At 42.4% G+C, this 134,913-nt stretch overlaps 14 protein-coding genes and 1 pseudogene across 18 annotated transcripts; 7 read left to right on the forward strand and 8 right to left on the reverse strand.

Annotated features, from left to right (window-relative positions):
- Window positions 1-308: 308 nt before the first annotated feature.
- LOC127754622 (5'-3' exoribonuclease 4-like) lies at window positions 309-12,442 on the reverse strand (annotated as a pseudogene).
- Window positions 12,443-18,280: 5,838 nt separating this feature from the next.
- Window positions 18,281-24,748, forward strand: LOC127754241 (cyclin-T1-3). Its single transcript, XM_052279730.1, has 7 exons — window positions 18,281-18,508; window positions 20,623-20,884; window positions 21,577-21,658; window positions 22,494-22,628; window positions 22,863-23,038; window positions 23,120-23,271; window positions 23,772-24,748. Exons 2-7 carry the CDS (start codon window positions 20,646-20,648, stop codon window positions 24,458-24,460), a joined length of 1,473 nt encoding a protein of 490 aa, XP_052135690.1. The 5' UTR covers window positions 18,281-18,508; window positions 20,623-20,645; the 3' UTR covers window positions 24,461-24,748.
- Window positions 24,749-26,628: 1,880 nt separating this feature from the next.
- Window positions 26,629-27,657, reverse strand: LOC127754242 (NDR1/HIN1-like protein 1). The gene has a single exon (XM_052279731.1). It carries the CDS (start codon window positions 27,475-27,477, stop codon window positions 26,845-26,847), a length of 633 nt encoding a protein of 210 aa, XP_052135691.1. The 5' UTR covers window positions 27,478-27,657; the 3' UTR covers window positions 26,629-26,844.
- A 6,990-nt stretch (window positions 27,658-34,647) lies between these two features.
- LOC127755562 (actin-binding protein wsp1-like) lies at window positions 34,648-38,070 on the reverse strand. Its single transcript, XM_052281238.1, has 2 exons — window positions 36,980-38,070; window positions 34,648-35,003 (listed from the first exon to the last, which is right to left on the reverse strand). Exon 1 carries the CDS (start codon window positions 37,879-37,881, stop codon window positions 36,982-36,984), a length of 900 nt encoding a protein of 299 aa, XP_052137198.1. The 5' UTR covers window positions 37,882-38,070; the 3' UTR covers window positions 34,648-35,003; window positions 36,980-36,981.
- A 7,613-nt stretch (window positions 38,071-45,683) lies between these two features.
- On the reverse strand, window positions 45,684-50,885 carry LOC127755900 (exocyst complex component EXO70A1-like). Its single transcript, XM_052281510.1, has 12 exons — window positions 50,460-50,885; window positions 50,189-50,284; window positions 49,622-49,827; window positions 49,280-49,519; window positions 49,015-49,153; window positions 48,727-48,939; window positions 48,362-48,567; window positions 47,702-47,902; window positions 47,520-47,619; window positions 46,793-46,884; window positions 46,562-46,708; window positions 45,684-46,183 (listed from the first exon to the last, which is right to left on the reverse strand). The coding sequence occupies exons 1-12, from the start codon at window positions 50,631-50,633 to the stop codon at window positions 46,066-46,068; spliced, it is 1,932 nt and encodes a 643-aa protein (XP_052137470.1). The 5' UTR covers window positions 50,634-50,885; the 3' UTR covers window positions 45,684-46,065.
- A 6,582-nt stretch (window positions 50,886-57,467) lies between these two features.
- LOC127754623 (uncharacterized) lies at window positions 57,468-60,209 on the reverse strand. Its single transcript, XM_052280197.1, has 2 exons — window positions 59,147-60,209; window positions 57,468-59,035 (listed from the first exon to the last, which is right to left on the reverse strand). The coding sequence occupies exons 1-2, from the start codon at window positions 60,207-60,209 to the stop codon at window positions 57,468-57,470; spliced, it is 2,631 nt and encodes an 876-aa protein (XP_052136157.1).
- A 4,047-nt stretch (window positions 60,210-64,256) lies between these two features.
- LOC127754839 (two-component response regulator-like APRR3) lies at window positions 64,257-68,980 on the forward strand. Its single transcript, XM_052280435.1, has 8 exons — window positions 64,257-64,482; window positions 64,631-64,792; window positions 65,915-66,045; window positions 66,330-66,443; window positions 66,763-66,919; window positions 67,037-67,460; window positions 67,697-68,489; window positions 68,641-68,980. The coding sequence occupies exons 1-8, from the start codon at window positions 64,272-64,274 to the stop codon at window positions 68,749-68,751; spliced, it is 2,103 nt and encodes a 700-aa protein (XP_052136395.1). The 5' UTR covers window positions 64,257-64,271; the 3' UTR covers window positions 68,752-68,980.
- Window positions 68,981-69,042: 62 nt separating this feature from the next.
- On the forward strand, window positions 69,043-70,353 carry LOC127754841 (leucine-rich repeat extensin-like protein 3). The gene has a single exon (XM_052280436.1). The coding sequence runs from the start codon at window positions 69,427-69,429 to the stop codon at window positions 70,009-70,011; it is 585 nt and encodes a 194-aa protein (XP_052136396.1). The 5' UTR covers window positions 69,043-69,426; the 3' UTR covers window positions 70,012-70,353.
- A 3,749-nt stretch (window positions 70,354-74,102) lies between these two features.
- Window positions 74,103-77,482, reverse strand: LOC127753846 (uncharacterized). Its single transcript, XM_052279293.1, has 4 exons — window positions 77,399-77,482; window positions 77,191-77,319; window positions 75,474-75,630; window positions 74,103-74,516 (listed from the first exon to the last, which is right to left on the reverse strand). Exons 1-4 carry the CDS (start codon window positions 77,480-77,482, stop codon window positions 74,239-74,241), a joined length of 648 nt encoding a protein of 215 aa, XP_052135253.1. The 3' UTR covers window positions 74,103-74,238.
- A 5,511-nt stretch (window positions 77,483-82,993) lies between these two features.
- Window positions 82,994-83,880, reverse strand: LOC127753692 (uncharacterized). The gene has a single exon (XM_052279103.1). It carries the CDS (start codon window positions 83,852-83,854, stop codon window positions 83,315-83,317), a length of 540 nt encoding a protein of 179 aa, XP_052135063.1. The 5' UTR covers window positions 83,855-83,880; the 3' UTR covers window positions 82,994-83,314.
- Window positions 83,881-86,301: 2,421 nt separating this feature from the next.
- Window positions 86,302-87,820, forward strand: LOC127755372 (uncharacterized). Its single transcript, XM_052281028.1, has 2 exons — window positions 86,302-86,575; window positions 86,681-87,820. Exons 1-2 carry the CDS (start codon window positions 86,469-86,471, stop codon window positions 87,714-87,716), a joined length of 1,143 nt encoding a protein of 380 aa, XP_052136988.1. The 5' UTR covers window positions 86,302-86,468; the 3' UTR covers window positions 87,717-87,820.
- A 2,752-nt stretch (window positions 87,821-90,572) lies between these two features.
- On the forward strand, window positions 90,573-93,696 carry LOC127754534 (pentatricopeptide repeat-containing protein At5g15340, mitochondrial-like). Its single transcript, XM_052280096.1, has one exon. The coding sequence runs from the start codon at window positions 90,789-90,791 to the stop codon at window positions 91,374-91,376; it is 588 nt and encodes a 195-aa protein (XP_052136056.1). The 5' UTR covers window positions 90,573-90,788; the 3' UTR covers window positions 91,377-93,696.
- A 48-nt stretch (window positions 93,697-93,744) lies between these two features.
- LOC127754533 (digalactosyldiacylglycerol synthase 1, chloroplastic-like) lies at window positions 93,745-98,446 on the forward strand. The gene is made up of 7 exons (XM_052280095.1): window positions 93,745-94,304; window positions 95,547-95,579; window positions 96,054-96,141; window positions 96,250-96,731; window positions 96,818-97,084; window positions 97,221-97,570; window positions 97,662-98,446. The coding sequence occupies exons 1-7, from the start codon at window positions 93,864-93,866 to the stop codon at window positions 98,209-98,211; spliced, it is 2,211 nt and encodes a 736-aa protein (XP_052136055.1). The 5' UTR covers window positions 93,745-93,863; the 3' UTR covers window positions 98,212-98,446.
- Window positions 98,447-107,645: 9,199 nt separating this feature from the next.
- LOC127755122 (transcription factor LHW-like) lies at window positions 107,646-113,766 on the forward strand. Of its 2 annotated transcripts, XM_052280759.1 has the most exons (10): window positions 107,649-108,269; window positions 108,739-108,909; window positions 109,052-109,133; window positions 109,582-109,623; window positions 109,704-109,763; window positions 110,602-112,332; window positions 112,463-112,564; window positions 112,677-112,817; window positions 112,933-113,058; window positions 113,243-113,766. In XM_052280759.1, the coding sequence occupies exons 1-10, from the start codon at window positions 108,178-108,180 to the stop codon at window positions 113,402-113,404; spliced, it is 2,709 nt and encodes a 902-aa protein (XP_052136719.1). In that variant the 5' UTR covers window positions 107,649-108,177; the 3' UTR covers window positions 113,405-113,766. The 2 variants fall into 2 exon arrangements, 1 of the variants encoding a protein (XP_052136719.1); XR_008012961.1 differs by lacking the exons at window positions 112,933-113,058; window positions 113,243-113,766 and having other exon boundaries at window positions 107,646-108,269; window positions 112,468-112,564.
- A 231-nt stretch (window positions 113,767-113,997) lies between these two features.
- Window positions 113,998-121,212, reverse strand: LOC127755123 (BEL1-like homeodomain protein 1). Of its 4 annotated transcripts, none has more exons than XM_052280763.1 (6): window positions 120,891-121,212; window positions 120,564-120,708; window positions 118,939-119,803; window positions 117,060-117,442; window positions 115,473-115,533; window positions 113,998-115,347 (listed from the first exon to the last, which is right to left on the reverse strand). In XM_052280763.1, the coding sequence occupies exons 3-6, from the start codon at window positions 119,707-119,709 to the stop codon at window positions 114,532-114,534; spliced, it is 2,031 nt and encodes a 676-aa protein (XP_052136723.1). In that variant the 5' UTR covers window positions 119,710-119,803; window positions 120,564-120,708; window positions 120,891-121,212; the 3' UTR covers window positions 113,998-114,531. The 4 variants fall into 4 exon arrangements, with proteins under 4 accessions (XP_052136723.1, XP_052136722.1, XP_052136720.1 ...); XM_052280762.1 differs by having other exon boundaries at window positions 120,622-120,708; window positions 120,891-121,211; XM_052280760.1 differs by having other exon boundaries at window positions 120,622-121,211.
- Between the last annotated feature and the right edge of the window lie 13,701 nt (window positions 121,213-134,913).

The following is a 134,913-nucleotide window of genomic DNA, read 5'->3' on the forward strand; positions in this document are numbered from 1 at the left end:
CCAAAAATATCATTCTTTTTTTAATCGATCATAACAATATATAATGGAGGGAGTAAACAGGTTTATTCATCCTTGTGGTATCCCCCCACCCACCCCCCTCCCCCTCCTTTTTCTCTTCGCATAATGCACTAAGCCTGAGTTGGGCACTTTAGTCGGTGCGCTTTATATATATATATATATATATATATATATATATATATATATATGAAAGTTGTTTTGAAAAAGTCATATTAATTTATTTTTTAAAAAAATAATACTTAATTAATCACGCGCTAATGGATCTCCGTTTTACGTGCAGGAGAGATTCATTACCAACCATAGCTGTCGAACACAGAATAATGGTACTTGACAAAGATTACCAGGGAATTTATGCAAAAGTAACCGGAAAAAGTCACCATTTCTGAATTCTGATGTAAACCGTAAAGTCTATTGTTCCAAAAGCATACGCAGTTATATCTAGCTAGAGCAATCCAATTTTTCCCAAACCCCTCTGGTATATGATCTCGTAGCTACTTCCATATCTGATCAGACCTTTACAACCTAATTAGTGAGATATATATAATAGCTTGCAATATCCATGCAAAATGCAAATGGAGCAGAAGATCTGTATATATAGCCAATTAGTAGCATGCAGACAAGGTTTGCACACAGTGCCAGGCTTTGAGGAAAAGGTCCTGCAATCTGCATGCATGCTGACACTTTTGCTTTCATTCTCTCAATTCATTCTTTCTTCTTTCACCAAAGTGATCGAGCAATCGGATGGGATTAGCTATATCTACTTAATTTAGCTGCTACTTCTTGGATCTCGTTCATGCATGCAAATTTCTTGTCATCACAGTTCAAGTTGATCAATCAATGAGGGACAGCATGAAAGAGGTTTTTGAGGGATCCAAGAAATCACCTTAGTGCGTTAACTAGCTATGTAGGCCCAGTTCTCATCTTAGTTCTTTGTCGTGCTATTTGTAGATTTTTTCTGAATGATTAGAGCTACTAACCATATGCTTTAAACAAAATACTTCAGAGAACAAAGAACTGGAGTATATATAGCTCTAACTTTTCTTAATTGGCTCTCTCTCTAACTCCTGAAAACTTAGATAGAGCGGGACTTTGTGTTGATTGTAAGGGTTGGATTTTGAGCGATATCGGCCGTGTTTCTTTCTTGGCCAAGCGGCAGTCGGTCACGCTTAGCGGCGGCCGTTCCGGTGCTAGCCTTCTCCGGGTTTTGTGTGTTGGCGTTGTCGATGTGTGGGTGGTGGTATACTTTTTTCTTTTTTCTGGTTACAACCTTATAGGATTGTAATCTTATAATTTTTTTCCTGCTCCATCAAGTTCAAAAAAAAAACTTTTCTTAATTGTCACAACTCACAACAAAATGAACTTCAGAGTTGTTTAGTTCAACATCAGGGTGGTTTAGAGAGGCTTACTAATTAGGCCCAGCCAGCCATGTGAAGAAGCAAGCCTGAGCTCTACTGGACTCATGAGCCATGGGCCTATTAGTTCACTTCGAAAGGCCCATCAATTCAAAAAATACGGCCCAATTGAGTTCGTTCCTACCGACCACGGGGCTGGCCGTTCCCGCCATCTCCGCCGCCGCCGCCTCTGCCCCACGGCGACCCGACCGGCCGCCACGCCGTCTGCTGCTGCTGCTGCCACTGGTACCCCCCACCGCAGCCGCCGCCGCCTCCAGGCCGGAGGTTGTAGGAGCCACGGCCACCGCCATTGTCCACCCCTGATGATCTCCCGTAGCCGCCGCCGCCGCTCCACTGGTGCCGCGTCGTCGTCATCTGGCCGTGGCCGACGGCGGTGGCGCCGCTCCCTCGCCCGCGCCCGTACCTGCTGCTGCTCCACGACTGCCGCGTCTCTCCGGCGACGGCGGTTGAGGCGGCGACGGCGACGGGGATATTTCCACCTCTCCCTCGGCCCAGCCACCCCGTGCCGGCGCTCCTGATCTCCTCGCGCCGCGGCGGCGGCGGCGTGCTCGGCTTCCAGCAGGGCGTCTCCGGCCTGCTGCTCTGCAGCCTCTGCTGCTGCACGCTGCAAGAACGAATCAGGATTATACGGTAAAATGCACAGCCATGAATCAAGGCAACAACAACATATACATCTGGATGAGATGATCGAGCTCGATGAGGTGTCAGAGATGTGAGTTTTTACTTGTGCATGGAAAGGGCAGGATGTTTCGGGTACGGGTGCGTGTGCCAGAGCGGCCTTGCACAAATGTCAGCTTCAGTTACAGTCTGCAAAACACACCAGTTAATTACATAGACGATGATGATGACGATTGGCTAATGTGCAGTGAAATTAATAGCAGGAAATGCTTGAATTGTGCAGTATAAAATTGATTACAAACCTTGTAAGGCACTGTGACATTCTGAAGTAACCTTGTGGCTGGCTTCACTGCCTCAGGGTTGAAGAACTTTGCTGATCTGAAACATACAAAAAAGATTCATGATAATTTAAAACGGCAAAGATCAACATTAATGACCAAATATGAATGATACGATTCAAGGGAATACTCACATTGACAGATCATTTTCTATGGGAGAGCCACAGAAACCATTGCTGAAATCATCATCGTCAGGCGATAGCCATCCTCCAATTTCACTATGGACAAAAAAAATCAGCATGAGTTAAAGATATTTACTTCAGATTGCAGCGGTTCTAAATAAGGTCAGTTGGGCCTTAATTTGTATGTACCTTGTAGCAGGATCAATTGGAAGCTTTTGCAGCGAACAATCTGATGTTTGCGCAAATGCTTCATTTTTCGCAAGGGCATTTGAGTTCCTCAGAAAGATCTCTTGCCGAACAGTATTGCGCCTTAACTCATGCACCTAATTTGTAGAAACCAAAGGGGGCGATTACCCGTTGATATCGGTTAAGCAAAACTTTGTGCAATAGTTAGCATAGATGGCAACAAATTATTTTACCGCAAGGTCTTTCTCTGCTGTTTTGGTGACTGAAAGGAGCAGCTTGTCCTCTATGAACGGCAATTTTGCAATGCCCTGAAAGCAATTGTTATACTGAAAATTAGCATCTTACTCCTTTTCTGCTTGATCAGACTAATTTGGAAATATCAGGTAATTCAGTGCAAATAGCTAGTGCACTTACTTGCCACAAGTAACGTTTCCCATCAGTGTCAATATCCAGCTCTGTTGACAAAAAGCGAAAAGAATTACATTTACTAAAGCAGAACAACATCATTATTATTATTCTCTGACAGGACAGCATATCTTTTTGGAATAACAAATAATCCTGATAGATTTACATATATATACACATATATTTACATATACCAGATGGATAAAATGCTTGTATCGCGGACTCATCACAGTCCATCAGCTTGCTGTAACATCCTGGTAGCGCAAATGAGCTGCAAAAAAGGGAAAATGGTCTATCTTAGAAAATTGAAATAAACAATTGCATGGGAGAATAAGATGCATGCTAGATTATCAAATGTGCCTTTCTGGTGGCAGAACCGCCATGAGCTGATCAAATGGCTTCAACGGTTTGTCTAAGGAGAAGGATATCTTGAACCGGGAAAGACCTCTGACATCAGATGCAAAAGGGGCATAATAAAATGGATAGTACCTGAAAGAGAAAAAGGGAAAAAAATGAAACTTTAAACTTCAGCTTGTACATACATCAGGACTAGTAAATAGTACTCCCTCTGTCTCAAATTATAAGGCCTATATTTTTTTACAGTCTTCAATAACATATTTTGAATATTAAATTATTTCATGTTATGATACCAAATGGAAGTACTTTAAAATAAGAATCTAGTGATATAACATGCATTTAGGATAAATATTAGTCAAAATTTACCATGTTTGATTTTCTTAAAAATAAAGGCACCCTCTAATTTGGAACGGAGAGAGTAATTATCAGTGGCACCACAACATTTATTGAATTTATTTGTAAGTCCGATCATTCTCGTCATTCAGACACATGAGCAAATAAATATTCATTCTGGAGATATCATCTTACCAACTCCATGATGGTACATCAGCAAAGTAGTAGCATAGTACCCAACAAAGTCCTTCCAAATACTTTTGGACCTAGCTCAGCAAAGGAAAAGGGAGAAATTATGGCAAACAAAATACCGTCAAGTACAGTATTCCATTTGCATAATTAAGGAAGCAGGAAATTGTAACCATTTCATTCTGCAGCTTTGCAATTTCATCTTTGGTCTCAGCATCAAACTTTTCCTTGAAGAACCGAGATTTCCATCCAGGTGATCCTAGTTTTATCTGCAATAGGTATGTGAAAATTTGTGCAAAGAAGAACCAATTGCCACAACAGACATAACTAACCTTGTCATGTTTACAAGCTCCGGTTTTTATAAGGTCTTGCTTATTATGTATATCCTTCAAATTCTTCCTCAGCTCCAAGGTACTCACTGTAATCTGAAAAATAAGGATGCAGTCATATACTCGTATTCTATGTCAATACTGCTAAATATTTAGCATAAGTAGAAACGAAATTCTAATACATCTTGTTCGTCAGAAACTTGGCCATCTGTCTGAGAAGACTTGACCATGATGCATTGGTCATCAAGGTTTTCTTCCTGAGTACATGAAAGAACCAATAAAATCAGTATATTTCATCTTATAAGTATCAGTGCACAATCCTATAAGTACAAAAAGAATCCTTACCACATTTTCGGTGTTCCTTTCATTCCACGTATTTTCTGCGGCTTGACGCTCTATTTTGCGCTGGAAATTCTACATGCATGTTACCCAAGGAATGCATTAGCAAATTCCAATTCGCAACTGTGAAAATTAAATATTGAGCAGAGATGAGGATTCATGCACCTCTCTCAGCTGGCATCTTTTAATGTCACGACTACTACGTCTACTGCTCACAATCCGACACTCACCAACCCGGTCCGGCACAGCCCACGTGTTGCACGCAACCGGCGCGCCAATGTCCGGCTCGCTGGGCCCGAATGGGTGGGCAACCCAGCTGTAACCAGTGCGAATATATAAGCACTCGTGAGAGAGGAGAGAGGCATGAAATCTGTAAAGACCAAAGTACTCCCTGAAATCTAAATCTCTCCTCCTCCTCCCAAAACCTCCCCTGTTCTTGCTGTTCTTCTGCTTCTTCCCCAACTTTTCTTCCAAAATCCTCAAACCCCCTTGCTAGATCGTAACATTTAAGAAATATTTTCTCTTCATATAAAGACAGTTCATGGAAAAACTTTTCCAACCTTGAAACTTTCAGATATGCAGCATGCTTATCTTTAACCTGTTTTCAGTATCAACAAAGTTAATGAAAGTAGCCAATGATTCATAAAAAAAGAGGAAGATTTAATTTCTCAGTTACTTTGTCTGTGTCGACAATATAACCCCCCATTTTGTTGAAAGACGTTTTGTACACTTCAATAAGTAGGTCAATGGCGCCCTGTCAAAATAGAACACAATCAGAGAAAGAACATATTTTTGCAACAGCATCAAACAAGTGAAACAAGTAACAGTTATGAGTTTGTAAACCTCATGAATTTCAAGCGAAGGAATGTGCGGAATGAAATCATTCCCGGTCAGGAAACAAATGAACACAAAGTCATCTATCATCCTCTCAACATCAAGAGTCTGGATCGGGTTCGGTATCTTCATATCAAGCTCCAAATACTCTCTAAGTACCCATATATTCAGAAACTGCAAGAAGAGCAATGAATTATTTTACCGTCCAAATGAGAAATGTATATCTAGAATTATCTACCAGGGAACAAACCTGATATGGTTTCTTGGTTAACTTGCCCTCAGGTCTTGCTTCTGTTATCCGAGGGAACCATGCTCTACACTTGAACTTTTCTGCCTCTTGGGATGTGAAGGTTTTTGGGGTTATAGGAATGGTGTTTTCTTGGTTGTTTTGATGTAGCACTTCCTGATCCCGTTTACAAAAACACCCACATTAGTTAATAAACATAGCATGCTATGTACTAAATCTAATTACAAAATCAAGCTTTAACAAACCTCACGCAAAATTGAGAAGTGGACTTCATGTGATGCCAAAGCAAGCATGATCAAATCAGCATCCTGCAACAGTTTTTCATCAGTTAACTCCATTGTAAGTAGCCGAGACAGAAGCGAGTTTTTCCCAAAGTGTCTGCTAGCTAGTTCGATTGTTCAGAACAAAAGAGACCGAGATATTTTCGTACCAATCCATAGAGGCAGTGGCGAGTATGGGGTCATAGCCTTCCCTGCCGCGTTGCGCACGGATGAAAGACATGATCTTGTGCTCCCCTTCTCCAAGAACATTTGCGTTAGATAGTATCACCTGAGAACAGAAAACCAGAGATGAACTTGTTATAAAAATAGATGCACAACGGAGACACGAATTTTTACATGGAAAACCCTTGCAGGAAAAAAACCACGGGTGCCAACCGGCAATGATCACTATAGAGGAGATGATTACAAACGTAGGGGAATCACAATGGGAACGTCACCCCTTCCCGTACGGCTTACAAGAGTATATATAGGGGATAATAGAAAGACACCTAATAGGACTCATACTAGGAAACTAATCCGAATATATTGTGGGCCCAAAATTCGGATCACATATTTAACAATCTCCACCTTGAGACGAATTTCCTCTTGTAGCATAAAAACACCCATCACCAAAAAAAATACCTCATGTAGGTAAAATCACCGCGCGCCAAATAGTCTCTAGGACTATACTGTAACACCCACCAAGCTTGAGCAAAGCTCAAACTTAGTAGCAGGAATTGGCTTTGTCATCATATCAGCTGGGTTGTCATGAATACTTATCTTGCATACCTTGACATCACCTTCAGCAATCAGACCTCGAATAAAGTGATATCTCACATCAATGTGCTTTGTTCTCTCATGGAACATTTGATCCTTTGTAAGACATATTGCACTTTGACTATCACAAAATATATTAATGCAAGACGTAACTCCACAAAGCTCAGTGTACAAACCTCTAAGCCAAATAGCTTCTTTACAAGCTTCAGAAATAGCCATATACTCTGCTTCAGTAGTAGATAAGGCAACAGTTGCTTGCAAACTTGCCTTCCAACTAACAGCACATCCTCCAATAGTGAAAACATAACCTGTGAGCGATCTCCCCCTATCCAAATCTCCAGCAAAATCTGAATCCACATAACCAACAAGTCCATCTCTAGATCTCCCAAACTGCAAACAAGCACTAGATGTACCACGTAGGTATCTGAAAATTCATTGAACAGCTTTCCAATGCTCTTTGCCAGGATTAGCCATGTATCTACTAACAACACTCAATGCATGTGATAAGTCAGGACGAGAACATACCATGGCATACATAAGTGAACCAACTGCACTTGAATATGGAACTCTAGACATGTACTCAATATCATAATCTGACTGTGGACATAAATCTGAAGATAATCTAAAATGTGCAGCTAAAGGAGTACTCACTGGTTTTGCATCATGCATATTGAAACGACGAAGAACTTTTTCAATATAACCTTTCTGACTAAAATATAACTTGCCAGAATGTCTTTCTCTAGTAATTTCCATACCAAGAATTTTCTTCGCTGCACCCAAATCCTTCATCTCAAATTCACTACTCAATTGTGCCTTCAACTTTGCTATCTCTGATTTGTCTTTTGCAGCAATCAACATATCATCAACATAAAGAAGCAAATATATAGCTGAACCATCAACAACTTTGAGATAAACACAGCATGAAAGAGTCAAATCTCTTATACCACTGTCTAGGTGACTGCTTCAACCCATAAAGAGATTTCTTCAACCTACAGACTAGGTTCTCTTTTCCAGGAACAACAAAACCTTTAGGTTGCTCCATATAAATGTCTTCTTCTAACTCCCCATGTAAAAATGCAGTCTTAACATCCATTTGCTCTAGTTCATAATCATGCATTGCAACAATACTGAGTAAAGTGCGAATTGAACTATGCTTCACAACAGGGGAAAAGACATCATTGAAATCAATACCTGGAATCTGGCTATAACCTTTAGCAACTAACCTTGCTTTGTACCTTGCCTCATCACTTGAAGATATACCTTCCTTTCTTTTGAAGATCCACTTGCAACGGATAGGTTTCTTCTCCTTTGGCAACTTCACCAATTCCCAAGTATGATTCTTTTCAAGTGACTCCATCTCATCATGCATAGCAGTTATCCATCTATTGCAATCAGAATATGTAGAAGGTTCGGCATTACCTTCAATTTCTTCTGCTACACTCAAAGCATAAGCAACTATGTTCGCTTCTTCAATATATCTTTGAGGAGGTTTAATATTTCTTTTGGGCCTATCTTTTGCAATAGAACGTTTTGGAGACTGCTGAACAATAGAAGAATTTGAATCTTCAATAACAGGTTCATCTTGGTTAATAGCAACATCTTCTTTTTCTGGTGCATGCCCTGAACTGATCAAGTGCTTCACCTGCACACTTGCTTTCTCCTGACAATCAACAGGAACATTAGTAGAAGGTTTGTCATGTAACATAACTGATTCATGGAAGACAACGTTTCTACTAATCACAACCTTTTTAGTTTCAGGACACCATAACTTATAGCCTTTTACACCAGACGGATAACCAAGAAAAATGCACTTAATAGCTCTAGGCTCCAATTTACCATTATCAACATGGGCATAAGCAGTACAAACAAATACTCTTAAGTCTGAATAATTTGCTGGGGAACCAGACCATACCTCAATTGGAGTCTTCTTATCAATGGCATAGCTAGGTGATCGATTTATAAGATAACAAGCAGTGGAAACGGCTTCCGCCCAAAACTGTTTAGGCAAACCTGCATTAGACAACATACAACGGGCCTTTGATATAATTGTTCTGTTCATACGCTCAGCTACGCCGTTTTGTTGAGGTGTGTGAGGAACGGTGTAGTGACGCACAATGCCTTCAGACTTGCAATATGATTTAAATATCTTAGAACAGAACTCCATCCCATTGTCAGTACGAAGGATTTTCACCTTCCTTTCAGTTTGTCTTTCAACCATAGTTTTCCACTCTTTAAACACATCAAAAGCTTGATATTTGTGCTTCAAGAAATAAGGCCAAACTTTTCGCGAATAATCATCAACGATAGTCATCATGTAACGAGTACCTCCAAAAGATGTCTTACGAGCAGGCCCCCATAAATCAGAATGCACATAATCAAGAATACCTTCAGTAGAATGTGTAGATGTGTTGAACTTCACCCTCTTATGCTTGCCAAAGATGCAATGCTCACAAAATTTGAACTTCCCAAGGCTTTGTCCATCTAGCAATCCTCGCTTACTCAATTCTGCCAAACCAATTTCACTCATATGCCCAAGACGCATATGCCAAAGATTAGTAGCATCGGAATTAGATAATGAATCAGAAACTGCTGCAACATTACCTAATATAGTTGTACCTCACAGATGGTATAGGTTGGCAGATTTAATATCAGCTTTCATCACAACAAGAGAGCCTTTAGTTACCTTCAAAATTCCGTCTCCACCGGAATATTTGTACCCTTTGCAATCAAGAGTACATAAAGAGATGAGACTTCTCTTCAAATTTGGAATATGCCGCACATCTGACAATGTTCTGATACAGCCATCAAACATCTTGATCTGAACTGTTCCAATACCTGCAACCTCGCATGGTGTATCATCACCCATCAAAACAGTACCAACTTGCACAGCTTCATAGGTGGCAAATCAATCCCTATTCGGGCACATGTGATAGATGCATGCAGTATTAAGAATCCATTGGTCACTAGTTTGTGCACAACCAGCATAAGCAACAAGCAATTCTGCATCAGACTTCTCATCAATAACAACTGCGGCTTTACCTTCCTCTTCTTTCTTACCTTTTGGTACATATTTTCCCGTTCTCTTGTCTTTATCATGTAGCTTCCAACACTCAGAGATATCATGTCCATCTCTCTTGTAGTATTTGCATGACTTATACCTGCCTCTGGACTTTGATCTCCCACGGTAGCTACTTGAGCTTTTATCTCTTGATTGGTTCTTTGTGTTCTTCTCCTGTTGCCTACCACAAACAATCAAACCTTCTGCTTGTGAATTTGAACCTTCAGAGGGTACCATCTTCTTCATCTTTTCTTTGGCATGCAAAGCATCATAAACTTCTTTCAAAGTTAGAGTATCACGACTATAAAGAATAGTATCCCTGAAGTTTGCATATGAGCTAGGCAATGAACACAATAGAATAAGGCCTAAATCCTCTTCATCATACTTTACCTCCATAGACTCAAGGTCAGCAACAATTTCCTTGAAAGCGGAGAGATGGTCCATTACAGACCCATCATCTTGCAACTTGTGCAAAAATAACGTTTGCTTCAGGTGCATCTTACTGGTCAGATCCTTAGTCATGCATATCTGTTCCAGCTTCAACCACAGCCCAGCGGCTATCTCCTCCTTAAGCACCTCCTGCAAAATATTATTAGATAGATGAAGATGAATATATGACATAGCCTTACGATCCCTTTTCTTCTCATCGTTGGACCAATCCTGTGTCCTCTTGTCAAATCCAGAAAGCGCATCATCGAGGTCTTGCTGTGCAAGAACGGCTCGCATCTTCACCTGCCAAAGTGAGAATCTTGTGTCTCGGTACAAGAGCGGTAGATCATACTTCAAACTCGCCATGGGAATTAATCCTGAATTTGCTAGAAAGAAATTAGGGTAAACCTAGCAAAAACGCGAAACCCGGTACACTTCTCGTGTGACATAGCGAAGTATGTAGATCTCCTGGGTACACAAACTTGGTGCGTATAGCAAATTCGCCTCTGGGAAAAATCAGCCTGTACTGGACAGACCTCTCGGCTGATACTCCTATACTTTTCCTCGGTGTGCGTGCGCTACAGTAGTACTCCTCTGCTTCCGCTTTTCTCCTGCTTCGCTGGCCGGCTGCTGCTGCTTCGATTGCTTGCGCGGCTTTTCTCCTCTGCGCGAGGACAGGAAACACTGAGTCGGACTGGGAATCGACGAGACGACGGGAGCCGCCGCCGCCGCCGATAAGATCGATTTCTTTGATCGGGAAACAATCGCCGGTGGCCGGGAATAGTAGATCAATCTCCAATGCTCTAATACCACTTGTTATAAAAATAGATGCACAACGGAGACAAGAATTTTTACGTGGAAAACCCTTGCGGGAAAAAAATCACGGGCGCCGACCGGCAATGATCACTATAGAGGAGATGATTACAAACGTAGGGGAATCACAATGGGAACGTCACCCCTTCCCGTAAGGCTTACAAGAGTATATATAGGGGATAATAGAAAGACACCTAATAGGACTCCTACTAGGAAACTAATCCGAATATATTGTGGGCCCAAAATTTGGATCATATATTTAACAGAACTTAACTGAGCAAATTTGTTGCTGTCAAACTAATTAAATACACCTTCATTTTTATCTTGGTAACAATGGAAGTGAACAAACATGGAACTAGAAATGGAAGACATGAACTACATTTAACTGGTGCAAGGTGCATCATGAGACATGAGGAACAAGAGAATGAAATTGATAGTGCGATACTGTGATATCGATGGAGACCGACATACGTTGATGTCCTTCCAGAGGGGATCGCTGTTCAAGCGAGCACGGATGTAGTACTTGAGCGCATCCGACAGTTTGTCCATGAACTCCGTCCCCGGTGTGATGACGTTGGGATCAGAAACCTCAGACGAGGAGGAGGTCTCTCGGGGCAACACCTTCTTCCCCTCTGCTCTGAACCTGTCCCTCAGGATGTTCTCCTCCACCTCCTGTCAAAACCGAATGAAAAAGGAGGGTAAAGATCATATAAATCTGTCAGTAAACTCATCGAAATGTCGATGCAGCTAGCTGCCTGCAGAGATGGATAGACAGATAGAATCAAGAGGAAGAGGTTCACTGACGGCTTGTTTGGCGGCCATGGCGGATTTGAAGCGCCTGGCTCGCTGCTGGTTCATCTTGGCGCGAGGGGCGACGCCATCTGCATTGGATATATTGGTACAAATGAACAAGATACGATAAATATACTCCTGCAATTAATATACTAGCAATGGATATGGAGGTAGGAATGAAGGATGAACCTACCTACGGCCAAGTAGAGGAGGCTGGTGGGTCTGACGATACGGATGAGGCGGTCCATGTAGTCGAACATGGAGTGGAACACCTCCTCTAGCGTCGTCGGAACCGGACTCGGAGGGCACACCTGCGTGCATTCGCAGCAGGTCGAGGTCGGCATCATCAAGCTAAGAACAAGACTTGATATCAATCGATCAATTGTTGGAGATCAGTACGTACCTGGTCTTGAGGGTGGAAGCAAGGGTGGATGATGCCGTTCATGTCGAGGTAGAGGTTGTGGTAGACAGGTGGTGCGGCGGCGCCATTACTGCTGCTGCCGACATCGTCGTCGTCGTCGTTGGCGGGGGAGACGATGGCCGGGTACTTGCCGACGAGCCACCGGTAGAAAGACGGCACACCCATGACGCAGCGAGTGTGCAGTTGCAGAGCCCGAGACGACTAGCGGAGATGGAGAACCAACTGCTGCTCCTGCTACTAGTGCCAGTGGCGGTACAAATACTAGTAGAATACGGAGGGGCGCGCTACCGCTGCAGATGGGGGGGAGATGGAACGGCAAATCAGGCCACGTGTGCACTGCACTGCACGGGCAACGAGCAGCCAGGCTCCTCGGGCGTCGGGGATGATGGTGCCTTCAGATTTTCTCCAGATTAGCAAGTTTAATAGGATATCTGGCTCTAAATCATGTATAGTCAATATAATAACTAATTTATACAATAATTATTTACTCTACTTTAATACCTAGTCCCATCTGTCATACACACATTACGTCCTGGAGTCCGTGTTGTAGCTAGCTACAGATATGTAGCCCGCTACTCTTCTCTCTCTTCTTTTATCTCTTAAAAATATCTTTATAGCTGGCTTATAACCTGCTATTGTACCTGCTATTACAGATGAGGCAATTGTAACCCTTAATCTTACGGATTTACTATAAAACTTTCACAAGTTTTTCTTTCCCCAAAAACTGATTTGCGACCATCGGATCACCTCGAGATTTGTACATGAAGATAAAAAAATTGCTAGAAAATTTTTTTCACACATGTCACGCATAAGATCTCAGTGCTAGTTAACCAAACCATAACTCGATGCAAGTTTTACATAAAATAAAATACATGGCCAGTTCTTAAACTTGAGCGGAGGTATCACATAGATCCGTAAACTTGAGAATTACACCTCTATTGCTACAGTAGTCATTGAAATCCCCCAAAATATTCCAAATCCCTTCGTCCCTTTGCATCACCCCTCCCCCGACGCTTCCGAGGGAGATGCCTGAGTAGAGCGAAGACAACGTCAGCAATCATCAGTGGTGCGAAGTGATTGAGGTGTCAATTTGGGATGTGCGACTAACAGCACTCGATGGGTGACACATGGCGTGCCTTCCTTATCAACATGGCGGTTGCAATGGACCTCAACTTCAGGGCAAAAGATGAATCGGCGCCCCTACCATCGTAACATCACCATCTCCTGCCGCCTCCGGACGTTGTCCTCCTCATCGCAACCCTAGCCGTCAGGGGGGAATGCAAAGGGACGAAGGATTTGGGGGGATTTTGGTGACTACTATAGCAACAGGGGGTAAGTACAAAATTACCGACATGTCGAGATGCAGAGGGGCCTAGATGCAAAATGTTGCCTACGTCTACGTTGAGCGCCACTTAGGTGGTCAACTCTGATTAAACGTGTTTTGGACTAGCTATGGTTCATTAAAATAAGATCATGGACCTCAATGTGCAATTTTTAAGTTTACAGACCTAACTGACACCTTCGCTCAACTTTAAGGACCGACCATGTAGTTTACTCTTTTATATAAGTTACTTACTCTGTCCTAAGATATAAGTGTCGACGTTTGATGTCGCGACTATGGTATTTGAACAGTATGGGGATCGTTGGTGCTAGGGTATACGCGAGACTGAGGTAAAAGAGATGGAGACGAGGATTTTTATACAGGTTCGGGCCCCTGAGTTGTCAGGTAATAGCCCTACATCCTGTTGGCCGAAGCCGATGTTGCTTTTTATTCACCATAATCACACCAGTACAATATGTGGGGTAGCCTATCTAACTGTTGTCGACATGGCGGTCTGAAGGTCTGACTCGTAGTCGACAACAGGGTAGCCTTCCTCCTCGAGCTCGCGCCCGACGGAATCAGAGACAGTGCTAGATCCCTACGGCCGGCCTCTGAAGGTACCGGATAGGATCGATCCAGGCGTATCTCTGATGTCGATATCCGGCGGCTTGTCTTGGCGTATGTAGGCTTCTATGTTGATTGTGTTGGGAGTTGATTGTCTCGTGGTGGGTGTTGATCGTGTTGATCGTCTCATCATGGTTAGTGTGTGTCCCCCTGTCCTCCTAGGGGGGTTTGTATTTATACCCATAGGTGTCCCCTTGTCCAAGTAGAACTAGGGAAACCAAGATGGATACAATCCGAGTAGTCCTTGTCGTTTCCATGTAGAATTCTGGTTGTCTTTCCTTATCCGGAACTCCTCCTATATCCGTAGGTTGTTTCCGTATAGGACATGGTATGTGGTGGGTCCTGCCGAGATTTAGTCAACTACTATTAGGTATGTGGTATCCATAACCATGACAATAAGAACCTAGGACTAAATAAGCCATTTCTTGCAGGCATGCCTTTCTTGTACTAGGAAACGTCTCATCTAGTTCTAGGTTTGTTTTTGGGATGGAGTATATCATAATTACAATGTGCAACTACAGTGTAGTTACACTATAGTTACATTTTAGATATTCCCTAATTTTATCCATATAATCTAAGAGGTAGTGTGTATAATATATCACCTCTACACTAACTCTACCACATTATTCTCAATATTTTTATTTTATTTGTCTATCCAATCCAATTTTTCTTTTGTCTTCCTATTCATGGAGTTTGTGTAGAAATTACCCCTTTTATGAGGGGTGACTCCTATCTCTCTTTTCTTTCTTCTCTCCCCCACCTCACCATATTAGCTTAGAGCATCTCCAATAGTATGGTCAAATCTCACTCTCCAAACATCCATTTAGCTAGCTTTCCAAAAAGTTAGAGAATCAAATTTGTCTTTCACTCCAACAGCTTCTCTATTATCTTCTCCAATCTAACCATGGGTTCCTCATGTCAATCTCTAACCTTCTTCTTCCTCTCTCTCCCTCCATATCTTTCCCCTTCGACAATCCCCACCCACGCAGCGGCCCTCCCCCCCACTCGGCGGATGAGGAGGAGGCGGTGGCTCGAGGTGAGGGGTGCATGAACTAGGAGCCGGCGGCAGTGCCATCACTGTATTACGTGATGAAACCATGACGGCGGTGGTTCGGTTCCGATGATAGGAGACAAAATCCAAGACGACGGTGGCCGGTGCCAAACGACGGCGACGATAGCTACAGCAGACGACAGGACAGGATGACGATGACCTCATTGTCGTCGCTGTTGTGCCCTTCAATTCGCCAACTCTGCCGCCATCACCCTAGAATCCACGCCACGCTGCTCGAATACAGCGGGGGCGGAGGAGGCGGCGGTGGCAGCTGCATGGATGGATGACGGCCGTGACGAGGGACCGAGACAGACGACGATGGCGGCGGTCGCAGCGGATCCACCACCGGCCTGACCACGTCGTCGACGCTGCTCGAGGTCTTGCGGATGGGGACGCTCGGAGCGAGTGGTTGCGGCGACTAAAGTGGGTGGCGGCGGTTGGAGCGGATGATGGCGGCGACTAAAGTGGGTGGCGGTGGTGGCCGAAGCGAGTCGCCATGGCGGCACACCATATGGCAACGGTGGCGCCCGGAGTCGATGACGGTTATGCCTGAGCGGATGGCGCGGATGAGGAGAGTGCCGTGAGGATGGAGATGGAGGAGGGAGATAAGCATCTCGTGTGGGGCCCACGGTTTGGCCATCCAGTTTTGATTGGCCAAATTTGGCCATCGAGGGAGCTAGTTTGGCCAGTCGAATGGCCAAGGCCATTCGTTTGGCAAGGCCATTGGAGCTTGTTTTTGTCTATAGTTGCCAAATTTTGGCTTGAATAGTGGGATAGCTATTCTGTTGGAGATGCTCTAAATGGCATCTTGGGGCAAGTGCTTAGTAGCTTACAATACTTGCTCTAACGGCTCTAATGGCTCATCTAGGGGGTGTTTGGGAGTTTAGCCCCTCTCTCCCAAACACCCCTCTAGTCGTTTCTGACTTTTGGTTAGCGATGTGTGCCAGTTGTTACATATGTCATTTATTTGTAATGGGTCTAGATGACATTGCTGTTAATGTTTAAATTTAGTACTACTCCATCCGTTTTATATTATAAGTAGTTTGATGTTTTTCCTAGTCAAACTTTATTAAGTATAGTCAAATTTATGAAAAAAAATTTAACAATATCTAAAATATAAAATTAATTTCATTAAATCTAACATAGAATATAGTTTGATAATATGTTTGCTTTGTGTTGAAAATACTAAAATATTTTTTTATAGATTTGATCAAACTTAAATAAAAGTTTGATCGAAAAAAAAGTTAAACTACTTATAGTATTATGAAATGGAGGGAGTAGTTTTTATATTAGAACTAAAATTTGTTCTCAAGAACTTTTGTAACGTTACCACTAGTAACCTTATTGCGTTAGCAATGGAAACAGCTCACACCTTATCCAATCTCCTATTTCCCTTGTTGAAAGCTCTCAAAACAAATTTTAAAACTTTAAGTCATTAATTAAAAACTTTTCAACTCAGAGATGAAAACTTTTAAATCAAACTTTGAAAACTTTTAACTAAGATTCGGAAACTTTCAAATTGAGATTTAAAAGCTTTCAACTCAGATTTGAAAGTATTAAAAATTAAGTTCAAAATTTCAATTGAATTTTTTCAATAGAACGTTGAAATTCAGGATGAAAGATTCAAATTCTAAAATACATTTAAAAAAATCCGCGAAAAAAAGGAATAAGTTCACCGGAGGTCTCTCAACTTAATAGTGAGATTTTTTGAGGTCCCTTAACCACAAAACCATAAATCTAAACTTGCATAAACCGTGCACACAAGGTCCTATGGTAATATATATGGGTGGTTTCGCTGACGTGGCATCCTAGTTAGAAAAAAATAAAAAGTACATGGGGCCCACATGTCAGCTGCACATCTTCGGGCCCACATGCCTTCTCTTCTCTTTTCTCTCTTCTCTCTTCCCATCTTCGGGCCAGTGCCGGGCGGAATCGGTGACCACGGCGGTGGGCCAGCACGGCAGCAGAGCGGCGGCGGGCTGCGGGTAGAGCGGACAGCGGGCGAGCGCGGCGGCGGTGCGTAGGCAGCGGAGCAGCGGTAGGCCGCGGGTAGAGCGAGTGACGGAGTGGAGGCAGCGGAGCGGCGACGGGTTGCGGGCGGAGCGGGCGGCGGGCGGCGGTGGGCTACGAGCGGAGCAGGTGCGACGCGATGCGACGCCATGGCCGAGGCCTCGCCGGCGGCGTCAGCTCATTGGAATTGCCGCATGCTTGCTGTTGGTTGGGTATGGTGCATAGGCGCCCCAAGAGCACGTGCGTAAGGCTTCCTCGCCGCGGGTGGTGCCTTGTTCCTCGACAGATTCCATGAGTGCACTAATCCCAGTGCTCTGCTGCCGCGCTCCGTCGCCGCGCTCGCCCGTCTTTCGCTCTGCCCGCAGCCCGCCGCCGCTCCGCTGCCTCTGCTCCGCCGCCATGCTCGCCCACTGTCTGCTCCGCCGCCACGCTCGCCCGCTGTTTGCTCCGCCCGCAGCCCGCCACCGTGACGCTCACCCGCTGCCCGCATCCATGCTCGCTGATTCCGCCCGCCGCCGGCCCGAAGAAGGGAAGAGAGAAGAGAGAAAAGAGAAGAGGAGGAGAAGAAAAGAGAAGAAAAAAAAATATGTGCAGCTGACATGTGGGCCCCACGTATTTTTTTAATTTTTTTGCTGACTAGGATGCAACGTCAGCGAAACCACCCATATATACTGCCATAGGACCTTGTATGCACGGTTTGTGTAAGTTTAGGGGTATACATTTCTGGTTTTGTGGTTAAGGGACTTAAAAATATCTCACTCTTAAGTTGAGGGACCTCCGGTGAACTTATTCTAAAAAGGAAAATCAGCACGCGTGTGCAGCGTAGAGCCGTAGACGCTCGCGGGCGCGCGTGCCATCAATTAATGGGCCGGGACTAGGATGGGCCTGAAACGGGCCGCCTCTGAGTCCCAAAGCATAGCACTCCAACTCCAAAGCCACGACCCAGTCCGAGACTCCGAGTCCACCTCTGCCACTGCCACGACGCACGCGAGATGAACCGACTACCCACACCAACCAAACCGACCCGAACCAACCTAGGGTTCGCGTCGCGACCCACCTCCACCTCCCCCGCAGCTTCCCCCACCTCGACGCCGCCGCCTCCCCGCGCCGCGCCTCTCCGGCGAAAGCGCTGCGCGTGCCTGCCTCCCGTCTCGCTCGCGGTCACGGATCGAGGAGGCCTCGGCTTCGGCTTCCGCGTGTGGATAGGGTTTCGACCCCCCCTCAGGTACCCATCCGATCCCATCTCTGATTCGCTTTTTCTTTCGTTGCTTGAATCGCGTCCAGGCTGTCGCCTCGTCTGCTCGGGACCTGCCGATTGCGAGATCGGGTGCTTCGTAGCACGATTCGTGGACCGTACCTACGCGTCGTCGCCCGGCAGCGGTAACCCTAGTTTTCCGGGGATTCCCTAGCGATTGCAGCTTAATTTGATGCTATTGGAATTGGATATGCTTAGATTTCGCCTCAGTCGCGCCAGGTTTTCGAGTAATTTGTCATCTGTTTGGTGGGGGTGGGGTAGAGCTGGGGAGGGTTTCAATGTAGCGAATTTCATCGGGGGATTTGTGATGACCGATTGTCAATCAAGTATTTGTGCTCAGTGCTTATAGAAATTATGCGTTTTACTCGTGGACTGACTTAACAACGGTGTATTTTGGTAGGTCAGACCGGTTTATGATTATTTGTCTATGCACCTCCGCTGACTGGTCTGTACTACGTAGTTTTTAAGTGGGATTCATAAATTCAGCGACATGAAAAGATATGTTACACCCTGTGGTTTAGCCAGAAAGCGACCTTTAAAATTTTCTCAATCTGTAACCTGAACTCGTCCACATGAATTGCAATGGTGGCAAAACCACATCCAAAACTGTCACTGGGGTTTATTTGACCCGATTTAGATTACTCATGGTTGTTAAATACGCTGCTTCCGTTATTGGAGGGTAAAGTAATTGAACCTCCATACTTTCAGGGTGTTAAGTAAGCCTTTTCATTTATTTTATAATCATTATCATCCACTTTTTACAAGTTTGTTGAAGCATTTAACATCCATGAGTAGACTATCTAAAATTTAATCTCTTGTGAAGATGGTCTTGATGGTTGGAAATCTGCACATATGGTTCGTTAATATTTTGTGGACTTAATTTTTCGTCAACTGGCTATATCAGTTGGAAATCTGAACATCTAATATTCTTTTGTGGAATTTGTGGTTCTTGCATATTATTCTTGATCTTCAAGAAATTTTAATGAAACGTCTTTAAACCTTGCAATTTAGTGATGGGTACCCTGGTACGCATATAATATGAATCACTGAACAAAATTGTGGATAACAAGATTTTTTATGTGACCCAAAGAAAGGTTTTTGTTCTGTTAGGCTCTAAAATCTGTTTAAAAAAATCTAGTTTGGTAAAACCAGAGATTCAAACTACCACTTTGGTTGAATTTTGGTTCAGCATTTGCTCTTTGCTGAACAAAGGGAATTTGTCATAAATATGTAATTAAGATTTAAGAACACTCTTTTGTTTGTTATTATTGGCTCCATAAAAAATCTGGGATAAAATCCTGTATTTTAGTTAGGTCCCCTCATTCCCTTAAAAAGCAACTCAAAAGACAGTATGTACACTCGAGGAAACCCTCTACCTAAGGACTTGATTGATTTCTTTGAAAAACTTTTTATTACCGTATGGGAAAGTCACCCAACACTCTCTCTGTAAGGATAGAGAAAAGAACAACAGACAACAAGACCAAATCCAACTGTTCTTCCTCTTCTTCTTTTTTTCGTCTATGTATAAGCTTCTTTTGAAGCGGAGTGTATTATGCTAATGTGCACCACGGCATGGAGTTTAGATGAAATCCCGGTGGACCTTTGGGCTGCTTTATCTCATCCCACTGCAGAATTATTGCTTTATCTCATTCCACTACAGAATTGTTATATTATATAGCACCCATGTGCTTGAAATTTTCTGAAGTCATCAGGATTAGTTTACAGGCAATTCATAGGAGTTGCATGATTATGCAACCATTTTCTTGTCATGCTCCAGCAATATTTTATGACACCCTGTATGTCAAATTGTTCATTGTCTTTCATGGAAGGGTAAAAAAAAAATCTTCTTTTAGATTTCATTTAACTCATCCTTTGGTCCATTTTTTTTTCCTTTTGAGCTATTCAATAATCCTTCTGTGCTAAATTTTAACAATAGGACATGTGTTTATGCATGTTCCCAGTAGCATACACCACACACCCACTTACACAATCATACACAGTTCATGCTCATCCACCTATCTATTTTTTAACCCTTTTGATGTTAAATTTGAAAGTTAACATTTTTTTACTTTTCACTTCATCAGGTAATTCACGAGGGATATCCTACATGGATGGCATACAGACAAGTGACTCTTCACATCATGGAATTGTAGAAAACAGCCCATATAGAACTCCCTATGATAGATATGCAGAAGGTGGTCAACTTGGTGCTTCCTGGTATTTTAGTAGAAAGGAAATAGAGGAAAATTCCTTATCAAGAAGAGATGGCATTGATTTGAAAAAAGAGTCTTATCTTCGCAAATCATATTGCACTTTCTTGCAGGATTTAGGGATGAGGCTTAAAGTGTAAGAATACATTACCTTATGAATATTTTATCATTAATACTTGTTTTCCATGTTAATAGAACTGTTGTGTTTGACATCGTGATATCTCTTGCCAGTTCTTTAAATGTTCATTTAGAAAACATTCTGTCTTTTAGCTCAATTTATTTGCAAGTGCCTTTTCTTTCCCTCATTACTGATGACTGATGTTACCATGTTAATAACATTCGATGCCTTATGAATTGAGCCATGTTACTAAGCACTTAATTGACATGCCTTAGTACAATAAGATATTTAAATGCCTGCTTATTGATTTGTCAAGCTTTTAAATCAATAAAATGTTAATGTTATGATTTTAAATCGTAAGTGTTGCTAGTTTTTATATTTCTTCATGCTAATCTTGTATATGTTTCTGTTTCAAATGGAATTGATTCCCTATAAATACAATGCAGTGTTAGGAACAACTTATTGGCACTCTATGCAGTATCAATTGACACACAGCAAATTTGTTGCCTCAATGAGTATAGTACAACACCAATTCTTTTCTGGGAACAGAAAATGTACAACATCGTTTACTATGTAGTTTCCTGGATGGCCTAATAGCAGTTTCATTGTAAATGTTTGTGTACCACTAAGTGTTCATGTACTGCATGTTTTATGTCCTGTTGACACTTTTTTGTGACCCTTGGTCCTAATGATGAATGGCTATAATTCAGGCCTCAAGTGACAATTGCTACAGCCATCGTGTTTTGTCATCGTTTTTTCCTTCGTCAATCTCATGCAAAAAATGATAGACGGGTAAGCATTATTGAAATTTTCCTATGGCACGATTATAAAGAAATAATACTCATGTGAGACAGTATTTTCAATTTTACCGGCAATTTTGTGGAAATAGTGGTCAGTGTTATATATAAATAATTAAATAGTGATCAATTTAAAGTACTTCCTGTTTTGGTTGTCACTCATTTGTGGAAGAAGCTAAAATGGTTTGTTAAGAACATCTGTTTTTATGTTATGATATGGTTGATTACCTGATGTTGCTTGGTCCTTTGAAAACAGTTATGCAGATCTGTATTACCTTAAAACCGGAGTCGTCCTCCTTCCCTTCCCACCCCATCCCCACATGTGAAAATATCATGAGAAAAACCGTTCCTAGAAACCGAGAGAAAAATCGCTGCAAGAAAACTGGAGTCCAAACAAACCAAGAGAAAAACCGTTAAAAAAATGGGTTTTTATCCTGGTTTTTTTGGAGCATGAGGTTATCTCTCAGTTTTTCCGTGTCCAAAATAAAAGGACAAAAATTGTTCTTGAAAACCGAGAGATAACCTCATGCTCCAAGAAAACCAGGATAAAAAATTGAGAGAGAATGTTTCAAAAAAACAAGAGAAAAATATGGGATAAGAGAAATTTTGACCATGTTCACCAGAAAAATCAAGTGAAAATACGGGATATGAGTGAATTGAATAGGTTCATCAGATCCCATTCCGTTGCAACGCATGACATGTTACTAGCTAAAGTTAATTCAGATGGCAGTACATTCTTTTTCTGTGTTGCACGCCATACATGATACACAATTGCTGCTTGTCAGGGTAATTCTTTTCTATCAATTATTTATGTTCATTATAACTTGCAGACAATCGCCACAGTTTGCATGTTCTTGGCGGGAAAAGTTGAAGAAACACCCAGACCCCTGAAAGATGTCATACTCATTTCCTATGAAATCATCCACAAAAAGGATGCTGCTGCTGTTCAGCGAATTAAGCAGAAGGTAAAATAATTGGCTGAGAAATCTTTTGTTGGTTTCCTTACCTAGTTACCCTTATTTTTTCAGTTGTCAGTCCAACTGTTAAGCAGTGCTTTCTTTCTTTTTTCTTTTCTTTGTGAAGAGGGGTGCAAGTTTTAAAAATTATTGGTTTCCTTTTATATTTCTTTCTTTAAATTCAGTCTCTTGATTACTTTGGTGTGGAATGGCAGGTTTGACTAATTTTGCTGTATTCTGCAGGAAGTATATGAACAGCAGAAGGAGCTTATTTTACTTGGGGAGCGTGTTGTGCTTGTAACACTTGGTTTTGATCTGAACGTGCACCATCCGTACAAGCCCTTGGTTGAAGCAATAAAGAAATTCAAGGTTGCTCAAAATGCACTTGCTCAAGTTGCCTGGAATTTTGTCAACGATGGGTATGCTAAAATTACTCTTCTCCTTACATAATAGTAATCCCCTATTATGCCTATTTACTACGCCTTAAAAGGGGTGTACAGGCTACGCACTTCACTTTGCCTTCAATTTAAGCCCCACCATATTGCGGCCGGCGCAATCTTCCTGGCTGCAAAGTTTCTCAAAGTCAAGCTTCCATCAGATGGCGAGAAGGTCTGGTGGCAAGAGTTTGATGTAACCCCACGGCAGTTGGAAGGTTCGTCTCTAGATACAAAGGCAGTAGTGCATTTTTGCACTATCACCTATTGGGCTATTCAATTTTCTTAAGGATTCAATTTTTGCATCCCCCACAAGTAGCTGCAGTTGTTGCCTTAGATTAGCTATCTAGGAATCCCATGAGAATTGGCAGCCAAATTTCATCTTCTCAAAAATGATAGATTATAGTGGAACTAGGTTGGGTCAATGGCATGCAGAGTATTGGGGGAGAAATTTTTAGGATACGCAGGGGAATGCCATGTACAGGAACATACTGGGATGAACTTGTACTGGATTGCCTCTAATATGGAAATGGATTTTCTCTTTTTGTTAGTGTCACCTTTGAGTGCAACTGCTTTGGTAGGCATCATCTGTTTTGACTTATGTTAAATCTGTTCGCCAGTCCTATCTTAGCTAGTGTTACTCTTAATGGTCTTTTATTTCAAAGAGAGCTGACAAGCATACATGCTTACATTGTGCATTTATTCTTATTCCCTTCAGAGGTTAGCAACCAAATGTTGGAGCTCTATGAACAAAACCGTGTGGCACCACCACCATCACAAGGGAATGACACTGAAGGTAGCTCTGCGAGTGTGGTCAATCAACGTGCTTCTGGGAAAGCTCCGGGATCTTCTGAAGAGCCTCCCACCCATGAAAATCACCTAGCGCCCAGACAGTCGAGCACGCCAGGCCACCAGGGCTATGACCACCCTCATCCTGAGAAGCAGAACTCAAGCCAGAGGGTACCTCAGAATGATGCAAGGGATGGTACTGCCAATAGCAACGAAGGCCCCAATATGTCATCAACGATGGATGCGATGAAAAAGATAGACAAGGATAAGGTGAAAGCTGCCCTGGAGAAACGGAGGAAATCGAAAGGCGATGTTGCTAAAAAGGTTGATATCATGGATGATGATGACCTAATCGAGAGGGAACTGGAACATGGTGTGGAATTGGCTGCCGAGGACGAGAAGATCAAGCACGAGAGGAGGCAGAGTTGGCCCCATTCTGCACATCGGGAGGATCACCAAGGCGTCGCTCGCCTGACTGAAAACACTGAGGAAGGTGAGTTGTCCATAGACAGCCAAGAGTACCGTTCTCCGGAGCTTGACAACCGAAAGAGAAAGGATATGCATGAGCACAGGAATTACGATCGCGGTGAAAGGGACCTTAAAAGGTTAAGGTCTTGAGAGTGTAAGTGTTAATGTTCGGCACATCACATTGAGGAGCGCGATTCGCATAGCATCGCATGTGACTTGGGCTATCAGATTTGTAGAACCTATTTGTTGTCACTAGAGCTTATGCTTATATGTATGTGGGAGATTGAACTGTACTATATAGTTTAAAGGATGGTTTCCCCAGAGAGCGTGTACATGTTTTAGAGATGTTTAACTGTTCCTGAGTCCCGATAGTGTTATGAACATTCAGAAGCAGCTTTAAGCTGTGAACGATACGAATGAGATCATCGCAAGACTTATATGTATGGCCCAACGAGAAATTGTTGTAATTCGGATTGCTGACTCGAGGTAATATGGAAGAACAATGATTGTTTTCCTACATATAATAGCCATCGTTTGCTCCTATCACAAACAGAAGTTTTTCATGTGATGTTCTGGTGGTCTTGTGTTTCATTAATGAGAGGTGATTAATGTCTGAAATACGCATCGACGTAAATGAGGTTCATGATTTTGTTAGTTTGCATAACTCATCATGCTCAGAGACAAGGCTAAGAAAACGGCGTGCTCTCATTCTCATGTGGCAACTAGGACAACCATTATAACTCTTCATCTAACATCATAACAAGATAATACTACAGTGTTCACTCAAATCCTGGAAGCCAGCTTTTTCTCTATAATGATAGCACTAGTACCATGATATATCATTCAATCAGATCATCCAAACTCTGATCACAAGATGTCCAAAAGTGCCAGGCAGTCCACATCACATAAAACAAGAGCCGAAGAACACAATCGATATGGTTGGTCACTCCGGTAGTTGCATCTGCCACCTTTTCTCAACATGAACAGCACAGGCTCTCTTCTCTTCTGTTGCATTGCAATTTGCAAAGACAAAAAAATCATCACAAAATGATCCATCAGAATTCAGAGGCAGCCAGATTGCCAGCTTTCCGGTGCCAGAAATGAGACATGGCGAGGCAAGTGCAACAGTGTCTTGGACATGGAGCAGACACAAGCAAAAGGGAGGAAAGCGACCCACATGGAAATGGATGGATTGGATGCAAATGCAATCAAGAATCAACAATTGCCAATGCTTAGCCCCTAATCTTCTCATCACTTTTAAAGCTTGGGCAACTTCTCAAGCAATGCTGCTAGGAGTTAGTTAAGCAGTAAACATCTTTTGATCTTTTCACAGAGTAAATTGCACATGCAAATGCAGTTTCTGAAATGTTCAGTCACATAAATGAAAATCAGTGGACCAGCCTACTTCTGCCTGCCTGCATCAAAGTACCTTTCTTCCTCATCCTTTTTTGTATGAAAGAAAGGAGAGAAGATACAAGAGATGAAATCCTTATCATTTTGGAGGAAATCTTGGCCACATGGTACTCCTCCAATAATGCAAGCATCACCATGACCCCTAGAATCTTATTGCATCAATCACTAAAGCCTGAGTTGTAAATAAAAAAAAAACTCACTGAACACCAGTGTCAAAGTCTTCTCTACCACAGTAAGCATCACACTGTCACTGTTCTATAACAACCGTTTACCTAAAAGGAGAACTGTTGTAGCAACTGAAACTGCAGAACTGATCAAAAGGCTATCTCATCACTTACTACTACTGCAACTACTACTACTGCAACTACTACTACAAGTTTGGCAGGTTCAGAAGGAGAAGAAATCACCTAGAAACTCCCCAAAAGAAATCTTTCTTGAAAAAAAAATCATTTTATCTCTTTGTAGATGCTTGAACACATGGAGAGATGCCAGTACAATGAAGAAAAATACTCTACATTCTTGGATAGATAGAGCACTCTCCATAGTCTCTGCTAATAAATTTGTTGGAGAAGTTTCTTGGGATCTCCAAGTTCAGTTAAGAGAGAGACTAATCACCAACTGCTTAGTAGTCCACAACATCTGGGATCTCCAGGTCCAATCTAAAACGTACTTAACTTCACCAAATCCTATACTTTGATGTGTGTTCTGGTTGTTGCCACCGAACTTGCAATCCAACAAAATTCCAAAAAATCAGTTGATCCCCTGAACTCGTATTCTTCAAAATCGACTTGCAACCTACCAAAAAGTCCTCGAATTCCCCCCAAAAAATCCGGACTTGGATAGAACTCACTCAATCCACAAAACAACACGGATTGGATTGAAGCTCAGTGACAAACACAGAGATCTCCAAAAAAGAAGAGTTCCTTTTTTTTTAACCATAGTTATAATATCCTTTTATTAACAATTAAACGTGGAACTGAAAGCTTAACAACGCTTAAACACAAAATATACTTTGATTAACCCACGCTAAATTTACCTCTATACCCCCCACCTCAACGCTACAGTAATTACCGACATTTATGCACACCTCGCCGTCGCCGGAGCCGGAGAAGACGAGACAGCTAGACCTCGACGCGGCAGTAGGTGGCGGTCTGGAACTTGAGGCCATTGGCGCCGGGGTAGCCGTTGCCGCCGGAGGCGATGAAGAAGGCCGGGCAGGTGACGAAGAGGTGGTAGTGGCCGGAGATCCAGCTGCCGACCTTCCACCGGACGCGGCCGTCGATCTTGACCTGGAGGATGAGGTACTCCGCCGCGACGTCCTTGGCGAGGGCGTCGCCGAGGTAGGGCGCGAAGGGGACGTCCGGGCCGGAGAGCACCGGCGACCAGACGTCGACGTCGCCGTGGCCCTGGTACACCGGCGGGAGCGAGGCGGCGAGCGTGATCTGCTGGTACTTGTAGGAGGCGTAGACGTCGAGGCGGTCGTAGTAGACGCCGACGCGGTCATTGGGGTTGCGGGAGGCGACGGTGACCTGGAGGGCGGTGGAGAGGACGCCGGAGGTGGAGGAATTGGAGAGGTCGAGCTGGCGGAGCGTGGCGTCCTGGAGGAAGAAGCGAGGGTGGGTGGGGCGGAGCACGAGGTAGACGATGAGCGCGATGATGGCCACGATCAGGGCGAGGCCGAAGAGGATCGTCAGCAGCCGCCGGCACGCCTGCCGGATGTCGTCGTCGCCGTGGTTGCCGCAGTCCTTGCCCATCGCCGCCGGCGAGCTAGCTCCCTTGCTATGGATGGATGGATTTCTTGGCTTTCTTGGCTTTGTGTGAGAACAGGAGAGGAGAAGAAAGGAGGAAATTGAGTTGGAATGGAAATGTGAAGAGAGAGATAGAGAGAGGGAGAGTGAGGTGGCCGTTTGGGAATGTGAATGTGAATGAATGAATTTTGGGGAGATGGATTCTTAATAAATGGGTCACCCTCTCTCCCTTTTTCTTTTCTTTTTTGGGTTTGTTTATTTGATTATTTTATACAGAGAGACAATGGATGAATGGGTTTGGGTGAGGTGTGTTGTTATATTATGGGATCATGTTGAAATCATGGGGTTGCTATATACTCGTTCCCTCTAAAAAATCTAACATAGTATTACATAGGATATTTCTTAATATAATGAATCTGAATAGAAGTTTATCCAAAATCGTTATACTAGAAAATATCATATATTATACTAGTTGATTTTTTTGTCGAAGAGAGTATGTGAGGGTTTTCTTATGCTTTTGTTGAAATGTAGTATGGTTTATGTGAAATACTTTGGTTTTCAATGCATGCGCCGGTGATTTTTAGATATACGCTGACTATTTATTTTATTTGAAATAATAAAGTAATTATCATTGTTTTCGTTGTAATTTGTTTTATCATTAGAGGTACGTCAAATATGGTTTATATTTTCGGGATTGCTATATGTCATTCGAATGAAATTTGGGGAAGAAATCTTACAGATTTTGGACCATTGGATCCATGCCAAAATTCGTGCATCGGCTTCTCTCCTCCAACTCCGGCGGTCTCCCATTCTTCTCCGGCGCCGGCGACACCCCAACTCCGCCAGGAAGCATACGGGTTAGGGTTTGGGGTTGGGGTTAGAGTAGGAGGGGGTTGGGGGAGGGGGAAGAGGGGGTTTCCTTGGAGCTTAGAGGAATGGCCGTGGGCGGTGGACTTCGGCTGGTGGTGAGGCGGCGGCGGCGCTGCCGAAGCCACGGGGATGGAGGATGGTGATGGGCCGGCGTCGGCGGCGAGGGCAAAGCAAGCGTGTGGTTAGGAGGCAGCGAGCGGTGGTTGCGGATCCGGCGGCGGGGAACCGCCGGAGACAAGGACGGCGGGGCGGGGGCACCTCGTCGTCACTGCCTCGAGGACAAAGAGAGGGGGGAGGGGGAGGGGGAGGGGGGGCTCGCCGACGCCGTTGACCCCTTCCGGCCAGTCGGCAAGGCAGGCGGCGGCGCGGTGGGGTAAACACCCAAAATTTTAGCCAAAAACTTAAAATACGATATTTTAGAATTTGTATCCAAATTTTCAAAGTTTTTGTTCTAGGGGTATTTTGGTCATTTCGACAAATTTGTATAGTACTAATGGAGACTAACCAGACGCCGATGGTAAATCGTAGAAGTTAAGCAAAAGTCGATGGCATATTGTATAACGTAATAAAGTCAGTGGCAAATCGTAAACGTGTAACAAAGTGAGTGGCATACAATGGATTTTCTCTTTGCTTTATGTGAAATTCTCTGATTTTCGATGCATGCGCCGGTGATTTTTAGATGTACGTTGAATATTTATTTTATTTGAAATAATAAAGTAATGATCATTTATTTTATTGTAATTTATTTTATCGTTAGAGGTACTTTAAATATGACTTATATTTTTGCCAGAAGTAATTATATCATACATTGAAACTAGACAGTGTGTATATTATTGCGTATATTTGTTTGGGATACATCAAATTACTGGAAACAATTTGTTTAAACTCAAAGAGGAGTTAAAATTATTCCAATTGATCCAATGCATCGGTGGATGAACTTTGTTTTTAATCTTGGAGTAAAACGGGCGATAATTGTAGAGGAGGGCTTAATTGAAAAGGGATTTCTCACTTTTTTTTTTGGGAAAAAAAGAATTTGCTGATAAATAGCTATAGAAGTTTGGTGTTATACAAAATAGGCTTTAGTAAAAGAATAAAGCTAAGTGCACAACAAAACCTCTTCTTTTCTCAGAAAGAAATGAAAAGGATGGAAAAGACAAAGGTCTTCTTTCATGAATCACCAAACTATGTTTTGTATCCATCACCTTTATGAACCCACAAATATTACAGTTACAGGTCTGTTCAAGTGTTGCAATTAATTAAAAATATCAAATAGAAATTCAATATTCAGGGGACAGTTACATGTAAATTTATTGTAGTAGCTAGGAAGATCTCATTAGAAGAGTATATCAGCTCCATGTCACTGATTAAAGGGAACTTAACAGAAATCTCAGCAACAGCTTATCTTTACAAGCTATAGATATCTCAGAACAGAAGTCAATGTGAGATTGCAACAACGACAAGAACCTCCTACCTGATGATTCTACTGAAAATGCTCAATGCATATTGTTATGTGTCAACCGACCATAGATATAATAAAGTCGTCGTTCAACCAAACATTAACTTTAAACAAGTAGTTGCAAAAGAAAAGGTCAAAGTTGATCATGATCTAAGGCATCTAATCAAGATTAGTATTTATCTATGTTTCTAAAAAGAATTAATATTCCTCTCAAAGAGGGAAATATGTTTATTTTTATTTTTTTAAAAAGAAGGATACAATGGTCCATGGCCGTTAGTTGATTAGATTTCTTATAGTGAAACTTTTTTGTGCTCGTATTTGTAACTAATTATATTTTTAAGTAGGAAGCGATATATCTGTCGCCAACGGTGAGATGTTTGTGGTGATTCTTGCAATGTTAAGATATGCCTAAACAATCTTTCGAAGGTGCTCGTATAAGTAAAAGGTATTCCCTCAATCGCAAAAATCTTAACCTTGGAGGGTATGTGACCCTGCTAGTAGAACGAATTTAGACAAATGGTTGACTAGATTTATTGGGCTAGGTGACCCCTCCTAGGTTTAGGTTGAGGTTTTCTTAACTGAGTATGTGTTTACTTATAGGGATGAGTGAGCGTGTGCGCGTATATTAGTATATGTGTTTGTAATTTTTTAAATAAAAGAAAAAGAACAACAGTAAACCACACTGTGCTCTTAACTTATTACTATTCATGCTTGATTGACATCATCTGAATTCTGCACTGTACAGAATTGAACCAAATTTTTAATAAAGAAAATAGGAGTAATAAATTGACTGTGACGAAACGTGCATCCGCTCATCTGGCAATAGTACGCAAACCGAAGAGGGAGGGACCCAGCAGAAGCAGAAGAGGAAAAGCAGGGGCTAGAAATGACGTGGTTTTGATGGCTTTGTGCCCGTTGGAGTCTGCAGGGCCCACCAGGCAGGCAGATATTGTCATCACTAAAAAGAAAACGTTGGCTCTCCCCCTGCTGCTTCCATGCTTTTGAGCAGGGGACGTCGCTGTAATTAATTTTAGCTTACGAGCCATCTGCTAACGACCTGTCAACGAACCAATCGAGAAGACTTTTGTTAGTACAGAACTGAGATCAATCAATCCGTTAATTCTATGGGCATTATCATTCAATTACTTTACTCTTAATCCGTTAATATGATCAAAGAACCAGATAGAGCAACTGTAGCTTAATTACTTTACTCTTACCAGAGACACTATCACTCACACTTGTAGGACTATGATGGCTTGTTAATTATAATCAATCATGTATATGTAAGATAAGTAAAGTGAGGACGCGTTGATTCTGGAAGGCCATGTGGCACATGTTACACGCGTACGTACGAACCGTAGCCTTGCACACGCCGCTCCATTAAAATTTTGGTTTCTTCTTCTCCTTCAATTCAACAAGAGAAACATCCAACAGTTGGAGGCACTTGCAAGCAAGCTGCTGCTAGCAAGGTGTGTCCTACGCGGCAACGAAAGGACAATCCCAATTCTCCAGCCGGCGACACATGAGACGCGTACGCACATGCCGCTCTGTTCAGCACTCCCTCCATTCCCAACTTCTTCTCCTCTCATTTTTCACATGAAAGTTTCACAAAATACTACTACTCTATTCCATAAAAAAAATAAACTTTAGCTACGAATCTCTACACGCATGTATGGTTCGTAGTTAGGATTGAATCTGTTTTGAGACGGAGGGGGTAAATTGTAGTCTCTCCGTTCATTAAAAAAACTAACTTAATACCAAATATGGCATATCTTATTTTAGTATTACGATTCTAGATTGGTTTTTTATGAGACGGAAGGAGTATATGCTCTTAAGTAAATTGTATATAGAAAAATTACTTTAAAAATTATATTAATTTATTTCTTTTTTAAATTATTAGAGTTGTTCCGTTTTACGGGTTTTGTGAAAGATAAACACGGAAGGATGGAACTGTGCTAATTTAGCCTACCCTACACATGGGTTGTTGACATGATGATGGTGATTATGATGAAGGAGGCAGGCATCGAAGCTTCGTCGGGTTGGCACGGTCGGACCAAAAGCGGCTTTTTAGTGCCCAATCCACCCAACTCTCAACCTTGATCGTCTCTTTGCTTTTTAACTTGGCCCCAGAATCCGATTCTCCTAAAGCCTAAAATTTTCCTCCCTTTCAACTGCACACGTACTACCTGCTACTGCTGGTCCTTCCCCCTCTCTCTCTCTTTCTCCCTATCTAGGTAGAGTTTCTAGAGCATCAAATTCTATCACTAGATTCATTTGTTATTTATTTCACGTAAATGTAAATCCTGTCACTTTTAGATGGTAGTGTTAAGAAGAGAAGAGAGTGGTCTGCTGCAGAACCAAATTTTACCAATGTATAAATATCAGATCAGTGAATGAGAATTCGACACACAGAAAACACTGCTAAATAAAGAGGACAAAGTAGACGGGGAGAGGGGAGTGTGACCGGGATCAGAATGGGACCTCACCTCCTCCCCTAATCGCAATTTCCGATTTCGAGTGCATTGTGCAGTCTCACGTATGCATCAAGTCGTTTTGGTGCACGACGGTGGTGAAGACGAAAGGAAGACGGACAGCGACCTATCTCTGCTCCTCCATGGCCGTCGCTCTCCCTCCCTCCCTCACATCACAGACCAAGACGACGACCCACATATAGGAGTAATTTACTTCTACTCCCTTCTTTTTCCAGTTCTCACTCGCCGTCCGTACGCCTGTGACTTCCAATTGACTGCATCTATTTGACTGACGCTTACTACACAACGCAACCATCATGGCTTTCAAATCCATGGGAATAATACTACATACTCCTACATGACAGGGCAAGGGTAATTAAGAGATAATCATATTGGTTTTGACTGGTTTTGACCCATCAGGGGCAGCATAAATCCCTTTCCTAGATATTATTAGGCCATAACATACCAAGTCTACTAATATAAATCCCTTTCATAGATTAGGCCATAACATACCAAGTCTACTAATATAAATCCCTTTCAGAAATTAGGCCAAAACATAACAAGTCGGCTAATGTAGACAACCCTTCCCTTGTAGCCCATCCAGGAGATAAGATCATCTCATCTTCGTAGGACAACTCCAGGCCATTCCTCACCAACCCCCTCCAATCCTACCTCCATTCATCGTCTCCTTCCTACTGTGCCCATTTCAACGCCCAAAACCGATCATTCCATCACACATACAAAAAATATAAGGGCATAACAATCCAACATGCCCAAATCTTCACAGAAGAGGAGGCTAGAAAATATATAGGGGTAGGCAGATTCTAACAGGATTTTTCCTCCATCAAGGCCACTCTCACACATATCATCTTCAGTCTTCTTCCACAATAGACCTCCTACCTACCATCAAAGATTGAGTGCTGCCTGCTGCAAACAACTACAACTACAACTACAACTACAACTTATCTGTGGTTATCCAATTGGTGTTTGGTTAACTCACCTCTGGCCGTATTTGCCATATCCTTTGCACTTGCAGCCATGGCCATCCACACCAATGGTCAGGTCACTAGCAAAGCAGTTGCCTCAATGTCTGCAGCTGCAATGATGAACCTGAATCCAACCAGCACCATTAGCTCAAGAACACACATAAAATTAATCAAAGCGCAACCTGCAATCCTGCAAGGAAATGCAGACAAAGGGGTATACAAGGTGTGGCCCTGCTATGCAGGATTTAGGTTGTAACAGCGCTGAGCTTTTAGGTCACATGGAGTAAAATAACAACAGGCAGGCCCAGTACTATCTGAATTCTGAACATGACTGGTAGGCCAAACAACCCTACTTGAAAGTTAATGAATCATACCAGGTTGTATAGTTTTGTAATGCTGGGTTGCTCCCCAACAATTATTGAAGGCTCCTAAATAATGCCAACAAAATACTTGGGACATGGAATTTCTAACAAGCATGCAACAACAAACAGAAAAGCACAAGTATGCTTGTTAAAAACAAAATCGGTACTGGGCTTATTAATGGCTAAATAATGAAACAACCATATACTTGCACAGAGGAAAAAATAATGTACGAATGATACAGTAAGCATGGTAATATCAATGGACGTGCACATGATATAACATTCAAAAAAAAAAAAAAAAAACCTTCAGTGATTCAAGAGAAGCTAAACAGCAATAGTATTCCTATGTCAGTTACAGTATAAATCTCTAAAAAGAGTAGCTCTGCACAAGACACCAGCAACTGCATTCAACTGAAAGTGTTCTACTCAGGAACAACCCAGTTTTCCTTTTCAAAGGTTGTTACCAAATACCAAACTTCCAGGTAAAAGCTGGATGGTGATGGGTGGATTATGTTATGTGTGGTGCAAGAAAGGCATTGTGAATCAATCAAATGTTACAAGGGAAGTCAGCAAGCATTACTGCCCCACAAACATAAAACTGAGTACAAGTAAAAAAAACAATAAGAAAAGGTCAAAAATTCATAAACCTGTACTCCAAAATCACTGAAACTCAAGAAACACTCCTGAGCTGGGCTGGGCTGGGCTGGGCTGCATCATCAGCCTAACAATGGGGAAGCTAAATACAGGACTAAGCAGCATATTTGATATAAAAGCAACACTGAACATAGATTGGATCAGATGGATTGAAATGGCTACATTACTAATCTACAGCCATCCGATCCTGTAGTGGAAGCTTATTAGACCATATTGCGATGCGCTTGATCAAACAATAGATGTACTTGCAGCCAACTAATGAACTAAAGCTGCAACGTCCTCCTCAAGCAATTAAATCAGTAGTACCAAAAAAAAATAACCAGACAAATAAATGAACAACATGAGTTACAATGTAGATTTCAAATCAGGCACACATATAGAACTAGAGAACATATCTTGCTTTCAAGCAATAGTAGCTTAAAGTATGAATGTTCCCTGTGGTTCCATACATGTTTAAATTCCTCTCAGTGTGCAAAACAACCACCAGGGTATAATCACTCTAGCCAATTATCTCCAACATAAGTCATATACCCACCCATTAAGGATAAATCAATCCAGACTTTTCCATGTTAAGGATTCTATGGTGGCCGGGTAAACTATAGTAACCCAGCAGCTATCACTCATCAATCAGCGGCAGATCAACTTCTTATAGCGCCAGTCAACTTCCCGTACCTTCGGAAGATGCTCCCATAGATCAGCATCTGAGGTAGTCAACGACCACAATGCAGTGATCCTGATAAGAGCAGACAGTTAGCTACGTCCAGAATTCCAGAAATTCTAGTATACATCGTGTATAAGTACTAAATAAAACTGAATCACATGTCAAGGTAACAATACTTTTTTGTAAGCCAGAGTATCCAATCTACAATAATGTTGCATTAAAATAACACTAGGATTTGATTTGTTATGCAAGTAGTTGATTCCATAGGTTATGGTGATGATAAATTCCAATTGTAATAGAAGTGAAATACAATAGAATGCAGTAGCAAAAACAAAAAACAAGAAACAAAGCACTAGTTGCATAAGGCATCCAGGGTTGCAGCATAGCAACTAGCGAATATGACTCCCTAACTCCCTAACTCCCTAACAGCAGCAAACATACTTAGGCCCCCTTTGATTCAAAGGAAATTCATAGGAATTTTAAAGGATTTCATTCCTATAGGAATTTTTCCTATATAGCGCTTTGAATCAAAAGGAATGAATCATATGTAATCCCATGAAATTCCTATGGAATGCCTCTTCCCATGCAAGTTTTGGAGGAAATTTAGCATGAGGTTCTACCTCATGTTAAGAATCTTTTGAGTCTTTATCTCTCCTCAAATTCCTGTGTTTTTCCTGCGGCTCAATCAAACAGTCATTCCTATATTTTTCCTGTGTTTTGCAATCCTCTGTTTTACACTTGTATTCTTATCAGAATCCTATATTTTTCCTATTTCTCCGTTTTTTCATTCCTGTGATTCAAAGGGGCCCTTAACAAGAAACATAGTCCGCACATAGGCATAGCATCAGCTGTTCAAGTTTCCGAGAAGATGCAAAAAAAAACATATATTTGAATTCATTTTCTAGATTTGCAGGACTCTTAATCTCAACAAACAGCTAAATTTTCATATCATGCAGCAGGTGTCCATGTGGACAACCACCATGGCCTTTGCAAGCCCATTAGGGTGTAACGATCAATGCCTTGGGAAATTTTGAAAATTCTAACATGTGAGCTTTAGAATCTAAACTGAAAAGGTGTGCCCAAAATGTGTAGAAGGAATTACATTATCCTAATGTGCTCTCCATAACTCAATAACAGAAACAGGCAATACCATAATAGAGATGAACTTGGTAACTCAACTCATGTATATTAACTCTCATTTCTGAGTTCCAGTAAAATCCAGGGCAACTGTGATGTAAGTTTCTTTTGTTTTCGATGCTTTTCAAGGAGGTTGACCATGTTAATACAAGACCCCAATGGAACAAGTATCCCTCGAATATATTGTTTCATTCATTCCAGCTTAGTTTGTCACCGCGAGTCAAGCATACATAAGTGAAAATACATGCCAATCTGACAGGTATACCATGCACATCGCAAGAAATGGTGTTCTCTATTCACATAGCTGTGCACAGACAAGTTTCATTCCTTTGAAATTGTTGCTGACCAACATATATAAAAATAGAGAAGGGATGATTCCATACTATCATACATCTGCCAGGTTTTTTCTGTTTACTTAGGATAATCACCCTACATATGTTGGGCCCTGTACTATATACATTTTTTTTTAAAAAAAAAGATACTATCAGAGGTGTTATACTCATAACCCAGATGGCATGTAACCTGAACATGGCCCCTAGACTTGACCACACAGGTATTCCTTCATATTGACCTGCAGTCATCTCTCTGTTCAACTTCAATGACCAAACATAGAGCACTTGACTTGTGAATTAAAAGACCCAGCGCAAATAAGGACAAGCGAAACGAAACCTAAGTCAAGGTCATCATATCCAGACCAAGGTTGCAACGGACAAATTTTGAGATTTCGCATCAACTTTAAATCCCCTCAATAGAATTACATACATATCCCTGCCACGGTTTTTGATACTCCTATAATTCAATCCATACACAAACAACTTCACAACCATGGAAGTAATAAGCTTAATAAAATGCACAAAAATGAGAAGATGATGATCAAAGCCTAAACGGGAAGTGATCACTATAGAACTAACCTTCACAACACTACATCGCACCGGCGAGCGGGACCAGTGAACGCCGCCTCCGTCCCGTTCTTCCCGCGGAAGGCGACGGGCACGCCGTCGCACATGACCCTCATGACCCTCCGGCGCGTGCGCCAGCCACCGCGATCGAAGACGGCGACGGCGGCGAGCCTGACCTGGACCTCCATGGTACCAACGCCCCCGCCCTTGAGCGGCGCGGCGTCGTCGGGACCCACGTATGCGCCATCCACCTCGAGGCGGAAGGCGAGCGTGGTGGTGTTCCGCGGCGGCTGCGCGAAGGGCGGGAGCGTGGCGACGGCGATGGGGGAGGACGGGGCGAGGGAGACGGAGGCGAGCGGGGAGAAGTAGGTGACGGTGAGCTTGGAGTTTGGGTTGTCGGCGAGGAGGGAGGCGTCGAAGGAGGCGGAGAGGGAGGAGTTGGCGGCGGAGTAGGCGACGCGGGAGAGGGTGAGGGAGGCGAGGGAGAAGGCCGGGACGCGGGGGCGGAGGAGGAGCCAGACGATGAAGGTGGCGGCGCCGAGGAGGAGGAAGGCGGCGACGACGAGGCCGAGGAGGCGGCGGAGGCAGGTGGGCGGAGGCGGGTGAGGCGGGTAGGGGTGGTGGTGAGGAGGAGGAGGTGGTGGGTAGTGGTGGTGGTGGTAGGCGTGCGGAGGAGGAGGGGGCGGGTGGGAGTGGGAGTGGGGCGGCGGCGCAGGGTAAGGGTAGGCGACGGCGAAGGCGGCGGTGCCGTTGGTGGCGGCGGGGGGTGGGGCGGCGGAGGCGAAGTAGGCGGCGTTGGAGGAGGGGGGTGGGGGTGGGTGGTTGGCTGGGTAGCCCATGGCGGGCGCGGGTGGTGGCGGGGACTTGGGGTTGGGGTGATCGGGCGGGTGGGAGGAGGAGGAGGAGGGGTGCATGGCGGCGGCGGAGTCGCCGGAGTGGTGGTAGTGAGGTAGTAGTACTAGTGATTTGGGATCTGAGGGGGAGGGGGGGAGCAAATCGATTTTGGTGAGGAGGGTGAAACGCAAACTGCAACGGCGGTGGATGGATGGATCGTCGGTTGCAACTGCGCGTCTGCGCGTGGGGGCGTCGCACTTGTTTGTTCCTATTTGGTGTTTTTCGGTTTGGTTTTGATTTTCTATATATACAAATGGTGGTGAAACGGGAATTGGTTTTATCTTCGGTTTTTGTTTCTTTTTCTTGTGGCTGTTGACCTAAGATTTGACTAAAAAAAAATATACAGCACGATTACTCTATGGAATGGCGGTTTGGCAAATGCTCTAACTTCTAAATCTAACTGCTATGAGTTGCGTCTGATGTGAAGTTATGGAGCAGTTTAAACTCAGCCCTAACTCTACATCTCTAAACTTATTTTGTGGTAGTACTTAAAACCGCTCCACTCTATTTTGGGATAGTGCTGAAACTGTTTCTTTTAGACTCTAGCGCTAAAACAAGTGTAGTTGAAACCGAAGCTCAGCCAAATATGCCTCATGTATACACTTCTCTTTTAGATTACATTCATTTCTCTGGTTCGAGGGAGTAACTCCCTTAGTTTCGCCAGCTGCTAGACCATATAAAATTGTTTTATATAGAAGTTGCATTTAAAAAAAATCCATTATGCAAGTTTATAATAATTAATACTTAATTAATTTTACGTGGATGGTTTCTCTTGTTTTACGTGCCACAAGAAAAGTTTCAATCAAAACGATCTCCAGAATACAGCTTTGGCAAGTTTTGACAGCAATCAAGATTCTTTTAGTACGATAAATTTGGAATTCAAACCAAAACAATCGTATATTTAAAGGCTAGAAAGTAATCACAAAGTAACATTGTCATGCAAAAGGAGAGCATGTGACTTAAAAAATAATTAGCAAAAAATGCATGTTAACAAGAATTATGTGGAACTTAAACTCGGGTGAACAGGTTTCATCGAAAAAACCCTAAATGCATATAAGCTTGAATTCGAATGAAGAGGTTCCACCGCAAAAGAAACTAACTAGCTAAACATAAATTAACCATAAATGAATGTAAGTGTAGGACTTAGGGGGCTGTTTGGTTGCTATCTTCAATTTACCATATCTAGCTATACCACAACTTCTCAGTCAATCGTTTAGATCATTGCCACAATTGTGGCTTATCACATTTTTCAGCCATATATATAGTCCCACGTGACATTGATCTAATTTTTTTTTTAACTAAGTTTGTCTAAGGATTTATGAGCCACAACTTTTATGGCAAGCCACAACTTGCCTAAATTTTGGTTTGGCAAAGTTAGGCACTAACCAAAAACAACCCCTTAAATACAGATAGATAGGTTACACAGCAAGAAACTAACATTTTCATTGAAATATTATAGTATTTAAAATCTCTTAATTATAGCCTTTATTCCGAGCAATAACGACGAAAACGTGAGTGTGAACATATATATAAGTGGAACAGACACGGTTTCCCCGCAGAATTAAGACGATGCTGGACGATGATCTAAGCTGAATGTTTAGTGCTGACGTTACGAGTTGCAACAACTCTGCAAACGATGCTTTCTTTTCTTAATTAATTGGTTCTCTTCAAACTTAAACTGGTGGCCAGAATTAAGCTTCAGAATAGAACCTCTAGAAAGGCAGGCACCGAGTGAATCGATTCGTGCTCTGCTCTGCATTTATCCTCCTTCCTTTTCATACCGTCCTACACGTCTCACGCTTGACGTTGCAGACTTGTTATCTGGTAAAACTCACCAATCGATCGTCTAATCGATGGAGAAAGTGAAAACAGTGATGAAAATAAGGAATACTAATTAATAGAGATAAAAGTATGGCCGTAGCTTCTTTGAGACCTTGAGACTGAACCTTCCTCATCCTCCTAATGAGAAAGAAACTTAGCATCGTCTGCTTTATTGTGCCTTTCGGTTCCAATAGTACAGTCTCACCGCAATAAGCATTATTTCTACAGCACAAAACAGTATTGGCGGATGCCTAAAATACTCTCACCGCCCCATAATATAACAGATTTTAGAAGGATGTAGCACTTCGTAGTACTACGAATCTGGACAGGTACATCCCTCCAAAATCTCTTATATTTTAGGACGGAAGGAGTATATCAGTAGGACATCCTAAACACCAGAGCTGAAATATTTGGCTGTAAACTCGAGGGACGGTATCACTTAGGTCTGTAAAATTAAAAATTACATGTTTCGATTCACCATCTTGATTTAATGTACCACACCATGGCCCTATTCTTTTCTCCAACAAAAGTTGGATAAACTTTTGCATACTCATGGCACGCTTTTCAAACTACTAAACAGTGTGTTTCGTGCAAAAACTTTTTATATGAAAGTTGTTCTAAAATATCAGATTAATCCATTTTTCAAGTATGAAATAATTAAAACTTAGTTACACGTTATTATCATCTCGTTTTGCATGAAACACTTAATCGATTTCTTTATCTTTATCTTCAGAGATTCAAACACCCCCCATGCCCTATCCCCGCTTGAACCAAGCTGACCGCCAACGTGGACAAAACACTTGCATCCTGCTTCCTCCGCGTGACAGCACGTCGCAAAATTTGCATTTAGCCCCGATCTGAGTTTCCAGCGCTTCTGCTCTCCCTATTGCTGTCCTCATTGGCAGAACACTCCCCAAACAGCTGCTCCACCATATCTGGGCTGTACTTCACATATTTTGTGCGGGTTCTTACCATTCTCAACAAGGTTACTACAACATCAAATGTATGTATATAGTATACTGTCATTATCTTAGAACAGAAGGGAGAGAAAAAAGATAGAATGTTGCAGAAATAGCCACTGTTATATGCTCACGCCACCATCCCATCGTGCGTGCACTATGCAGTTCAGTTGCCTTGCTTTTTGACAACTAGATGCACACTACAATCTTAATTGGAGACTTGGATGCGAAGAGATAGGAAAAGGTGATAAGAGCTAATAGTAATGGTTTCTTTGTTTGACATATGAGAGGTTTTCTTGTAGGAGGGGTTGGCATATAGAATTGCAATTTAGGATGCTAGATCGAATAGAATTTCAGATGCAGCCAAATAAAATCAATTGCATGGAGGACACTGGGTGGAGTTTAAGCATCTTTTTCAAAATCACCAAAGGTTTCTTGAGCAGTCTGAGCCAAGCGCTTAGCCAAAGCATCTCATCTCAGGGCATGATTTTCCTTCAAAAATTACCTCAATCTGGTAACAGGTTCAAACTATTAAGTTGACAGATTTTTCTTTCGCCTGTTAGTAGTATTAGTTTGGCCTATATATGTGGCAAGCAAAACATTGATGCTTGAGTCTTAGGTCTGAACATACACAAAGCAATATGGACCGCAATTCGGATAAAGTGAATCCAGTTTGTAATTTTAGGCCCGGTGTTTGTAATTTTAGGCCCGGTTTAGTTCCCTAAAATTTTTTTCCAAAAACATCACATCAAATCTTAGGAAATTTTATTTTCCACATTAGCTTCACTCGCAAATTAATTAAAATTCAATATAAATTCTAGAAACAAGTTATTAATCCCGAAACGAAAATCAGAGTGTAACAGTTGTGCTGTTGGGAGTGTTCACATCGGCCTACTAAAATTTGAGAATTTTGTTACTAACAAAATGTCTGAATTTCTCCTCCTTTGGAATGCAATAGCTTATTCAAGGAAATCAACAACTAAAATTTTGAGGGGAGGGAATGACTAGCAAACGATGATTGGGCCACATGGCACCTTTCATATTGCAAATAAATCTTGGAATTATATGAAAAAAATAAGCGCAAAAACGTGGTAACGGTGCTGAAGTGCTGAACCATCTCCAGAGTCCTACATGGCTCGACAGAAAAAGGAAATAAACATCCATGGGCAAAAAGAGAATCAAACAGGACTAAGAAAAAAAATTGACCTAGATGCTATAGCTTACACATAGAGAGAAGAGAAAATGCAAAGGAGAAGTGGGAAAGAATCTAGAAGGATTGATGGGGCTTAAAAGATTTTTACTAGGCAGCAAAATATCAGGTATAGACAGTGGAGCCCGGTTACACTGTAATTTTTATCAACAAGTATATTTTTTTCCAACATAGATACTTATATTAAATCCTTTAGCTCATAAAAAATTCTGTAAACTTAACCAACATATGCACAACTGACAAGTTCTTTTCGTGACCATGTTCTCAAATTATGGTGAAGGTGTCTGAAGTAACCTTAACCTGGTCGGGCTCTGTTGAACTTTTTGGTCGATGTCGAGAAACATTGCCGGCTGTAGTTTTTTGGAGGTAGTTAACTGGTGCGATTCACTTTCTTCATTTTTCCAAAACAGGGGATGGGATCGTATTCCTGCTGTATACAACAGAATGGATTTTACTGTTAAGGAACTATGTGCGTTAGGTGATAATTATGAAGATGTTAACGGTGAAATTTGGTAAGCCCCTAAGAGAATTATCACGTCGTCAATAGTCGGATTCCTGCTATATTCGGTATAGGAAATTAATCTGTTAAATAAAGCTTATCTATAAGTGACCGAGTTCAAGGAGTATGCGGCATGGCAGTTTATCTATTAATTAGGCAGTATTTGTTAGTTTCCTTTTATCTTTAGGAAAGTGTGTTTAGTGTCCAATAAGGACTTTATATTTTCCTTTTAGCTTTAAGAAAGTTTCTTTCTTATCCTTACAAGGACTAGTATCTACACATGACTATAAATATATACACCCTGGGTCGTTGTAATTTATCTCTAGATCAATACTACTCTCGGCGCATCGCCACCCTCTTTTATGAAGTTTTTACTTATTCAACCGGTGGAATTTGGCACCTGACGCGGGGCTGCATCAGTTCAGTTCGATCTCCGGCGAAGGGGTAAATCCTAGGTTCCCCGGCCCAGGCAATTGTATTGTCTACGTTGGCGTCGTTCAAGGCTGCATCAGTACATTCGATCTCTTGGATTGCTCTGGTTTGGATGATATATTTGTCTGTCTATTTATCATATGTTTTAGTTAATCTAGTCTTAGTATCTCAATTTAGCTTTATCGATTGCCTCTCGCTTTAAGGTTGCTGCCGGTATCGGCTAAATTGTTTTACTAGATTAGATTAGCTAAAGCATCTACCACCCTGAAAATCAGTCAAGAGCTTGATTGTCTAGATATTATGTTTCTTTTCATACTTAGTGCTACATCAGTTAAGTTTGATCTACTAAGTCGTGCTTAGAACCATAATCTCTAGTCTGCTTGTTGACTGCCAATAAGGGCTTCATCAGGGTTTCAGCCGATAAGTTATCTGGAGGTTGCATCGGTTTATAAGGATTGCATATATAAGTTGGACTTAGCCGATGACAACAGAGGTTTCATTGTTTAATCTAGTCTTGTGGATTTTATAGCATCGGACCTCTAGCCGATGTATTCTTTAACCTTCGGATCAATGCTTATTCTATCACGTCATTGTTAGCCAATTGGTTTCTATTGGATTATATTATTGTTATATCTTATTATCACCAGCCGATTGTCTTTATATCATTATCTACATTGGACATATAGCCGATTGCTCAAAACCCTATCGACATCGGCTGGAATTGGCATCGGCTGGAATTACTCCATCGGCTTATCAGCCGATCAGCTCATTGATATACTGTTTACATATCTTGTCAGTTGCAAGATCAAACTGACTGGCACGCCCGTATCTCATCAAGATTTGGACCTGCACTGGAGCTAAGCAGATCTCCCAGGCCAGTGTGTGTTTTTCGCGTCAACAATTTGATCGCCTTAATTTAGGCAAGTGTGGCAATATTTGTTGGCCCAATTTAAGCAAGTGCGACGGAGCTCCTTCGGACGGCAGTGGGGGCCGCGGAGGACGGCGGTGGCCTGAGCGTCGACGGCCACTCTACGGCAGGAAGAAGTTGGTTCTGGCAGTGACCCCATAGGCGGTGGTGGCGGCGGCCCTAGGGGTGCAACCCAGGATGGCGGCGACGAGGAGCAGGCGGGGGTCGACACCGGTGGCGGCAACGAGGGCAGCAGTCCTAGGGGCAACGGTGGCCCGGAACGGCGACAACCTAAGCACTGGTGCAAGACCCTCGGCAAGGAACAGGTGGAGGTTGACCCCATCGGCAGCACTAGGTATGGCAGTGGGCTGAGTTCGGAAGGCAGAAGAACATCTCCGGTGACAACGGCAACGTACTATGGGCGTGGAGGCCTAGGATCCGGCAAAGTGGAGGTCGATCCCATCGGCTCGTGTCCGGTGAACTAGTTCTGACTAAACGACGAGCGACGATGGATGAAAGTAGGCTAATTGGCGGCGCGTGGCATCAGCTCACCTGAAACGAATGAAGATGGCATCAACGGCGACTAGATGAATTCCACTCGTCGAATCTGGCCATTTCATGAGAGTATGTCGAGAAGCAGAGAAGTAGGGGTGTGCTTTTGTTTTTCTTTCTTTTTTTGCTGTGTTCTCCTTCTTATTGAGGTGTGAGTCTAAGTGCTCTTGTATCTTTTTGGTTGTGTATATCCTTTGTGGATATAGAGACCGATTTATTAAAAATCCATTATCTAAAAAAAGAGTGTAGGATAGAGTTTGACTTTATTTTATTCCTAACAATGTATAAAACTTTTATATTTATATTCTTAACAATTTAAAAGTCAAATGCTGAAAAAAATACATCGAAAATATCTTGAAATCAGCTTCAAAATTAAGTTTTAAAATTTAAAATTTGGTTTTTTGCTTTTGTTTTTTAAGGCAACCAATGAGGCTGCATATTTATCGGACTATATTTGAGGATTCTAATTAACTTGTGCTCGGGAAATAAAATGTACTTCCTCCGTTTCATAATGTAAGTCATTCTAGCATTCTCCACATTCATAGTGATCCACATTCATAGTGATGTTAATGAATCTAGACATATATATATACATATATATATATATATATATATATATATATATATATATATTCATACTCATTCAAATTGGATATATACTCAATTTGAATCTTGGAGCCCATACTCCATGTAGCACCAGTTAATTTACCGATATATATATATATATATATATATATATATATATATATATATATATATATATATATATATATATATATATATATCGGTAAATTAACTGGTGCTACATGGAGTATGGGCTCCAAGATTCAAATTGAGTATATATCCAATTTGAATGAGTATGAATTTTTTTAAAACGTTTAGATATGAACATTAACTTCTTTACTAAACAAGTTCTTGTTTGAACTAAGTTTGAACTTTTTTTTTTTTGTTAGATTTTGGTTCTAGGTATATAACATCCAAACATATAATTCGTTAGGTATGTAATAATGAATTGTGAACTAAAGTTGAGTTTGAGTTGTTTTGTTGTTAGGTATTTGTATGAATCAAATTCATATAACTAGATATCTACTTACAATTTGTAAATTTTTAAAAATTTGAGAGAATTTATGTGTTTTATACCTTGGAGCCCGGGCACCATGGAGTCCCATATGGGTATATATGCGCGCGCGCGCATCTAGATTCATTAACATTAATATGAATGTGGGAAATGCTAGAATGACTTACATTGTGAAACGGAGTATTTCTTGCTGGCTTCACGAAGATCTCTTTAGGCCAAATCTCTCTCAACATACTAAGAGGAACAGATCGACACGGTTTCCCCGGAAAATCAAGACGACGATGCATGATCTAAGCTGAATGTTTAGTGCTGACATTAGTACCAGGCATAAAGCCTGAGCCTTCTTTATCCTCCTCGTGAGAAAGAAACATAACATTGTCTTGTCCCCTTTATTATGCCTTTCGATCCCAATAGTACAGTCTCACTGCAATAAGCAATATTTTCTACAGAAGAGTACAACTCTGTGATCGGGAAAAAAACAAAACAATAATAACATCGGTGTGTTGTGAGAACAGAGAGAGATACACGCCTCTTCACCTGTTGCCGTGTTTGGCACTCAGCACTGAGGCAAACTGAAGTTACTATTATATATATATACATCGGTAGCGCATCGGTATGACAATACGTTATAACGCAAAGAATCGTTAGTTGCTTGTCCGGGAAAGAAATCTTTGCAAGTCGTGCTGATGTACAACTTCAACTTACTGGTAGAGCTCGTGCTGTCGCTCATGGACAGTGTTCACTGCTCAGCGCTTCTGCTCCCCCCATTGCTGTCCTTCGAAGAATTCCCCCAACAGCTGCTCCACCATCTCTGGGCTGTACCTCACGTATTTGTGCGGGTTCTTGCCATTCTCAACAAGGTTACTGCAACGTCAAATGTGTATATGGTACTGTCATTATCTTGGAACAGAAGGGAGGAAACATAAAACGTTGCAGAAGTAGCCACTGTCATGCTCACGCCACTATTCCATCGTGCGTGCACTATGCAGTTACCTTTGTGGTTTGACAAGGGACCGAATTGACAGTGAATCATTTAACAGTATAGACAAATGAGAGATTTTCTTGTAGGGGGATTGACAAATAGGATTACAGTTTAGGATACTACATCGAACTCTCAAAAAAACTTCAGACGAAGCCAAATAAATCGATTGCATGGATGACACTGGGCAGAGTTTAAGTTTAGCGCAGATGTCAAAAAAGTTATGGTTGTAAGGAGAAGATGAAAAGTGACTGTTAACGCACCTGAAACGTTTGACAAACGACCGATAGGCTGGTAACAGAACCTCAGCTACCGCAAGCCTCAAGGATTCACGCAATTCCTGATCAGGTACAATCCACTGAGATTGCTTTGCATGGAGCTCTTCGAATTGCATGTTGAAAGATTTAAACCTGCCAAGGCAAAATCATAGTGTTTTGTGACTCCAGTTATTATTTATATCCGAGCAGTGTAAAACAAGCGGCCAAGGTACCAACCGTTCTTTGATCATAGCTCTTGAAACCCCACTGCTGCTAAGATCTGATGAACCAGTGCTGCCCGCACCTTGTATGGAAAGAGTCTGGAGAATCTGAAATAACAGAAGCATCAAGCATGGCAGCTATAGTTTATAACCAACTGTTATTCAATATGCAGAATCATGTAACAAGCACGTTAACTACCAAATCCACAAGGCTTGATTTCATAAAAAGAAAGCCTTTGTAGGAAATAAAGCTACCACAGTAAAATTATTATCTCTGCGATTCAGCGTTGCCACATACATTAGTTTACAAAATTGCATTGAGTTAACATGGCATCTGTATACGTTAGTTCTGTAAAACTACATGTACACAAGGAATTTGCAGGTGCTTTAATTTTTAATCTGATTGTAACACCATAATAACTAAAGTTGCCACTTTTGAAGCTCAGCTTTGTAAAAAGATTCGTATTGGGGCATAACCAACTCAAATTTGAACCGGCTGGCACAGAAATGGAGGAATGTGGACAAAAGTCTTACAAGTGCTTTGGATTGTCACACAAACTAGCATGCTGTTTTCTAAAATAAAATTAACAAAGAGGTCCACATAGGTAAACACCATGCAGCCAAACAAAAAAGGAAACTGGTGTGCACTTTTTTTTTTTGGTGAACGCGCAAAAGCCTTGCGCATCAATATGTCAGCAGGAAACTGGTGTGCAGAACACTAAATAATTTGTCGATCCACTTACCTTTGCCCAAGCAACACGTTTATACTGATTGGCATTTTGCTGCACAATTCTACGGTGCCTCTGAATCCAGTCATCACCAAGTATATCCTTTGCTTCTGATCTGAGGAAACACAGAACAACATTAAATGAGCATATTGCCAGTATTTATAGGATGCAGATTCAAAGAGAGGAGGCAAACATACCTTCGAACAGATCTGACCATATAATGAATGTTATTCATCAGAAATAAGTAGGTCAATGCAGGATCCCTGTACTGTTTAGATTTTCCATCCAAGTTATTTTGTAGGGCTTGCATTATCCTCATGGTAACAACAGCAAGTTGAGATTCTGTCTCACTACCAGTTTCAAATTCCTGAAATAGTAGCTTCAGTGTCGATTGGTAACTGTTCAAGGAAATGTTGTTAGGTTTGTGATAAGAATACAGGAAAACTATAAACAAATTAGACCATTCTTGATGAACAATAGTAATGTAATAGAGAATATGTATGTATGGAATAGTAGATCAGAAGTTTGCTTTGAACCGTTAGGAATTAGTTCAGAACAGAAACAAAATAGGGGGGAAAATAAAAGTTTCTGTCCACCTAAATTTATGTATAACTATTAGTAAATTTTTCACTGCAGTAATTTTGGTGATTGAAGTTCTTTCTATTTCCTCCCTAATTGTTATCTGCACTCTCCTCAGTAGATGTGAAGCTCAGAGTAATTCTTGACGGATAGAACTATGAACATATAGACACATAGATACTCATCGCGATCATTGTACCATACCTCACTCAAATTGTAGTGATTTACGAATCTACATGTCCATGAATTTGAATACTAAGTTAAAAGTGAGTACTTACTCAAATAAGAATTTAACATAATTAATCACATAGCTAGTCAAAGGATGCACAGTTCCATCATTAACAATAGTCTTCGAAGCATCCTTTTCAACAGCCTCCTCAAAATCAGCAAAGGTTTCTTGAGCAGTCTGAGCCAAGCGCTTAGCCAAGCCCAATGAAGCCTCCCGCATCTCAGAGCATGATTTTCCTTCGAAAATCACCTCAATCTGGTAACAAGTTCAAACAAGCATAGGGTTGAAATTTTGTAGTCTTCATAGTGAAGAGAAAACCATAATGACATGAAAAGTCTCACAAGCTAATTGTGGAAGTGAAAGAATGAGTAAATCATGCAGGAGTCAGGTCTCAACAAATAACTTCCAGAATACCTCGGGTTGAAGTTCATGCATTACTTCGTACATGTCTAGCAATACAAACAACTTTTCAGGAGACCTTTTGCTTTTAGCAACGGCATCTCCAAAGCTTAGAAGAGTCACGACACTATTTGCTGTCAGTTCAGCAAAACATTGATCCTTGTTAAAGTTGACACCATCAAAAATCTGGTCACAGATTTTTCTTTCACCTGCTAGTAGTAGTTTGACCTGTGTCGTAAGCAAAATATGAGTCTTAAGGTCTGAATATACACAATATGGACCTATTCTCAGAAGAATCCCCACCGCAATTCGCATAAAATGGATCCAGTTTCCAATTTTAGCCTCCAAAGCTTCCCACTGCATCTTCTGTACATCCTCTTTACTAAGCTTCTCTACTCCCAATTTCCGAAGGCTCGATTCTAGTGCAGATCCACGGGTATCTCTGAAAAAAGATGAACAAACTAGCTTGATGTTTGCACAACTGTAGTGTTAAAAGAACTCAGGATAGTTGTGGAGTGAAACTAAGAGGAACACAGACTAGATGTAAAAAATCATAATCCAAACCCACCTGTAAATTTTATAGCATGACTGCTGATTTCCAGCCTGAATGAGCTGCTGAGCGATGTCATTCATGAGAGGCAGGATTCTTGGAGGAATTAGTGTTGGTGTCCGGTATACTGCAGTCTCCAAGCTTTTGGATGGATGCTCAGAGTGGCCAGCATTCCCTGGTTCAGCGTCAGGATCATCTTTTGTTGGCCGCAGAGACTTGGGAAGACAATCAAAGAGACGATCAGGCTCAATAGGTTTGCTGCAAGTAGAGAACAACATAAAATTAACTATTCTTTCGCTGGCATACTAGCAATAGCTCAGGAGTCGATCATGGATGTGGAATGATAATAGAGACTCTTACCTGTACGTAGTCATCAGCTGCCTAAATTCCTCTTCAATTTTCAGAGCAGACTTAGCCAACAGGTTGTTGACATGATTCAGAACTCCTTCACTGCTCTTGAAGTTCTTGTTTGTGGAAAAGAAGCGAACGATGCCTTTGAGCAGATCCACTGCCTCCAGGTAGCTCTCTAAATCCTCATGAGGACCCTTCAATACCGCTGCCTCAGCCTGAAGCTCGAAAGCAAACATTTGCACAAAGTCACAAATCCAATGCAGAGTCTGGACTTGAAGTATTACAACCTCAAAGCCAATTTTCAGGTACCTACGAAACTACTATCTTGTAAAGGAATTTCAATTAGCTACCAGTTTAGATCTTTTAAGATCATCTAATAGTAATTTATTCAGAAATGTTCAGAACTTCTGAACATGGTGAAAATGGAATGCAACAGTTGTGCCATTTTCCCACCATACTTAATCCCTCCAGATCTATACAATGTCATGATCCACAACCTCATCCAATCCCAAACATATAAAATTGACTGTCAAATTCATCAAAAAATGTAGGAAAATTTCAGTGTGGAAGAAGTACCCGGCGCGCAAGGTCGAACTGGGAGAGGATGCCGTCGGCGGCCTTGATCGTCTTGTCGATGTTCTCGTGCGCCATCCGGATCGCGTGCGTCCTCACCTGCAAACCCCCCACCAAAACATGACCCCACACACACACACACACACACACACACACACGAGTTCAGTTCATACGAATTCCGTGCCGGCGCTGCTACAAATTTCGCCGAATGAAACAACGGAAATGGTTCAAATGTGGAGGAGAGGGGCGGGGTTGGGGTGCGGATGCTACCTACCTGGGTGGGGCGCATGGCGGCCTCGAGCGCGGAGAGGCGGTGGTCGAAGGATCCGAGGATGGTGACCATCCCGTCCGTGTTCCCCTGGCTCCTCTGCAGCGAGTCCCGCAGCATGCTCGCCCGCTTCGACAGCGCCTCCGCCGTCTGCGGCCTCGCCGCCGCCGCCACCACCATATCCCCCGATTTCACACTACCCTCCTCCTCCTCCTGACAGATCAAGCGACGACGCCGCCTCCCTCTCCGCGCGATCTCGAGGAGGCGAGGAGAGGGGATACTGGATTGTTCTGGAAGGTTCTAGAGGGGTAGAAGCGTGAGGCGGTGGCAATGGAGTGGGGAGATGCGTGATTTGGTGGGTGGTGGTGGTCGTCGGCGACGTGGTTGAGGAAGGAGGGAGAGGGGGAAGAGGAAGAAGAGAATCGTTCGAACGAACACGCGCGCTGTAAGATCCGTGCGGCGGGGTTGACTGTTGACTTTACGAGCGGCTCAGATTGTGTGCGGCGTGGGGTTGTGCCTCGAGATTCGTGTGGTGTGTGGCCGACTGGCCGGTGGCGGTGGAGCTCTCACGTAGGAGATGGACGGCTGGGATGGGGTTTGGTGCATGGACTTGGTGTAGGGAGAGGAGTTAAGTGGTGTAATGGTGGATTGGTGGTCGTTCGGGCGGGTGGATGGATATGGATGAGAGGTGGGGGGATCGTGCGGGGCGGTGTGGACCGGGTTTACGCCGTGTTTAATATCCGGTGGAAGGACTAATGGATCTCTAGGCAGGTCCAGTCCAGGAAGGTGTAGCCTGCTGGTGCTGGACCATAATACTCGTTTTATGTAGGTAAAATTTGGACATGTAAAATTTTTATAATTTGTTACTAGTAGATATCATTAAAACTTTTCACGATTGAAAACACCCTAAAAACTAATAATTTGTTGAAGAACACTTTCAGCTTAATTGGAAAGAGAGAAATTCTTCAAAAATGACGAGAACGCTCTTAGTGTCAAAAGTTTTTGAGCTGAGACTGAAGTGAAGATGAAATATTATTTTATGCTCTTAGTGTCAAAAGTTTTTAAGCTGAGACCGAAGTGGAGATGAAATATTATTTTTTCAAATGATATGCTTGGGGTGATGATAAATTTAGAGTTACATAATTTTAAAATTTGTACTCTAGCACTATGTTTGAAGCATGTGGTTCTAGAGATATTCTCGTCTTTCTTAAGAATCTATCTCTCCAGTTTAACCGAAAGTATTGTTTAGCAAATTACCAGTTTTGTATGATACTTTTTAGCTGTGATACTTTTTCAATGTCTATCAACCAATTCCATAAATTTTTAGATGTCTTGTATTAAAATTTGCCTTTTATGTAACCATATCAAAGCCGGTAAAAAGTACTACTTACATATGCACAGAAGAATTTCAAAACAAATTACAAATGTAGATGCTCGTACACATGTACGAATATGAGCACCTTAAAAAATTTGGCCATCATATCTTATAAATTGATGAAGTCGTCATACATATCTTGTTGTCGACAAATATCTCGTTTAGCAGTAAAAAATAATTAATCAGAAATTCAAGACACTTACCAAGTCTATAGCTGGACCTTCTAGTTGAGCTACGCTCACGGCTCGTCTTTCCTACCTACAAAATTTTCTTAGAAATCATTTTACACATCATTTACTACCATTGTCACTAGCTTCCAACTTTTAATAAAGAGTAAATTATATTTTGGACCATATATATAAATATTCTTATTAAAATTTCACTCTGTACTACCATTACAGTGATATTCCCACTTTGAACTGGGTATTGTTGCCAGGTAGTGTAATTTGGAACAGGTAACCCACATGTAAGTAACACACGGCAATCAAGATGATTAGTCTCATTGACATTTGGGCCATCCGGTCCAAAGCGCGACACTTGGCAGCAATATCTAGTCTAAAGTGAAAAAATCACTTTAAGGATACCAAATTAAGTGAAACCTTGGTAAGAATATGTGGTACAAAGTGCAATTTACTATAAATTAAATAGTTAAAAACTTTGTAAGAATGGCGCTCCTTAGCAATGCAATGGTTTTAATTTTGTACTACGTTAATGTAATTCTCGTGAAAGTTCTTCAAGAAAAAAAAACATCCATTCCAAAAGAGGCACTAAATTCATGTCACACACAAACATCTTCAACAAAAAAGGACCAACAGATGTGCAAATTCAAGGAAAACCACCATGTTCCTTGGACATCTGGACTCGTTAGTTCTAACTAGGCTAGGCGATGTTGTTTTAACGGGCTCTATAGGCCCTTTAGGCTTGGTGGCCTCGTCATGCTTGCCAGGCCTGGCATGGTCATCGAGGGATCGGACTTTTCATACTTTCGTGTTGTACAGTACCACAAGCCCACAAGCGAATGACCTAACCCACCAGGAACCAAATACTCACTCCGATTTTAAGAGATTTTGACCATTATACTTTTTTAGGGTGTGTTCTTTTCTTTATTTTCTCAACTTTTCTCTCTCATTTCTCATGCGTACGCTTCTTAAACTACTAAACGATATATTTTTTATAAATATATTTATGTTGTTTTAAAAATCATATTAATCTATTTTTCAAGTTTTTTAAAACCAATACTACCAGATGTTTATTTGTCATTTATATTTTTTTCCCGGGTTAATATGATTTTACTCCAAAGATATAAATATTGCAGATGTTACTATCGTTCATACTCCAAAGTAATGCGGCCATGTATATCTGCAAGCCAGCTTGCGACGACAGCGATCGATATCCATCCAATGGCAATTGGCAGCTCGCGCCCAGTAATCGTAACAGCTTCACGTACGCTGTCACGCGCGGATCAAGGGGGTTTAGAGATTAGAACTCCGACCCCGACCTAGATCTCAATTTAGCCATGAAATTAATTTAAACCATATGCAGTTCGGAACCTGAACATGTTGCCTCTCGTTGTCCGATCAAGCCATAGAACACATGGATCGATCAATCCAAGCATAATGCGCCTCCCGATCAAACCGCAAAACCAATACTATTACTAGCTACTACTAATAAATTAAAGGTGATGGATCGGAGATCGTCTTAACTTGAAAAGGGCCACGCTATGATTGTGATGGCGATGACCTGACCGTTAATCCATCACACAGATTTAGTACTAGATATCTATAATCTCGATCGATCTCGAGCTCGATAAAGTACTGTTCCAGAAGCAATTAGGAGTACTCCCAAATTAATTACGGATCGAGTAGTGCCTGGTCCTTTTGTGTTTTGCGTGGTGGCAAGCGATGGAGCTCCCAAGTGTGTGTGATAGAACGTTTTTTGCTTTCTACCAGCAGCGTGTTCAGTAATTGAGATCTCGTACAGTAGCGCTCACTGACACGTGGGTCCGAGGGACTATAAAGTCACGGTACTATAGATGACCTGCATCCTAGCGTGAGTGTCCAAATTTTTTAGCTATAGTTCCTTGACCAAGATGGCAGCTGAGATCGATCAGCTTGGCGCGTGAAAGCGTGCCAACGAGGACGTTACAATATCGGTTGGAAAGATCTTTGCAGTGAAAGTGAGCGAAAAGAAAAGAAAACCCATCCATATCTGTTTGGAGAGCTTTGTGTAATAAAGTCTGTGTTCTTTTCAGCTTACATATACTCATCGAATTATTAAAATAGATTCACTACTACAGAAAACGTTTTTCATACGGGCGGAATCGATCTTCACATGCGGTTGGCCGGCCCGCATGCACAAAATGGTCTGCAAAGATCACCATTTGCGCATGCGGCCGTCGCAGCCGCATGCGAAGATTGATCTTCGCATGCGGTCACTTAAGACGGCCGCATGCGAAAATAGATCTTCGCATGCGGTCCATCTAAGAAGCTGCATGTGAAGATATATTTTCCCATGCGGTCGACCTAACAAGACCGCATGCGAAGATCTATTTTCGCATGCGGGCGTCTTAAGTAGACCGCATGCGAAATTCAATTTCCGAATAGCTAAAATAATATTTATTCTAGCCTTTTGGTGAGATGTGTCTCGTAATTAATATTAAATTATTGATGGATTTATTATCGTATTTCGGAATAGTAAGCATATAAGATAAGACAAGTGCCGCAGTAACAAACATGTAATACATAACCATTAATTCAATCGTAATTTACATACGAAATATATAATACAAGTGGCACAGTTTTTTCATCATATGTATAAGTAGTGTACATGTTATTGCATATGTTCTTTCTCCCACTCTCTGAGAGGTTTAAATTTGTCGTCCATTGCGAGTTCACTCTGGTTGTCGTAGAAGAGACCTCTTGCGTTGCAGACATCGTGACGGATGAATCGGCAGAGGTCAGCGGCCACGTTCAAGATAGTAGTGTCGTTGAATCGTTGTGCAATATATTGGATTTCAGGGATCTGTGCACTAAAAGGAAAATAAAATGGTACTCAGTAAGAAGTATGTGCGAGATGGGTTCTTTGTAGAGAAGAGTTCGATGACTTACTCGGTTACTGGTTGTTTTGTACCTCCCATTTACTCTAAGCATCTCGCACACATAATAACCGCACAAGTTGGTTCCTGGTGGTTGTTTGTAGCACTGTGATATAATTATGGGGACCGATCTCAGTAGATATATTTAGTATATAAGTACTGTTCGATAATTAGTTGTATTGGTATAAATTTGATAGTACCGGCCAACCAGTCCTGACGGATAACTTCTTCTGGGATGGAATATATACTAGTCCACCTCTTTTGCGGTAGTACTTGTGTGCTCTGTTTGAAGGAAACATTTATTTTATTAGTAGTTAGAAGACTGGTGATCGAATCCTAAATTCATCGCGAGGGGCGACTTGTGTTATTTCCATTGGAAACGGGTCACTTGGTGTGCGCCACGTTTCTTCACTAGAAGCGTCTGGCTGCTTATTGCTACCGGATTTTTGAGGAGCGTTACCTTCTTGAGGCGCTATTGGTGCGTTCGATGGAACCTTTTTGTTCGACATCTTCCAACTTGACGTACAAAAATTTGACATAAGTCCCAATTTTACGTAAGTCCCAATTTAACGCAATTTCACATAAGTCTCAATTTGACATAAGTCCCAATTATACATAATTCCCAATTATACATAAATCTCAATTTAATATAAGTCCCAATTATACATAAATCTCAATTTAACATAGGTCACAATTTAACTTAATTTCACATAAGTCCCAATTTAACATAATTCTCAATTTAACATAAGTCCCAATTTAAACATAAGTCACAATTTAATATAGGTCCCAATTTAACATCAGTCACAATTAAACATAAATCTCCATTTGACATAGGTGCCAATTTAACAAAAGTCCCAATTATACATAAATCCCAATTTAACATAAGTCTCAATTTAAACATAAGTCACAATTTAACATAGGTGCCAATTTAACAAAAGTCCCAATTATACATAAATCCCAATTTCAACATAAGTCTCAATTTAAACATAAATCTCCATTTAACAATCCACAATTAAACCTTCTCAAAATTAAACAATCCACAATTGCACATATCACAATCCACGATGCACAAGTAAACAATCCACAATCCACAATTGCACATTTCACATTTCTTTTTTTAAAAGTAAATGTTACCGGGCGACGGCGATGGCGACGGCGAGGGGGTAGAGGTCCTGGCGGCGGCGGCGGCGACGGCGAGGGGCGGGGCGACTTCGGGGAGGAGCCGGCAGTGGCGGGGACGACTTGGCGGCGGGGACGACCTGGCGGCGGCGACGGCGACGGCGAGGGGGGAGAGGTCCGTGCGGCGGCAACGGCGACGGCGAGGGGGTAGAGGTCCTGGCGGCGGCGTTGGTGACGGCGAGGGGCGAGGCGACTTCGGGGAGGAGCCGGCGGTGGCGGGGACGACTTGGCGGCGGTGATGACGGTGACGACGACTTAGAAAATTTTGGCAGCCTGGCGGCTAGGGTTTCGCGGGCGCCGGGACTTAGAAAATTTTGGCTCCCCGCGCTCCCTATATATAGGCGCAGATCATCGCATGCGGGCGGCTTAAGGGACCGCATGGAGTGATCTTTCCATGCGGGCGACATAAGCCGGCCACATGCGAAAATTATCTTTCCATGCGGGCCGTTAAGCCAGCCGCATGCGAAAAAGATATTTCCGTGCGGGCCGTAAAGCCGGCCGCATGCGAAAAAGATCTTTCCATCCGGCTGGCTTAAGTCGCCCGCATGGAAAGATCTTTTTACCAAAAAAACTCATATTTTTTATTTCCTCTAAATAAACTATACATATATATTTTTTCCCAATATTTCGCCACAATTAAACATTCCAAATGTTTTTGGCACTAAGAAAACTCATGAAAATTGCTCAAAACTCGTAACCAAATGTTACATGCTAATGATTACAACATAAGGGAGACCTAAATTCATGCACGTACATTTGGAACACAATGAGAACTAAAGGTTACAAATAACTATGACTTAATAACCTTGGCAACACCATCTGCTCGAACGTACGACATATTCGCTTCATCGATTGTTCTCTCAACCTTCTTAATTCGCATAGGAAGATCAGTAAACAATGGTACATCGTCGAACTGGTTGTAATCATTGGGGTCTTCGATGTTGTCGATTAAGACGATCTGTCGCTTTCCGGATATGACAATAGTTTTTCTTTCATCTGAAGGGTCCTTCACATAAAACACTTGAGTCACACGCTCTGCTAAAACCCATGGATCATCCTTGTGGCCTGTTTTATTGTGATCGACTATCGTTAGCCCGTAGTCATCAACGGAAACCCCTGTTGTGTCTTTAACCCATTCACAACGGAGCACAGGGATCTGGATGTTTAGGCTATAGTCCAGTTCCCATATTTCTTGAATGGTCCCATAATACGACCTCTTTTCTCCACTCGTGTCAATCGCTTCGACACGGATCCCACTGTTTTGTGCGGTGCTTTTCATGTCCATCGTAGTCGTACTCAAGGTAAATCCATTGATGTCGTAACCTTGCCATGAATTGACAATACTTGAAGGCCCACATGCCAGTCTTTATAAAGTAAGTTCCTCCACAGAATCACCAACTGGCAGGTTTAGATCTTTGAACCACTGAGGAAAGCGACGCTTGTGCTCTCTTGATACCCAATCATTGGACCGCCCTGGGAAGCAGGCTTTGATTTCTTCTAGGTGTCGCTCAATGAATGGCTCAACGATAGCGAGCTGTTGAAGAACGCTGTTGTGTGCCGCGGACACCTTTTTGTAATCATTATCGAAGAACTGCTTCCTACCAACAGTACCCCTTCCAGACAATCTACCATCATGTCGATGAACAGGAATGCCAATGGCATTAGCATCCTTTATGTAGTCCATACAACACTCGACTGCCTCTTCAGTTGTGTATCCCTCTATCATTGATCCTTCTGGGTGAGCGCGATTGCGTACATAGCCTTTGAGGATCGACATGTAACACTCATAGGCCCACATCTGATGTAAGTATAATGGACCAAATTCAATAATCTGAGGGATGATGTGAACGATCAAATGCTCCATCATATCTAAAAATGATGGTGGGAAATACATCTCAAGCTGGCATACAGTCTCGACGGCAAATGTCTGAAGCGGACCTAATTCCAGAGGATCAAATACCTTCTGCGAAATTCGATTGAAAAAGTAGCACAACTTTGTTATAACCACCTTTGTATGGACTGGTTTGACTGCCCTTATAGCAATTGGTAGGAATACCGTTAGCAACATATGACAGTCATGCGCATTGTATCCCGAAATGGTCAAATCCTTCATTGATACTAGCTTCCTGATGTTCGATGCGAAACCAATAGGCACTCTAACCCCTTGTAAACATTTACAGAAGGCTTTTTTCTCTTCAAGTGTCAACGAGTAACAAGCAGGAGGAATCTCGGTCTTCCCATTTGGCAGCACTACTGGGTGAAGGTCATGCCGTATGGACAAATCTACAAGGTCGTTACGTGACTTCAATCCATCCTTCGTTTTACTCGGGATGTCCAGAAATGTGCCAATGGTGCTATCAAACACGTTCTTCTCGAGGTGCATAACATTAATTGCATGTCGAATCTCTAGGTCCTTCCAGTAATCTAAGTATTTGAAGAAAATTGAGTGCTTCTTGAAAGGCGACGCAGTACTGTTGTCACCATCAGCTTTCTTCCTTTTTACTGTCTTCTTCTTTCCCTTTTCATATACAACCTTAATCTTCTTTGTTATCTCATACACGTATGTACCACCTCTTGCTACTGGGGCAGTGTCATTCTCCACTGTATTATCGAACAATCTAGCCATCTTACGGTACCTATGTCTTTGTGGTAGGAACCGTCGATGTCGCATGTACACTGTCTTCAAAGACGACGTCAGGTATTTGTACGAAGTTTTCTCCAGACATATCAGACATCCAGTCTTCCCTTTAATCTGCCCAGATAATGAAAAGTTTGCAGGTAGGTCATTGATGGTAACGAATATGATCGCACGTAGATTGAAGTGCTCCTGCTTAAACTCATCCCATAGTCGTAACCCCTCTTTCCAAAGCTCCTCCATGTCCTCCATCAAAGGCTCAAGGAAAACATCTATGTCGATTCCAGGTTGGTTTGGACCTTGTATGAGGATAGTGAGAAGAATGTACTTTCATTTCTGACATATCCATGTTGGAAGATTATACATTGTGAGAAGGACTGGCCATGTGCTGTGCGAGCTGCTCAAGTCACCAAACGGGTTCATTCCATCAGTGCTCAACGCAAACCTTACATTCCTAGGATCCTTAGCAAATTCTGGGTGTTTTGCATCAAATGTCTTCCATTGGCGAGCGTCGGCGGGATGTCGAATCATACCATCTATTTTCCGGCTCTCTTGATGCCATCTCATCAACTCAGCATCAGTCGGGTTTGAGTACAGACGCTTCAGGCAGTCCTTAATTGGTAGGTACCACATCACCATTGAAGGAATCTTTCCGTGCTTACCTTTATCGGAATCTGGATCGGTACACTCTGAATCTACGGGCCCATTCCCCGTTTTATACCGACTTGTGCCACACGTTGGGCAACATTCCAAGTCCGCATATTCTTTACGGTATAATATGCAGTGATTCTTACAAGCATGAATCTTTTCTACACCAAGAGATAAAGGACATATGAGTTTCTTCGCTTGATACGTGTTTGATGGTACAAAGTAAGGCTTAGGAAGCAACATACGCAACAAACTCATCAGATCATTAAACCTTGTGTCCGACCATCCATGTTTAGCCTTCAATCTCAGAAGTTCAAGCACTGAACGCAAGACTGTGAAATCCTTATCACATCCCTTCGTTTCATCGTAAAGAAGATCCTTCGATGCCTTCTCTAATGCCTGCCAATTCTCCAATCCTCGTGACCTGCCTGCTAGCACCTCTGGTTCAACATGGCGTAGCATATCCTCTAAATCAAAACCACCATCAAAATCATCACTATCGGTGGAAACATCGACATCCATTCTTTCACGCGACATGTCTTCAATTATAAAATTCTCTGCCTCATTCATCTCGAAACTTAACTCTTCATCGTCATCTTCCGGATTGGCGAATTCCCCGTGATAGGTCCAAACCTTGTAGTTGGCGGTGAATCCGTACTCCATTATGTGACCCAATATTTCACCAGGATCTACCAACAATTTCTGATTCTTGCAATGACGGCACAGACAAAAGATCTTTGTCATATTCTCCCTCAAAGCATGCGCCTTAGCCTGATCAATAAATTTAGATGCTTCCTTAATAAATATCGGCTGCGTTCTCCGCATCTCATACATCCATGACGACTGATCCATCTAATTATATAAAGGCAAAAAAGTTATAGATAAAAAAAATAGACAGCAGGTATTTCATACAAAAGTTTAAATGCATTTGTCTCCCAAAAAAAATTACAACAATACATGTAACTAGTATGTACAAGTGATTACATGCAAAATTTGCCCATCAAAATATATATTTTGAAGCTAGATTTTGCAAAAACTAGTTAGAACAAACCTTGTCAAAATATTAAAAAAACTCCACTTTCCACCAACGAAATATAACAAAAATGGAGCCAAATAAAGGAGGATAGAGAGTTCTTCACCTTTCGTGTAGAGTTCAAGCAAAAATTTCGAGTTGAAAACCTCCCCCCCTAATTGGTGCTTGCTTTAGGAGAGAGAAAGCTTCGTTTTCAAATGGTCAAGCTCGGGCCTGGAGGAGCATATATGGCCGATCATCGCATGCGGTCCCTTAAGCCAGCCGCATGCGAAGATCCATTATCGCATGCGGCTGCTTAGGACAGCCGCATGCGATAATGGGCCTATTTTCGCATGCGGCCGTCTTAAGGAGCCGCATGCCCTAATACATGCGGCCCCTTAAGACGGCCGCATGCGAAAATAGACCTATTATCGCATGCGGTTAAGCAGCCGCATGCGATAATGGATCTTCGCATGCGGCTAATCGACCCGCCCCCGGGGGGGGGGCGGTTTTTGCAGGCACCGCCACAAGCGGCCCGCATAGAACCTACCGACCCCCTCGTACAGAAAAACAATTTTTGTAGTAGTGATTGTTTGCTTTGCACTTGGTGAAAAAAAGTATTTTATTAAAACGTTTTGTTTCATATAATTTAAATCTTTATTTAAAATCATTTGTCATATTTATTTTTTTAAAATATTTGATAATCTACGATAATAATCTACCCAATAATTTAAATTAAACATGACCTATGGATATTATTTAGAGGTTAGTGTGAATTCCGAGTGTAATTAATAATATTTTTCTAAGAATAATATAAGGGAACTTGACGCAAGAATCCAATGTGTTCTTTTATGGGGATTTCTTGTGCTCCCTTTTTCTTAATTTAAAGATAGCCGGGGTCCCTTCTCTTATTCTTTTCTTAAAAAAAATTCTATACCACTTTTTAAAACACAAGATTGTCGAAGTCGAACATATATGCTGAAATTTAAATCTGAGTATTTTTGCGATAAGTTTGACAATGACCATAAAGAATAATTAACACGTGGTTGTAAGAGAGCATTGTTGGGCCTGCAGCAGGTGGTTGTAGTATACGGTGATAAATGGAAGCTTAAAAAGCAAGATACACCACGGATCAATAAAAACCACAAGAATAAAACAGTCATCTTTTCCAGCTTTTCTTCCTTCTTCTTGGCAGTAGATTTTATCGTTGACGGTTGACCGCCGACACCTGTGATTTTTATGAGAGGGAAAAATACAAAGCATGTATGGTTTATTTATTGGTTTACACCTTGACAGTCAAAATCGAATTTCAGGTGGAGAGAGAGAGAGAGCCGCAGCAACTCAATCGCTGTTGGCTACAAACTACGAGTCCACATCAGAAATAATCTTTGCATAGGCAACAAGTACTGTACACATATATAATTACAACATTCAACAGCCTAGCAATATATACTACGTCGGATTTAACAATGAACCTGTTCGGCTGCTTGCGGCTACGGCGCAGCTGACACCAACAGCGTCGCACGCCGGCTAGCTCGCTGAACAGATCCTATCATATCATCTAATCTTATGTTAAGATCCTTGCTGAATATGAGTAGATTCCATCGATCTACATTAAAATTTAATATAATGAGAAGGTGAAAAACAGAATTAAATAAAAAGGACAACCAAGTGGATGGTTTTGCTAATTGTGCATTGATAATAATTAATATTTACAGTTTTCCCATGCTTCCCTTTATAAGATAATGAAGTTGCTTCTCATCATAGCTTGTTTTAACGTATTCGTTCGGACCCTTTGATCGAAAATGTGGCATAAGACAATACTAATTTAAGCGCGATTATCCAATTTATCTTCAACAAGTACGAACTGATCCAGCACTATCAATTTAAAGATATTTTATCGGCCTATGAGCCCCGTAATCGATATGATCTCAAACATTGTACGCATATAGTTACTTGTTCTTTTAAAACTTCACACAAATCCATACAAAATTTACGCCTAGCTAAGATTTCACTGACAGAGTAGTGTGTGTAGTTCTTTGGGTGTAAAATTTTTAAGTATACAGCTGCACATTTGAAGTATTAAACGTAGACTAATAACAAAACAAATTACAGATTCCGCCCGTAAACTGTGAGATGAATTTATTAAGCCTAATTAATCCATCATTAGCAAATGTTTACTGTAGCATCACATTGTCAAATCATGTCATAATTAGGCTCAAAAGATTTGTCTCGCAATTTTACATGCAAATTATACAATTGGTTTTTCCCACATTTAATGCCCCACGCATGTGTCCAAACATTTGATATGATGTTTTTGGCCAAAATTTTTTTTATCTAAACAAGGCCATAGAATACAAATGTGCACAGCTATATCTGTGGACATCGGTACCCGTCGCACCAATCACCTATAGTCTCCTAGACTCTTGTACTCCCAAAGCCCCGTAATAAGCGTAGTTGTTGGTTTCAGTGCCCAATATTTGACTGTCCGTCTTATTTGAAATTTTTTTGTGACTAGAAAAATTACCCGTGCGTCGTAATGTGTGAAGTCTATTTTAATCTCATTATTGTTATATGGTTTAGTTAAGATGAAATTCATTGTGAGAGTTCGCTTGGATATAAAGTTCCCAAATGATCATTGATGCAATCTGGAGCAGTTTGATTTCTTATATGATTCCTTCTGTTTTACCAAAAGTGAACGATCTTAGAAACCGACTCTCATTATTATTATATGGTTTAGTTAAGATGAAATTCACTGTGGGAATTCACTTGAATATAAAGTTCTCAAATGATCATTGATGCAATCTGGAGCAGTTTGATTTCTTATATGATTTCTTCTGTTTTACCAAAAGTGAACGATCTTAAAAACCGACTCAAATACGGATATGTATTTCCAAAAGCAGACTCAAATACGATATGTATTTCCAAAAGCAATCAAGCTTAAAAATCGAGTTATACACGGATGACGTACCAAAATACCGGCAAAAATATCTTCAATTTTTATAATAGTATAGATTAGTAATTTTTATTATTGTTAGATGATAAAATATGAATAGTACTTTATGCATAATTTAATTTTTTTTAATTTTTTTATAAATTTTTTAAATATAAGGAACAGTCAAATGTTACACATGAAAACTTATGGTTGTACTTATAATAAGACGAAGGGAGTAACAAACAAAAATCACATGGAATCATACCGATTTAGCTCTTGTATACATTTGATCATCCTCTGTGGAGAAAATAGAGCAAACCGGTCATCGGTACAAAAGTAGGGAGAAATATTGCCCCATATATGCATCTAATTCGGTGGTATCCCATCCGGTGGTACACACTATCGTGTTGCAAATGCTTGGCTAATCATTTTCCTCAAAATAACAATTAAAAATAAAAAGAAGAAGAAAAAAGTGCTGGCGAATTAAGCGTCGACAACCTCGCAGCCGCACAAAAGTCATCGTTTTTTCTTTTTCTTCTTTTCCACGTCTAAGCTAAAGTCATCAGCCCACCCCAAAACGAGCGGCCAGGAGAATCCCACCCAAATATCTCCCTCAAATCCCACCCAAAATAATGTAAAAAAAAAATCCCAAATCACATGCTGCTACTACTAGTAGTACTGATTCAAAATATCTCGGATTGATAAATTTTGGAGGTAGTAGTGGTAATTCGAAAAGAAGAAGAGGGAGAAAAAAATATCTGAAGAAAAAAAAAAAAGAGGAGAAGCGGTTTGTATTTGCTGGCTGGTTTGGTTTCCACGCCCTCCGATTTGATCCGCTGCTGACGTGGCACCCACCGCGTAAAAAAAAATTTGCAGATATTTTCCCACCTCCCCCTTCTCCTCTCTCTCCTCCTCCTCCTCCTCTCTCTCCTCTTCCAAAATGTCTCCCGACGCCGACGCGGCGGCGGCGGCGGCGGCGGCCGGCGGCGAGGGCGCGGCGGCGGCGGGGGTGGGGACGGCGGGTGAAGGGCGGGGGGTGATCCGGTGGGACCAGATCCTGCCGCGGCGGTCCCTCCGCGTGCTGCTCGTCGAGCACGACGACTCCACCCGCCAGGTCGTCACCGCGCTCCTCCGCAAGTGCGGCTACCGCGGTGAGTACCCCTCGCTCTCTCCCTACCTAAACCCTAATCGCTCTCCTCTCCTCGCGATTGATTGCTATTGAGAGTTTTCTGAGGAGCGAATTGGGGGGGATTGGTTCCCTGTTTGCCCTGTGTGCTCGTTTTGATCGGAGGTGAGCAGTGGCGGCGGTGGCGGACGGGATGAAGGCGTGGGGGGTGATGCGGGAGCGGGCGTACGCCTTCGACCTCGTGCTCACGGAGGTCACTATGCCCACGCTCTCCGGCATCGAGCTGCTCTCCAGGATCGTCGCCTCCGACGAGTGCAAGAACATCCCCGTCATAAGTAAGCTTCCCTTCGATGTTCTCCCCAACTTCTTCTCCGTACTAGTTGATTTTAGCTGAAATTCTTGTGGCGTGTGGCCCAAACCGAAGCTGCCAAGCGGAGTAGAGTACACCTCACTATCCACAGCTTACTTTAAGCAACGAACTCTGTGTTAGTTTTTGATGCCAAGTGCTTCATTTTGGCGGGCAATTTTATCGCTGGATGCCTGCACACCCGAGCTATTGCAACTGGATAACTTGTGATGTTCTCAAATGAATAAATGCTTGTGATGTAGTTTTGTAATAATAGCTTTATCAAAATTGAATCGCTCTTGCTGAATTCCATTTCTGCTATTGCTTGAGATGTTGCTGAATATTGTTTCTTACAAGATTAGTCCTGTATAAGTATCACTGGATGGATTTATTACAGGATGTTAATTATGGGATTGGAGGTAGTTTATTCGCAAAATTTCAACGGTAACCATGTGTCTTTTGTATGGAATTTGACAGTCAGGCCTTTTCTGGATAGCCCTGAATCCCAGCCCGTCCACATCTGTGGACCTGGATTTTAGTTCAAAATCCTTGTCCGTACACGTCACGTGGATGTGCGGGATTGAGGCCCACTCAAACGTGGCCTAAAAAATAGGATTGAACATGGGGTTGAATCTGAAATTTCATATTAACACGGGCTTATATTTAAGGTTCTATATATAAACTTCTGATTACATAACTCCATTGAGGAAATACGCTATTCCATGGGTGTATGGTGTATTTAACTGTGTATGAGTATGAACCAAACAATCACACACACAAGACTTGAATTCTTCCAAATATCAATTGCTGCTACTTTTGGAAATTATATTAGGAAATTATTGAGTTTTGATGTTCTTAATAGTGGTTAAGAATAAGGAGAACAAGGACATCCTTGCAAAGCGCTTATAAACAAGTGCCTATTTGACTGTAATCTATGTGCTAAATACTGGATTCAGGCAATGAGACATATAAATTAAAATTGTATATTTATAGGCACTAAAATATGTTATCCTCAGTGCATGCTTCAAGGAGAGAGACATGTATGCACCATGTGAGCAATGCAATCACTAAGCCTAATCTTCATGATGTTTCACTGGGTTGTCTATTGCAGTGATGTCGTCCCAAGATTCTATTGGCACAGTGCTCAGGTGCATGCAGAAGGGTGCGGTGGATTTCCTTGTGAAACCAGTGAGAAAGAATGAATTGCGTAACTTATGGCAACATGTATGGAGGCGACATGCAGTAAGCTCCTCTCTCTGCTCCTCTTTTAAGACTTCCTTTTTCAGTCAGTCCTTTGATCCATGTGGAAATATAATCTTCCTTGGTTGTATTGTGTGGTTTATATTGGTCAATCTAAATCTAGATTCATTTTTTTATTCCAATTGTATAGCTGTACCCTAATGTGATGTGCAGTAATTTTGGTTGTCAAGATTGTGAATGCTACATAGTTATGTTATAATATATGCTTTTAGTAAATATCAATACTTGTGAGCACTTCTCTGAGCCCACTGGAAATTCCAATGCAGATGAATAGCCAAACAAATGCATCGGAAAACAATGCGGCTAGCAATCATTTAAGTGCCAATGGTGGTAATGGGTCAAAGACAGGAGAACACAGCGATGAGGAAAGTGATGCTCAGGTGAGCATGTGTGCTAGTTTATACCTAGTCTGTCTTATGATGTCAGCACACGTCAAAATTCTTCATTCCTAAGTTCATTGAAGCCAAACAGAAAAAAGAAGTTTGAAAGCTGTGAACTGCTGAAGTTATTTGATTAAGCTCGATTTTCTATCATTTTTTTTTATCAGGACTTTATCCTGTAAATTTGACCAGTATTGTTTACTAAAGCAAGTTAGAGTTCATCATAACTGATCTTCTATGAAGTTCTGATGTCTATTTTAAATTCATTATTGGAATTCTTCTGCACCTAACATAATGGTAGCACTTTTACCTTGATCAGAGTTGTGGTAGCAAAAGGGAGGTTGAAATTCAAAGTGCTGAAAAGTTACCAGAGGTTGTTGCAGATGGTGGGGCAGGCTCATCCAGAGAACATAAAATACAGAATGGTTTCATTGATGGAATGAACACAAAATCACATGCATTAAAGGGTAATGATGGTAAGGAATTTAGACATGGTTATCTGATCTTTGATTTTCATGTGCCTCTATTGGCTATTGAGTGTCAACTTTGCATATGAGGACATGTGATAGTTATTGCTATTTAACCTTTTGTAGATGCTCCAAGTGGAAACGCGTGTGGTGATAGTGAACTACAAGTGCTTTCAACTGAGAAGAATGTGCGTTCCAAATTCCTTAATGGTATTACTTCTGCGAAGGTTGCTGGACAGATAATGGATAATGCCTTGAGGTTTGCTGATTCAAGTTCACTTCGTTCAAGTGATCCTGGAAAAGATCTTTTGGTTGTTGCCCAGACCACAGCTGACAGAAAATGCAAATCTTCAGCACTGGAAAATAATGCTGTCATGGAAAATAACCTTAGTGAAAATTCAAAGGGGACTGCAACAGGCCATGCTGAATCTTGTCCGTCTCACTTTGTGGAGATAAATTTAGAAAAGCAACATCATCTCAATGGTTATACAAACCACAAGTTGAATGAGAAAGATATCTTTAATCACTCAAATTCCTCTGCCTTTTCGAGGTACTAGTTTTTAAAGTTTGAAATTTCATCCAAATAAATTCTGGTTTAAATAATGTTGGTTTCTGAGTGGGGTTTGTTTTGCATGCCCATTTGTTTCTTTATGCTGTTATACTATTTTGCTAGTTCTAGTTCATTCCCTCTTGGGGTAGATATAAGTAATTGCTTGCGTGCATAGATTTTATAACTCTTGCTAGCTTTATTTGCTTGTTCATCACATGGTTGGCAACCTGTCACAGGTATGGTAATAAGAGGATAGAATCATCAGCTCAACGGCCATTTCCCCCTTCCTTCCGCGTGGTTCACCAACAACCTGTCTACGACAAGAATCCCCAATCCAGCCGGGTCTTGCTTTCCCGTGAACATAATACACGCGAGAGTACAGTGCAAGCTCAGGTCCCTTTGGACAGAAGCACAGAGGGTGCTGCAATCCTGTGTTCCAGTAGTGTAAGAGAAGATGCTGGTACAAGCAGTTCCTCTCCTAGAAAGGACAGTTTAACTCATCCTTCTTATGGGTTTATACCTGTTCCAATTCCTGTTGGTGCTGCTATACCCTACCACTACGGTGCAATTATGCAGCCAATGTATTATCCACAGGGTGCTTTTATGCATTGTGATTCAGCTGCCATCAACAAGACAGCAATTCAGCATGCCTCTTGTCAATCTAACTACCATGAAAATCTTGGTAAACCGCCACAGATTGATGAGCACAAGCAGCCAGAAGAAAACCATCAGTTGCATCATTCAAGACAAATTCTCCGAGAATCAGGAGAACCAGTTGACTTGGCGAAGGCTCATATGGAGCGTATTAACCAGAGTGCTAGCTGTAGCCAGGATATTCGCAAAGGAAGTGGATGCACTGGGAGCGGTGAAACTGATGCAAATACAAATACGGTAATTGCACTAGAAAGTGGCAATGAGAGCGGTGTCCAGAACTGCAGTAATAATGTATTGGATGGTGACCGGTCTCGCCGTGAAGCTGCCTTGTTGAAATTCCGGATGAAAAGAAAAGATAGATGTTTCGAGAAAAAGGTACTTTGTTTGACAAACCTATATTTAGTTTTTTGCATATAAGGCTGAGAATTTATCATATACTCTGCACAAATATGCCTACTATCCTTTAGATCTTCGATCATTCTTCTGAATCTGTATCTCAGTATTTGTGCATCTCTCGTTTGTACAGGTCAGGTATCATAGCAGGAAGAAGCTTGCAGAACAAAGACCCAGGGTTAAGGGCCAGTTTGTGAGCCAAAAACTGAAGTCAGCTATAACAACAGAGGCAGAAACTGACTAGTGACACCGTTAACTCATACTGTACTTTTGATACTTCCCTTCTCAGCGAAGGGCATTCGAAGTAACCCGTGTAAGTTAAAGGCTGGCAACAGTTTTCCTTCCGTAGTTAGCCTTTTGTACAAGTGCTCTCTTCTTTTGTTGGTTGTTTATTGGCTTCCATGCCATACCTTGTAAAGACCTCAAATTGATAAAAGTGTTCAGGGGGTAAAGAAATTTTCAATGCAGGTATCCATATTTCTCTTGTTTCCTTAACATGTACAGGTTTGAAGCGGCACATTTTGTAGCATTTGCCCACACTAATTCTGTTGCAGGTACAATCTCGCAAATAGTAAACCATTACTACGTTGTTAGTAGTAGTAGTCATATATGTGACCCAGAACTCCTAATCCTGGTTTCTTGAGACTAATTAATTAATTAACTCATCTATAGTAGAAGAATCCTCAATTCCTTGCTGCCAATGAAGGGCCGGGCATCTTCCCTTTACACCCTGCTGCTCATATTCTGTTGGAGCTTGCAACTCAAGTTTGGCACATCTTTTGCATCACTGTGTGCGACCTTATATACCTGGAGGTCCACAAGCTCGCCGGAATCTCACCTGCACAAGCAAATCACACACGCAGCTGCAGGTGATACATGCGAATTCTGAATTCTGCCTGCTAGCTAAGCAGCATCAGCAATGGTGGGAGGAGGAGCAGTGGTGGGGCCGGCCGTGATGCTGGCCGTGTCCGTGATCGTCTTGCTGTCGGCGGCGTGCTCCGGCGCCGGCGAGGGGCCGGACGCGAGCCTGCTGTGCGTCAGCGAGTGCGGGACGTGCCCGACGATATGCACGTCGCCGCCGCCGCCGCCTCCGCCCGCGCCGCCGTCGTCGTTGTCGCCGTCGACGCCGTCCGTGCTGCCGCTGTACTCGGCGCCTCCGCCGCCGTACCTGACGCTGCTGCTCCCGCCGCCATCTCCGGCGGACGAGAGCGACATGTTCCCGCCTCCGGAGGCGCCGACGACGACGAACCCGCCGCCATCACCGCCGCCTCCACCGTCGTCACCACCGCCGCCGACGACGAAGAGCAGCAGCGGGTCGACGGCGTCGCCGCCGTCGTCCTCGTCCCACTTCTCGTCGCCGCCGTCTCCGCCGTCGTCGTCCAACCCGTACTACTACTTCTACCTCTCCGGCAGCGGCAGGCGCTGCGGCGGCGGCGGCGCGGCGAGCGTTTACACGGCGCTGATCCTAGCGGCGTTGCTGCCCATCGCCACATTCCTGACGTGACAACGCGCACGAATTTTAGCGCACGATATGATCGGAATTAATCAAGCTCCTAATCGTTAATTAGTCATCTTCTACTACTACTACGCCTACTGCCTAATTGCTGTACTGTCCTAGAAGTGATTCTTTTCTTCGTGTTCCATCGACTAGAACATTGTCACTGCAGGGCTCTTTCTTTTCCGTCTCTTTTGTAATGACATATGATCTTCGTTGTTTTGGAGTATCAGATGCTGTCTATATACATACATAATTCGTTGCTTGTGCAATTAATGTTGCTACTTTAGTTGTCGATTAAAGTTGAGCCGAATATGTGTACGACACTATTTGTTTTGGGCAATTTGTTAATTTGTGCACGTGTGTTAATTAGCAATTTAAGTTTCTTTTCAATGATCCTCTACAGTTCGAGTAAACTGTGTTTATCTGTATATGGACGTTTGTGATGTAAACACATACTACCTTAGGACTTATTTAGCTGAGGAAAATTTTTGGGTTTGGTTGTTATATCGAATATACAGACACACATTTGAAGTATTAAACGTAATTTAATAACAAAATAAATTATAGATTCCGCCAGGAAACTGCGAGACGAATTTATTAAGCCTGATTAATCTATTATTAGCAAATGTTTACTGTAGCACCACATTGTCAAATCATGGTGCAATTAGGCTTAAAAGATCGTCTCGCAATTCACACGCAATCTGTGTATTTTTTCCCTACGTTTAATACTTCATGCATGTATCTAAACATTCAATATGGCAGTGTGAAAATTTTTATTTTGGGAACTAAACGGGGCCTTATTATTTATTCATGTTGATGTTGGGTGACTTATAGGCCTTGATGAGTCAGAGATCCGGGGTCATTACCTTCTAAATAGGTTATTTATCGTCCAATGCATTCTGTTATTGAGATAGACTCGTAATTTGTAGAAGAAAATGATATGTTTAATAGTGCTCCAAACTCTTTATATACATATCCAATAGTTTTGAAATCCTTGGCCTTCGATATTACGGCCTCCATTTTTCTCGCAAGATTAAAATTTAGATAACAACTAGATTTTTAGAGCATCACCAACAACTTCCTAAAATTTTATTCTCAAATTTCTGATTATGCGATTCTTAAAAATAATTAAGGTGTTAAAATTTTCCTCTCTCCAAGAGATTAGGTAAAATTGATTTTCTAAAAATTAAAAAGGTGCACCATGATAAAATCTCCACCAGAAAAAAATCTATTTTGGGCTCCTTCCTCTCAGCAGATCGCTGCGATCTCTTCCCGTGCGTGAAGTGGCGGGATTGGGGGCCAAAGTGCGTCCCTAGAAAAAGAGAACGATAATCCTGAAGTAGGGAATAGAGAATTTTGGAAATGAGATTAGAGAGTCTGTTGGAGAAAAATTTAAACCAAAAATCCTCATATTTTTGGAAAGGGAATGATATACAGTTTCGGTTGGCGATGCTCTTAGCGGATGTTGGTTTATAAATAGCTATATTTTTTCAATCACATTGAAACATGTAGAGCATTTGATTTCAGACGCATGTCTGAGGTCGGTTCTATAAAATCCTAATTCACTTGAGCCATATAAATTAAACCATTCCACATGCCACAATCTCCCTTCATTACTACATAAATGATTTTTTTATAAGCACCCTAATAGGTTATTGGCGGACCATAAGTGTCCACATCTGCAAAAATGGACCCCCAATTTCGTATACGGCTGCTTAAGGGACCCGCACGCAAAAATCTATTTTCATAGGTGGGCCTCTTAAACGGCCCGCATGCAAAAATAGGTTATTTTCACATGCGGGTCTGTTAAGTGGCTCGCCTACGAAAAGTTCAACCGACCTCCCTCTACCTTAAAATATCTAACTATCCTTCGTTCTTATCCACTCCTCCTTCATTCTCTCTCCTTATCCTCTCCCTCATCTCACATCGACGGAGCAGCGGGCTCAGGGAGCGGCGGCGGGTTCGACAGTCAGAGCTTGCGAATCCGGCGACGGCAGTGGCTGCAGCGAACTCAGGCGATGACGGGCTCGGCTCTGATCATGTGGATTTTGCCGCCTCTCCTCCCTCGGCTTCTTCGATCCCAACGGTTGGTGTCGCAGAGCGGCAGATTTGTCAGCCGCGGATCTGGCCGGGGCTGATCGACCAATGGCGAGCGACGACGACTACGGGAGCGATGGTCGTGGCTGTGGCGAGTTCGAGCTACGGCATGCTCAACCTTTGACCACGCGGATCCCGGCGCCTCTCCTCCCTCGCTCCCTCGGCTTTGATCCCGGCAGCTAGAGGTCGCAGAGCGATGGATCTGTTGGCCACAGATTCGGCCAAGGTGGATCCACCGGCGCCGTGCTCAACCTCTGATCGCGCGGATCCCGCCACCTCTGCTCCCTCTCTCCCAGCTTCTTTGACTTCAGCAGCTAGAGGTTGTGGAGCGGCAGATCCACCAGCCGCGAGCGATGACGACGGAGGGAGCGATGGTGGCGGCTGCAGCGAGTTCGAGCCATGGTGGGCTCGTCCTCCGCCCACATAGATCCCGCTGCCTGTCCTCCCTCTCTCTCTCGGCTTCTTCAATCCTGGTGAGAGGAGGTCGCGGAGCGACGAATCCGGCAGCCATGGATCCGGCCGGGGCAGATCCATCGGCGACAAGTGGCTTTAGTGGATCCGTCCGGGGTGGATCCGACCGGGGCAGATCCACCGACTGGGTTTCGGGATTGTTGATTTTTTTTTCTTTTTGCGAGCGGTCGACATAAGCTCCCGCACATGAAAATGCGATTTTCGCGTGCATTTGCGCCACCCGCGTGAAAAAATAGCGATTTTCGCAGACCCTTCCGGGTAGACGGGCCTCCCTACCACACGCAAAAACATGTTTCGAGCCGTATGGAAAATTCTAATGCTTCCAGCATATCTCTCCATCCTCTTGGTGTTGCCAAGTCCCTAAAATCTTCTCGTCCCATTCATGAACTTTTCCTCGTGTCTCCCATTTCTTCAACTTCTTCATGTTTGTTCTCCCCACATTGAGTTGGTCAATTTCTCTTGCTCATGCAGTATTATATAGTGCAACAACAAAAATCAATGACTATCGGCAAGGAGTTGCTGGTGGCTGGTGCTACTGATTATATACCCATGATCCTTCTTTTTTGGTGAGTCTTTTCTTTTGTCTAGATTTTTATGTTTCTGTGATGCTTTTGTCTTTTTTTATCGAGGCTTCTCTTCTTTTTCTTCTTTCTCTCCTTATCCTCAATTGGATTTGAGATCTTCTAGTTTGATTGAAGTAAATCCGTAATACAAGATTAGATTGACTCCAACATGTCTATAGTACTGTTAACCTCATATGAGTTAGATTTGTATTTATCCATGATTAATATCATGTTTTTGTTTTGCCACCTCTCCTCCATTCCTTTTCCATCACCTTCGCTTCTTCGGCTCTGTTCTCTCTACTTATATGGTTGACTTCTCTTGCTTGTGCAATATTGCAACTTGGGTTCATGACTGTTCGCAATACATTTAAGTGATGCTAGTAATTGTGTGTACCAACGATCCCTCCCTTTCTGGTGAGCCGTCCTTTCTAGTATTGTTGTTTATGCTCTTTTATTGTCTTTGTTTTCTTGTTAATCTTTTGTTATCTCTATTGACTTTGTGATTTTATTGTTAACTCCACATGTGCGGGGTTATATCCACTCTAATGTGTCGAATTTTTCCAACCACAGGAGTCATCATTGTCTTCTAGCTTTGTACATATATATCAATTATGTAGTCTAGTGAGTACCCCTTTTTCATTTTCCACTCAAGTCTTTTATCTGTCGAACGTGTGAATATGTGATTATTTTGTTAAAAACATACAGGAATGAAATTGTTAGTTCGGAATAATATATACATGCAATGTTTGTTTTTTATAGTGTTGGTCAACGTTTGTATAGAGAGTGTTGATCAATCAGGATAATGTTGATCACACTTTTCTATGGGAAGGTGCGTTGATCACACTTTTTAGTTCCATATATACTATATGATTAAGGGCACATGAAAGAAATTTGTAGACACTTTGATGTTCCAAAAGACAACACGCATATATTTTGAATTTTGATCCATATATTCTGGATGCTTATTATCCATCACCATTTATTCATGTTTACTTGTCTAGCAAAACAAGTACACCAATGACAGAAATCAAATGCATCAAACAATGGCTCTAGCTCTTATTCACCATCATCTAGTGATCATTGGGAGAGATTATTTGGTCGATCAGTAGACCCATTCTTCCGGCAGCAGCGCCAGCTCCGGGATGTCCTCCACCGTAGTAGCCGTTGCCTCCTCCTTCTTCTCCGGTGCCGGCGCTTCCACCGCCGCCGTTGCCGCACTCTTCTTCTGCCGTGAAAACTTGTGTCCCTGCTTGCTTTGATTTGCCCTCACAGCTTCATGGCTTGGACCTGCAGTCTTCACAGCAGCAGCATAACTCATTTGTATCCCTTTGCCCTTGCTTGCATTTGAAGTCTTCAGTTCAGGCCTCCTGCCATTGCCACCTGCAGTTGGTGGTAGTTCCATGGCATGTGCGTGTAAACAATAATGCAGTACATTATTCTCTCTGTTTCAGATTATAAGTCGTTTTTGACTTCGACCAAAGTTAAATTTTAGCAATTTGATTTTGACCAAAATCAAAATGACTTATAATTTAAAACGGAAGGAGTAGTATTCACTTTGATAACATGTCACGTTTTCACAACAATGCACTACAATATAGTATTCTTAACAAAAATAGTGTCACAAACATATATCCTTAATTTAGCAAATGTCGGGATTCCCATTATTAAAAAAAAAGAGCCTATATATCCTACATTGATCTACCCCGTCTGTCCCAAAAAGAATCCAATCCTAACTATAAACCTGGACATATATGTGTCCAGGTTTGTAGTTAGGATTTGCTTTTTTCTAGGACGGAATAGTAAGCCTAATCTCCAGTAATTCAAACGAATTCATGCATTAAAAACATTGAAACCATCCTAAATCCGTAGAGCTATATATATCATCTATCTTTGGTGAAAAATGACCATATATATATACCTCTCTAAAAAAACACTAGACAACTAACGAAAAACTTAGTGTCGAATAAGTAAGAAGAAAGGGTCAGCATGTTGAGATTGAAAAATATGAGCATATTGAGAATCATGCACGGAACCTCAACGCTGGAATCACACGCACCAATACTTAGGATGTGTTCTTTCCTACCAGTTCCCAACTCATCTCCCTAATTTTCCACGTACACGCTTTTCAAACTACTAAACGGTATGCGTTTTGCAAAAATTTTATATAGAAAAGTTATTTTTAAAAAATCATATTAATCTATTTTTAAGTTTTTTATAGCTAATACTTAATTAATCATGTATGAATCTTATCGCTCCGTCTTTCGTGTAGATATGAGAGTTCCAACCCCTCCAAAATAACACGGCCTAAGTAGGAAGTGCATCTCTCTATATATATACCTCTATCGGGCACCCAGGGGACCCAATTGATTGGATGCTTCATCCTGCGGATGCGAGGCCGCTCCGGTATGAACACGCCGGTGCCAATGCCAGTACCGGTGATGCCGGTGGCGTCACCAGTCACCGCCGCAGAATTGATCATGATAGCGCCGCCATACTATATAGAAAGAAAAATTAGTACAATACGCATACATATAAAAAAGATGGTATTACCAAATCGAGCGTGCCAATTAATGTATCTAAGATTACAAGTAAAATGGAAATAAAAGCCTGAAAATAATACAGTAATTAAGGTAGAGATTGGTCGTGAATTAATTAATTGCTCAACCTAGCTTAATCACACTAATTACGCATGTTTTCTGGTTCTCTTCATTTTCATTTCACTTCTAATCTTGGATATTTATTCACACTCAACCTAGTTATTGAATCTTACTCTTATATATCTTGGCTAGTAATAGCTTAATTAGCTCATCTTTGAAAAGCAACTAACGTAAAAGATACTAATTGAACTGTGACCGAGTTACTCGTCGATTTGCACTGCAAGCAGTAGCTATATAATTGACCTTTGCCATGGAACTTCTTTTCTTTCTTTTCTTGATGTATTAATTAATTCACAGTTTCACACTAGATTTACAGTACTAATATCTTGGGTCACAATTAAAAGGTAAATCAGATTACAGGTTTCACTGCACGTCAGCTAAATATAATACTTTCTTTGTTTTATTATAAGTCATTTTAACTTTTTTATTAGTAAAACTTATTTTAATTTAATTAAATTTATAGAAAAAATTAGTAATATTTACAACATCAAATTAATTTCATTAAATAAAACGTTAAATATATTGTGATAATATGTTTATGTTGTAGCAGGGGTCACCACCATCCCTCCTTATCCGGTCAAAACACTAAGGAGAAAGAGGTTGAGTTTTTTATTCTAAGTGTCCAAGTGGAAAAGTGCCATTCGACCATGAAAACAGTAAAATACTATTCGAGTTGGAAAACACTATTCGAGCAAGTTTTTGTTACTAAGCCAAATCATATGTTTTAAGTGTTATCTGAGTTAATGACAGGTGAGCTATCTGAGAAGATTCCCGGGGACCACTTAACCACTCCAACTAGCTGGCACCGAAAGACTATAATGACCCCCGAAATGTACCAAAATGCTCTCAGGATTGCTGATATGGCAGAGGCACAATTATAATCTTACATGGGCTCAGTGGGGGCACAATTGTAATCTCATATGTATAGCTATGAATTATATAAAATAGCCAAAAAGCCTGTAGCAAAAGGGGATATATCAGAATATAGAAATCTTATTGGTAAAAGGACGTGTATTTTGTGTTCGGGCTCATTTCCAAGGATAGGCGGGAAAAGGGTGTTCTCCCGTCTATCCCCAATCCTGTCTGTGACCTTGGGTCCGACAGTTTATTTTATATTAAAAATATTACTAAATTTTCCGATAAACTTAATTAAATTTTAAAAAGTTTGACTAGAAAAAAAGTCCTAGCAACTTGTAACATGAAACGGAGGGAGTACTAATTAGTTACAACGGTCAGTGCATGCATGTATGCATATCAATCATGTGAATGTGGTAAAAAAAAAAAAACCTTTTTGGGGAGAAAAAGATAGAACAATATACACACACCAAATCATTTCTACAACTATAAAACAAATAATCAATTGATAATTAATGAATTAATAATGCGACGATTTCTACCTGTCCCGACGGTGGCACGTAGAACCAGTGCCCCGGCTCGGCGACCGTCGTCCACACCACGGCGTTCTCCGGCGACCCGCCGCCGCTCACCGTCATCACAAGCTCGCCGCGACCTCCCATTCCGTATGCCTGAACAACCATAAATAATAATCCATAGCTAAACACACCTAATTGATTCGATCACCCGAACCACTGAGAGATGCATTACCGGCGCCGGGAAGCCGCCGGAGTAGTGGTTGAGATAGCCAAGGAAGGACGGCGGCGGCAGCGGCGGCGACGAGCTATCGGCCATGGATTCCGGCGATCTAGCTTGATGCTGGCTGGATGACGATGACGAATGTGTTTGCTTGAGCAGAGAGGAGGAGAAGGAGACGATCGATCAAGTGAAGAAGAACAGGTGTATTTATAGCTGTAGATCAGATGTATATGAACTGGCCTTGCCCGCAGCTTTTTGTTTTTTTTTTTTGGGTCAAAGGTTAACTATTAACTGAATTTAATTGCTTCCAATTTTGTCCGTAGCAGCAGCTGCCTCGTTTGGCACATACTAGCTCTTTTAATTTTGTGCATTAAATTTCACCAAATTAAAATATTATTTGGTCTCAAATACTCCTTAATTGGAGAGCTGGACACGTACGTCCAGTCAGCAGTGAACCAAATGGACGTGACTACATGAGGCAGTTCATGCATTTTGTCTGTCATTCTACTGTGCGTGCCACAACACTTCTACTGAAATTTAGAAAGAAAGAAAGGAGCTCCCCCCCAAAAAAAAAGAAAATCTAAAAATAATTTTGAAACTAAAAGCTGATTTGGAAAATAAAGTACTGTTCATGAAAGACATCAATTCAATAGTTGCTGGTGAAACATTAACAAATGAAATCTATAAATACTCTATCTGTAAAAGGATAATCGTCGGTTTTGACTTTAAATTTGTCGTTGAGAAAGAACAAATATTTTGTATTAATCTAATTATTAAAGTCATAACATTATATCTGTTTAACGGTTAAAGTTCTGTAAATTGATTATTCAATATATATAGCTACAGTGACATACTACCTCCGTTTCAGATTATTAGACTTTCTAGCATTATCCATATTCATATAGAATAAAGAAAGTCTTATAATATAAATGGTTTAAACAACCCGCACCAGACAGTGTCAGTGACATATGGTTAAAGCATATGCATAAACTCACGAATGGTCCACGGCGAGCTTCTCATCACGGTGAGCGGCGGCGGAGCGACGACAAAGAATGAGGCACCGTGGCCAGTGGACGTCGGTGATCACTATTTTGCCGGAACCTGCATTATTAATTCATTATTTGCTATTGATACAGATTGCTTGTTTCATTGTTTTAGAAATGATCTAATTATTGATCTATTCTGTTTTTTATCCCAGTGAGATTTTTTTCTTCTTTTAGCACTTTCACATAGATCGATTTGCATGGATGCAACCATTATTAATTGTTAAATTAGTTAGCTGATGCAATGAAAAATCTGTGACTATTCCTCGCAAAAGAAAAACAAGAAAAAAATAATTCCATTTGCCTTTTAACGATGGCCCAAGAAGTGTGAATGCAAGAGGAGAGGTTCTATGGCTGTGTTTAGATCCAAACTTCCAACTTTTTTCATCATATCAACCTGTTATATACACACAACTTTTCAGTCACATCGTACCAATTTCAACCCAAACTTCCAACTTTGGAAGGAACTAAATACAACCTATATATCGTAACATTAATTTGCTGCCTCATATGTTCCTCACTTCAGTTTCCTGCTTTATCTATCTCTCCCCCCTTGACTTAGGCCATCACTGACCGTGCTTATTCTTAGTGTGCCTGGTTTTCGTCCTGCGTTATCATGCATCCTTAAAATCTCTTTGCCTGCAAATGAAAACGTTTATTTTACATCCCTAAATTTTACAAAGTCTAAATTAAAATTCATCCCTAAACATCTAAACACGATATTGTACATCCCTCGACTCTTCAAATCGGTTATTATACGTCCCTCAACTTTTCAAACCATTTACTTTATGTCCCACAATGAAAACTAAGTCGATTTTAGCTATGCAACATCCTAGTCAACACATGAAAAACTAAAAAGTGGAGTTCATATGTCATACTAGATGAATACCCCGCCGCGTTGCTGCGGGAAATTAAGTTACATAATATGTATAAATAAGATGCAATATAATTATTAAAACTAAAATAAATTGATACTTATGAATTTTGAGCGTAAAAATAATTGAGATTGTATGGTGTTATGAGAGAAGAAAGAATAGACAATTTAAACTATAGATCTATCATCCAGAGTACTAAACATGCGCACACAGCTCACATGGGCCACACAGGCCTAATCCAAAATCCCCGTTGCAGCCTGACCCCCCCCCCCCCCCTCAAAGGACCCGACATCCCCGTCGGTCCAACTTACCCAACCCAGCCACACAGACAAATGTCCATGAACACAGCCCAACTTACCCAACCCAGCCACACAGATGCATCTTACTTACCCAACCCAGCCACACAGACAAATGTCCAGGAACACACCCTCTCTATGTCGGTCCAACCAACTTACCCAACCCAGCCATACAGACAAATGTCCAGGAACACACCCCAACTTACCCAACCCAGCCACACAGACGCATCTTACTTACCCAACCCAGCCACACAGACAAATGTCCAGGAACATACCCCCTCTATGTTGGTCCAACTTACCCAACCCAGTCACAGAGACAAATGTCCAGGAACAGCCACACAGACAAATGTCCAGGAACACACCCCAACTTACCCAACCTGGCATCTTACTTACCCAACCCAGCCACACAGACAAATGTCCAGGAACACACCCCCTAGCCACACAGACAGACAAATGTCCAGGAACACATCCCCTCCTAAGGCATCTTAGGCCTCACACAGAGGCCACATGCGCCATGCTTGGCTCTTATACAACCCTCCCTCCAGAACTCCAACCCAGCCACACAGACATCTTGTACAACCCTCCCTGTGTGAGGCCACATGCGCCATGCTCGGCTCTTGTACAAACCTCCCTGCTCCAACCCAGCCACACAGACATCTTGTACAACCCTCCCTGTGTGAGGCCACATGCCAACCCTCCCTGTGTACACAGACATCTTGTACAACCCTCCCTGTGTGAGGCCACATGCGCCATGCTCGGCTCTTGTACAACCCTCCCTCCAGAACTCCAAACCAGCCACACAGACAAATGTCTAGGAACACACCCCCTCCTAAGGCATCTTAGGCCTCACACAGAGGCCACATGCGGCTCTTGTACAACCCTACAACCCTCCCTCACACCCCCTCTTAAGGCATCTTAGGCCTCACACAGAGGCCACATGCGGCTCTTGTACAATCCTCCCTCCAAGCCACACAGACAAATGTCCAGGAACACACCCCCTCCTAATGAATCTTAGGCCTCACACAGAGGCCACATGCGGCTCTTGTACAACACTCCCTCACACCCCCTCCTAAGGCATCTTAGGCCTCACACAGAGGCCACATGCGGCTCTTGTACAATCCTCCCTCCAGAACTCCAACCCACAGACAAATGTCCAGGAACACACCCCGTCCTAAGGCATCTTAGGCCTTACACAGAGGCCGAATCCTCCTCCCTCCAGAACTCCAACCCATAGACAAATGTCCAGGAACACACCCCATCCTAAGGCATCTTAGACCTCACATCACACAGAGGTCACATGCGGCTCTTGTACAACCCTCCCTCACACCCCCTCCTAAGGCATCTTAGGCCAGGCATCTTAGGCCTCACACAGAGGCCACATGCAGCTCTTGTACAATCCTCCCTCCAGAACTCCAACCCAAAGACAAATGTCCAGGAACACACCCCGTCCTAAGGCATCTTAGGCCTCACATAGAGGCCGAATCCTCCTCCCTCCAGAACTCCAACCCACAGACAAATGTCCAGGAACACACCCCATCCTAAGGCATCTTAGGCCTCACATCACACAGAGGTCACATGCGGCTCTTGTACAACCCTCCCTTACACCCCCTCCTAAGGCATCTTTGGCCTCACACAGAGGCCACATGCGGCTCTTGTACAACCCTCCCTCCAGAACTCCAACCCAGCCACACAGACAAATGTCCAGGAACATACCCCCTCCTAAGGCATCTTAGGCCTCACACAGAGGCCACATGCGCCATGCTCGGCTCTTGTACAACCCTCCCTCCAGAACTCCAACCCAGCCACACAGCTCCTAAGGCATCTTAGGCCTCACATAGAGGCCACATGCGCAATGCTCGGCTCTTGTACAACCCTCCCTCCAGAACTCCAACCTAGCCACACTAGGCCACATGCGCCATGCTCGGCTCTTGTACAACCCTCCCTCCAGAACTGCGTAGCCAACCCATCCAACAAGCGGGCCTACTTACACACACTACCCCACTTACGCTTTCGTCCTCGTTTTGTGTAAAAGGGTTAACTCAGGAGTGGCATGTTTAGAGGGAAGATGCCTTATAAGTCGGTTCCACCCTTGCTCAACTAGCAAGGTGGTACTAAACATGCGCACACAGCTCACATGGGCTATATGGGCCTAATCCAAATTGGGTCGGGCTGTCACACCATGTTAGGCTACCAGGATGCACAAGACACCCGGTAGGTTTTCATTTTTCATCTATAGTGCCTCGTGTAGTTAGGTGAGCGCGCAAAACCCCATAGCCCAACCATGGGACACCAAGATCCAAGCCTACATCAGTTGTATACAGCCTATTTAGTTACGCACAACAGCCCATACATAGGTGTTAATCTACAGTGTGCAACCCATAAGCTCATAGGCCTTGAATTGGAACTCGATCCAAGTAGAACACAGGAGAGGTCCGATTTATATCATGGTGGAAGGGAACTTTGCTCGTGGCTCCTCTCCTTCGGAGAATGGGTGCCATGGGTGCGTCTCCCCTCGCCACTTGCTACCATGAAAAAATTGCCCCCACACAATCGCCAACCAAATGGTTGGAGAATAAATCTCCACAGTCTCATTCCACCCTCCTGCGCTCTCATCAGTGTGTCATCGTTCACAATTAGCAGAGCTCCTTGACGGTGGCATTTCAGGACCAACCCTTAGTTAAACCTTGAACAACAAGTTCTTCAAACTTTATTCAAATCAAGACGCATTCGATTTTTTTCTCACTATCTTTGCATTATCTCGAGTTCAGACTCTAGTTTTTTTCAAGGGATTCAATTTGACATTGTTTTCCTTAAAATTATTGAGCTAATATTTATGAAATATTAGGAATTACGACAAATTTTTGTAGAGTAGCAAACAAAACTGGACCTAAAACACATTGTATCATGCTGTCAAACATTAGCTCATTTCGAAATGCTGGATAAACTTATCTCTTTTACTGCCTATTATAGTTGGTGTTTATTTATTTATTTATTTTATTTTTTTTGCTGGTGGTTGGGTGTGTGTTGCCGTGGTAGGGGTGTTGCCCGCTTCTAAAATATAGTGATGTGAATGAGGCATTTCTTTCTTGTGGACATCTTGGTTCACGTACTACAACTAGAAAAGTTTATCTTCACAAAGTGAACCAAGATGTCCACAAATACAGTAGTACGTGAACCAAGATTTTACTTTGTGAAGATAAAACATAGCTGATAACGTACTACAACTAGAAAAGAAACAAATAGAGATAGAGCATGAATTATTTTTACTATTCGGACATGTACAAAGGTACAATCAATTATGAAATCTATACAATTTAGAGACTATCAATTTAATTACAACAATTAAAACAATATGGTATCTAACTATTTATGTACCAAAATATTTTTTCCGTACTCTTCATTCCTTTCTTTCACCCCCATGTAACAAAATTTTCTCTAATAGATGCTAAGAGTTGATTCTGAGCTGTTATCATGCGTACGTAGCAACCATGTCTTTTTTCCTCCCCTCTCTTTCTTTCATGCATGTCACTAAATTTACTCGTATAGCAATAGAGAGGGTCCACTAATAAAGATCGTTGTACATGCTCTTAAGTGATATTCGTCTACAAATGGATGATTACACATTTATTATGTGATGATTTAATTTGGGACATGAACATGAGTGTATTTCTCTAACCGTACGTCTCCATGGCATTGGCAGCCTCCTTCAATTCCTCAGCAGACGCGGCGGTTTCGCACCTGTTTCCTGGGAGGGTTGGAGGTTCTCGTCGGGTACACCTCGCCACGCGGCAAGAACACGCCGGTGCCGCCGCCGCCGCCGCCGCACCACGCCGGCGGCGCCAGCCACTGTGTCATCCCGAACCCCGGCGCGTGGTACCGCGCCATCCCTCCGTCGATGACGCCGCCGCCGCCGCCGCCGGCGGCGAGGTGCTGCTCGCGGCGGCGCACATGTGAGCGGCCGTACGGCGGGGTGGCGCCGCCACTACTCGTCGTCGTCGTCGCAGCCGCGGCACGTTTCTCTCCCAGTCTGCCTGCGCCGGCGGACGGCGGCGACGTGAGGCCGAGGATGCCGACGAGGCGCGCGGCGAGCTCCTCGACGACGGCGTCGCGGCGAGCGTGGACGGCGGCGGTGTGATCGGCAGCAGCAATAATGCCGATCTCCACCAGGATCTCCGGCGGCAGGAGCCGGTGGCCGACGGCGTCGTCGTCTTCAAGCTGGTGCTCGCGCACGCAGTAGCAGCCCGCCATAGCCATCGCTGCAGAGGTTGCAGTGGGGATCGATCGAGAGGAGATTGGATGAAGAACTGATCAAGAACACACGGTTGCACGGCGAATTTATAGTGGAAGCACACGGCGTCCGTACGTGTGGGAGACGACGGCGAAGCACGCACACGGTAATTGCATGCATGCATGCGTGTGCATAGTGGGGAACGTGTGTGAGTGCTTTAATTAATTTTCACACGTTGTTTCCCTTTTTTTTCACATTTTTTTACTTTTGGGTTTTATTTTTGTTGGTGAAAAAAATGGGTTGGGCTATGTTTAGAATCCAACTGCGCATTTAGGTTATTTTTCCGCGTGCTGTCAAAAAGTGATACGGCCTCAATTACTGAGTTGTTAGCTTGTAATTAATAGTTGTTTCAGAGTTTTGCTGACGTGTTCAGATTATCTGTACGGTTCATGTTTTTAATCATTGAGGATAATTATATGCACATATTATCTGTGGTGGAACAACTGCCATTTTAAGTAATTACAATTTTGAGGACAAGAAATAATCGATCATTCAGTTTTCTAGTCACTGATCCTTATTACAATTTTTTTTCATACTGAAAATTCAGAAGAGGGATCTGAATTTTTCCAGAGTTTCCACTCAACGGAAAACCCGGCTTCGGCCCATCATTGATAACGTCGTCCTAGCCAGCAGGCCCGGATATGATGGGTATGCTTTTCATCTGTGATCCAATTCCGGCCGAACCAGGATGGGCACAAGTAATTAAGCGGAAAAGGTCTTTTCATCATGTCACCGAATTACAAAATCGCCTCTCAACGAAAAAAAAAACAGATTTATGACATCCCTCACCTTACGAAACTGGGTCACTTCTGGCTTGACTTTGGTTGACCCCCAGTTTTGTCTGACGTGACGGCTGAATCAGCGTGACTCACATGGGCCCCACATGTCAGTGAAACAACAACTTATTCTTCCTCTTTCCCCATCTCCCCTCTCTTCCCTCATCTCTTTCCAATGCACGACTGACGTGAGAAGGCGGCGCGGGCGGCGGGTGGCGGCCGGCAAGGAGAAGGGTGGTGAAGAGGAGATAGGCGGTAGCGGCGCCAGCAGAGAGGAGTTCCGTGGCAACGGCGTCGGCTAGCCACCGAGCTTGAGCTCGCCCGCTCATCAGCGGAAAGGCAGCAACGGCAGGTAGGCAGTGGAAAGTCGGCAGAAAGTCGACAGTGGCGAGCTCGGGGTGAAGCCGGTTGCCATCAAGGACCCCCTCCCCGCCGAGCTGGGCACACCGGCTGCTGCTGGTGCGATCCATGGTGGACGGGGACGGAATTGGTGGTTGAGAGCAATAGGCCAGGGCGATTGGGCGCAGTGGCAAAGCTAATCATAGCCCTGGTACCTCGCCAGCTACCTCCTCGCGCCCCACCTCGACCTCGTCAGTTGTGCCGTCCGCCTGCGCTCCCTGCGTCCCTGTGCCCCGCCTCGAGCTTGTCGATCGTGCCATCCTCCCACCTCTCTTGCCTCCCATCTGTCGTGTGTGGAGGAGGCTAGGCAGGACGAGGCGGGAGAGGAGGAGTCCTGCGGTGAAGAGGTGACAGCGGTCTGGCCCGAATGGATCCCTCGATGGAAGCGACGAGGAGAGGCGGAGTTCACTAATAAGGTCACCGCTAAGCGGCTCGTCCCTCCCCCATGCCCCCCCCTTGCTCTCCCCCATGCTCCCTTGCCTCGGCTCTCCCGTCGGCCACAACCCTTCTCCGGTTCCCCCTACCCATCGCCGGTCGCCATGGAGGCTTATATTGAGATGGAGAGAGGATAATAATGAAAGATGAGGATTGAGGTGCTAACATGTGAGACCCATGTGGGTCCCACGCTAACTCAGTCGTCACATTGAATAAAACCGGGGTCAATACTACTTAAGGACCCAAAGTGATATTGTTTTGTAAGTTGAGGGATTACATATATTTGTTTTTTTTGTTGAATGACGATTATGTAATTTGGCGATAAGATGAGAGACTTCATATGTACTTTTTTTTCCTCATTAAGCCGCAGTCACGTTCTGGCCCAATTACGTTCACGGTTCACCGCATTAAGATCTGGCTATTGGAGAGTTTTACAACTTATACATAATACAAGGGAACTCAATACTTTACAGGTTCTGCCTAATTTCAGAAAATTATGTGTTCACCAGATTTAAGATTTTTCTTTTTCTGAAGACATTAAGATTTTTTTTCCTAATTAAGCCGCAGTCACGTTCTGGCCCAATTACGTTCACGGTTCACCACATTAAGAGCTGGATATTGGAGAGTTTTACAACTTATACATAATACAAGGGAACTCAATACTTTACAGATTCTGCCTAATTTCAGAAAATTATTTGTTCACCAGATTTAAGATTTTTCTTTTTCTGAATACATTAAGATTTTTCTTGGGATAAAGATAAGGGAGAGATGCTATTTAGTTTCTGGAGGGCAAAAATTAGTAATCCCTATTTCCAGTAGGGTGATTGACAGGTGGGTCCATCCCCTCACATGCCAGGCACCGGAGAGACAATACAGCGCCCCCCCAATGGAAATGCCCAAAAACAATAAGACGACCCCGTCGATCCATCGATAAATTAATTTTCAGAATTGATCCGGCAGCTCGATCGCCATGTTGCGGTGCGACGGCGACCGCGTGGTCATCGTCGGCGGCGGCATCGCCGGCGCCCTCCTCGCCAAGACGCTCCAGAACCACGCCGACGTCGTGCTCATCGACCCGTACGTGGCCGCCCGCCATTTTCTTTCTTCTTCTTCTCCTTTCATTCAAGAAGGTGCAGGGTGGCTAGGCTAGCTGCAACGATCATCAATGGCGGAGCAATGCAGGAAGGAGTACTTCGAGATCCCGTGGGCGAACCTGCGCGCGAAGATGGATCCGGCGGCGGTGGCGCGCACGGTGATCCCGCACTCGGAGTACCTGACGCAGGCGAAGGTGGTGACGGCGGCGGCGGTCGGCGTGGACGACTCCGTGGTGCTCACCTCCGCCGGCGGCGCCGTCGGCTACGACTTCCTCGTCGTCGCCACGGGCCGCGAGTGCAGCCGCCCCCAGAAGCGGGAGGACCGGCTGCAGATGTTCGAGCACGACAAGGCGCGGATCGCATCGGCGGGGTCCGTCCTCGTCGTCGGCGGCGGGCCCATCGGCGTGGAGCTCGCGGCGGAGATCGTCATGGCGAGCCCCGAGAAGCGCGTCACCCTCGTCCACGGCGGGCCTCGCCTGCTCACGGTGATGGGCGAGAAGGCGTCCGCCAAGGCCCTCGAGTGGCTCCGCTCCAAGAACGTCACCGTCCTGCTCGACCAGACCGTCGACCTCGCAGCCGCCGCCGCCGGCGCCAACACGGACGACAAGGTGTTCACGACGTCCGCCGGCGAGACGGTCGCCGCCGACTGCCACTTCGTGTGCACGGGTCGCCCCGTGGCGTCCGGGTGGCTGCGGGAGTCGTTCCTCGGCGAGCACGTCGGCGGGGACGGGAAGGTGGCGGTGGACGAGCACCTGCGGGTGGGCGGGCTGAGGAACGTGTTCGCCATCGGCGACATCACGGACGTGCCGGAGGCGAAGCAGGGGTACCTGGCGCAGCGGCACGCCATGGTGGTGTCGCGCAACCTGCGGCTGCTGGTGAAGGCCGGCGGCGGCGACGGCGGCGGCAGCAGCAAGGAGCGGAAGCTGCACCGGTACAAGGCGTCCAAGGCGGCCATCACCGTCACGCTCGGCCGCCGCGACGCGCTCGCCGAGCTGCCGTTCATGACGGTGATCGGCCACCTCCCCGGCGTGATCAAGCCCCGGGATTACTTCATCGCGCGGACGCGAAGGATGATGGGGCTCAGGACGGGCGCGCGCTATGATCAATCCATGTTTCGCATCTGAGAATTTTTGGATTGGATGCACGCCATCCGAGGCGATCCGACGGTCCCAGTGTGTTTTTAGTCATTTGGGTTACAATGCAACATACATACATACATACATACATACATACATATATATATATATACATACATACATATATATATATATACATACATATATATATATATATATACATACATATATATATATATATATATATATATATATATATATATATATATATATATATATGGCAACATATCCTATGCACACAGGCCCTCACGTGTACACACATGCACACCAACTAAAAAATGTCACCAAAAAATCTAGAAAAAATCATACACATACTTTCAATTGTATTACACCTAGAGTTAAAATCTTAACGTCAAATTCATTATATTTTAGCCGTAACAAAAAAAAAACAAAAAATCTGACAGTTTTAAGGTTGCAATTTTGCCAGAATTTTATCTTTTTTTTATTCTCTATGTAGAATGAATTTGAAGATGCGACTTTGCATGTAGATGTAATACTATTGAAAGTACATGTATGAATTTTACTAGAATTTTTTGTGATAATTTTTAGTTGGTGTACACGGTGTGTACACGCGAGGGGCTATGTGCATAGGATACGCTCCCTATATATATATATATATATATATATATATATATATATATATATATATATATATATATATATTTTATATACATGAATTTGGACTGCCTCGTCTAGCACAAACTTTGCTCAATTTTGATCAGATCGGCTGATATGTATGGGTAATTGGTTTTTGTTTATTGTCCTATACTAAAGAATATCATTTGTAGACCTCATGAAACTATTTCCACTATGCCATTTGCAGTTTTGTCCCACAGCTAAAATGATTTCGAGTAGTGCTAACGTAAAAAGAAATGAAGGTATATATCAAAAAGACCTAGTATCATTGATTATGCATAAAATTCCAACAGCCATCTCAAGGCTCTAGATGGGACTCATTGATAATGGTGAATGCAAAGATTTTGATGCAAGGGATGCGCTGGGATGAGGGGTTCAATGTGAGAAGCAGGTGTTTGTGTGGGGGTCGATTGCTTGGGTTGGGGCAAAGGGGGAAGAGACTATAAGAAGTTACAAAAATCGAGAAAAATGAAAATAGCAACACTAAAACGAGGAGGTGAATTGTCTAATATAACCATGGGAAGAGGATGTTTCATGGGCTGTTTGGATCAGGGACTAAAGTTTTAGTCCTTGTCACAATGTTTGGACACTATTTAGAAGTATTAAATGTAGACTAATGACAAAACCACCATGGACTAATTCGAGAGACCAATCTATTTAGCCTAATTAATCCATGATCAGCCTATGTGATGCTACAGTAAACATATGGTAATTATGGATTAGGCTTAAAAAAATTGTCTCGCGAATTAGCTCTCATTTATGTAATTAGTTGTAGGCAAAATTGGTTATATAGCATTGTAAGTTCACGTTTTTGGTTTTATAGCATCGAAAGTTACCGGTTCACTTTAATAGCATCCAAAGTTCACGCTGTTCCCATTTTTAGCACTTCCGTCAATTTTTCCGTCCGTCTTGATCGTTATTGATCCAGCCACACACATGATATGACATTTCTACCCCTCATTGACATGCATTATACTTGTACTTGTGAGGGGTACAAACGTCATATCGTGTGTGTGGCTGGATCAAGACGGACGGAAAACGATCGAGATTGACGGAAGTATTAAAAATGGGAATATGGTGAACTTTGGGTGCTAATAAAGTGAACCGGTAACTTTCGGTGCTATAAAACCAAAAACGTGAACTTTCGATGCTATATAACCAATTTTGCCTTAGTTTTATTATTGGTCTACGTTTAATACTTCTAATTAGTGTCCAAACATCCGATGTGATAGTAACTGAAATTTTGTTCCTAATCCAAACATCAAGATAGATAGTTCCAGACGATCGATGTTTTTCCATTTAGGTGCATTGTTTATTGTGTGTATGGATAGATAAGAAATTAAATGCTTCTATTATTTGTTGAATGCAAATGAATTTATTATTTTTTTATGTATCAATTGATTTCTGTATACCTTGTATATATGATTTTAGACAATTCGATCCCCAACCTCTTTTCAGATAATTCCAGTCATGTATGCCCAAGAAATTGAACACGAACAATACAATAATGTGTGATGGGAAAGAAATCATGTTTTAAGAAAGTGATGTGTGTTATTCACCTGGTAATATCATGTTTGTGTCATATACACTTTTTTATTTAATTGTATCATATATACTTAGTATTTACCAACATTTTCTCTATTTGTACAGTTTTCTTCCTTGTAAAGTAGTGAAACTATATTTCAGCCAAGATACTAATGTGGGGAGGGGGGGGGGGGGGGAGTGTTCTGCAAACGATTTGAGAGAGATTTTAGGAGATTTTCGGAGGGAAGGAAAGATGACGACGCGTGAGTGGATGAACACTAGCTGGGCGGGGGCGGGGGGGGGGGGGGGGGGGGGGGGAAGAAGAGCAATGTCGAGCCGGGGTAGCTCAGAAGCGACCTATATGGCACTAGGTTAGCACCAATGCGTCTGGCGCTGAGCTTAGTGACCTCAGCGACAAAACCCCTGCCACGTCGACGGGAGATCTGCTCGGCCGCCACGCTCGGTAGGGGTCAGCGCTAAGGCTAACCTTAACGCCATCTGCCATGGCGTTGAACCCGCGGTTTATTTTTGGATGAAGTTTTTTTTACGATCTAGTTCGAAATAAGTTTTCATAAAGGGTCAATTTGTAAAAAGAGTTTTAAAAAACAAAACGCACCAACCAAATCTGCACCACGGAAAGAAAAGAAAAACCCTAGACCAATGAGTAAATCCCTAATACTAAAATCTTACTGCAGAGTGCAGACTGACGAGAATACGAGAGACGAGCCCCTCCTTCTCGTGTCCGGCGAGGACACCGGAGGCGGAGGAGTAAGCAGCCGGACGGAGCGGTGGCGGCGGCGGCGGCGGCGGACTCGAGTTTCTCCGGAGGCAATGACGCGCGAGAAAAGCTCACCGTATTGCTATTGACTATTGAAAGCCTTTACGCAAGCAGAGCCGGCAATGCGTCGGCACTACGCCGTCCTTCTCCGCCGCGCCGCCTCCCTGCCGTCTCTCCCCCTCGTGGCGTCCCTCCACGCGGCGGCGCTCCGCCGAGGCGCCGTCCTGGCCCCGTCCCTCATCCACGCCTACTCCGCATGCGGCGACCTCGCCTCCGCGCGCAATCTGTTCGACGAATTGCCCCCGCGGGACCGGACGCTCTCCGCGCGCACGGCGCTGGCCAGCGCGATGTCCGCTCACGGCCGGTGCCGGGAGGTCCTCGACCTCTTCGCCGGCCTTGCGGAGGAGGAGATGGACGACAAGGCGGTGACCGCGGTTCTCGCCGCGTGCGCGAGGGCCGGGATGGTGGACGAAGGGAGGAGGGTGTTCGCGACGGTGAGGAGGAGGCCGGCTCTGCAGCACTACACGTGCATGGTGGAGATGCTGGGGCGCGCCGGCGAGGTCGAGGAGGCGGAGCGCCTGGTGGCGCGGATGGGGGCGCGCCCGGACAGGGTGATCTGCGCCGTGCTCCTCGCCGCGTGCCGGGTGCACGGCCGCGTCGATGTGGCTGGGAGAGTGCACGGGTTGATGCGCCGGTATGGCATTGCCTGATCTTTGCACTTGCTGCTTGAAGCTCACAAATCCTGAAAAGTTGAAGCTGATTGGAAACTGATGGGAAGGTGGAAATGTTTGTTCTTCAAGTGCATTATTCTGTAATTCTGCAATGCAATGCAGCAGAAGCCCCAACGGTGCAACCGTGCAATCATTGTGGTTTGAGGCTTCTTTTTTAATGGAGGAGTTTATTTTCAGCTCTTCCGGGAATTAGATCATTCCTTATGAAATTCAGAAGGGGCTTTGCATGATGGGTGGTGGGCATTGCATGAATTTGATGCGAAGAGAAATGGATGGAAAGGTGGTAACCATTGTTCTGGCAGTTTAGAGGGACTGTGTGAGTGCCAAGCAGGTGAAAATGTGGATTCTATTGAAGGCTATGTCAGTTTCATACTGTCATGTGTAGCAGGGGCAACATTATGACAGTGTATGAACCAAATGAGTGTCAGTCATTTCCTTGCTGGCCTTGTATGGTTGCATACTTTGACATCTACCACACTGAAATGCCAGTCAGTTTTCTCATTTTCAGATTGTGCCTGGTCGGCTTCTTTCACATTGATTAATGGATCCAGCAGTGCAGCACACAAAGCAGTAGCTGGTAAGTTGTCAAGTTAACAAACTGAACTGTCAAACTTGAGTAATTGCTGAAGAGCAGGTTTGTCAAAATTTCTGCAAAACTGTCAAACTTGGATAGCAAGGCAGGAAAAGTCTATTAGGACTTTGTCAAGTATGATGTCGCTTTGCTGAAATTTATTCAGAATCAAGTTATGAATCTCCATTGTTCTGGCAAATCTCACGTTATGGGATTGTACCTGCTGCTATGCAAAGGGTAGTTAGTTAATTGGAGCTTGCAATCTCCTGTGCCTACAGCTTTGTGAGGGGCTACCATGAGTGAATTATGCGTTCGCAAAAAAATACCATGAATGAATTATCAGTTCTGAACTTGTGAATTTGTTTTATCTCGAGTTGGTGTGAATAACTTGTCTGGCATTTGATTGGAGCTCTTGGGATCCTTCAGATAACTTGGATATGGCTGTAAAAGAATAAAGAGTTGGGCCTACGAGTTCAAGACTCTGATAGACTGATGCTGGCAACCTGATTGTGCAAACTGGCAGGAAAAAGAGGTAAGACAAATACAGGAGTGCCATCTCCATCTTAACCTTTTCTTGAGTCTTGATGAATTGATGAAGAAAAAGAGCCATAATTTTCACGGCTGCCAGAGCAACTCTTTCCTGTGCCAGACATTGCTATGCTGAATTGCTGATGCTGACACTTGTAGATGACTAGAGAAACATCAGCAACACATGGTTGGCGGCCAAGAAACCCTGCACTGCAAAGCAGCTTCCTGCCCAGGAAATATACTGAAGATGAACTTGACTGCAATGGCGCTTTCTGCCGAAAAATTTGCACCGCGCATTTTTCCTTCCACAGGTTACAGGTACAGTTTCTCTCGAGAATGTACCAGATTCAGATCCCCCGTGTCACAGTGAGTGGCGTTTCCTCAACGGTTGTTTGCCAAGAACAAACACAGCCGTTGCTTTCGATGTTTTGATGGATCTGGAGTGAAAGTCTGCATGATTCCAAACTGAAGTTGCCGTGCAGAAGTATGTTAGTGTTGCTTGCAGTCTTGTTTTGTCATTCGTGCTAATCTGAATGAGTACTTCCAGCAAGTGTGTTTCTCGTGTCTGTCTTTTGCTGCTAATGGATATGTCTTGTGTTCTGCTAACCACACTTGAATTCAGTTTGTTTGTTTGGCCTGGAAGTCTTCAAATTTCAGCCAGTTTTTTCTTCTCTGGATCACTATTTCGCGTTATATACAGACTGATTAATTTCTTTCAGTTGTAACTTGGTCTCTCTTTTTTCCCCTGATGTAAAGTTAGTGCATGATGAGAAATGTGATTACCTTGTAGTTGGACCAGTCTACTGAGTTCAAGTTCTATACTTACACGGTAACTTGTATTTATAGCTAATTATTCTTTTAGTGGTAGACGATAGCGACATACCCGTTAATAGTGATGTGCTGTTTACGGTAATTTCTTTAATCTCAAGATATACCGGCATAGTCTTTCCAATATGTTCATAGGGTAAAGTGTGTGTGCATACGCTCACGTATGCGCAGGTTGCGAGTTTTTGCGTTTATATTGAGTTTTGTAAAAGAAAAAGGAGAAACTACAAATAAAAATGTGATTTGCCATGTGTTTGACTGACATTGCTACCAACGGCCGGTATCAATCCATGTCATGTCTGTCAGGATCATCGTCCATCGCCTTCGTTTCCCCCCGGAAAGTGTCGATCCTGGCCGTTGATTCCGCGCATTAGCCACCCCACCTCTCCGCGTGGGCCCCGCCAAATCTCCTCTTCTCTTCTTCCACCGCCGCGGCGGCTTCGCTTCGCTTCCCAATCCTTCACATCCACCACCGCCTCCTCCTCCTCCCCGCACGCCTCGCCGTCGCCGGCGAAAACCCTAGCGGCGATCTCCTCGTACCCATGGCCAGCTACGGCGTCGACACGCGGCCGGCGGCCGCGGCGGCGGGAGGCGGGGGAGCGGGAGCGGGAGCGGCGGGGGAGGGGGCGCTGTCGTTCCTGTCGCGTGGCCTCCGGGAGGACCTGCGGCTGATCCGCGCGCGGGCGGGGGAGCTGGAGACGTTCCTGACCGCGCCGGTGCCGGAGCCGGAGCTGCTCGCGCGGCTCCGGCGCGCGTACTCGTCGTCGGCGGGGACCACGCGGCTGGACCTGTCGGCCATCGGGAAGGCGTTCGGGACGGGGGTGGTGGGGAGGGGGAGCAGGGGGGCGAGGTGGGGGTGGGAGGAGGTCCAGGAGGCCGAGGAGTGGGAGCCCATACGGATGGTCAAGGCGCGCCTCAGGGAGATGGAGCGGAGGCGTCAGTGGCAGGCCACCGACATGCTCCACAAGGTCAAGCTCAGCTTGGTGAGATTCCATACTTCCTGGAGACTTTACCGAACTCTTACTAATTGCCCCTGGAAGCAGGAATAACTTAAATTGAGTACGATGGTGAAAGGAATAATAATTGATATGGTTAGGTTCACTTTCGATGTGTGTTTCATTCCGGGATTTATTAGCCTGGTATTGGAGAAATTTTGTGGTTCTCTTGAGCTCCATATCGAATTTTATAGTACAGCCTGGGACAAAAAAGAAATATTGCAGGGTGATCAAGTTGAAATGGGGTCAACTGAAATGCTCAGGTTAATATGTGACAGGCTTGGGAAATATGAAACGGATCAAATTGGTCTTCTAGGGTAGCTTAGCTATTAGTTATTATGGTTCATAGCTGTACTTGTAGTTGAAAACTGGAGTATACAACCTCAACATGATGTTCAAATTGATCTCGGTAGCTATTCCCCAATATCTGCCCATCATATCAACATGATGCTCAAATTGATCTCGGTAGTGATTCCTCAATAGTCAATATTTTCCCATCATATCTTATAAAGATCAAAACTCTGGAAGAAATTAAGCGATAAGGGTGCTAGGCAAGTCTTAGGCATATTCCATGCCTTGTGATTTTTAGCTTTTCTGAGGTTGATTAATTCAAATTGAAAATTTTCTACAAAATGGGCTAGTGAAAAATTAGTACCGATTGGAACTGGAGGCTCAAATGTTAAACTGATGCTACACTCTGTAATGAGTTAATGGTACCTGAAAATCTAACCAACTCTCGTTTTCCATGTTTGGATTTACGGTTTCCTTTAGACTTAACAAAGAGTGCAAAGCCCACATGAATGAATTGTATTGATTCAAAAGGGAGTACATGGGGTGAAAAAAAGACCATGTTGAACACAGTAGCAATGGCCCCCAAGGCATATACGCAGAGTAGTGGGAGGTTTTGCTATGGAAAATAGAATATCTGAAGCTATATTTGTAACTTCTTGTTTACTGTGAATCTGTGATGTGAGTGAAGAATTTCAAATTTTACTTAGATGTATCAGCAATTGAAAAATAAACTTGTAGTTATCAAATATTGTTTCTGATTGCTTGCTTGTAAATGCACAGATCTTAATTAGGTTATTCTTTACACGCTACAGCCTGCTCTAGTAACCTACGAATAGAACACATGTTTTTTTTTGACGCAAAAGGTAGAGAGACTCTACCTTGAATAGAACACATGTATGATCTCACTATATTGATGTACCATTCTGTTCTTTATTGCAGAAATCAATGAGCTTTGTACCTGAAGCATCTGAGGTAGTAATCTTGTTTCATATCCTCTTGCAATATGCATTCAAGAATGACCATTTTATACACATACTAGTGTTTGCTTGTCATTGTCAAGGAATTTACTTCTCCCTGTATGAATGCCTTGTAAAGTTGTAGTACAGACTAGCAAGGGTTTTTTTAATATGAAGGAATTAACTCTGCAAAATGTTGCCTTCAGTTCATTTCTGCTGCGTATGTACTACTAATTTTGGATGTGTAGAGTTCTGTTTGTTTCCAGAACGAAGACCATAGAACTGTTGTTTTGTATATCACTGTTCAGATATATTTGTATCATGTTACCTCATTAAATCTTTTGTCTAAATAAACTTGACCATCAAATTTTTTATAAAAAAATTTAACCATGCCACCTTGTGATCTTCAGAACATGGTTTCAACAGCATTGATATGTTGATAACACTGCGTGATTTATTCATTGCTTTAATCAGTACTGTTGTAATGTAGGAAGTTCCACCGCTAGATTTAGGTGAACTCCTGGCATATTTCCTAAAGCAATCTGGGCCATTGTTTGACCAACTTGGTATAAAAAGAGGTATGAAGTTTGACTTTATTTTTTTTATTGCATTCTAGATCTTCAGAGATTTTATATTTTGAAGTTTGAGACTATGTTGAGCTGATTTTTCTTTGTCATATGCTATAGACGTGTGCCATAAGCTGGTGGAATCTCTGTGCAGCAAACGCAAGGACCACCTTGCATATAATTCATTTCCAGCAAGTGAACCATCCGCATTCAGCAATGACAATGCTGGTGATGAACTTGACCTAAGAATAGCTAGTGTCGTGCAAAGTACAGGACACAATTATGAAGGTGGATTTTGGAATGATGGGCATAAATATGAAACAGCTGACAAGAGGCATGTTGCGATAGTCACCACTGCCAGTCTTCCCTGGATGACTGGAACAGCTGTAAATCCTTTATTTCGAGCTGCTTACTTGGCTAAGTCTTCCAAGCAAGATGTAACCTTGGTGGTGCCTTGGCTTTGCAAGTCTGATCAAGAACTTGTGTATCCCAATAGCATGACATTTAGTTCTCCACAAGAACAAGAAGCTTATATGAGGAGTTGGCTGGAAGAAAGGGTTGGTTTCAAGACAGACTTCAAAATATCATTCTATCCTGGAAAGGTAAGGGTTCTCTTTTCATAACAAGTGAATAACCTTGCAACATTGTGTTCATTACTTGTCTAATATCAATTGTTTGCAAAGTATAGTTTCAAAAAGAACGGAGAAGCATAATTCCTGCGGGGGACACTTCACAATTTATACCATCAAAGGAAGCTGACATTGCTATTTTGGAAGAGCCTGAGCACCTGAACTGGTACCATCATGGGAAACGTTGGACTGATAAATTTAATCATGTTGTTGGTGTTGTGCATACAAATTATTTGGAGTACATTAAAAGGGAGAAGAATGGTGCTATTCAAGCCTTTTTTGTGAAGCACATCAACAATTTGGTTGCCAGAGCATATTGCCATAAGGTACTCAATTAAGTAGGGTCTGCAATGTTCAAGTGTGACAATGTGAAGTTTCTATCATGTAGCTAACACATAAGTATTCAAAAATTATGTAATTTAGTTGATTTTCCTTACTGAGCTGATGGTTGGTACAACATAGGTTTTGCGACTGTCAGGAGCTACACAAGATCTCCCCAAGTCCATGATCTGCAATGTACATGGTGTCAATCCCAAGTTTCTTGAGGTTGGAGAGAGAATTGCAGCAGAGAGGGAATCTGGCCAGCATTCTTTCTCCAAAGGAGCTTATTTTCTAGGGAAGATGGTCTGGGCCAAAGGTTACAGAGAATTGATAGATTTGTATGCCAAACACAAGAGTGATTTGGAAGGCATCAAGTTGGACATCTATGGAAATGGTGAAGATTCACATGAGGTGCAATCAGCGGCTATGAAGTTGAACCTAAACCTTAACTTTCATAAAGGCCGGGATCATGCGGATGATTCTCTTCATGGGTAAAAGACAGAGCCTCTCACTGCCTGACATCTTCCTACATCTTTAGATATAGTTAATTTGAATGTTTCTCCTGTTTTTTTTTTCTTTCAGGTACAAGGTTTTTATAAATCCAAGCATTAGTGATGTCCTTTGCACTGCGACCGCTGAGGCATTAGCAATGGGTAAGTTTGTTGTCTGCGCAGACCACCCATCGAATGATTTTTTCAGGTCATTCCCGAACTGTTTGACATATAAAACATCGGAGGACTTTGTCGTGAAAGTGAAGGAAGCAATGGCACGCGATCCACAACCCCTCACACCTGAGCAGAGATACAACTTATCCTGGGAGGCCGCAACACAGAGATTCATGGAGCACTCCGAGCTGGACAAGGTCCTGAGCAGCAGCAACAGGGACTGCACCACCAGCACCAGTGGATGTGGTAAAAGTGGAGACAATAAGATGGAAAAATCAGCCTCGTTGCCAAACATGTCAGACATGGTAGATGGTGGGCTGGCCTTCGCCCACTACTGCTTCACTGGCAATGAGCTCCTCAGACTGTCAACCGGAGCAATACCCGGCACCCTCAATTACAACAAGCAACATAGCTTGGACCTCCACCTCTTGCCGCCTCAGGTACAGAACCCAGTATACGGCTGGTAAGATACTCCATATATACAATTAGTAGTAGTATTTCTCTCAGCACATAGATAGCTCTGTAATTTGTTTGTAACACTAGTTTTCGTTTTTCTTTTTGTCTACCATATGCCGAAGGCAATCTTGTTCATTATTATTGCAAACTACTACTACAGTACTACTACAAACTACATGTGTTAGATAGAAGTGCCATTTTCACTGGCCTTCATATTCATATTAAAGCAGAGTTGTTCAGATTTCAGAGTTTGAGTAGTGTCACCGGCATTGATCAAACCCTGCATGCGCATATCTCTGTCACAACTAGTTACTAATCCATTCCATACCATACCAAAGTTGGCTGATGGTTGTTGCTGTTTGGTATTAGAAGCCCACGCCATCTCCTTTGTGCTTGCATGCACAAGATAAGTCCATCCAATCCATGGCAGTGCTGTGCCTGTGCCTGTGCGTGCGCTTGCTCCTTGCATGCGTGCACCACAATGGTGGTGGCACTGTCGCACTCATGAACTACTGCTCCTGGCTGCTGCTGCTTTTCTAGGCTCTACCTTACCTTTCTTTCCATCCATCCATCTATCTACTACTCCCTTAGTCCCAAAAAAAGACAAACCCTGATTTCCGTGATCAACGTTTGACCGTCCGTCTTATTTGAAAAAATTATGAAAAAAATTAAAAAGATAAGTCACGTATAAAATATTAATCATGTTTTATCATCTAACAACAATGAAAATATGAATTATAAAAAAATTTCATATAAGACGGACAGTCAAAGTTGGATACGGAAACTCAGGGTTTGCCTTTTTTTTTTTGGGACGGAGGGAGTACTTGTATGTATGAGTACCATCATCGATGATCCATGACAGGCAAGAGAGCTTGGTATGCATGTATGTTTGTCTGGTCTACAATACATACAGCAAGCACACTGTTGTACTTGTACATGCTACTTGTATACTCTTGTAGAGAAGTTGTGGAGTAGTTGTTGTCTTGTAGAGAAGTATAGGGAGAGGCCAGTGCTATGCCATGTCATCTTTGTCCAGCAATCAGTACTAGTACTCCGTAGCATATGTGTTGGGTGGGGCCACACTGGCATTGCAATGGCAATGGCAATGGCAATGGCAATGGCAGGTCTATGTGTGTGTGGGCCTTCCTTTGCCCTTCCTGCACTGCCAATCTGCCATTGCCAGCCTCAGCAGCTACAGCTAGTAGTAGTAGCAGTAGTGTAAGCACACTAGCAGTAGCACACTAGCACTGCAAGGGTCGTCGTGTTGATGTGTTGATGCGAGGCGATTCGTTGCAGTGCCTGCCTGCTGGCTGCTGCTGCTCTATGCCATGAGGAAGAGGACCATGTGTGCAGCTTGTGCTCTGCAGTGATGCAGCGATGTTGTGGTGCAACGCATTTCATCCATGTACTATACTGTGTTATTATCCTATGTGTGCTGGTGGGGCTCTCTCTGATTCCATCACATTACTGTGTAGCACTAGCTTAGCACTAATGCACTTTGAGTAAGGGTGCTAATGTCTATTGTGGCCCAGAGGGTTAGTAGCCCACATTTTTTTTCCTCTTTCATTTGCAGCAATGAGTGAACTGGCATTGTTGGTATCTTCTTCAATTCTTTCCTCTGCTCATCAATTTTGACACCAATGTTCCATCTCTCTACTACGTACATGTCTGAAGAGTTTTTGTTCAGTGGAGTTGCATGTTTGATGGTACAATGTTTGTGTGAGTGAGGGGTGAGGAGGACAGGTCATGATCTAGCTCATGATAGAGGAGGCAGCCGCTACATGTTATAGGAGGTGCAGTGGTAGTAACAATAAGTAGTTCCACCGGCCAATGGGGTGAAGAAGATGATGATGGGATGGGACGTTGTGTTTATCCTCCTCTCCTGTGTTCACTTCTTCAAGCGCTGTTGCTAGCTTTTCACACCCATGGGCTAACGTTGCCCCTTTTCACGAGGCCGCCAAATTTGTCCGGACACAAACATGGGGATTTATGACCAGTTTGGAATCCATGAGGAAATATTTGAGTAGAACTTTAATTGTTCTATGTAAAATTTCTGTGAAAACCCTGTAAAATTAACCGTGCTTATCTAAGTATGTTATTAAGTTTGAATCCTCCATCCGAAACTGAAGATTTCGTTCGCACGCTTTTTAAATTTCTAAACAGAGTGTTTCATATAAAAATTTTCTATATACTTTTTTCTTGAAATACTTTTCTAAAGCAACTTTTCAACTTTGTTTCATATATATAAATTTTCAATATAAAATTATCTTGAAATACTTTTCTAAAGCGGCTTTTCAAATCTGTATTAGTTAATCCATTCACTTATATTCTCAAATAGCTACTACAGATCCATCAATCCGTCAATTTCAGCTATCTCAAACATAGCCAGCTATCCTACAGACAAACCAGGTATGAAAAAGGGAAAGGATAGGAGGTAGAAAGGAAATGAGACTTGAGAATGTAGTTGGTACCAACTATGCCCTCCTCATCCTGCTGCCTTTCTTGCCAACCATGATTAGGGCTTTAATCGGTAGAGGGAGTAGAACAAAGGTGAGAGCACCCCCATCTTGTGGGCACATGGATCCCTCATGCCAATCAACTGTGTAAGCTACTTCCTTTTTATCTACCAATTTTTTTTTTACCCTTCCAGCTGCTATGAGCTCAAGAGCCCTACCCCCTTCCATCAGAGAGAATTTCACATAACTTTTTGTAGGTTTCATACTTCAAATGTGAAAGGATAAAAAAATTAAGAAGGATGTTTTCTTAAAAATCAATGGAAGCCTAAAGTGTGCTTAGAAAGGGATCATCTCCCTAAATTTTCAGATAATGGAAAAAAACCGTTTACATTTCTGATACACACACACACACAAGTGCTAAGCACTTCATCAAATAAGGTAATAAACTAGTATTGTTTGTCCTCAATGTTAAGTGTAGAGCTGATTAGAACACAAGAATTATTTCCAACTCTTGCATGAAATGAATGAATTGATTCTTTCATATTCCTATGAATTTTTGTGATATTCCTGCAATGTTATAAAAAAAATGGTGGGGCCTTAGTCAAACTATTACAACAGTCTACATTTATTAGATTACTGATGAAATGTCCACAGTGTGATAATGGCATGCATCCCACATGGCTCCCCAAAACCATATTATAGGTTGAAAATGCTACATCATTGATAGTAGCCAAATCATGTTTAAGAAAAGAGAGAGAGAGAGATGAATAAGGGGGACCCAACTTCACTGGTGTCACCGCTGATCCATCTGTGCCCCTTTGCTGAGGCCAATATCACCATCAGATTTTTGTGGGGGCAAAGCTAAGCAGCCTTCACATTTTTTTCACAAAAAAATAAGAATAAAACAATTGCTAGCTTCTCTCTCTCTTTCTCTCTCTAGGGTTTGTATGATTTGCAAGAGGCCAAGGTCAAGATTCTCATACAGATCATGTCTTGTAGTGAGTGGGTTGGTGTATAGCCAATTCAACATCTTCCTTTCCTCCCTCCTCTTGCATTCCCTCTTGCCCAGGGCACCCAACAGCTCATCTCATTCTGCTGCATATGCTGTTCCCTGTACTGCTTGTCTCACTCTCTCATCATGTTCTATGGACCAGCCATAAATAACCATTTCACCAGATAATGTGAAGCCAGAATTTGATTTTTTTTGTATATGTATTTTTTTTCCAATAGGAATGAGGTTAACTTTACTCACATGAGTTGTGGTTAAACTTGTACTAGTAGAAAACATTTCAGATGACAAAAGAGACAGAGGAGGTTGGATTAGTGCGCAGCTTTTCTAGATTATTAAGCCTTCACCTATATTGGATTGGATTAGGTCATCTATTAAATTATTACCAAACAAAAGAAAATGACACGTGTTCAATGATGGAGTACATGTTTTGTTTTGTGACTTCCAAGCTAACAGTGAGAACACTGGCGGAGCCAGAAAATTTTCACGTCTAGGGCTGAGCTAATAGGATCTCAAATATTTTCATAAATTACATAGCATTTTTCAAGATTATAATAGGGATTAAGGAGCTAGGCATGGGGCCCAAGCCCTACCTGCCCCATGCCTGATTCCGCCCCTGAGTGAGAACTTATTTTTTAAATAGTTTTGGATAATTCACAAAAATGATGTTTTTTTCTTCTCTCTTCCCATCCTATATAAGCTTTTTAGGTTTCTGGCTGAAAGGAGAAGCAAAACAATCTTTGATTCAATGTTTCGAACATCTTTCACATTTGTTGGACTGGTCAAGAACACAGCACTTTATATCCAAATCTCTTAACATCACACTTGAAAGGGATGCTTCTTTTAGTTTATGGGTGCATCTTGAACAAAATGTCCTCACATTTTCCCATGAGCTACTTTGGCAAATATTGTACTAATATAAATTTGATCTGGGAACTGCCCAGTGGTTACAAGGAAAACAACATCTTTCAACAGCCAAGACCAAATCCTTTTTTGAAGGGACAACAAGATCAAACGACAAAGATCTCATCTTAGCAAAAAGCTGGACACACATGTTTACACACCGAAAACTTTCATCAGCATTAACTGACAAGTAGGTCACTAAGGACTTAAAAGCCCATTTGTCAGTTATTGTTTGTTAATCAGGCTTATCTTACCCACATGAGCCAACTAATCTGACTGTCAGAGAAAGGAAAAGTGAGTGGAGTTAACAACGAATATTTTAATTTTAAACAATTCCAAACATCCATTTCAGCTAAGACAACTTTATTGGAAAAGGTTTCAATTAAGCAAAGACAGCAGCCTCTGCCATCTGAATGGCTTAGCCTTTGCTTTTTTTTTTCTTTCCATCTTCTTTATGAAAATCAATATTATATGTTTGTTAAATTGAAAACTACCCCACCACCCCCTCAAAAGCATACACGACCGCATAATATGTACTCCATGGCCTCCTTTTGAAGGTCCATATTGGCATCATTGTAAATGCTCCAAAATGTTAAGGGTATGTTTGAATATAATAATAAAGTTACTAAATTGTTCTGAGTTTTTGGGGACATTCCGATTGCTGAATGTTTTTCTATGTTATCCGGGTTGTCTTGTTTGAAAGAACTTTTTTTTTTGGCTGTATAAAGTTTTGCAAAAAAGTTGTAGCAAGGCCAAAATGACAATAGAAGCATAACAAGATGTTGAAAGAAAATTTATCAAAAGATCTAATTCATGTTGAGAAAATTATTTTTCTAGTAGTAGATGTTCTTGTTCGTTGCAAGACGAGTGAGAAACAAGAGCATGAGACCAGAATCCTTCGTTTACCAAAATTCAAGCATGTGGCGTCTGAAATGTTTATTCGAGTATTTGAAAAGTACAAATATATATTAAAAAACTTGATGATTGAGCATGAATTTCCATTTTGTTTTTGACAATGAAAATATAACGTTAGACTTCTGCACTAACCAAGGATGCAGACAAGTATATTTATCAGCATCAGTATTTAAATTAGTAGAATTATGTAGCCGCATGACTCCACCGTACTAATGTTAGTCGCTTAAAGAGGCCATGGTGACATAAGATACAAGAAATGAGAGAGATGAAGTTGAAAATGAAGGGTATAATAGTCTATTTTCTTAAATTCCATTAAAAATATAAAATATGTTCAAAAGGGCTACATAATCAATTAAATGGCTTCATTAAGGCTGAGTTCTTTGCTTGGTGTTGGGAACTTCTCATCCCTCATACGTTAAACAGAACGACTCATTAATGAATGATTAATTAAGTACCCCCTCTATATTTTAATGTATGACGCTGTTGACTTTTTGACCAACGTTTGACCATTCGTTTTATTCAAATTTATTTTACAAATATGAAAATATTTATGTCATGCTTAACGAACATTGGATGACGGATCAAGTCACAATAAAATAAATGATAATTACATAGATTTTTTAAATAAGACGAATAATCAAACATTGGAAAAAAGTCAACGGCGTCATACATTAAAATATGGAGGTAGTATTAGTTATGTTTTTGAAAAATAGATTAATATAATTTTTAAAGCAGCTTTCACTAGATTTTCTTTAAAAAAAACACGCCGCTTAGTAGTTTGAAAAGTGTGCACACGCCGAGAGAGTTGAGTCAAGAACTTCAATATATAAAAACTAAGCCTAATAATGAGGCGTGCATCCAAATAAAGGATTTAGTGAAAGTATGGGTTTGTTTGGTTACCGATCATAACTTGCCACAATTTATCATGTATAAGGACGATAGTTAATTTTGATGAACTTATACAACTTGGTTGCAACCGTGGTTGTGGTAATATTTTGAATATTTTGTTCCAACTAACTAGGCTCCACGTGTCAATGATTTTTTAAAATAATATGACAAAATTCTCTTAGGTTCGTTAAGGCATGTCAAAGATTTTGAGTACATAAGCTTAGATAAGTTTGGAAAAATGGTGGCAACATGTAAGATAGCACCAAGCAACCTATATTACCCTTTTCAAATTTTATACACAATATAATTATTTTTTAATACTGATTTAATACACGGGAGTGCAATTAATATTTTCTAGCCAATCAAGTATGCAGAAGGGGAATTCAATCAATTTAAAATTTAAAATTTGATCAATAAGGAGGTTATAAAAGGGAATCTTTCTTCATATTATTAGGTTAAATCAAATCCGATATTAAATTATATTTTAAAGCAGAGATAGTAGTTTTTAAGCTTCAGCTTAATCTATCTTAATATATTTTTGGCTAACTAAAATTACCCTATTTCTTTTAAGACTAAAGTACAGGGCCGGTCCTTAAAATTAGAGCATGGTATCACTTAGGTTCATTGTCGGTAATATGGGCCCGGGGGTATTAGGTTTAGAGGGAGGAGGCCGCGCCCTGATGCCACGTGGCCCTCCCCCGAGGGGAGTCAGGCCTGAGGTGGGGTGGCGGCCACTCCTTCCCGAAAGACTAGTCGGAGGAGGCTACCCCCAATGCCACGTGGCCCTCCCCCGAGGGGAGTTAGGCCCGAGGTAGGACGGCGGCCACTCCTTCCTAGAGACTGGATGGAGGAGGCTGCCCTCCAATGCCACGTGGCCCTCCCCCGAGGGGGGTCGGGCCCGAGGTAGGGTGGCGGCCACTCCCTGGCCGAGACTAGAGGGAGAAGGCCACCCCAGGCGCCACGTGGCTCCTCCCCCCCCCCCCCGAGGGGGGATCGGGCCCGAGGTCGGGCGGCGGCCGCCTCCTCCCGTGACTAGGGGTCGGGCTCCCCCGACCCCCTCTCTAGGTCACCACGTACGGTGGGTTAGGTGTCCGCCTCCAGGTGCCCACCTACCCGCATTTATGGCGTCCCGAGCGGTTGCGCCACGCCGCATTTAATGTGGTGTGCAGTGCACTCAACCGGTCTGTGACCGGTCGAATGACCGATGGGACTGGCTAGTGCGCCTGTGCACTGCTCGTGTGTCAGGCGGCGTGCAGCCTGACATGTCCCATCAAATAGTGACGGTGAGAGGTTCTCATCCTCTTATCCCAGCCGGAGTCGGTCCTCCCGCTCTGGTCAAAGTAAGGCTCCTGTTTCCCGGTGTAATAGGAGCCCAAAAGTCTTCACCCATTAAATGGTGACTGACAGGGGAACCCCCCGTGTCAGGCGGCAAGATTTGATAGGCCCCATCATCAAGACGACGTGTGCTTGGCTTCCCAAGTCAAGAGACAAGACATGCATTTAATGCAAAGATTATAATACTTCTCCACCGGAGCTAGGTTAGGTTGTTGGGTCCATGTGGTAACCCCTTGAGGTATAAAAGGAGGTCCAGGCCTAGTGGTGGAGAGGGGGGGGGGGACTTCCGAGCGAACTGGCGCTTGGGTCTCGCAACCCCAAGCACTTGTGTTCTACATTCAATCAATCATGCACAGGAGTAGGGTATTACGCTTCTCAGCTGCCCGAACCTGTATAAACCTCTTTTATCTCATCGTCTTGCAGGGGCCTAACCCCCTCAAGATCACATAGCTCCGCTCACCAAATCCTCAAATCTCACCCGCTGCCCCCGGCCGAACTCACAAAGGGGGGCCTCACGGTTCCCTGGTGGAGGAGTTCCTTCTCCGACATTCATGATCTTGGAAAATTGATATTAGGGTCCGTGATCTTGTTTAAGTGAATCATTGCGGTCCAAAACACCTCTGAACGGGTTGACTGTCTTACATGGCGGTCCAGCGTGGCAACATATTTGCATTTTGGCCCATGCATTTTGCTTCCCCTTCGTCTGATCCAGTCTCTACTTCGCGTGGCGTCGGGTAAGGGTCGGTGGCTGGTCGGATTGCTCCGAGGAGATCGCGTTCTTGGAGAGAGAATTGTGCGCACGGCTAGACAGTAGCGACAAGAACAGCAATGACGTTCTCATCACAAACAGCTTAATGGTGTTTCTGTGTACTGCCGCGTCGTGCTGTTCGATCACAGCGTCGACTGGGACGACGGCGACAACTACAACGACGCAGCGGAGTGGGCGACGAGGCCCGACTGCGAGAGGACGGCCACGATGCTCGATGGCTTCTTGGCTATCCTTGACAACAGCGCAATGCTGTCCCTAGCGAGGTCGTCGGTGGAGAGCAAGGCGGCAAGGGCTGGCACGGTGCCCGCGGCGATGGCCCTGCCCTGGTTGGTCGCGCTTTGGAGCAGCCCATACAGGCTAACCATGGCGTTCTTCCGGTCACGGTATGCGCCGTCTGGGATGAGCTGGACCAGCGTCGGTATTACCTTCGGGATGCGTCCGGGTTGTTCGACGAGAGGTAGAAGAGGATGGCCACTATGTTATGCTGCGCCTCGGCCTTGGCAACGACGTTGATCACGTCGACAATGAGGCCAACGCTTCCGACCTCCACGATGGTCATCTGCCCGGCGGGGCGCTTCGAGAGGTTGAGCAGCGACGCCACGTCAATATCCTGCATGGCGGCGGAGGTGGAGGAGAGGAGGCATAGCAGCCAAGGCACGACGTTGTCGTCCACAAGGAACGCCCGGTAGAACACATTGTGCTCTGACAATTCCCGTGTCTCTGATGTCACCTTCCTCCGCTCCTCCGTCGCCCCCCTCGAGAGCTGTGTGACGTTGTACTCGACGGCGAGGCACGCGACGGCCGTGTCGAACGGCACGGCTATGATCGCGATGGCACCCTGGCAATAGCCACCACGGGTAGAGAAGAAGTTTTGGGGAAGAAGGGGTTGGATAAATACAAATATGTTGCCACATTGGACTGCCATGTAAGGCAGTTAACCTTGTCAGACGTGCTTTGGACCGTAATGATTCACTTAAACATGACCACAGACTGTAAGGTTGGAGGATGACTTAATTTGAGAGAGGGTATATACTCGAATACTAGATCGTCCTGTGAATGTTTCTCCAGTTTATCATAGGATTCCCCGTTTTGCCCCTGGTGGAGGGAATGATGGCTGTCTCGGGAGCTGCAAAGGCAGAGAGTGAAATAAAGAAAAGAGAAGCCAAATTAATAAAGACATGTAAACCAAGAAAAGCAAACTTCCTTCCAACAAACAACACCAGCAATATCACACTCTTCACAACCCCAACACCACCAAGCTAGCGACAAAGCCCGGCGATCTCAGCTCACCTAAGCTCGCCGCGCCGCCGCCGCACGCTTCTGCGTCTACCGGCGAGAGCTAGTTGCCGTCGTCGTCGTTCAGTGGCGGCTTGCTTGTTCAGTGACGACGGCTGCAGTAGTGCAGGGCCGGCCGACCTCCCGCGCACCCGTCGTCGTGGAGGCGTGATGGCTGCCCGTGCGGCGGCGGCGGCGAGGGGGGGAGGTGGCGCGCCGGCGAGGAGGGGCGGTGGTCTCCGCGCGAAGCAGGCCGGCCGCGCCAGCTGCCGCGGCGCCTAGAGCGCGTGGCGGGGGGGAGGCGAAACCGCCTAGAGCGCTTCGTCTGCGGTGCTCGCCTCGCCTGGTGGTGGTGTGCTTCGTCTGCGTGCGCGGCGGGCGGGGTCGCCGGAGCCAGGGTTTGTAGCGGCGGCGAGGCGGGGCGGGGATGGCCGTCGGGGATGCGCTGCGGCGGCTGTGCGAGGAGGTCGGGTGGTCGTACGCCGTCTTCTGGAAGGCCATCGGCGCCGCCGACCCCGTGTAAGCATCCTCCTCCTCCACATCCATCCTTCTCGAAAAAAATTCTCAATAACTTTTTTCTTTTTACTTCGTCCTCTCATCTCGTTTCCGTTATCCCTGAAATGTTTCCTTCTTCTTTTTTTGCTGTTTATTTTCTGAAAGTTCTGTTTCTTTTTCATCCCCTAGTTTTGTTAGTTGTGACAGAAACTTCATGGAGAAAATTTTATGAATCCTTTTTACCATGAGAAATTATTTAGGATTCTACAATTCTTGTCTTTAATACTAGCTAAAGAATGTTGCAAAAGCAAAACAGAGTGGTATGCTTGAGTAGTTAGGAAAAGGTTCGAATTTGTTGATTCATCTCGGATTATTATTCTGAAATTTGGCTTCTTGATGTAGTATGATACTTCTTCTTCTTCAGTATTTTGGTGTACTTCTTTAGTGATGATTTTTTGTTTTTGTGGTGCATTTCTTCCTGGGGCATGTGCAGTCATTTGGTGTGGGAGGACGGCTACTGTGGCCACGCATCATGCCCTGCTGGATCTGATCCTTCTGAAGCTCTGCCTACCGACGTCGGCTGTGCTGCTGCTGCTGACACCATGACCATGTGCTCCCTCGTCAACAAGGTTATGGCCTCGCAGGTTCATGTCGTAGGAGAAGGGTAAGCCTCTTTTTTTTTTCTTTTTTTTCTTCTCATTTGGTCAGATTCTGTTTTCTTGGTTGCTCCATGATTGTTTTGTTTGTAGTTAAGTGGCAATGTTCTTGGTTAGTTGCTCCTCACGTTCATGGATTGTGGTTGGCAGGACCGTAGGCCGTGCTGCTTTTACGGGCAACCATCAATGGATCATCCATGGTACTGCCAATGATCACGGGATTCCCTCCGAGGTAGCACCTCGCTTTCCCTCTGTAACGGTGTAAATGCAAACAAATTTCAGTTTTGTCTGGTTCAATTTTGCTTGGAGGAGGGAGGGGGGGAGGGGGGGGGGCATCATTTAAAGCATCAAGGCAGGGAATTTATGTAAAGTGGGGGAGCCTTCCTCTTGACTTTTGGCATTTAGTGAGCTTCTTTGATTTGCTGGGGCTAGTCTATCATTCATCGAAGAAATGTTCGTTGTTGGGATATGCTACTAGTAGAAAATGAGCAAACTTGGACCTGTTATATGGAGTTCAGGTTTATATGATGGCATTACTCTGATGCTTTGTCTTTGAGTAGACCTTAATGATATATACTTGCACAATGATCTTCCATGGTTCACTTGTCTGCATTGCACCTGGATTGTGTATTTTAATTATACTGCTTTGGAGATCTTATGCAATAGTTTTACCGTTGTAGGTTGCTGCTGAGATGAGTTATCAGTTCAGAGTTGGCATTCAGGTGAGTGGAAATGAACCTTGTGAGTGACATATTATTTGCTGATTGGGTGCTTCTGGAACTCATTAATTTTCCCACTGCAGACTATAGCGATTATTCCTGTTCTACCACGTGGCGTGCTACAGTTGGGATCTACTGGCGTGGTATGGAATACAAGTTCAAAATACATGCTGCATGTAACATGTGTATAGAAATCTTGCTGCCATATGAATTATAGAGTAAACAGTAGTTCATATGCTTTCCATGTTCAGTGATTGTTCTGTTATTGCACAAACTGTGCGGTACCAGTGGTCCATCAAGTTGTTGGAGTCAGTGCGGGCAGTTCCCTGTTAAAAAAAAAATCATCACTGAGGGATCCAGATAAAATGATAGTCCTGCAGTCCTTCTGTGGATGATAGTGGGAACTTAAAGAACAATTATGCATGGCCAAATGAGTACATGCCATTTGCAAAATTAAAATTTTGCTATATGGCACTGCAAAATACAATCTTTTATTTACACCAGATAATTTCAAAGCCTATTTTTCATGCTATTGTAAATTCAGAATGTGCTGGTGCAAAGTTATGGCAGCTTCCAGTTATTTCTTCCAGTGAAAAGCAAAGTAAGATCGTTTATAGTCCATTAGGTGGGTGTGGGTCAGCCATTGCTTTTGATCTGATGGATTAGATTCTATCATGTTACACCTGTTAGCATGGTAGTAGAATTTGTGGAGGGGTACCATAGAAGTGACCAAAGTGAGACCCATGTTGTTCAGTGATGTAAGTAGAATGTACTGTTTTGCGTGGAATTTCAATCAGCATCAGTGTGTGATTAATATTTCTAACATATGTACTTCATGTATGCTACTTACGGAATTACTGTGGTATGATAAACATTAGGATCTTTAAAAGGTGGGGTCAAGTTTTATGATTATCACCGGGGCTTTGTTAGCAGTTCTATTCTCCATGTATTTGAGTTAATTGCAGACTACTTTTTTGGCAGGTCCTGGAAAACAAAAGTTTCATGACACATGCAAAAAAATTATGCTCTCAGCTGAATAATCGATCAAGTATGGCTGTATCTTCTTCAGTTAAGAATAGTTCAAGCCAGCAGGGTCGTTCACGCCCTTTACATGGTGCCTCAAATGTTCAATCTACAGAGAATCGCTCAAAACTTTTCAGTCAATTCCCCGTGACTTGTGAACAATACAACCATCCTGATACCATGGCTGTGTCAGGTAGCACTTCACTTAATGCATGCATGAATGGATCTTTGCTTAAGATTGCACAACTGAATGGTCAAGCTGTCAGAGAGCACATTGTCTATTCCAAGCCTGATGTGAGGTTCATACAACAAGTTTATCGTGATGGCCAACTTGGAAGTAATGCACAGAGTATTGCTATGAGTTCAGATTTGATCTCATCGAGCTTGAGATCAGTACAAAAGCAGCCCCTGTTGATGAACAACATTAGCCAGCTAGAATATGGTGACGGTGCAGAAACATCAGCAGATTTACGGAAGAATGTCCTGTTGAAACCGCCTGTGTGCCTTGACCCCTTTATCCATGATCGAAACATCAATATATCTCATGGAATAACTGAGGTATCCAACGTCATAAATGATCACGGGAATTTTGATTTCCTCTCAGGAGGTGCCAGAGTTGTCAGAGCTAACTTATGTACCAGTGCAACAAGTCAAGTATTAGACCGAAGAAGCCATTCTGTTTCAGGAATGTTGCTGCATAGAGAACCTATAGTGTCTTGTGAGGTACCCCAATCTTCTGAATTTTCAACAAAAATGGGAAGTCTTGAAAGAGGGTCATTTCAAATTTCTTCAGCTCCATCTTCTGAATCTGATTTTCAGATTTCTAATGGTTTGAATACAAGTATTTCTCGAGAGAATCAATTAAGTGTGTCAAACCATATCTGCCAAGATCAAAAGATTAATGGAGTAAATGATCTGAGTGCTACTTTGAGCACAGAAAGAATGAACAATATGGATGGATGCAAGCCACCAGGCTTGTCTCTTGAGAGAACCTCTCCGCTGTTTATGGAGCAGAGTGTAGAGAATGACTTGTTTGATATACTTGGTCCTCAGTTTCATCACTTGTGCCACAATGCTGGTGCCGATTTGGTCCACTGGACTGATGCAAAACCAGAGAGTTCAGATAGAGATGTGCCTGAATCCTCTATTCATGCCGATTCCGCTCCTCTATTCAGTTCACGAGACAACGAGCTCTATTCTGGGATCTTCTCATTAACGGATACTGACCAACTATTAGATGCTGTCATCTCAAATGTTAATCCAGCTGGTAAGCAGAGTTCTGATGATAGTGCTTCTTGCAAGACTTCATTGACAGACATTCCTGCCACTTCTTATCTTTGTTCAAAAGAGATGAAGCAATGTGGATCCTCTGGCGTTCCCTCGGTGCTAATCAAGAATGAGTTTGCACAGTTTATTAAACAACCATGTCTCGCTGAGAACGCCGAGGATGGTTGCCTATCCCAGAATAATGGAATGCACAAATCTCAAATACGTCTTTGGATTGAGAGTGGACAGAGCATGAAATGTGAAAGTGCATCAGCTTCTAACAGCAAAGGTCTTGATACACCAAGCAAGGCGAACCGAAAGAGGTCTCGGCCAGGAGAGAGTCCTAAACCAAGGCCAAAGGATCGGCAGCTGATACAGGATCGTATAAAGGAGCTCCGAGAAATGGTACCTAATGGGGCTAAGGTATCCTCTAATGAATCTTTCTGGTTTTAAATAACTTTCATGGTAATTTGCACTTTATATAGCATATTTGAACTTAAGAGCAATTTTTGCAATGTTGACTTGTTAATTGTGATCACATTTTTTTCAACAGTGTAGCATCGATGCCTTGCTGGAGAAGACAGTTAAGCACATGCTTTTCTTGCAAAGTGTGACGAAGCATGCAGACAAGCTCAAGGATTCTACTGAATCCAAGGTATGGACATCTTTTTTGCTCTATCAGTTGATTATAGCATAGATGAAGGCACAAAAATTATATAATTCTTGTAGTTGGAAAAATCTACTTACACTGTTGATTATTCAAGCAGATTCTTGGCAGTGAGAATGGTCCTGTTTGGAAAGACTATTTTGAAGGTGGTGCAACTTGGGCATTTGATGTTGGCTCTCAGTCTATGACATGTCCAATCATTGTTGAGGATCTTGACCGACCTCGCCAAATGCTTGTTGAGGTAATTGTATCTGCTTGTTCTTTGCAATTGTATGTTTCTTGTGCAGTTGCACACTTGCACTGGCATATAATTGTGGTTCAGAACTTCAGATGCATTGACATTGGTATCCCTGCAGATGATTTGTGAGGATAGAGGCATATTCTTGGAGATAGCTGACTTCATCAAAGGACTTGGATTGACCATCCTAAGAGGTGCAATGGAAGCCCGTAAAAGTAAAATTTGGGCACGGTTTACTGTTGAGGTAATATATTCAAATATCTTTAGCATTATATTCTGTTAGTTTTCTAAATCTGAAGTAATCTGATATTCTTTTGCACTGCGAGCTGAATGGATTTCTATCACCTGCCATCTCTTCTGGCCTTATAGCTTTGCTGCTTGCAGCTTTGCATCCAACAAACAAAACCTGAATGATCATCTTCATGCAGGCAAACAGGGACGTGACCCGAATGGAGATCTTTCTCTCGCTTGTGCGCTTACTGGAACCCAATTGCGACAGCAGTGGAGCAGCGGAAAATGCTAACAATGTCAACATGCCTCTTGGCTTGGTGCACCAACCTGTTATCCCGGCGACAGGTCGAATCCAGTGACCACTGACAAGTAGATCAAGCAATCATCATCTTCAGGAAGACATCAAGTGCTAAGAGCAGGAATTCGGTTTCGTTCCTGCCATGACTAGCATTGCCAATTTGCTGGTGCACACCACCTGCTTTCATGTGACATCTTGCTGTGAAAATGTGCCATCTTTGCTGCGAGCCATCTGATCCCAAAGTCTAGAGCTGAACATGAGATGCATCAGAGAAGAGGGTCTGTTGATTGAGAGAATGTTCATTAGGCAGTGTTTAGTCTGTATAATCTTAGTCTTCTTTTTTTGTTCTTAATTCTGTCTTGACATATGTTAGTGGATTCTCTACTGTTATCCTGAATGCAAATTCTTGTGTTGGTTTGTTAACATTGAGAATCGTAAAGCCCCTTTTATATAAGTTTGTTCTGATGGTCATAGAACAAGAACTGTGAGCATGTGATTCAGTGATTGCCTACAATGCCCACGACCTGTGAAAGCTACATGATAATGCCTTTACAAGTCTGAAACATTTATTTTCATCATATTCCTTTGGCACTGATGGTTCTGAAACTATCCAAAATATTACTGCCTGCCTTTACTCGGACTTGACATTCTGCATTATCAGCAAAAGGAAGCACTTACACACTGTTATTATCTGAAAATCCTCTGCCATGTCATGCAGCACAAATGATTTTGAACTTAACAAAAACATATATGCCACTTCATCATTCTCATGGAGCAAGAGGATTGAAGTAAAGTGCTAGTGCTACATTATACTAAGAATCTAGATTACAATATCCCAAAACCAATACTGAAATTACTGTGATTGGCCAAAATGCCACATACACTTCCAATATCCAAATCCATATACCCCTGCACATCATGGTATACCCCCCTCCCTCTCTTCCTATACCCTATAAATCTTGTAAGATGTTTGGGTTTTCACTAATTAAGCTACCCTATATATACCAATATATACATTGCTCCCATCTTTACATTCCCAAAACCTATAGCCCAATTAAGCTTAATCTGCTTAAGCATTCATGTCTAGGCCTTTTTACCATTTTATTTCTATACAAGCCCTAAATTAATTTGATGGATTAATTGATTGGAATTTTTGCGCTAATTTAATATGTATAATCATATTCGATTCTAGGCCACGAAGTCTCTCATGAGCTGAGCCGCGAAGGACTTTGTGCTCTGCATGTTCATGTCGTAGCCGCCGCCGCCGCCGCCGCCGGCGACGTGGCCGGCGCCGTCGCTGCCGTTGCTGCTGGTCATGAGGAACGACGCCGTCTGCTCGGCGCCGTGCGGGAGGCCGAGCGTGAGCGACACGCCGCCTCCGCCGCCACCGCCGCCGTGGCCGGCGAACGCGAACTGCTCCGTGGCGAACTGCCCGTACGGCGCCGGCGCGAACAGCGAGTAGCCGACGCCGCCATGGTGTTCGTGGTGGTGGTCCCTCGCGGCGGCGCCGGCGCCGGCGCTGCCGCTCTCCATGAACTTCATGAGGAGCTCCCGGTGGCTCACCTCGTCGTGCCTCGCCGCCGCCGCCGCCGCGGCATGCGCGTGCAGCGTGGCCACGTCGGACACGTGGAACGCCGCCTGCTGCTGCTCCTCCGTCCTCGCCTTCTTCAGCTTCTGCTGCAGCGCGGCGGCGGCGCCGCCATCCTCCTCGTCGTCGTCGTCGTAGAACCCCGCCTGCGCCTGGTGGTCACCGGCGAGCTCGAGCAGCGACGGATGTACGCCGCCGCCGCTCTCCATGTGCGCCGCCTTGCTGTCCATCTTCGCGGCACTGTCAACCACACCGCCATTGACGCCGGCGCCGCCGCCCTTGCTCCCACCGGGCTTGCTCCCCTCGTCGCCGGCGCCGCCGCCGCCGCCGTCCTGGTCCTTGGTCTCCTCCAGGTACATCTCCTCCACCATCGGCTTCCACAGCCTCACCCTGGCATTGATGAACCAGTTCGAAACCTGAAATCAAACCAAAATAAAATTCACAGAATTCAACACCCAATTCAACCAAGAAGAACACGCAGTAAAATCAAAAACCAATCAATCAACACAGTAAAAAAATTAAACTCCATCTTAATTCTGACCTGGCTCCTGGTGAGGCCGGTTTGCTTGGCGAGCATGATCTTGTCCGAATCCTTGGGATATCTGCATGACGTCACGGACACTGATGAGTGAGTGATCCGACAGACACACATCGATCACACGTAGTACAGATTCAGGCAGTTGCAAATAAAAACGCATCATGCATGCACGCGACATGCATGGATCCGGCCATGATATATGCAGTAGCATCATCCATGGCCATGGAGTACTGCAATTAGGGTGTAGGACCAGCCAGCAATGGTGACAAACACTACAAGTACAAGTACAGCCAGACATGATCGTACGTTCAGCTAGCTGCAACTGCAACTTGCATATATGACTGTCTCAAGCTATTGTACTACGCTCTGCCTATTTCTTCTTCACAGATGCAACTAAGGTTCGCACAGTATAGTGCTATACTCCCTCTCTACCCAAAAAAAAAAAAAATCAATCTTGTGGATGTATCTGAACATGCATCTTGTTCAGATACATTCTCGGGGTTGTTTTTTTTTTTGTTTTTTTTTACTACAAAGAGAGTATATGTTACCTCAGTTTCCAAATATACTTATGGTCGTTTAGCAATTACTGTCTCAACTTTTACCGTAAGGTACTCTAAATTATTTAGTAGATTATATGATCGAAAATTCATTATAATTTAGTCTCTCATTTATCTACTCGTTAACTTATCAGCTAGTATATAACCAAAATTTAAATTCCAAAACTTAATTCTACGGTTGATCTAGGGTTTCTATTTCTAGTCTATCTTCTAGCACTTGATTTTAAATCGGTAATAACACATATATATAAAAGTTTTATCCCCTAAATTATTTTCCGTTGCTTCATTCATTCTTCTATGGCTTATCAATCATCATAACTCAAACAATCGCGTAGCTTTGTATGCACGCATGCACGGATGTCCTATCCCCATCCCATAATATATGCCAACGTCAAACAAAAAGAAATAAAGGGAGTATATATATGTCGAGATTGATGAGAGCAGGGGCGGAGCCACTGCTCGGCCAGGCTCGCGGGCAAAAACTCCTTTAAATTTTTTTATCAGAAAACTCCATTAAATTTTAATATTATGATGAAATTTCTATAGCAAATACTAATTGTATTAAAGTTTGTCCGGGCTCAAAAATCTTTCTGGCTCCACCACCGGATAAGAGCTCGGGTTTTAATCCATTATCTTAAAAGAAGAAAAATAGAAATACTAGAAGAGAGATGAGATGCAACATATACTCCCTCATTCCCTAAATGTTTGACGCCGTTGACTTTTTTAAACATGTTTGACCGTTCGTCTTATTCAAAAACTTTTGTGGAATATGTAAAACTATATGTATACATAAAAGTATATTTAACAATGAATGAAATAGTAGGAAAATAATTAATAATTACTTAAATTTTTTGAATAAGATGAACGGTCAAACATGTTTAAAAAAGTCAGCAGCGTCAAACATTTAGGGATGGAGGGAGTATAATGCAAATGGAAGAATGATGGATGAGATGCAATGAAAACAACTTATAATATGAAACGGAGGGAGTCGGAAGAGATGGATGAAGAATGATGGATAAATATATGGACATACGGGTGGAGGAAGTGTTCGAAGAGCCAAGCCCGGAGGATGGAGACGGAGCGCTCGGGGAGGCCGCGCTGGGGGCGCCACGCGCTGCTCTGCATCATGCCCAGCTGCTGCAGCGCGCGCTGCTGCCGGAGCTGGTGGTCGATGTACCGGAGCCTGGACCCCACCGTGCGGCCGCATCCGCCGTCGGCGTCGACGGCCTCCCCCAGCGCCCGGCTCGCCGCCCTCACCTGCCCCGCGATCGCGTCCCGCAGGCACCGGAACTGCCGCGAGATGGTCCGCAGCGCCAGCGCCGTGTACGTCCTCGCCGACCCGCCCCCCGCCACCGCCTCGAACGACGCCACCACCACCTGCATCTGCTGGTGGTACTGCCTGTACCGCTGCTCCACCTGCATCCCATCCCATCCCATCCATGGAGATTCATTAGTTGATTGTGCTTAATTAATTGGAGTAGATAGCTACTCACTGTACAACAGCTAGCTGATGATTAATTATTAGTCCAGCAGTTTGTTGGTTGAATGGTAGATTAACGATTTTGGATCGTCAGGAACACAATCTATCTTTCATTGTTTAAGGCACCAATATGATTGATTCTTGTTACTTTGGTTGCATCTGTTTTTTTTTAAGGAAGTTTGGTGCAACTGTTTTTATACTCCCTCCGTCCCCTACTACAGAGGATTTTGACATTTTTCTTGCACTATTTGACCACTCGTTTTATTCAAAAAATTTGTGGAAATATAAAAGAAAAGTTGTGCTTAAAGTACTTTGCATAATAAGTAAGTAAAAAAAATAATAACTCCAATTTTTTTTAATAAGACGAATGGTCAAATAGTGGAAGCAAAATATCAAATTCCTTTTATTAGGGGATGGAGGGAGTACATTTTTACTGCACCCCACGGTAACTTAGATTAATCAAAGCTGCTGCTTTGTACCAAAATCAGAGAATTATATTATGTACAAATATGTAAAGCTAATGTAAACAAAAAGACACACACGCAAACATCATTATTATTAGGAATTAATTAAAGCTTGTTTGTACTGGCATGAACAAAGAACGACCCAAAGAATTGTAGTTTATGTGGACATGCTATTCTTATCTGAAAATTCAATCATAGGAATGCAAAAAGGATTTCTACTTGTCACTTGTTAGTTTCGGTACACATATTCTTGTTACTTGTCACTTTATTCCGTATTTTTCAGTCTAATAATAAGATATATAGAATATTTTAATTTATATGTGTATATATGCCCCTTTTAACTTGATGATAATAACACCCACCTAAAAATAAAACTAGTTTTTGAATCTAGCTAAGGAACCAATCAGACAAAAAAGCACTAACTAATCACATAGTTAACCTGAGGACCGATGATAATTGGTACTAGGCAGTAAAACATGTTTACTTACGAAAACTAATTAAAGTGAAAAACAGATTGGGAATAATGTCCAGCAAAATAAGGCTAGCTCTCTACTGTTCCAACAACTGTGTTAGCTGATCAATCATAGAAAAGAACCAACAAAACAAGGATAACCGAAAAGCAAATGACTCACATCCTCTCAATAACACTTTCTATAACAGTAGGGGCAAGAAAATTACAAAGGCATCAGCAATATCTTCAAGCCAGATTGAGAGAGAGAGAAAAATCAACTTTTCACAAGAAATATTTATTTTATCAGAAAATTAAAACAATTAACCCAAACTCCAAACAGCAAAAGAATACAAGTTGCATTTGCACAAAAAATATGTTCCTATAACTACACAAGAAAAATCAATAGTAATCGATTTATCTATAATACAAGCAATATACTTGCGTTTTTCTAATCACAAAAAACAAAAAGAAAAAACTAACAGTGCTCAATTAATTAATTAATTAATTAATTACTGACCTCATCAAGCATGTTAATCAGCTTTCCTTTCTTCATCTGCAGCTCCTGCCGCTCCGCCGTCGACATCTCCGGCGGCGGCGGCGCGCCGCCGCTCTTGGCGCCGCCGCCATCCTCCGTGCCGCCGCCGGACACGCCCTCCGAGTCCTCCTTCTTCTTCACCGAGGCCGGGCTCTTCGCCGCCGCGGCGGCCTTGACGTCGTCCACGCCCTTGCTGACGCTCACCACCTCGTCGAGCAGCTCCTGCGCCGCCTTGAGGTACTTGGAGCTCATCACCATCTGCCCCTGCGACGCCGCGCCCTGCGCCACCGCCTGCAGGTACTTCCCCTCGTCGCCGGCGGCCACCACGGCCGCCACCGTCACCGGCGGCGCCGCCTCGCGGGACGACAGGCTGAGGACAGCACTGACACCCGCCGCGCCACCGCCGTGAGCTTTCTGATGCTGGTGCTGCGGCGTCGGCGGCGACATGTCGCCCGCGCCGGTGGCCGCCGCCGGGGTCCACAGGTTGTACCCGGAAGCCGGCGGCGCCTGGAGAGGGATGCCGACGAAGTGCTGCGCCGCCGACGACGACGACGGCGACGGCTGGTGGCCGAACGACACCGGCGTCATGGAGGTCACCGCCGAGTTCAGGAGCATCATGTTGGCCGCCGCCCCGGGCGCGGCGGCGGCGTCGCCGTAGCCGGCGTAGCTCGGGTTCATGAGGTACAGCGTCTGCAGGCCGTCGGTGCCGGACTGGATGTCCGTGCCGGCGCCGCCGTGGTAGTACGCCGCCATCGAGATCGCCTCGCCGGCCGGCAGCTATAGATCACTCTAGCTACAATTCTACTGGAAATGTATATATATGCTTCTCTCTTCTTAATTTAATTACCTGCAAATAACACAAGAACAAAAAGAAACCAACAGGTTGATTAATTAACAACATATATAAAAAGAGGAAAATAATTACCATATTTCACAATTTGAGGTAAAAATAAAAGTAGATCCATGCAAAAAAGAGAGAGATGGAAGAAGATCAAAGAAGAGCAAGGCTAGGTAATTAGGTAGTAAGTTGCTACAAGGAAGAACTACTCTTATCACCAACTACCCTAGCTATGGTATAGCTAGCTCTAGAAGAGAGAAAGAGAGAGAGAGAGATGTTGTGATGTAGGATAAGTAATACTAATAATAATTAGGCATCAGTATCAAGAAAAAAATATATTAAAAAGAAGAAAAAGGGATGTACCCATCTTCATCAAGTGATTTAACAAAGAACCGTGCACATGTGTATACAGATGTCAACACAAGCACACACAAGCATCAATTCAGCTTGCTTGCTTTCTCTCTCTCTCTCTCTCTCTCTCTCTCTCTCTTTCTATCTATGTATACTATGTACCACAAGAATTGCTGAAGCTAATTAATCAGCAATTTCTCTCTCACACATGCACACTCTCTCAAAGAACCAGAAGAGCAGAATTGAAGAAGATCCTAGAATTAAGAAAGAAGAAGGCGAAGGCGAAGGTGAAGAAGAAGCCGAAGAAGAAGAACAAGAAGGCAAAGAAGAAGAAGAAGAAGAAGAAGAAGAAGAAGAAGAAGAAGAATAAGAAGAAGGAGGAGGAGGAAGAGAGTGATGTAAGACAACAAAAATATACCAAGGTATCATGCAAGGGAGGGTGAGTGAGATCACTCATGCATGTCAGTGTTAAGTACCTGCAACTGCAAGTTCCTTTCCCTTTTGCTCTCTACAGAAGACGCCGGCCAGCCAGCCTATATATCTTTCCTCTGATCTCCCTCCAGCTGAAAGGGAAAAGATGATGAGGCATATATGATAGAGAAGGAAGACTCAATTAGTTAAGTCTTTAAGAGAGAGAAAAAGAAGAAATAGAGTTTAGAGAGAGAAACAAGTAGAGAGAGAGATGATGATGTGAGAGATATAGAGAGATGAGAGATGAAAAGGGCAGTGGAGGAGGGACACCCACCTCCCACTCTTCCATTATCCTCACAAGCACACACACACACACACACACACACACACACCTTTCCCCCCACTTTCCTTTTTATTTCCTCTCTCTAGATCTCTAGCTGCACCAAGATTTTTTCTCTTCTCTCTCTCTATCTCTATCTTTCTCTCTCATTAGCTGCTCATTCATTCTAGGTGTGGAACTCACTTGTACCATTTTGGCCTTGGGTGACTAGTTTGAGCAAGCATGACCATCAAATGGGACGTACTAATGTGTAGTACTAGTAGGAATTATTGTGTCTATTCTGGCATTTTATTCATTCACTAGTACAACAAAAGATATTGCAAATTGATTGATATTTTCATTCACGAAAATACTAATCAACCTGTTTTTAGACTACGGCGCATTCTAACAGCTGGACGGTTGGATAGATTATAGTTTTATGTAAAATTGATTATAGGATGAATTAAATATTATAAAACCAATAGATTGCTTTAGAAAATGTTATCTAAGCAAAATTCTGATATAGAAAGTTTTCAAAAAAAATCAAAAATTGAGAAGCGCGGCATAATAATTCATACTTCCATTAGCTATTTCGAACAAACTCTAACACACATATATAACTGAATAAAATAAAATAAAACAAATAGTTACCTCCAGAATATGGAAAAAAAACAGTGCAGAAAGGAAGCAAGTCAAAACTCAAAATGATGTAGAAGGAATTTGTTGATCCATGTACTTATCTGACATGATCTTTTTTTTTTCTCCTCATCATTAGTTGCAGGAGTGTTGGGGATGAGGACATTGGTGTTGCAGAGCAGCAGTGTACTACAGATACTGCATCCCCTTCCAAGATCTCCCTGTCCTGAGAGAAGAAGAGAGATAGTCCATCCATGTTCAGAGATTGGAAAGAAAAGGTGTGGTGTTTGGATAGGGATATCCGGTGTACTATTCGGCTCACAAGGGTGTAGGAGTAGGTCACACAACAGCCACAGGGCACATGAATTGAGGTAGATATCAGAGAGATGGATAGCAATGTGTTTGTGTAGATAGATTCAGGCTGCAGAGACTACTGCACACTCCAGCTCCTGAACTGACTGACACAATTGTGCCTGTGTCAGAAGAACTAGGAAATGTCCACGTCCAAGTCTAGGTCACTACTGTTTTTTTCTCTCTCTCTCTCTCTCTCTTTTCCTCTGAAAGCTCTCTAGGTCAGAATTATAATAATAATAATAATACTTATCCGTATGTGTGTTAGCTACCTTTGCTTATGTTCTTTTCCTTGCTCTTTTCCCTCTCACTCTCCTGCAGGTCCAATCGATCTCTTGTTGGACACTTGGACATGTATTCATATGTGATGTGCACTTTTGTTGTTACAAGGTTTGTTTTATGCATATATTAACTGGTCAATTTCACATCTTAAAATCTTCTGCCAATTAAGGTCCAGCTGCTGACCTGTTTTCTCAATTTCTCTGTGTATTGGTATTAGTACACAGTTGGTCTTTTTTTCCCATTCTTTTGAGACAGATGCTGGCTTTGACAATGATGAGATTGAAAGCTCATGGAATATATTCAGTTTCAACGCACTAAGGATATATTTAAGGCCATGCTATCATTTTCTAGATCAGTTGGTACAAATTGTATCAATCAATATACTGTATGTTAACTTGTTCCAATTATGATGGAAAAGATCGATATTTGACAATCAAAGGTCGTGCAACTATCTACATAGTATATGACAGTGTGGTAGGAGTAGGAAATATAGGGAGTGTTTAGATCTAGGGGTGTAAAGTTTTGGCGTGTCACATCGGGTATTACATAGGGTGTTACATGGGGTATGTTCGGGCACTAATAAAAAAACTAATTACAGAATCCATCAATAAATTAACCGTGAGATAAATTTATTAAGCTTAATTAATCTGTCATTAGCAAATGTTTAATATAGCACCACATTGTCAAATCATGGAGCAATTAGGCTTAAAAGATTTGTCTCGCAAATTAGTCGCAATTTGTACAATTAGTTATTTTTTAGCTTATATTTAATACTTCATACAGGTGCTCAAACGTTCGATGTGACAGGATGGAAAATTTTGGGGTGGGATCTAAACAGCGTGCCATAGTGGTGTTTATCGTTGTCTCTCTTATATCAATAATAATTAAAAATATCTGTCCAAAAATAATAATTGTTTTATTAATTTCATGAAATAAAAAAAAGTTCGAACAAAATTATTGCAGAAAACTGGATGCAAATCATTGATGCCACATAATATATAGAATGGGACGCCGATAGTGTATTAATATATTATAAACTCTTCACAGTCTCATAGGTCTACATGGTGTTCCCCTACATGATGCATGTTATTCTTAATTCATCAATTATCAAGTACATATTCCTCACGAAGAAAAAGAAGCACATATGTTTTGCCTAAAGGATATTTGATAAAGAAAAAAAACTAGTTAAAGTAATCCAATTTGAGCGTCACAAACATATCATTATTGGTAAATATATCATTATTGTTAATCACCGGCCGCAAATATATCTATCAAACTTGGCAAAAATTTAATGAAGTACAAGACACATAAACATCGATCTAGCTAGCTTGAACACTAATTGCAGTTAGCAATTAAACGATTAGATATATATGATCCACCTTTCATCCAAGTTTAATTTGCACCTGTACATATCGCTGAATTTTGACAGCACAACTCGTACGTACATCACATCCATAGACATCTATATGATGCAAGAACATTCTTGCAACATATTCTTCGATTACATCAACTTAGCTTGTTGCAGTAGCTAGATGTTGAAATTGCCATGAAAGAATAAAAAAAATAGTTCAAAAGGCAACGGAAGAGTGAATGGTATATGCTCTGTCCTGAAAATGATGGAACGGACTTTTCTAATTTTCAAACAAAGGCTACATGAAAACGAAACAAAGTCCTTTTCTAGTTTATCCATGGCAGCAGGTCAAATTCTTATATATTGGTTTACAATGTTTCTTTAACCGAACCAAGTTTTGTTTATCACAATAATTTCCACACCATTAATTAAAAGTAATTAAAGATAGAAAAAAACTAAAAACTACTCCATTGGATCATAAATATTTAACGTTTAGGTAAAAATTTGATCCACTTAAAAAATTGACCATTAATTTTATGTATGAGTATTATATTATATATGGCAATGTTTTTCTAGGCAAATATACACATACTGTATTTTTTTTGTTTTCAAACTATTCCTTTAAAAATTAGTGATGTTTAAAGTTTCAAATTAAAGTTTAACCAGGAAGGAATAATAGTTTTCTGTTAGCACATAATTTTTCAAGTGTCCCAATTTCTTTAAATTGAATGCATTCGGTGGTGAATCTAGAAAATTTTTGAGCCTGTACAAACCTAATGATAGATAACAAATTAACAAGTAAACATAAATTCTTACAAATACATATAGCATTTTTATCGTTGACAGAAGCGCAAAATTGAGTTGTTGGCTAATGACTAAGCAAGATAATTAGTGCTAATCTAACAGTGCATGTGCAGCTAGGCTAATGGCTAAGCACCATATTTTAGTATCTAATGCAAGGCTGCATGCAGCGGAGTCTGAGCACCAGCCCATGGTGGCCGGGCCTTGGCTCCGCTGCGGAATGCATTCCCTCTCTAACAACGTCTACTATTATTTTTTCATAGAAAAACCTTGTGTCTTTTTAGAATGTGTAACTGATTCTTGGCTGTTGCTTTAAACATGGAGATCTAGCTAGTCCACCAGTTAAGACATACTCGATGTCTATTTATATCTCATTACATATATATATACAAGATTCATATTAAGCACACTATATATATGTACATACACATACAACACATCACCTTGCATATTTCATATTTTATCATAATTATTATCTCATGGTAATTAAACTCACCTTTCTAGCTATTTTTATTGAGTTATAGTGCAGAAGATTATGTGCACTGGAACATCCAAAAGGCTAACCTCCACCTTTTTGCTTTGTAGGCATGGTTAACATTAGATGCTATCGGCTACTAGTACAAACAAGAATGGGGAGGGAATCAAAATGGGCCCCCTCTACACAATGGCTTGCATGGGGGGGAAATGGCTGCAACATTATCTCTTAATTTGTGTGATGCACAATTCTTCTTTAAAAACCGTTTCATTCTTATACGCAATTCCAACATCGTCCCTTTTTGCTGATATTTATTCATTCTCAAGTTTTCAGCCACAAAAATCTCATCTCTTAATTTCCCTTTTCCACTCCCAGCACATATAATGAAGCTTCTCCCATATTATTGTGCCTTTTCTTCACCCTTTCCACGCATATAATTTGTTCGACCGATTCCATTTTATTGTTTTATTATCTTGCTACTGGACCTTCTTCTGTACTGATCACTTGTAGTTGCCCCCTGTCAATTTCATCGCAATACAGAGATGGGTATTAAACATATGTGCATTTGATGACATATTGGTAATGCAAAATTTATCGTTGTATTGTGCTAGTGATGTGACTTTCGTTGTGCACCACCAGCAGGATTAATTTGGCATGTTTTTCCCCTTATATTTACAAACACGCATATAGTTTCCTGCCAAGTTCTTTGAAAGAAAGATCGATCTGTACTAAGTTCTCAGAAAAAAAATATAGTATTAATTTTGTTTATACTTTGAATTGTGTTAATTACACTAAATTGACTCAACTTTTATTTAGAAAATAGTATCCTGTGTGTTTTGTTGTTGTAAATCTGTAGTGTAGAGCTGAAGAATTTTTGCAAGATTGAGGGGAAAAAGTCCTGCAATCTCAACGACTCTCTCTCTGTTTTTTTTAAACCCTCAGTGACTCAAATTTTAGATAAAGGAAAAGCTCTTATCTCTAGCCAAGCTCAGTTATCCTCATTTAATTTTGATGCTAATAACTATAATCGTTTTGCGTTGTAGGCTAGCAAGCTAAGTCAAGAAACTCTCCAATTTCTCGATCAAGAATTAATTAACAATCCTTCTTGCACATCAATTTGGGAAACTTAACATTAGAGTAGAGCTTGCATCGATCGAGCTTCAGCGATTAAAACCTAGCTAATTTAAGAAAGGGAAGTTTACACATTTGTGCATCTCCACCTAGGTCTGGCAGCATTGGATATATACATATCGAACAGCATCACATTTTTTTATTCATACATGTATATATACACAAATTATTGGCCTAGATTTTTTTTAAAAAAACAGCTTGGCTTGGTTGTGTGGATACACAACAATAACTACTCTCTCCATTTTATAGTTACATAGTGAGAAATGCTTGTATTTTATGGAGTGAGTATATAATACTTCCTCCATCTAAAGTCTAAGCTGTATTTATTTTGTCACCAAAACTAATAAAAAATTAACTCATCTAACAAAACAAAAGAAAATCATATACACCAATACGTTATACGTATTAAGAAGATGACTGCTTGGACTACGATCAACAATTTAATTTAGCACATAAAAACTATAAATATATTTGAGAAAAAAACCCTAGAAAATAAAACTTAGACTTTTCGATAAATGATGTGTACAGGTTAAAATACTCGTGGAGTAAGATTTTTCACCCATCTACAAATGTATTAGTCACCGTTTTGTGTTTATATAAAGAGAAAATTATGCAGTATGAAGTGAGAGTACTATGTGTGCTTGCTGCTGTACTACCAATTATGAGACTTCTCATAAATAAAAGATGCAAGGAAAAATGTACCAAAGAAGAGAAAAAAGAAACACAAAAAGAAAAATCCTAACCCGGACGATGACCAGAGAGCACACGCAGGCATGGGGTCGTAAACATTGACACGTCACCCGGATTCCCCCTCGCACCGTCCACCCACTGACACTGGGCCCCACTCTCCACTGGGACCCACCTGTCAGCGTGGGCCGATCACCAACCCGATCGCTTTTGGAGGGTGGGCTGGGCGTCCCCACGTGCCAACTACCGTGACGGAGGTGGGCCCCACCCATTTACCACCCCCTACCTGCGCCTACACGGACACGTGTCGAACTCCGGTGCTTGCAGTGCGCGCTGATCGGCGTGGGCGCAGGGGATCCCCGCGGGGATTCGGTGTGGGGCCCGGCCCAGCCCACCCCCGCCGAGTCGCTGTCGGTGGGGCCCACCACGACGGGGAGAGGTCAAGGGCGCAGCCAATGCCGCCTCGGCAGCTCGACGGCCCCGTCGCTGTCTGGTGGGCCCTCCGCTTTTCCAATTGGGCCTTCCCGGCCCATCGGCCCCACAGGGTAGGAACACGCGCGCGTGTGGGCCCCACGCGCGGACCTGCAAGAAGGAAAACGATGAGAGAAGGAAAAAAATATATTCCCTCCGTACCGTTGACTTTTTGAACAACATTTGATCCTTCGTTTTATTTAAATTTTTGTGTAAATATAAAAATATTTATGTCATGTTTAAAGAACATTTGACGATGAATCAATTCACAGTAAAATAAATGACAATTATATAAAGTTTTTGAATAAAACGAATGGTCAAGGTCAACGGTGTCATACATTAAAATATGGAGGTAGGACTATGAAGATTAATTTTTTCTTTCTTTTCCATGCGCGGCGGTGGATTTTGTGTGGTGGTTGGAGATTGAGAAATGGTGTGGGCGATGGGTGTCGGTTGATGAGGGCGACGCAGGGCATGGCCTTGGTCCGCCATTGTCGTCCATGGCGGATTGTTGGCACTTGGAAGTGCTGTTGAGCAGTGCCTAAGCTAAGCTAAGCTAAGCTATGGCTCTCCTCTGTTGTCTTTTGATGCCATGAAAAATATTTTTATGGTTGGATTAGCTAATACTCCCTTCGTTTCGTTTCATATTATATAAGTAGTTTTGATTTTTCTTTTCTGTCAGTTTAAGTTTGATCAAATTTATAGGAAAAACATTAATGTTTATAACACCAAATTAGTTTAATTAAAACTAATATTTAATATATTTTGATAATATATTTGTTGTGTTCAGAGTATAGCTATATTCTTTTAAAAAAAACTTGGTCAAACTTAAATAAATTTGACTAGGAAAAAGTTAGAATGACTTATAATATGAAACAGAGGTGGTAGATTTTTTATCTTGTTTCTCATAGAGATCCATTAACTGTAATTACTGAACTACATGACCAATTGAGGTCGGCAGCCAAGTAACCAAGGAATTGGTAGCCAAGGAATTTTTATTCTAGTTTGGATGGCGTAGTACCTACATAATTTCATGATAGAATCTACGTGATTTTAGAAACATTATTTTAGTATAGATCATATTATTGATAGAAGTTGGGGGTTTGTCCCATCTCGCCCTTTTTAAGCTCTTTTCTGTTCACTTCTAGACTTTTTGGCTGTCTGCATACTGGCAGAGGTCGGAGATGTAGTCCATTTCCATTATATAAAAAAATTGAGGTTGGCAGCGAATTATAGAATATAAGTGTTGTTGAACTGCTGAGCTATACTACTTTTTCTTGAACTCTAGTTAATTTCTAGTATAATTTTGTTGCATACCAGAAGAACAATCCGATTAGTTAGTTTAATAGGTATACTGTTTTTATTTATTTGGGAAAGTCAAATTGAGTGGTAACAAGCTTAGTCTATTGATTCTCATGTGGTTGCTTAAAGTCGTTCGATCTCGGACAACCTTGTCTACCTACCTATTTAGCAGTATATGACTATTCTAGCCTGTATGAAATGCAGACTATGCAACCATATTATTGACTTATACATGGTAATTGATATTCGCGCACTCCATGTAAAATTTGAATAGTCTATTTACATGTTTTATTCTAAAACCCTTGGACAAAAATTATGGAATAGAAAGGGTTAGAGCTCCATAATTCCGTAAATTATTCCGTGCATTTGCTAAAAAAATTTCGCGTGATGGAACACACATACAAATATCTAGTTGACAAATACATAAGTCCGATACTAATTAGGTAACATGAACAGTAATCTATTGCCTCTTACACAGTTATGTGTGTCACCAATGATTTGATCAGTCTTTTAAAAATTGAAAAAAAAAAGCATGACACAAGCCTAGCTTATTATGCTTTTCTTTTCTATCTTATTCACATTTCTCTATCTTGCATGTCGCGCTCCGTATCTTTTGGATCGGTTGGCTTCTATTCCTCCAAAGAGGAAACCCTCTGGCTTTACGCATGATTTGTCCAAAAAATTTTTATTGACAGGATTCCCGTTTCAGAAGTTCGATTTCATGCTAATATCGACGGGTCAAGCTCATTTGTCATTTAATTGTTTTGTTTAGAATGGGTCAGCATGCATCTCTCTCTCTCTCTACGTTTCACTGCTCTGGTAATTTTCTATGGACTCTTATTAGCTTCTTCTTCTTTTTAGATGGAGACTGTTGACAGTACTAGTATAATTTAAGATATGGCATGTCTTGGATACAGAAATTTCATGGGGATGGAAACATCTTTTTCGGAGCCCTGACATCACTATATATTGACAAAACACACGTACTCCATCCGTCCAAAAAAAAAACAACCTAGTATTAGGATGTGACAAATCTGGACATATGTACTAGGATGTGTTACATCGTAGTACGAGGTTGAGTTTTTTTGGGACAGCGGAAGTACTAATTAAGTTTTTTTTTGACCTTTCAAAGAGAGAGCATTAATTGATTTTCTTTGAGATATCTGAACAATAAATCTCATGATGGCACAAATCTATTTATTTCGGTGTGGAAAATCTTCACCCAGAAAATCTTGAGTAGTATCTTGATGTCGTGTGCGTACAACCGAGAAAGGATATATATATATATATATATATATATATATATATATATATATACACACACACACACACACACACACACACACACACACACACTCCATATAGCACCGAGATTAACTATTAAGAATGCCCGGACCTCTAATAATTGTTGTTATCCATGTTCTAGATCTGGTCATTGATCACATAATCTTAGGGATGGCAACGGGCCGGGTCGGACACGGGCAGAGCGAATCCATGCCCGGCCCGAGACCCACGTGCCCGTACCCGACCCACGTCCGCAAGGTCTATCGGGCAAAACTCCATGCCATGCTCGACGGGTACCCGTGTGCCACCTGCTGCCCTGCTCTTATGCGTTGCCGTGTCGCCCGACTCCACCTGTGCCCGTGTCGTATGCCGCCGCCGGTAGCCCCATGCCCTACCGCCGCCTGCACCCAGCACGCCGTGCGCCGCCGCCGGCAACCCCGTGCCCCACTGCCGCCTGCGCCCGCCACTGCTGCTGCCGCCCAGCCCAACGCTGCTTGCGCCCGCCGCCGTCGCTTGCGCTAGCGCCGCCGAGTGGAGTGGATCGGTGGGGATAGGACTTGAGGATTTCAGGTTTAGGGGTTTTTTGTGTGTGTATATATTGCTGCTGCTAGTGGGCCAAATGGGCCAAATGAGGGGAGGTTACTTGAACTATTGAAGTTACGTGGGTCAAATATTTTTGGGTCGGGTATGGATTACCCACGGGCGAAATATAGAACCCGCATGTGCCTGTTAAATTCACGGGTATCGGATCGGGCATGCCCACGGGAAAAAAAAAAAGGTGCCCATGCCTATGCTCATCGGGTCGGGTATCCACGGATACCCGAATCCATGGGCAATACTGCCATCCCTACATAATCTCTCCACTAATTAAAAACCCTACCAACTATACGTTGATCAATTAATTAATTGACTTGATCACAAGGTTTGTAGTAAAAAAGTGCATACACAAGCACTAATGCTACTCCATTGTGATTTCAGTTGATCTCCCTGTTTGTTTGGTTGGTCAGTAAAATCTATAGACGTGACAAGAGATTTTGTACTACTAGTAGTGACTCAAACCTAGGACTAGCTACATGCATGCACTCGTGCGCCTTGTAAAGCTGGGATATGATATGCGTCACAGAAAAGGTGTCAGATAAGTTTATCATCATGCTCATCATGCAGGTCTTTCATGTCTCATCCGTACCCCTTCATCTTTTTTCTCCTCTGGCTGACGTGAAATTAAATTGATATATTTAAGCGCAAAATATACCCGGCCCATCCTAAAATATAATAAATATAATAAGTTTTAGCCTTCCATACGGGCTAAAAAGATGATTAAAAAGACTTAATTGCCTATTTCGGATGGATGTGTATAGGCTCGAACAAGTTATGATTATAATAAGCCAAGAGGTAATAGATGCAGTGTGTACTCTAGTGATAAAACCAATACTAAGTTACTATATTTAAAACAAAGTTTAAATTTAGGATGGAGGGAGTATATATATGTCATAGGTTACTCCCCCAATCCCTTCTAACTAGGGGTGGATCCATAATAAGATTGGGGTTTGGAGGGACGACTCATCTCCTTTTTCTTCTTCAGCCCCCCTACTCTTCCTCTCCTCTCCCTCTTATTCCATTTTCCTTTCTCCTTCTACCAATGGTGATCCACCGAGGTTAGAGAAGACTCGAGTACACCATTAATAGGACGAAATGAGTACGCCATAAATTAATACTTGCATATGTTGTCACACAAGTATGATGCAAAAGGTATGCATATGGAAATGATAAATTAAAACTTAAACTACTACGAATAACAATTTTCCATACTGTTTGGAAATATATAGCACATTCATTATATTATGCTAGTACATTGAATGAAGCCCATAATACTATATGTTATTTCATATGGTTTCTAAATACATGACAATGTTAACTTTTAAACATGTGTTTGGTCATTTATTTTTATTTAAAAATTTTATGCAAATATAAAAATATACAAGTAATGCATAAAGTACCTTAGTGATGAAAAAGTAATTTTAATGATAAAATAAATCACAAAAAAATATATAATAATTATATAGTTTTTAATAAGATGAATGCTTAAATGTATGTCAAAAAGCTAACAAAGTTATACAATAAAAACCAGAGAGAGTATCTAAGTATACCTTAGCCTTACTTAGGACTGGTGGGTAATGGTTGATTTTAGATGATGTTGTGGTGAATTAAAGAAATTAAAGAATTTAATTACATCAAATATTCAGGCTGTACATAGCGAGTTATATATAATTAAGCTATAGTTTAATTATCAAAAGGGATGGTTGGTGTTGCTCGTATATAAAATGATGCTATAATGCATGCAGAGATATTGTGACATATATATATATATGCCCTTAATTTGATAGGTCACACGATCGACATCCATCCATGCACGGGTGTATATATACATACGTACAGTACGTCTTTATCCAAAATAGGACAGGGACCTCTATATATGTTAAGGTTATTAACTGATTGAAAGCACTCCGATTCTCTAGAGGGAGACGTCCCAGATGGTTTTGTGTGACAGTGCAGTTTGTAGGACGTGTGCATGTTTCACTAGATGTCTTTTCTTATCAGCTATAGAAGGGCCTTAATTAATTACTCCCTCCGTCCTTAAATATAAAGGATTTTGATTGAATGTGATGTATTATAGTATGTACAACGAATATGGACATGTACTAGGATGTGTCCCATTCAACCAGAATCCCTTATATTTAGGGACGGAGTGAGCAGTTATTGAAAAAATGGAACTAATTAATTAAACATTAAGTTGAAGATTATGTTGCAGTGAAATGATGCTGTTCTCCATTGAGCGATCTGTTTTTTTTAAGCAGGACCTTAATTACTGAAATAATTGAAATTACTATACTTCATTCAAATTTCAGTAGTAGACTAGTATTAATTACAGTGGAGTTAATGTTGCTGTTCACACCATTGAGATCGGTGAGTACTGTGACTAGTGAGTTGTGACATGTCATTATCCTATGAGAGATCATATCACGGTGAGATCAAAAGCCTAAAAGACAAAAGTGCACAGCGATGTATCGATGCTGCACTATTGGATCCTTTCCACTATCGATGATGATCTGATTCCTCTCATCTCTCTCTCTCTCTTCGTGTGTTGCCCTAATCCAATCGTTCGATCGACAAGACTGGACATGATGCATCTCAATTCTGAACCATCGAGGAACCATTAGGGGCCACTAGTGATAGTTACAGACAAGGGCATGCAGCTTGCAGCACATGTGTATCCCATTAATTATATCTCTGTGTTCTTCATCTCTCTCTTTTTTTAAAAAAAAAATTCCATCTTAATTTCATGTTGCCTCCTTAATTTGCAGTACTGTTTATTTGATATGATCCCTAATCTCTTGATACTGTTTTCATCTCGTGCCATGTGCTGCTTGCTTGCTGATCCATGTGTGCTCATAAATCTGTTTTGGAACAGTGTTTGGGTGCCTCTCCAGTCAAATGTCTACAATGTTCTAGGTTTGGTGATGTTCTGATGAAACTCTTAGTCAAATTAAACTAGATTATGAAGCTAAATTACCCAAGTCCATGATTGCAGATACAATGCCTTCTTAAAGGGGAAACATGTCATCAAACCAAGCTTTATCAGAAAGCACACCAAGTATACATGCATTGAGATACAAATATAACACTTTCGACTATATATAGTTTCTTGCTACCCACTCCCTCCGTCCCTAAATATTTGACGTTGTTGACTTTTTTAAATATGTTTGGCCATTTATCTTATTCAAAAAATTTAAGTAATTATTAATTCTTTTCCTATCATTTGATTCATTGTTAAATATACTTTTATGTATACATATAGTTTTTCATATTTCATAAAAGTTTTTGAATAAGACGAACAGTCAAATATGTTTAAAAAAGTCAACGGCGTCAAATATTTAGGGACGGAGGGAGTACTACATGAGAAGAACATGTGCCATCAGAACGTGACGTCTCTATGATAAACAGTTTAGATTAATTGTACTAATAGTAAAGATCATTATAAAATACTACCGTTTATTTCAACACTGTAAAAACTATTTTTGACAAAGGAATATAATTGAGGCTAGTAGGATAGGTATCATCGTTAATTCACATCATCATCTGATCTCAATTGACCGACGGTGATCTCTACAGGCATGATAACAAATACACTCAATAAAACAATAACAACGACTCTACCATGCATGCATACTTATAAACTAAACTTTTATATAATGAAAAAAAAATCTCTGATCTCTATATCCACAAATAAATATACACAATCAATCAACGTATGAACTAAATTAAAAGCAGAATACAGCACATATCTCCTATTATCACAATATCTGTAATGGAGCTGGAGATTCTCTGGTGCCGGCAAATTGGAAGTGCAAATTGGGACGTGAAAGTGGGGCTGTCGATCAATGACGCCATGCAGTGCGTCATCTCCCCTCCTTGAGATACACTCTCTTGCATTCGTGGCAGTTGGAGGTAATTAGTTGCCTAGGATGTGGTTAGTTAGTTATCAGCTAAGAGATTAATTAGCAGCTAGCTAGCTAGCATAGCTAATGAGAAAAGTTGCTTCTACTACTTGCAAAACCAGCCTTTAATTTCGTGGTGATTTGATCATATCCCACCATGCATTATATGCAAGCATAAGCTAGCACAGGTGCCTGCATGAACAGAAATAAGCTAGCTTGTCCATCAAAAGGCTTGGAGAAGGACAAGTCATGTCTTCTTAATTACATTCATGTAGGACATGGAGTTAGTGAGTTACTATAGCTAGCTAGGGCTCTGTATACATGCTACCTTGTTGTTTCTAGGGGCATACTGTTAAAAATTTTGGGGGTAGCTAGGAGTGACATTGATTAGTTCTTGTTGATGCATGAATATTAATTGCTGGGCCAGCCAGATGGTGATGGATATGTATATGTGAGTACAAATCAAATGATGCATTATAATGGGCTAAAGGAAAGAAACAAAAGGAAAAGAGATGTGGATCAATGCAACTAATTAATTAATGTTTAGAGCATTAAGCAACTGGCTTAGCTTAGCTAGTGCTGGTCCAACTGTTCTTTGATTTACAGAGAGAGTGCATGCGTATTCCTACTGATAGCTAGCCATTTGGTGGATTTCATAGACACCAAATATTCTCCTTAATTTCTCAGGTCTTCTTACATATATTTGTCCTCTAAATAGTCCTCAATGCCCTATTTCATCCTCTAGGAGTCCTATATCTGTGCTCTCTACTA

The sequence above is a fragment of the Oryza glaberrima genome, chromosome 11, assembly GCF_000147395.1.
Source record: "Oryza glaberrima chromosome 11, OglaRS2, whole genome shotgun sequence".
NCBI classification, from domain to species: Eukaryota; Viridiplantae; Streptophyta; class Magnoliopsida; order Poales; family Poaceae; genus Oryza; species Oryza glaberrima.

Coding starts and splice junctions, on each gene's coding strand:
- LOC127754241 (XM_052279730.1), top strand. CDS start 20,646: ATGGATGGCATACAGACAAGTGACTCTTCACATCATGGAATTGTAGAA. Junction 21,659..22,493: donor ATGCAAAAAATGATAGACGG/GTAAGCATTATT, acceptor TATAACTTGCAG/ACAATCGCCACAGTTTGCAT. Junction 23,272..23,771: donor AACCCCACGGCAGTTGGAAG/GTTCGTCTCTAG, acceptor TATTCCCTTCAG/AGGTTAGCAACCAAATGTTG.
- LOC127754242 (XM_052279731.1), bottom strand. CDS start 27,477: ATGGGCAAGGACTGCGGCAACCACGGCGACGACGACATCCGGCAGGCG.
- LOC127755562 (XM_052281238.1), bottom strand. CDS start 37,881: ATGCACCCCTCCTCCTCCTCCTCCCACCCGCCCGATCACCCCAACCCC.
- LOC127755900 (XM_052281510.1), bottom strand. CDS start 50,633: ATGGTGGTGGCGGCGGCGGCGAGGCCGCAGACGGCGGAGGCGCTGTCG. Junction 49,520..49,621: donor CAGCTGATGACTACGTACAG/GTAAGAGTCTCT, acceptor CTCTACTTGCAG/CAAACCTATTGAGCCTGATC. Junction 49,154..49,279: donor TCATGCTATAAAATTTACAG/GTGGGTTTGGAT, acceptor ATCTTTTTTCAG/AGATACCCGTGGATCTGCAC.
- LOC127754623 (XM_052280197.1), bottom strand. CDS start 60,209: ATGCGGAGAACGCAGCCGATATTTATTAAGGAAGCATCTAAATTTATT. Junction 59,036..59,146: donor TGATGGAATGAACCCGTTTG/GTGACTTGAGCA, acceptor TCCTCATACAAG/GTCCAAACCAACCTGGAATC.
- LOC127754839 (XM_052280435.1), top strand. CDS start 64,272: ATGTCTCCCGACGCCGACGCGGCGGCGGCGGCGGCGGCGGCCGGCGGC. Junction 66,046..66,329: donor ATGTATGGAGGCGACATGCA/GTAAGCTCCTCT, acceptor ATTCCAATGCAG/ATGAATAGCCAAACAAATGC. Junction 68,490..68,640: donor ATAGATGTTTCGAGAAAAAG/GTACTTTGTTTG, acceptor TCGTTTGTACAG/GTCAGGTATCATAGCAGGAA.
- LOC127754841 (XM_052280436.1), top strand. CDS start 69,427: ATGGTGGGAGGAGGAGCAGTGGTGGGGCCGGCCGTGATGCTGGCCGTG.
- LOC127753846 (XM_052279293.1), bottom strand. CDS start 77,482: ATGGCCGATAGCTCGTCGCCGCCGCTGCCGCCGCCGTCCTTCCTTGGC. Junction 77,320..77,398: donor CCGGCGGCTTCCCGGCGCCG/GTAATGCATCTC, acceptor ATGGTTGTTCAG/GCATACGGAATGGGAGGTCG. Junction 74,517..75,473: donor CCCCTGGGTGCCCGATAGAG/GTATATATATAG, acceptor CACCAACTGCAG/GTGGCAATGGCAGGAGGCCT.
- LOC127753692 (XM_052279103.1), bottom strand. CDS start 83,854: ATGGCTATGGCGGGCTGCTACTGCGTGCGCGAGCACCAGCTTGAAGAC.
- LOC127755372 (XM_052281028.1), top strand. CDS start 86,469: ATGTTGCGGTGCGACGGCGACCGCGTGGTCATCGTCGGCGGCGGCATC. Junction 86,576..86,680: donor GACGTCGTGCTCATCGACCC/GTACGTGGCCGC, acceptor GGAGCAATGCAG/GAAGGAGTACTTCGAGATCC.
- LOC127754534 (XM_052280096.1), top strand. CDS start 90,789: ATGCGTCGGCACTACGCCGTCCTTCTCCGCCGCGCCGCCTCCCTGCCG.
- LOC127754533 (XM_052280095.1), top strand. CDS start 93,864: ATGGCCAGCTACGGCGTCGACACGCGGCCGGCGGCCGCGGCGGCGGGA. Junction 96,732..96,817: donor TATCATTCTATCCTGGAAAG/GTAAGGGTTCTC, acceptor TGCAAAGTATAG/TTTCAAAAAGAACGGAGAAG. Junction 97,571..97,661: donor GCGGATGATTCTCTTCATGG/GTAAAAGACAGA, acceptor TTTTTCTTTCAG/GTACAAGGTTTTTATAAATC.
- LOC127755122 (XM_052280759.1), top strand. CDS start 108,178: ATGGCCGTCGGGGATGCGCTGCGGCGGCTGTGCGAGGAGGTCGGGTGG. Junction 108,270..108,738: donor ATCGGCGCCGCCGACCCCGT/GTAAGCATCCTC, acceptor GGGCATGTGCAG/TCATTTGGTGTGGGAGGACG. Junction 112,565..112,676: donor AGGATTCTACTGAATCCAAG/GTATGGACATCT, acceptor TTATTCAAGCAG/ATTCTTGGCAGTGAGAATGG.
- LOC127755123 (XM_052280763.1), bottom strand. CDS start 119,709: ATGGCGGCGTACTACCACGGCGGCGCCGGCACGGACATCCAGTCCGGC. Junction 117,443..118,938: donor TGATTAACATGCTTGATGAG/GTCAGTAATTAA, acceptor GATGGGATGCAG/GTGGAGCAGCGGTACAGGCA. Junction 115,534..117,059: donor TTCGAACACTTCCTCCACCC/GTATGTCCATAT, acceptor GACGTCATGCAG/ATATCCCAAGGATTCGGACA.